At 44.9% G+C, this 142,807-nt stretch overlaps 5 protein-coding genes and 1 long non-coding RNA gene across 8 annotated transcripts in view; 4 read left to right on the top strand and 2 right to left on the bottom strand.

Moving 5' to 3' along the window:
• The window catches only part of APOLD1 (apolipoprotein L domain containing 1), a 5,157-nt gene extending 5,117 nt beyond the window's left edge, over window positions 1–40 (top strand). The window contains exon 2 of the mRNA XM_045873834.3: window positions 1–40. This exon is cut by the window's left edge and continues 3,705 nt beyond it. The gene's annotated coding sequence lies outside the window, so the exon portion shown is untranslated.
• A 16,901-nt stretch (window positions 41–16,941) lies between these two features.
• On the top strand, window positions 16,942–32,484 carry DDX47 (DEAD-box helicase 47). Its single transcript, XM_045873833.3, has 12 exons — window positions 16,942–17,129; window positions 17,800–17,893; window positions 23,941–24,129; window positions 24,379–24,450; window positions 24,681–24,799; window positions 25,389–25,460; window positions 25,578–25,694; window positions 26,225–26,371; window positions 26,918–27,055; window positions 29,853–29,923; window positions 30,486–30,615; window positions 31,939–32,484. The coding sequence occupies exons 1-12, from the start codon at window positions 16,974–16,976 to the stop codon at window positions 32,068–32,070; spliced, it is 1,437 nt and encodes a 478-aa protein (XP_045729789.3). The 5' UTR covers window positions 16,942–16,973; the 3' UTR covers window positions 32,071–32,484.
• Window positions 32,485–36,701: 4,217 nt separating this feature from the next.
• LOC135364341 (uncharacterized) lies at window positions 36,702–68,409 on the top strand. Its single transcript, XR_010411219.1, has 3 exons — window positions 36,702–40,163; window positions 56,933–57,142; window positions 68,272–68,409. It is a non-coding gene; the product is annotated as an uncharacterized LOC135364341 (long non-coding RNA).
• A 6,123-nt stretch (window positions 68,410–74,532) lies between these two features.
• GPRC5A (G protein-coupled receptor class C group 5 member A) lies at window positions 74,533–96,298 on the top strand. 2 transcript variants are annotated; one of them, XR_006790676.3, is made up of 5 exons: window positions 74,533–74,690; window positions 88,811–89,739; window positions 92,201–92,259; window positions 92,593–93,707; window positions 94,471–96,298. XR_006790676.3 is itself a non-coding variant. In XM_045873831.3 (4 exons), exons 2-4 carry the CDS (start codon window positions 88,818–88,820, stop codon window positions 92,683–92,685), a joined length of 1,074 nt encoding a protein of 357 aa, XP_045729787.1. In that variant the 5' UTR covers window positions 74,533–74,690; window positions 88,811–88,817; the 3' UTR covers window positions 92,686–96,298. The 2 variants fall into 2 exon arrangements, 1 of the variants encoding a protein (XP_045729787.1); XM_045873831.3 differs by having other exon boundaries at window positions 92,593–96,298.
• Window positions 96,299–118,463: 22,165 nt separating this feature from the next.
• Window positions 118,464–119,958, bottom strand: GPRC5D (G protein-coupled receptor class C group 5 member D). The gene has a single exon (XM_045869698.2). It carries the CDS (start codon window positions 119,433–119,435, stop codon window positions 118,464–118,466), a length of 972 nt encoding a protein of 323 aa, XP_045725654.2. The 5' UTR covers window positions 119,436–119,958.
• Window positions 119,959–137,966: 18,008 nt separating this feature from the next.
• Window positions 137,967–142,807, bottom strand: part of HEBP1 (heme binding protein 1) — a 25,490-nt gene continuing 20,649 nt past the window's right edge. For both annotated transcript variants that reach the window (XM_045873830.2, XM_064591547.1), the window contains exon 4: window positions 137,967–138,563. In XM_045873830.2, coding sequence (XP_045729786.1) covers window positions 138,392–138,563 — 172 coding nt within the window. In that variant the 3' untranslated portion in view covers window positions 137,967–138,391. The remainder of the gene's footprint in view (window positions 138,564–142,807) is intronic.

Below are 142,807 nucleotides of genomic sequence, written 5' to 3'. Positions count from 1 at the left end.
AAAATGTCCAAGTTTGAAAAATAAAAATTTTGTACTAAGATTCAAGTGCTTCTGTAAGCTTCTTGGGCTTATAATCATTTGGATTTTTTTTTTCCCACAAAAAAAGGAGGTTTATTTGGTTCTGCATTTCAAGGATTCAGTAAAACTACATTCTGCTCTATGAAAAAAATGATCCTTAGCAAACATTCTGATCTTCATCACTTTGATGCATTTGCCCTCAGGCACTTTCATTTCCAAGATGGCAAATGTCAAGGTGGAATGTAGTTACTGGGAGAAAAAAGAGAAGAGTCGTGTAGAAACCACCCTAGATCAGATAAGGCAAACAATCAGTCAACTTGATATATTTCTCATTCAAAATCTTAGTGTGAAAAGGAAGTAGAGGGAAGTGAGACATTGCCATAAAACATTGTGCAGAGATAAATGGGGATACAGTTAAATGCAGCAATTTCTGAGCAGCACATTTTTTCCCAGCAAAATAAGTCCTTTCCTTTCATTGAAAAAAAAAAAATGGCCCATTCCTCAAAATTTTGACCTTTCTGTAATTAATTACCTAATCTCATGTCTGCCTGCATATGAATTAATAACTCTGAAAAGGGGCAGATGTGTAATCATGTTCATTTAGAATATTCAGTGTTGAACCGTATAAATCAATTTTTAAAGAGTAATCAACATCTATTACAAGAATTCTCTTATTATCTAGAAGTCTCAGCAGTTTCAAAACCTTTGGACATAATTGCAATGTAGGAATTAATTGAAAGGAAACCTAGAATCAGCCAAATCAGCCTTCACAAAACCCAAACACCAGAGAGAGGCAGAAAGGAAGGGTGAAGGCAAAACTCCTCCAGAAATTTCCAGGAGACTTCACCTTGCAAGTAACTGATCTTGACCATGCAAGGCCAGTTGGGAAATGTAGTATTTTTAGCTGCCAATTAGCTGCTCCCAATATACCTAGGATTCTGCTTGTAAGGAAGAAAAGGAGGGTGGACATTGAGTGGGAGGTCAGCAATCCAAACAGAGTCTGTAGTGGTTGCTGCAGTGTTTTGAGAACTTCTGCCCTGGAGGGGCTCTCACTGAGTGCCAGCCTCTGAGTCTCCACCTTGGAAACTCCCCTGGGTCCTCCGAATGTTGCATGCACTATTAATGACTGTGCAGCCAAAAAAAAAAAAAAAAAAAAAAAAAAAAGGCTGTGTTGGTAGGACTGTTTGCAAAGGCCAGCCACAAGCTGGGATCCTATCTTTGCGAAAGCATATGCTATTCCTGTCATGACAAGTGTCCTTTTAGTGATTTGCAATAAATCTCTCCTTGTTGAGTTGACAGGAGATTGGGATGGGGCTTTTTGCTCCTGGCAAACTCCTATGAGAGAAGGTAAACCCTGCTGTGGTCTGGAATAGGACAAAGAGTGAGCCCCAAGATCCGGAAATAGTCCCTTAGCGACCAGAGAGTTGTTTGGAGAGGGGAAATCATGCTGATGAAGCAAGACCGCTGCAGGGGCTAAGAAGGAACATTAGGGCCCCTCCACACCCCTGGTCCTGACTGGCAGTAGCATTAGGTTGTGGAAAGAAGGTCCTCCGATGTGCTCTTGCCTGTACAGGTAAAGCTTGGCTATACCAAACTACGTCTGCAAAGAATGATGTTTAATCCCATTTTGTATTTCCAGTGTAACCCCAGGGCTGGGAGTACAGGCAGGCCTGTGACCTGATTTGCCCCAGAACTTTAGCAATGAGTCACAGCTGAGTCCTCTGCCTCCCAAATACATGGGGTAGTCACAGTATGGCTTGTTCCAGCATTTGTGTGGATACAGCTGCCAAATTTACCCAATTTTTGTAGATGGAGTCAGGGAAGGGTGATGATGTCTCACATCTTCCTTTTAGGTTCAAATGTCTTTTTCCAGGCTCCCTGGTTGACATGCATTTATTCTCCCCCCCCCTTGTTATTAAAATTATACTCATGAAACGTTGAAGAATAATACTTTTCTCGGTGCTTAAGTAAAATGATGTGTAGATAATAAATATAAAAAATGTGGATATTTAATGATAATAGTAATAGCTAACATTGATTGAGAACTTACTTGTTCTAAGTACAATTTGACATGTATTATCACACTTACCTTATAAAAATCTTTTGGGGTGGACATTAAGATTACCCCATATTATTAGATAAAGAAAGTAAAGGAAGTGAGAGGTCATACAACTAGCAAGAGGTGTCCCAGGATTTGAATCCTGGTAGCCTGACTCCAGAATTATGCTCTTTAGCTCTTCTGAGAGTGCATATATTCATAATATGAAATAATAGCTCATGATATTGACAACATTATGAACAACAAGCTGACAGATTCATTCATTCACCCAGAAAAATACGTATTGAGTACTCACCTTGTACTAGCTACTGTCATTTGTGAGCAATGTAGACAGTGTTCTAGATCTTACAGTGTTAACAATCCAGTAAACTAGGCAGGGAAATCTTATGCCAGTAGGTTAATCAATAAGAAACTAAAATGCAGCTTCGCAAATGACTAATATTTGCAAAAAAACAATGTGGGTGTGATTTGAAAATGATCAAACTTCAGCCTAGATCATAAAAACTTGCACACAGATATTTTGTAATGCTGCCCCAGATGTCTCAATCACGGCAAGACTTTGTGAACAAAACGTCTAGAATGGAAGGACACGCTTAATAAGAACTTTTTGCTAACCGCTGATGTGCTGGGAAGACATTGTCAGAGACCACACAGACATGCATTAAGAAATGACTGGTTCAACAGGCCTTTCCAGATCTTGTATAAAAACCTCTGAAAATGAAACTTCTGGGGCTCATTCCACTGAAACCACCACTGATCCTGCTTGTCGGTTTTCTTTCCATTAGGGGTGTGTACTCAATTCCACTGTGGTGGTATGGCCTCATACTGCTGGAGGCTGGTGGGAGAGTTGATAGGTGTGAGTACAAATAAGACCTTAGGTATCATGAAACTATTCAAAATAATAATACTTTGTGGATGATTTGTTGTCATTTTTTTTTTTAAGATTTTATTTATTTATTTGACAGAGAGAGACACAGCGAGAGAGGGAACACAAGTAGGGGGAGAGGGAGAGGGAGAAGCAGGCTTCCCGCCGAGCAGGGAGCCTGATGTGGGGCTCGATCCCAGGACCCTGGGATCATGACCTGAGCCGAAGGTAGACGTTTAACGACTGAGCCACCCAGGTGCCCCAATTTGTTGTCATTTTTAAAGAAGATTTTATTTATTTATTTGAGAGAGAGAGAGAGCGTGCGAGTGAGCATGAGTGGGAAGAGGGGCAGAGGGAGAGGGACAAGCAGACTCCCCACTCAGTGGGGAGCCCAACATGGGGCTCGATCCCAGGACCCAGAGATCATGACCCGAGCCGAAATCAGATGCTTAACCAACTGAGCCACCCAGGCACCCCCTCGTTGTTGTTTTTAAGACTTTAAGTATCTCCACACCCAACGTGGGGCTCAAACTCACAACCCCAAGAGCAGGAGTTGTATGCTCTACCGACTGAGCCAGACAGGCACCCCTGGATGACCTGTTGTTTTTTTGTTTTTTTTTTTTTAACATTGTTCTCTGATTTTTTGCATAGTAAGCACAATTACTTGTTGGACTTTCATTCATTCTTTTTTTTTTTTTTTTAAAGATTTTGTTTATTTATTTGAGAGAGAGAGAGAATGAGAGAGAGCACATGAGAGGGGGGAGGGTCAGAGGGAGAAGCAGACTCCCTGCCGATCAGGGAGCCCGATGCGGGACTCTATCCAGGGACTCCAGGATCATGACCTGAGCCGAAGGCAGTCGCTTAACCAACTGAGCCACCCAGGCGCCCTGGACTTTCATTCTTTCTAACTTCTCTGCAGCATTTGACATTGTTGATTAGTCTTAAAACACGCTTCTCTCTTGAATTCTGTGACACTGGCCTTTCTTATTTGCCTCTCTGTTTAGCTTCTTGATAGCTTTCTCTCTCCTCCACTCCTAAGATTCCAGGGTTCCCTGAGCCTCAGACCTGCCTCCGTCATACAGGCTTTCACTGAGTCCTTCAAGTCCATTCCTGGTGTCTCACAGTCTTGGAGTCGACGTTGGTATGGATGAAACCAGTGGCAAAGAATTCTCTTAGGTCAACTGAAATTTGTGGGTATCAGATGAGATGCAAACAAAAGTGGAGGTCATTGGCAGAATAAAGCAGATTTCAGGAGCCTGTGCAGAATAGAAGGCCCTAGCTGTTTCCTCCTCACTGGGGTGCTACACTTTGACTGCAGCTAGACATGGTCTTGCTCTTAACAGAATGTCTAAGAGCACTCTCTCTGTGTCTCTTACACAGACTTATCACATGATGCATTTTATTCAAGAGATTTGAACGCACCCAAGGCTCTTATGGACAGAAACAATATCTCCGATGGTGTTAAGCCTTCCCACTGTGTCTTCCCAGCTCCCACCCCAGGACAGGCTCCATAAGCACTTGTTGCACGATCCCCGCACACCTAGAGCCGAACATATCCTCCTTCTCCTCAGCAAAAGTGGTGCAGTTTCACAGTCTTCTGTTCCTACCAAAGAAAGCATTGGGATCCCTGGTGCCTACCTTGAAATCTCACTGTCATTTCCAAATCTTCTCTTTCCCCATCTCTCCGATAAGCCTGTGCCAAAGTATTGCCTTTCCATTCAACACCTCTCCTCTCCATTTTGATCCTTTCACTGCTACCACCGCCCAGTTACCCCTAACACCTGCAACAATCTTCCAGCTGGCTCTCCTGATTTCAGGTTCTTTTCCTGCTCAAATTCAAGCAACCCTCCAATCCTTTTTTTTTAATTTTAATTTTTTTTAAAGATTTTATTTATTTATTTGAGAGAGAGAATGAGATAGAGAGCATGAGAGGGGGGAGGGTCAGAAGGAGAAGCAGACTCCCTGCTGAGCAGGGAGCCCGATGCGGGACTCGATCCCGAGACTCCAGGATCATGACCTGAGCCGAAGGCAGTCGCTTAACCAACCGAGCCACCCAGGCGCCCACCCTCCAATCCTTTTTATCCTCCAATTCATTCACATGAATTATAGATTTCCTCATAGTCTAGTCTAACGGAATATAACCTTAACCTAAAACCTGACCCTGAATTTGAAGACACAACTCAGATCGAGGGTGCTGAGTTCCTGCGGTATTTTTATTATGTTTTTAACAGGGTGTTAGGATTGCTGAGACTGCAAGGGGAAGATGAACTTGATTCTGCGGTTTTAATGAAAAAACAATGATGTAGTTTGGGGATTTTCCAAAAAGGGCTGAGTCAGGAAAAAGAGGTCCAAGGGTTGTGGTGGGCGGAAGCCTTGGGAGGGGGAAGCAGGTGGAAAGCAGAGGGAAGGCAGTTGGAATTGGCAGGATTGGGCCATCACCAGGTGGATATCCTCCATGAAACTGCAGGCCTGGTGGGGTTTTCTTTCTTTCAGTTTCATTGAGATATAATTGACATACAGCACTGTTTAGTGACCTGACTTGCATATATTGCAAAATTATTACCATAGTAAGTTTAGTTAACCACCATCATCTTGAGACACCTGGGTGGCTCTGTTGGTTAAGCGTCTGCCTTTGGCTCAGGCCATAATCTCAGGGTCCTGGATCCAGTCCCACGTTGGGCTCCCTGCTTGTTGGGAGTCTGCTTCTCCCTCTCCTACCTGCTCGTGCTCTCTCTCGCTATCTCTGTCTATCTCTCTCAAATAAATAAATAAAATCTTAAAAAAAAAAAAGCTCTTCATCATCTCATATAGATGCAAAAAAGAAAAGAAAAAAAGATTTTTTCCTTGTGATGAGAACTTTTAGGGTCTACTCTCTTAGCAACTTTCTAATACTCTACAGCAGTGTTAACTCTAGTTGTCATGTTGTCCATTATATCCCTGCTACTTATTTATCTTATAACTGGAAGTTTGTACCTTTTGATTACTTTAATCCAATCTCCTTTCTCCTGCCCTGTGTCTGGTGCTCACAAATCTGATCTTTTTTTTCTATGAGTTTGGGCTTTTTTTTTTTGAGATTTCACATATAAGTGAGATCATACAGTATTTGTGTTTCTCTGTTTGACTTACTTCACTTAGCATCAGGCCCTCAAGTTCCACCCATGTTGTCACAAATTGCTGGATTTCTTTATTTTTTTATGGCTGAATAGTATTCTATTGCATATATATATACCACATTTTCTTTGTCCATCGGGCCTGGTGGTTTTGAATGAGCTGGGGAGAAGAATCAGACCATGGTGCACCACCAGAACAAACATTTGCAAGACTTGTAGTGATGAGAAGCAGGAGCAGAGAGGAAAGGCGTTCTATGTTGCACCTGATGTTTCCCCTCTGTGGGATCTCGAACATGTGGGGCTGGCATCAAAAGCCCAAGCCCAGCCCTAGGTCAGCACTGAGTCATAAATATGTGGTGCTGACAGTGAACTTCCTGATCTCTGAAAATTTTCCTCCCCAGAGTGGGCTCTTTTATACAGAGTGTTTTCTGAAGAGGGGAAGACCTCGAATGCTCTGGGGTATCATTTTCCACCTCTCTCGCATGACCCGCTCTGTAAGGTTTCTCATGGAGTTGGTGACCCCCATTTCAATCCCAGGACAGGACAGGAAGACACCATTTCCTTTGGTGTGCAGGAGCTAATAAGAGAGAATTTTCCTGGGGCGTCTGGGTGGCTCAGTTGTTGAGCAACTGCCTTCGGCTCAGGTCATGGTCCCAGGGTCCTGGGATCGAGTCCCATATCGGGCTCTCTGCTCCGCGGGAGGCCTGCTTCTCCCTCTCCCACTCCGCCTGCTTGTGTTCCCTCTCTCGCTGTGTCTCTCTCTGTCAAATAAATAAATAAAATCTTTAAAAAAAAAAAAAGAGAGAGAGAATTTTCCTTTGTGGACCACAGTCAAGTTGGACCTTGTCCTCACACTCCTGCCTTGTACATGGAAAGCTGTTGGGCTTCTCCTCGCCTCACCAGGGATGACCAATCTGGGTCCAGGGTAATAACCCGTTTCCAGAGGCTCGGTCTAGTTTACTACTTCTTTTACATATAAGCATCTAATCTTTCCACTTGACAACCACTGCTTTGTCTTTCCTCTTCCTCATTCCCTCCCAAACACATCACATACCTACTAGATACGTAGATATTCATTCATTCAACAAAGCATTTATGGAGTGCCCACTATATGTGAGGTATTTTCCTAGGCAGTGAGCACAGAGGAGTGGACAAAATCGCCAAATATCTCTACTATCATGGAACGTGTAGTCTAGTGATGATAGGGAATGCAGGCATAAGTGAAGAAGTAAATATTGTTTGTGAGAGAGTATTTGTTTACTATTGTTGCTGTAACAAATTACTGCAAACTTAGTGGCTTAAAACCACACACATTTATTTTCTTACAGTCAGAAGTCTGACGTGGGACGCATAAAGTAGCTGGGGGGTGCCTGGGTGGCTCGGCTGGTTGGGCATCTGCCTTTGGCTCTGGTCCTGATCCCAGGGTCAGGGATCCCAGGGTCCTGGGATCAAGCCCCGTGTGTGGCTCCTTGCTCGGTGGGGAGTCTGCTTCTCCCTCTCCCTCTGCCCCGCCCCTCACTCGTGCTCTCTCCTTCTGCTCTCTCTCCTTCTCAAATAAATGAATAAAATCTTTAAAAAAATAAAATAAAGTAGCTGGAGGGGCTATGATCCTTTCTGGAGGCTCTAAGGGAGAATTGTGTTCCCGCCTTTTCTGTCTTCTAGAGGCTGCTGTGTTCTTAAGCTGTGACCCTCTTCCTCCCTCTTCAAAGCCTGCAGTGGTGGGTTGAGTCCTTCTCCCATTGCATCATTCTGGCCTCCTCTTCTGCCTTTACTTCCACTTTTCTGGACCTTTGTGATTATACTGGGCCCACCTGGACAATCCAACATCATCTCCCTATTTTAAGGTCAGCCAATTAGCAACCTTAATTCCATCTGCAACTTGATTCCTCTTTGCCAAGTAACAGAATGTGTTTACAGATTCTGGAGATCAGGAACAGGCACAGATGTGGGGCCATTATTCTGCTTATGGTGATAAGTGATATGGAGGAAAACAAAGCAGGGCCAGGGGGAGGAGCTTCAAGGCCTCAATGACAAGGTGACATCTGAGTGAAGACCTGAAGTTGGTGTGTGGGAGAGAACCATGCGGGCACCCAAGGAAAGAGCACACCAGGCTGAGGGACCCGAAAGGACAAAGCCTCTGAGGCAGAACCATGCTGGATGTGATTTCGGGAGGGGGGACGCTCGGCATGGCTGCAGGGGGGCAGGTGAGGGGAGCAGTGTGGGAGATGAGTTCAGAGGGCAGTGGGGCCCATTCGGGTAGGACTTTCTGGACTCTTGTGAGGATTTTGCCTTTTACTCTGAGTGAGATGGGAAGTCACTGGAAGGTTTCGAACAGAGTCTGATCATTAAGTCTGATCAGATCAGACTTACGTTCTAAAAGGATCCCTTTGCTGCCACATGGAGAATTCCTTGCGAGGGGTGAGAGTAGAGGCAAGAAGACCAAATAGGAAGCGATTGCAATACTGCAGGGGAGGGATGTTGGTAGCTGACAGGAGAGAAAAGTAATGAGATTCCAGATACATTATGAAGGTAGACCAACAGGATTTGCTGACGGATTGGTTGTGGGAAGTGGGAGAAAGAGAGGACTTTTGGTCTGAGTGGTTGAGATGGATGACGTGGCCATTTCCTGACCTGAGGACAGCTGTGGGTGGCGTGAGTTGGGGAGGAGTAGAATCAGGAGTGGCCCATATTAGAGTCATTAAGTTTAACACACTGGAGACATTCAAGAGGAAAGACGAGTAGATCATTGAATAAATGAGTCTGGAGCTTGAGGAGGAGTTAGAGAAGAGTTATGAATGTGAGGATTCTTAGCAAATGGGTGGTATTTGGGCCATGAGACTGGGTATGACACTTCGGGAGTGAGAAGACACGGACAATGCAGGGAATAGCTCCAAACACTCAGCCCTGGGTCTGCCAACATTTAGAGTGAGGAGTGGGTGGGGATAAGGGGGAGCTAACTAGGAAGACAGAAGGAGTGGCCAGTGGGGCAGGAGAGAAACCAGGGGTCTGCAGTGTCTTGGAAGCCAATGGAAAGGATTTCTCAAGGAGGAGGGAGCCAAAGGCTGCTGGAGAATCAAGTAAAATGAAGAATGAGAATTGGCCGTTGGGTTTAGCACAAACAGGGAGAACAGTAGAGGGAGAGGGAGAAGCAGGCTCCCCGCCAAGCAGAGAGCCCGATGTGGGGCTCGATCCCGGGACCCCGGGATCATGACCTGAGCCGAAGGCAGACGCTCAACCATCTGAGCCACCCAGGCGCCCCAATAGGCAACTCTCTTGAAAGGTTTTGCTGTCAAGGGGAACAGAAAAGTGGACACTAGCTGGAAGAGGATATGGGGTCATGAGAAATATTCTGTAAGATGAAGAGAAATCATAGCGTGTGTGTGTGTGCTGTGGAAATGATCCAGGAGAGAGGGGAAAAAGGTGATGGTGCGGGAGAGGAAATGGAGGCTTTAGAGGAGTGTTCTTGAGAAAGTAAGAGGTTGGGGGTGGCCCTTCACTCGCAGGGCCACTGAAAGCACATCCTCAGAACAGGAGGGAAGGTGGGGCAGGCAAGTGTTAAGTATGGCGTGGGAACTTGTGGAAGTTCTCTTCTTTTTCCCCCGAAATAGGAAGCAGGGTCACCGGGTGAGAATGACAATGGGAGAGGGGGCACTGGATGGCTGAGAGGATGTTTAGGACAGTGGGAGAGACAGCGGACAGACACAGGAAATGTGCTAGGCTCACCAGGCAGCGAGCAGCGCCACTTACAGAGGGGTAGCTGAGGAGTGTGTTTTAATTATGTCTACATGGTTTCTTCTTAGCAGCTCTGCTACTTAGAGTTCCTACATGCAAACAACAGAAGCTCTTCCAGCTAACTTAGCAGAAAAGAAATTTATTAGAGCGTATTAGGAGGCTGGGAACAACACCCAAACGCCATGACATCACCACACAAGCAGAAACTCCACTGTTGCTGTCAGTAAGCTAGGACACCTCGGACGGCATCCATATGTCCGACGCAGCATCTGGACCCCAGAACCTTCGCCACGGCTGCCCCGGTAGCTGGACACCTCGGCCAATGCCAGGATCCACTTCCTTGCATCACTCTGTTCCGAACTAAGCCTTGGCACGGGTGTCTCTGTTTGGTAGAGACTAGTGCCCTAGGTGTAAGGGAGGGTGGGCGAGTGAGGTTCTGGTTTCTACTTAAGGAAAAGGAATCATACCTGGGGGATCATTGGGAGTCATTGGACAGCTGTTGAAAAGATGCTGGACTATCACTGAGGATGAGAAATGTCCAAGATAGCAGCTGATGTTTTGCTTTATGTTTATTTCAAGCATTTAGACATCAAACTCATTATACTTAAATTCACAGGCTTCTATTTGAAAGAGCAGCTAGAAGTTGCTGTGTGTTGTTATTTCATTGTGGCAACAGTACCTGGATTGCCAAAGAATTACAAAAACACCTCTATCTCTAGCAATTTTTAAAAATTGTGTATGCAGGGATGACTGGCTGGCTCAGTCAGTAGAGCATGCGACTCTTGATCTCAGGGTTGTGAGTTCAAGCCCCAAGTTGGGACCTTACTTAAAAAAAAAAATTGTAAAATTGTGCATGTATTAAAAATAAAACACCTATGTAAAAAGCATAAGAAACAACCAGGAAACCAGGAAATGAGACATAGCTGCCTTTCCTTTATCACCCCCCTATAGTATGAATGAACTGACCTTGAAACTTCAGCCTTTGTGGTTCTTTACGTAAGGATTATAACATAACATTTGAATTTCCTTTTTGTTGTTGACTTTGGGTTAATTCCATTCTTTATATATTTTATTTACATCTTAGAATATTGTCTTCTGCACTGTAATTCTTAGTCTGAGGCAACAGATTTTTTTCAGGTCCCGGACATAGGAATCTCTTATGGGAAAGACCCGAGGATGGTAGTAGACCAGATTGAGGGGCTCTGGCTAATGTTCAAGGGGCCAGGGGGCGCCTGGGTGGCTCAGATGGTTAAGCAACTGCCTTTGGCTTGGGTCATGATCCCAGGGTCCTCGGATCGAGCCCCACATCCTGCTCATGGCTCAGCGGGGAGCCTGCTTCTCCCTCTCCCTCTGCCTCTCCCCCTGCTCATACTCTCTCTCTCTCTCTCTCTATCTCTGTGTCTCAAATGAATAAATAAAATCTTTAAAAAAAAGTTCAAGGGGCCAAAGGGAAAGGTTGGCAGAGCAGTTGGTTTTACTGCCACACTGAGCGAGCCGCTCCTGGCCACCGCTTACGGGGTGGTGCCCATCATGGGAGCGGCTGCCTGCAGTCTTATTAATTGGATTCAGAAACTCCCGTGATCCATATAATTAGTAAATAAGTAGGCTTTGGGGATTTATTCATGCTAAGCTCTCTCATAGGAGACTAATCTACAAACCAGTCTCATGTATTCATTGGGCAACTATTTGCTGAATGCTTATTCTCTGCTCGGCCCTGGGCACTGTAGCGGGACAGAACGCAGTGTGGGCACTGCCCTTGTAGTGCATATAGTCTGGTGGGAAACCACACAACGAGAAAGTCCTTGTGGACTATGGTGGTAGTGATGGGAAGGGAGAAGCAGGGGGATTCAAGATACATTTTGGCATGGAGTCTGCAGGACTTGCTGATGTGAAGGCTGGAGGAAAGGAAGATGTGAGACAGGGAGGATGGAGAGGGAAGCTGGTGTGGAAGAGATACCCAGATGCCAATGTTTTAATGTTTATTGGGAGATAAGGCCAAGTTGAAATTCAAAACTAATTATCCACAGAAGAGATGCCCTTTGGGGTATGTAGACTGCCCAGGAGACAAAATAATTTGGCTTCAGCTAACTGAAAATGTTAAGGGCATATTACTTATATTTCTATCTCCCTTAGCCATTCTAGGGATAACACATATATAATACAGTATGGTGGTAAGAGTGGGAGCTCTGGAGCCAGTCTGCTTGGGTTCAAGGCTCAGTTCCTACAATAACCATTCTCTTCTGAACATGATCTCACTCCCTTTATCTGCCCACATATTTGCCTCTCTTCCAGGGTCTCCTAGCTATGTAAAGGTTCCAGTCTGTTTCTTCTTGCTCATGCCAGACACTGGGAATCATCAACACATCCCTGGCCCGCACCCTCCACGTTAAATCATTCATGAGGATTTATCTAGCCTCTCCACACCCTTTGATTTTGTCCGTTTCTCTCCACCCCCACTGCCCCTCTCTGGTCCAAAATACTATCATCTTTGGCTTGAACACCTGGTAACTGATGTTCCTGCACCCTCCCCCGACCCAATCTGTTCTGCGCTGCAGCCAACTGAGTGATCTTTTCAAATACATCTCTGCCCCAATCTCTTCAAAGGCTTCTTTTATCCTTTATATGGCCCCTAGAGCCCTAGATATTCAGGTCCCTATCTATATTGCCAGCTTCATCCTAAATCACCATCTTATAATCACTATAAGCTTCATTTGATTTTTTTTTTTTCACTGCAGGGCCTAACCTAGAAGATTCTGTGTTTAAGCCACTCCCTATTCCCCACACAGCTAGTCAATTCCATGTCTCAGTTTAAAAGTCATTTCTGCGGAGAAAACGTCCATGATTCACGGATAAAACATCCCCTTGCTTTTCTCCTTAGTACCACTCGTCTCACTTGTGATTACTTTTCTGTGTCTATCTGTTCCAGGTCACTGTGAGGATTTCTTTCTTTCTGCTTCTTATTTTTAAAGATTTATTTATTTATTTTAGAGAGAGAGAGAGAGAGAACGAGCGAGCAAGGGGGAGGGGCAGAGGGAGAGGGAGAGAAAGAATCTCTAGTAGACTCCCCACTGAATGAGGAGCTGACACGGGACTCCATCCCAGGACATTGAGATCATGACCTGAGCAAAAAACAAGAGTTGACACTTAATGGACTGAGTCACCCAGGTGCCCCTCTTTCTTCTTATTTTTTAAGCAGGCTGTCTCCCCAACTGGAGCATAGGTTTCATGCTTAATTCTGGATCCTGATGCCTGGCCCAGGGTCTGACATAATGTTTGAGACTATTTGTTGAACATAAAGAAAAAAGAAACAAATACAGATTCCTCTGTATTTTAAGAAGCTTTTCAAACCAAAAGCAAAAAGAAGAAGACACCAACAAACAACTGGGACTAGTTCTCTTTCTTCCTCTAGACACAGGTTGGTTACATAACTAAGTAATTTGTATGTTAACTCTCTTCCGTCTTCTGTTTTTGCCCTCATTGTAACAGTCATCTGTGTCCCTCTTCTCTTAAACATACACATTCAAAGCAGATCTTAATTCATAAGTTTAAGAGAATTTTCTGACTGATTCAATTTGCCACTCGTTCCTTCTTGATGAATACAGAACATGTTGAGAACAGAAAGGGAGCTTTCTCCACAACAGACTACAGGGAATGCAACTTCTGGGAGGATTTTCAGCAGAAACTGATCAGCAACGGATTCTTGTTTGTGTCTTCCACAGAAGTCTTGCCCCTGAGTTTGGAGGCTCACACCACGTTTGGTCCAGGAGCCCTCGCCGTCCTGACTTGCTCATGCCCCACAGCGGCCCAGGGTCGCTGACCTGCTGAAGGCTTCGCCACGGTCCTTCCCTTATGTGCCAAGGGCAGGAGCCACAGTGCCTGGAGCCCACCATACTTTTAGGGGCCCACAAAAAAGGTTTCAACTTCTTTTAAAATCAAAAGGAAAAAAAAAAGAACTTTCACATCAAAGAAACTATTTTAATATGGTAATATTTATATGTCTGTCCTTATACTAATGCAGCCTTAAAGTATAATTTTTAGTAATTTTTTTTGTGGAGAAAGGGCCCTATGAAGGCAGGCGTGCCTAGAGCCTGTGAAGAGCTTTCAGAGTAAGGTGGGGTCAGTCACTTTGCCCTCTCCTTCTGCAGCCAGTGCATTGTTTCAGCCTTGCTTCCCCCCGCCCACCCCCGCCCCGCATAATTTTGAGTGTTTATTTGGATTTCCTCTCGAACCTTCCTCATTGTTCTAAAGTACAGGATATGACACCGCTCAGTTACTAGAATGACTTCTATAATATCCACGACTAGAATATAAATATCCAAATGACTCCACATCGTCAGAAGCAGACAGTCCTCTCAGCTGGGGCAGGCTCTCCCCTGTGGAAGCCTCTGTGGTCCCCCTGCCGGTCTGACGTGAATCCTGTCACCAGGGTGGGTGCTGGGTGAGACCCAAACCTTGCCGGCACGCCCTGGGCCAAGGAATGGCGCCACCAGGCTGCACCACTGTGCCCTGTCCTCTCGGCGTCCCTCTGCGCCTCGGGGACGCTGACACCACAGGAAGTTTTAAAAATAGCTGATGTCCGAATTATTCAAGAACAAACAGAAATGATTTTTGCTTGGCCGAAAAGGGCAGTTTATATTATAAGAGCAGTTGAGTCGTCTAAATCCGTTCCCTTTCGGAGCAGCCCCAGAAACCTCCCGTGTGATTTTCTTTTTCTTTCCTGTCACACATTTTACCAAAACCTGGGGAACTTCAGACCCTATATGATAGGCAGTTTATAGTCCTTCCAACTGCTTCTGTCTGGGTCCCCTTTCCTGGCCTCTAGCTTCCCTCCTTTCTCATTGTCAGGGCTTCTGGCTTCCCTAGGCGCTTTTCATTCCCCACTCCCCTCCTAAATGAAATCAGAAAACAAGTCGAAGGGAAGCCGCATAAGTACTGTAGCCGTTCTGTCCCTGTTCTTACAGAAAACTCTGTGTGGCAGAGGGATTCGCAGTGTGATCCGCAGGAGAAAGCTGCTGGGATCACAGAAGCCGATGTTCTCTGTGGGGAAAGTGCTGGCCGGGCCCCCGGAGGCCTGGGTTTCTACTCTTGTTTCTTGTCACCTTGCTGTGTGACATGTCTCTTTACCCTCTGGACTCGAGTTTCTTTCTCCTTTGTCAAAAGAAGAGCACAGCGTTTCCAGCAGGTCTACCAAGCACAGTACAGAAAGAGGAAGAGCCGGAGTTAGTCTGGGAGACTTTCTTCGGGATAAGTCAACTTCTCCTTATCCCAAAGAGTATTATCCGCTTTGGAGTTCACCTCGAGTGGCCTAATTCCCAGCCCTGGGAAAACAGAGAGCATGGGGTGTGTAGGGGGCTGAAGAGAGAGCTGGAGTGCCTCAGACTGTGTTGGCATGAGCACAGGCTGATGGAACCGATTTCAGGGAGACCTGTTGTCTTAATACACAGTGTGTCTTCTCTCCTTGCCTTTAACTTGGAGAAACAATATAAAAAGACCGAAGGCTCTAGTGTATTCTGTAGGAGGTGATCTCAAAGCTAGAGACAACTTCACTCCCTAAGGAAACAACCAGCAAATTTCCTTCTGATCTGCCATCCTACTTGATCCTGATGTTTCGCTGAGTTGTCATTCATCCAGGTAGCGCTGATGGAGCATCCATTTTGTCTCTGGCAGTATGCTTAGAGCTGGGGGTAAGAAGATCATCTCTTACTTCTTAGCAAGTTTCTCTTTCCATCCTTTCCTCACTACAATCTGTCAACATAAAAGAGGTAGAGTAATATTTTAAATAGGAAGATCCTGTCACTTCCCTGCTCAATACCCTTCAGTGGCTTCCTTTTGTATTCAGGGTAACATCCAACCCCAAACTTTTTCTTACTGCAGGGCCCCGCAGGGTCTGACCTGAGACTGCTTCTCTGACTGCACCCTACCTGTTTTTGTTGGCGACACCAATGTGATTCCTAAATCAGGGCCTTTTCTCAGCCCTGATGGTGGTGGTGGGAAGGACCTCAGGCACACTGAGTTGAGCTGACAATCCTCAGTTCAAGGCACATTGTCGTCAGAAGTCCCTTCTTTTGCTTTGTATATGTATTATGTTTTAGTCTCAGTTCCCCAATTCCCAATTTTATCCCGATTCCTCTGGCTCCACAGATAAACAATCTCAAATGTCGAAAGTGTATCGTTCTGTGTGTATGTGCTCCAGCAGAAAGTGGTATTTTGTGGGCATATATGTTAAAGGTACATGACTTATTGTATACTCTTCTCACTCTGCACTAGGTTTTTGAGACCCAGCTATTTTGTTATAGGCACATTTGCTCACACTGTGAACACATTTTAACTGTCCACTCTCCCAAGAATGGATACCACTTGCCTCCAACTCCCCGCCTCCAGAATAACGATGTAGGGAACACCGTGGCATCATGTGAGAACTGCATGCTGGACCACAGGAGTGTGCTTGCTGGGCACAGGGCATGCAACACAAAATAACTTAATTTCCCTTAGTAGTGGCAGTTTGTTTTCCAGAACAGCCTCATTGGCTGCACTCCCTCAAGGCCTTTGCACTTGCCATTCCTTTAGTCTGAAATATCGTTCCCTGGGTTCTTGAAGGGACTTTCTTCCTCTCATCAGGGAGGTCTCAGCTCAACTCTCACTGCTTCCCAGAGAGAGGCCTTGCCCAGTCTCACAGTTATCCCCACAACCCACTCTCCCCAGGTTACTCTCCATCATTTTTATTTCCATTTGTTACATCATAGCATTTTTCACAATTTGACATTATCTGTGATCATTTATTTATTATCTGTCTTCTCCACGACAGCAGGGGATGCTGTCTTGTTCACTAGGCATCTAGCATAGCCCTAGCATATGGTAGGCTCTAAACAAATATTATTGAATGAATGAATGAAACAAAATAAATAAATAGTATTGTGATATCAACCTGTTCAAAGCTCTATGGATAGAAAAGCAAGGGACATAACAGGTATGAGAGGTGGGGAAACTTCTTTAAAGTATCCTAAAAGACAGGTAGAAGGCCCACGTCATTGCCCCTTCTGCACTCGGCTCAGTTCTACAAGGCCACACGTTTATATCCAACCCCCGCCTTTTTTTTTTTTTTTTTTTTACCAAGTTTCCGCTAAACCACGCCCCTAGGGCCGGCAAATCCCAGCAAGCCCGCAGGGGGGCGCCCAGAACATGGTGGCCGATGAGAACTAAAACTACATTTCCCAGCATCCCGCGCGCCGCCGACCCACTTCCGGAGTGCGCGGAAGACATGGCGGCGCCCGAGGAGCACGATTCTGCGACAGAGGCTCTTCAGCCGGCGGTGCAGGAGGAGGAAACAAAAACGTTTAAAGATTTGGTGAGCGTGGATGACGCCGGCTCTTCTTTGTACTGCAGGCACCAGGCGTAGGCAGATTCCAGTGCCTTACATCCTGGCTGGTGGTGTACAAAAGCAGCTGGGGCCTGGTTTGGGTTTCCTTCAGAATTTCCGAAGGTTGGGTTCGGACGCTGTCCCTAAGCCTCTGGGTTTGAATGGTGGGAGGGCTGCCCGTCCCCGAGAGTCCCCATTTGCAGTTTTCTCCATTTTGGTTTGGCGACGTTTGTATTTGCCAGGAGACTACATGCGGCACCCCGCCACCCCGCCAGCATCTTGGGCTGCGGAGTAAGATGAAGGGAGTTTGGCTTCTGACCCACTTACCAGGGGCACGTTGTTACCTCGTCGTGCCTCACTTTGCACATCTGTAAATTGGGGGTACTAATAAGTACTTAATAGAATTGTGAGGATTAAATGAAATAATACATGGGAAGAACTCGGCTTTATCTCTTTGAGTAGAAAGTGTTAAGTCTTGAGGCACTATCTCAGTGCTCGTAACTAAAGAGCAGACCGCGTAGGCTCACAATACTTTTTGAATCAAAGGGTAAGGAATGCACAGGTCACCAGCAGGATGGCTCTGACAGTCATTTAATTAGCAGGGAGGAAAGTGTCTATGTGTTCTTCTTTGCTAAAATTTGTTTTTCTGAATTCTAAGGGTGTGACAGATGTGCTGTGTGAAGCTTGTGACCAGCTGGGATGGACAAAGCCCACAAAGATCCAGATTGAAGCTATTCCTTTGGCCTTACAAGGCAGGTTGAAAATTAAATTAAATTAAATATGTGGCTCAGTACAGGTTCATTATGAGGTTATACTCAATTAAATACTTACCATTAAAAAAAAAAAAGATTATTTATTTATTTATTTGACACCGAGAGAAAGAGCAGGAACACAAGGAGGGGGAGTGGGGGAGAGGGAGAAGCAGACTCCCCGCTGAGCAGGGAGCCCGAAGCGGGGCTCAATCCCAGGACCCTGGGACCATGACCTGAGCCGAAGGCAGACGCTTAAAGACTGAGCCACCCAGGTGCCCAGATACTTACCGTTTTTGAGAGCTATTCTTGCATACTTCGAATGATACAAAAATATGGCCACTAAAGATACAAAATTTGTGGCTTATTGGTTTTTGAAAAAGTAATTCTCTTGTTCTACTGAGATTACTTTCTATAAGATTTGTTGTCTGCAGCAGGTGCTGACTTCAAGGAAGCACTGGATTAAAGTGTACTAGCAAGCAACTTGTTAGAAATTATGAGTCAGTAAGTGCAGATTTACATAAGGGTGCCTGGAACATTTTTTAGTATCCAGAGGAGTTGAGAGCTCTCGCTCTGTGAGACGTGTTTATCAGATTTGCAAAAGAATGGCTAACAAGCTGGTTGATGACTAGTGGGACCAGTACTAACAGGATGAACTTTCATAGGTATAGAGGTAAAGTCCTGCTCTTAGATTCCCAAAGCCCAACTTCACAGTATTAGGGTTGATAGTAAAAGAGACCTAGCAATGTTAACTGAAATTCATTAAGATCCTTAGAGAAAATGAATGTAATCTTAGCTACATTAAGATTTTTTTCCCAGAAAAAAAAAATGTATCAATGTATCTGTACATAGAATTTAACCTCCCCAACCTGAATTCCTCTGCCACATATCCCAGGTTAAGAACTCTTGAACTAGCGGGGCGCCTGGGTGGCTCAGATGGTTAAGCGTCTGCCTTCAGCTCAGGTCATGATCCCAGGGTCCTGGGATTGAGCCCCACATAGGGCTCCTGGCTCAACAGGGAGCCTGCTTCTCTCTCTGCCTCTGCCTCTCCCCCTGCTCATGCTCTCTCTCTATCTCTGTGTCTCAAATGAATGAATAAAATCTTTAAAAAAAAAAAAGAACTCTTGAACTAGCTCCAGAGAGAGGAAAAAAAGTGCCTTGTACTGATTAGAACACACCTAGAATATTATGCTTAGTTCTGGGGACCAGTTTTGAGGGACCAACTGAATGGCAGTGAATGTGGTATAATATCAAGAATACGGGTGCCTGGATGGCTAAATGGGGCACCTGGGTGGCTCATTCAGTTGAGCGTAGGACTCTCGATTTTGGCTCAGGTCATGGTCTTGTCCTGGGATTGAGCCCTGTGTAGGACTCCACGCTCAGTGATTTGTCTGCTTCAAATTCTTTCTCCCTCTACCCCTCTCTGCGTGCGTGATCTCTTTCACTGTCTGTCAAATAAATAATAAAATATTAAAAAAAAAAGTCCTAAATAGTTAAAAGAGCTGAGTGCATTAGGTCTGGAGAAGAGTAGAGTTGGATGGGATATGATAATTGGCTTCAGTGATTTGCAGAGCTGTCATGTGGAAAAGTAATTAAACTTACTCTGTGAAATTCCATTTGTTCCTTCCATAAATAGTAAGTATCTAAGTGTAAGGCACCAGAAGTTAAGATTTGGCTGTCTCTAAGAACCTGGAGTCTAGTAAGGAGATAATTAAAAATCTATTACAAGATGAACAGGGGCAACGGAAAGTTACATGCCAAGTGCACTGATGGAGGAGAATAGATTATTACTCATTGGAATGGATTAGAGAAAACTGACTTTATTTTTTGGCTGGAAAGGTTGGACAGACATTTGAGCTGAACCTTGAAGACTGAATAGGATTTAGACATTCATGTCTGATGGGAGGGGAAGACTTTCTAGGCATAGGGAACAACATGAAAAAAAGCTAAGGAGGCTGGAAAGCACGGGCATGTGTGGAGGCCTGCAAGTACTTAACAGAATGGGGGGAAAGATTAGTAAGATCGTTGGGGCCAGATTATGCCGGACTTAAATGCTGGGTAAAGGAATTTGGTCTTTGTTTCATGGGCAGTGGAGTGTCTTTGGAGATTATTTTTTTAACAGGAGAATGAAATCCTTGGAGTTGTATTCTTGGACTGTTAATCTCATAGCTTTGTAAGGTAGTTTAGAGATGGGACTGGGGACCAATTAGGGTATTGTGGTAATTTTGGCAATAAATAAAGAGTAGGGTAGTGGTAATGAGAATGAAAAAGAGAAAATGATAGAAAAAGAATCATCATGATTTTATAACCAGTTTATTAATGGAAGACAAGGGGTGGGGAAATTGAAGATTATTGCCTGTGTGTTTAGGATGTATTACTGTGTGTTTAGGACATATTACATATTAGGACATATTAGGTGTAAAAAGGAGCATAGGAGGAAAAATAATTCCAGGGAAGAGGAGTTCAGTTGGAAATAATTGATTTCAGGCATCAGAGAGAGAGAATTAACTAATACACAGTTGGAATCTGGGGATTAGAGCTTGCTTAAGAGGCCAGAACTGGATACAGACACCATATCCAAAGGGAAGTTGTAGCTGAAACTGTGGACATGGGTGAGGTTGCCACATAAGGTCAAGAGATGGTGGAGGCTCAGTAGAGGGTTGAAAATCATGAGTACAATTTCATACAAATTAGGTGAGGGAGAGTGTTTCAGGGAGGGGATAGTAAACACTTTGAACTTGTTTAGAGAAGCTAGGATAAGGACTGCACAAGTGGGGAAGAAGTTTCAGCAGTCAGAGCTACTGGAGTTGCTTTCAAATAGCAAAAAGAAGGGTTGGTGCATTCCGGCATTTTTCTGCTTACCCTACAGCAGGTGTCGGAGGAAGGAACCCAGATTAGGTGGTGGTAATAATTCTGAAATTATTCATGTTTTCAGTAACAAGTTTGTATTGAATGCAGAGAAGATAAGAGTCAGTGAAAGATTACCAGGAACTGAGTAATGTGATTGACATAATCATCATGGAAAAAGTCTTTATTTTTATTCTTGAGTTTATCTCATTCTAATGAACAATTTATAAATGCTTAATTTAAAAAAAAAACAACCCCTGTAGATGCTGGCCCTAAGCAAGAGATTTAAATAATCTAACAATGTTTTTCTTTTTTCTTCTATTAAATGAACTTTAAATTTTTAGTTTGAGTACTAATGATGGTGTCAGTTTCTGAGTTATGGAGTTCTGGGCACATCCATTGTTCTTAAACCTTGTAACAGTTCTGAAAGGTAGGAATGATTATTTTATTGGTGAAATTAAAGGTCAGCAGATTAAGTACCTTGGCTAGAGTCACATAACTAATTATTGGTGGAGCTAGAATTTGAATATAGGATGTTCTAGCTGAAAAGCCTGTGTTCATGGCCATATATAACAGAGTGTTACAATGGAGAGATCAAAATCTTTTGGTGGTTTTGAGGATGCTTTTCTTCCTGTCTGTTTCATGTATTAAGTTTATTTCTAATTCAGAGATCACTCAAAGTCCTCTAGGAATTTCAGACAGTTTTTGAATGGCTGTCATATACCGAGCAGTTTGTTAGGTGTTGGCAGTGTGACCAAGGTGAATGAATTTATTCTACTCTTACGGAGTGTGTGTTCTACACAGACACTACCACTGGAAGGGCTTAAGGGTTGTGAGAGGAAGAAAGGAGATAATAGAGAAAAATTAGTCTCACAAAGTGAGTATTACTTTGAGGGGATCGTAAGAGAACTGCAAGCAGTGCAGGCCTTCACTGGTGGCAGTGGGCGTCGCTCACAGCCACGTGAATCGAGAGACTTAAGCTCCTTTACTTCCTTAAATCTTTCTTGTATACTCCTTTCTTCTGAAATTTTAAGATTTCCCCTGACAGTTCCCACTCTTTTTGTTTTTGTTTTTTTCCTGTCCCAGAAGGCACGTTGTACCCCTTGCAGGGAGTGCAGAATCCCCACAGAGTTGGGGAATAAAAAGCTTTGGAAGCCCTTAGCTCACAAATAGGTGGATGCTGTTGGAGTTCATTGTCACTCACCCTACGACCAAGAGGAAAATTAAAGTTAGTAAATGAGGGAGAAATTTTATCCCTATATTATCATTTGTTTTTGTGACCTTAACAAAATTAGTCCATTGTCTGGTCTGACTTATAATTCGTATCTACACCTGTACTTTTATATGGAAAACATTGATGTTACTATTAGAAGGGCAAAGGGTAGCATTCACTAGACTATGCTGTTGTTTGATCTGGCATGGCCTTTCCTAGTTTAAGTGATTAATGTCTAAGAGGTGAATATTGAGAAGTCTGTTCTATTTGATATCAATCACTCTCCTTTCTTGAAGTCCTCTTTCTCCTCAATTTCAAGTCAGTATTGTCTTCTTTCTAACTGTTCTTCCTCAGTTTCTTCAGGTTCCTTTTTCCTTGCAATGTTAATCTATCTTCATCCTTTTTTTCTCACTCTAAAACGCTAGTAAGATTTTTCATGCAGTCCTGAGCTTTAACAACTGTCTGCATCAGTAAATCTCAGCCAGTGCTCATCAGAATCACCTGTGGAACTTGTAAAACAATAGAGACTTCTAGACCTACTGAATCAGAATTTGTACATGTGTGACCTAGGTATACACAGATGTAAACATCTCATAGATTATTCTAATGTGTCTGCCCTTGGGGGAGCACCACTGTTACGATGCTCATGGCTCCCATGTCTCTGTTTCTAGTCTACACTTCTCTGCTGAGCTCCGAACAAGTATGTCCAACTGGTTTTTAGATACTTCTCTCTGAGCCTATGGCATAAACCTTAAGTTCCCTATGTTCAAACGAGAGTCATTGTTTTCCTCACCAGAACTAATTTCTGGAAGCCCTTATCTCAATTTATGGTCTTTGAGTTTCCCAAGCTAGAAACCCATGTGTTCAGGCACATTTCCTTGCACGACTTTCTGCATCTCACTTGTTTCTGTTCTCACTGCCTTGCCTCAGTTTGGACCACCATCATAACTCCCCTGGTATCCTCATTGAGCTCTCATTTTCCTGTGTGTTCCCCATTCTGTTTGTTTGGGTCATTTTAGGTCATAAAGAAGAGAGTCATGTTAGCTAACTTCAGGGAAAAGGAGTTTATTGTAGGGTTAATTTCTAGGTAAGGAAATCTCAGCAGTTACACAGTCAAGGAACAATGTCAGCATCAACTAGTGGAGGGCATTTATACTAAGAAGCAGTCCCGGGGGGTGCTGTTCTAGAGCACAGCTACCTTGTGAGCTGTAGCCAGCCAGCCTAGAGATGGTGGTCTTGCTTTGGGAGTTAATTTCCAAATCTTATAGTTATGGCTTGATTGGTGATAACAAACCCCAGGGACCGCTTCTTAAGGGATTACTTATGGCATTCTTCCCTCAGAAGAAGCAGTGGAAACGGCCTGTTGTGTTGAGCTCTTTGGCTCTTTATGCCATCAGGCCTAGGGTTTCTCTTCCTAAGGAATAACATTGATCATGATGTTCCCTGCTTAAAATCCTTCAGTTCCTCCCTCTTAAAGGAAGACATCAAAACTCCCTAGCATGGCTTATGAGTTTCCTTTCTAGCCTAATTCTTCTCCCTTTCCCCTCCTTAACGCTTCTGTGTTCCGGCCACATTGTACTTCTCATTCTCCCTGCACATGCTGTGTTCTTTAAAGCCTCCATCCTCTGTCCTCATATAGGAATGTCCTTCCTTTCTTTCTTTACTTCCAGGTTTAATTTACCCATCACCTCTGTTAGCCTTTCCTGACTCTTGTGGGCAGTAAGTTACTCCTTGTTTTGTGGTTCTCATTGTGTTTTGGAAGGGCCTATTTAAAGTCCTTAGCACATTCAGTCTTTGTGTATGTCACCCCCAGATTTTGAGCTTATCTAGGACGAGACCATGTCTTCTGTCTATTCAGCCTTCCTCTCCCTCCAGTTCATCAAATGTTTATTCATTGTCTCCTTTGTGCCCACATTGGGTCATCGTAGAAAATATGGAAATAATGTAGAGAGCATTTCTTTGCTTTTAGATGTTTTATTTTTCTTCCTAGGTCGTGATATCATCGGGCTGGCAGAAACTGGCTCTGGAAAAACAGGGGCCTTTGCTTTGCCCATTCTGAATGCCCTGCTGGAGACGCCCCAGCGTTTGTTTGCCTTAGTTCTCACGCCCACTCGAGAGTTGGCCTTTCAGATCTCAGAGCAGTTTGAAGCCCTGGGGTCTTCTATTGGTGTGCAAAGTGGTAAGTATCTGAGAGGAAAAGAGTCACAGCGTTTCTTCACAAGTTGAGAATGAGTATAAAAGGAGAATAGAAGAAAGTATTATCAACATGAGTTCATTAACCTTAAGAGCCAATTTGGTATTTTAGCTTTGGAGAATGTTGTACAGGAAGAAAAATTTAAGTAGAAATCTAGCACTGGCTTTAAAAGATGTTCAGTGAACTATGGAAAAAATAAAGCCTCTCTCTTCTATATTCTTTTTATTTCTCTAGCTGTGATTGTAGGTGGAATTGATTCAATGTCCCAATCTCTGGCCCTGGCGAAAAAACCACACATAATAATAGGTGAGTAATTGACAAAGGTAAAAGGCACTGGTGATGATGAATTAAAGAAAATTGACTGATGTTGGGTGTAACTTATTTGTGTGGGAAGACTTTGAAGAAAGGATTTTTGTAACCCTGTTTAATTTTTTTAATTTCTCAAATTTGGGGGTTGGGGGAGGTGAGATGGTTGGTAACTTTCTTTTTTGTCCTTGTTCTTAAACATTGTCTTTCTCCTCAACCTTTCTTGATAGCAACTCCTGGTCGATTGATTGACCACTTGGAAAATACAAAAGGTTTCAACTTAAGAGCTCTCAAATACTTGGTCATGGATGAAGCAGACCGAATATTGAATATGGATTTTGAGACAGAAGTGAGCATTCGGTTTCTTTCCTCCTCTTAGGGCATCTCAGGTGCTCTGTTTCAAAATTTGGTTCATTGCACACCTGCTTTATGTGGAGCCCTGTATCATCATCGGTTAATTTAAATATCTGTGCTGCCTTTTCTCATTCTTGGTGCTCTTCATATTGTCAGTGCCTCTTTAGAATGTAGTTTGACTTTGATTTCAGACATGAGAAGTTTCAGCCAGGTTTCCTTTCCATTTCATTTGATTTATAGACTCTTTCATAGACTTTGCAATATCTTTATTTTTCTGTCATTTTAGCTGACCCACTCATCATAGCTTACTTAGTTGATGAACACTTTTCTTGACTTTTCTCTTAGATTAGCTTGACTCTGATTTAAACTTCTTTTCTCTGAATGGCATTTTTTAAAATAGCATCTGGTATGGTATCAAAAAGTAAGTACTCAGTAAATTTTAGCTGAATTGAATTGAATTTTTGAGTCCCCAGATTCCCACAGTGATACTTGTAGTTTTTTTACTCTCTCTCTCCTTCACAAAGAGTATTTGCAAGTGTCCAGTCTAAATGTTATATTGGTATCCTTTCTTCTTTGTGCCTTAGGTTGACAAGATCCTCAAAGTGATTCCCCGAGATCGGAAAACATTTCTCTTTTCTGCCACCATGACCAAGAAGGTGAAATTTTCTAGGACTTAAGTTTCTTTCTTTATTAAGTGATAAATCAAAACAATAGCAATAATAAAAATAGAGCATTTAAGAATCAGTGTACTACTCCAAGTTTTCTTTCTGTAGGTGCAAAAACTTCAGCGAGCAGCACTGAAGAATCCTGTGAAATGCGCTGTTTCCTCCAAATACCAGACAGTTGAGAAATTACAGCAATATTATCTTTTTATTCCCTCTAAATTCAAGGTAAAGTGTTTACTTTGATCATTCCTGCCTCTCCCTCTCCTTCCTAAGCAAAGCACCTGAAAGTGTGTCCACTTTTGATTAGCTAAGAGCTGTGCTCCTGTTCGTTTTAGAGCGCTTACTGTGCTTATATTTATCACTGATAAAGTCAGACATTCTGGGAATTCATAGCATGCTAAACCACAATAGTGATGTAATTCCTTTCCAGCCCCATTCTTGAAGTAGCTTTTTTTTGTTCTACTAATTATGTGGCTTCTTTTTTATAGTCAGGGGCCCTAGTTTTGTGCTTTGATGTAGGAACTTTTCCTGGTTGCTCACTACAAGGAGTTGTGTTTGACTTTAGGCTGTATGTGAGATTCATCGTTCACAGACATGATAATGCTGCTTTCACGAATGTAAAACTGGCAGCTGGAGTCTGGAAAATTGAGAAGCAACTATATATAGGCTTAGTCTTTTACATAATTTCTATGCCCAGGACTCCAGTTTTTTCTTCTAGGTTCATTTACTTACATTGTTTTGGGTTTGTAACTTAGGATACCTACCTGGTTTATATTCTAAATGAATTGGCTGGAAACTCCTTTATGATATTCTGCAGCACCTGTAACAATACTCAGAGAACAGCTTTGCTACTCCGAAATCTTGGATTCACTGCCATCCCCCTCCATGGACAGATGAGTCAGGTAAAGATTCTTTGGTGTCATTAGTAGTGAGCTGGTGGCATGAGAAGGGTAAGCTTTATAACGGTAGATCCATACAAAAACAACATGAGACATTAATGTATCTTCCCAGAATTATTCAGATTTTATGGGCTTTAAAGTGTTGCTCTGGATGCCTCCTTCCTTCCATGATAGCGAGAGGCTCAAATTGGAATATTCCATAGTTATTTATCTGGTATGGAAGCTCTTGAGTTGATTTATTCAGCCCTATAGTGGTAGTAGTGATTCTTTGGTCTCAAAAGATTTTTAATTATTTTTCAAACTCTCTGTCATGTTAAATCATCCTTATTTCTTGTTAGTATTTTCTAGCCTTAGTCTTAAATATTTTTTGTGTTGCTTCCATGTTTCCTTTTGACCTGTGAAGTCCAGTCTGGATTTAGGGGGAAATATCCTTTTGAAAATTTCTGTCTCTGTTCTTAATTTAGTGTGTCTATCAAGATAGATACTAAATTCTAAGATTCCTTAGCTTTCCAAGATTAAAATTTTTTCCATTTCTTTTCATCATCTCAGAGCAAACGCCTAGGATCCCTTAATAAATTTAAGGCAAAGGCTCGTTCTATTCTTCTAGCAACTGATGTTGCAAGCCGAGGTTTGGACATACCTCATGTGGATGTAGTTGTTAACTTTGACATTCCTACCCATTCCAAGGTGAGTCCTGTCGCTGACCTGACTTTCTAGTCCCAAAGTATATTTCTTTCTTTTTTTAAAATTGAGGTATAATTGACATATAACATTAGTTTGAGTTGTACCACGTAATGATATGGTATTTGCATATATCATGAAATGATTGCCACAAGTCTAGTTAACATCTGTCACCATACATGGTTACGGATTTTTTTTCCTTGGGATGAGAACTTTTAAACTGTACTCTCTTAGCAGCATTCAGATGTGTGATACAGTATTATTAACTGTAGTCGCCAAGCTGTACGTTACAGCCCCATGACTGACTTATTTTGTAACTCGAAGTTTGTGCTTTTTGACCGCTTTCACCCAGTTTATCCACAACCCCCATTATTCCCACCCTTGGCAGCCACCAGATCTGTCCTCTGTATCATGAGCTCAGTTTGTTGTTGTTGTTGTTTTCTTTTTAGATTGCACATATAAGTTAGCTCATACAGTATTTGTCTTTCTCGGACTTATTTCACTTAGCATAATGTCCTTAAAGTCAATGTCTGTTGTTGCAGATGGCAAGATTCAATTCTTTTTTTTTGTTTGTTTGTTTGTTTGTTTTAAGGTTTTATTTATTTATTTGACAGAGACACAGCGAGAGAGGGAACACAAGCAGGGGTAGTGGGAGAGGGAGAAGCAGGCCTCCCGCAGAGGAGGGAGCCCGATGCGGGGTTTCGATCCCAGGACCCTGGGACCATGACCTGAGCCAAAGGCAGACGCTTAACGACTGAGCCACCCAGGCGCCCCGATTCAATTCTTTTTTATGGCTGAATAATATTCCATTGTATCCAAAGTGTATTTCTTTCTTTTTTTTTTAAAGATTTTATTTATTTATTTGACAGAGAGAGACACAGCGAGAGAGGGAACACAAGCAGGGGAGTGGGAGAGGGAGAAGCAGCTTCCCACTGAGCGGGGAGCCGATGTGGGGCTCGATCCCAGGACCCTGGGATCATGACCTGAGCCGAAGGCAGATGCTTAACGACTGAGCCACCCAGGCGCCCCGATTCAATTCTTTTTTATGGCTGAATAATATTCCACTGTATCCAAAGTGTATTTCTTTCTTTCTTTCTTTTTTTTTTTTGAAGATTTTATTTATTTATTTGACAGAGAGAGACACAGCGAGAGAGGGAACACAAGCAGGGGAGTGGGAGAGGGAGAAGCAGCTTCCCACTGAGCGGGAAGCCGATGTGGGGCTCGATCCCTGGGATCATGACCTGAGCCGAAGGCAGACGCTTAACGACTGAGCCACCCATGTGCCCCTCTTTCTTTTTTTTTTTTTAAGATTTATTTATTTATTTGAGAGAGAGTGAGTTGAGTGGTGGGAGGAGCAGAGGGAGAGGGAGAAGCAGACTTCCCTTGCTGAGCAGGGAGCCTGGTGTGAGGCTCGATTCCTGTACTCTGGGATTATGACCTGAGCCGAAGGCAGACACTTAACCAACTGAGCCACCCAGGTGCCCCCAAAGTGTATTTCTTTTTTTTTTTTTTTTAAGATTTTATTTATTTGAGAGAGAGAATGAGATAGCATGAGAGGAGGGAGGGTCAGAGGGAGAAGCAGACTCCCTGCTGAGCAGGGAGCCTGATGTGGGACTCGATCCCGGGACTCCAGGATCATGACCTGAGCCGAAAGCAGTCGCTTAACCAACTGAGCCACCCAGGCGTCCCCAAAGTGTATTTCTTAATGGAATGTTTTCTGTCTCTCCTTAGTCGCAATGTCATTTTATTTATTTATTTATTTTGTCCTCAATTAGTTAAGTATCAAAAACTAGGAAAGCTCTTGATTTATTCATTCTCTTTATCTTGCATGTACTTGAAGATGTGATATTAATAAACGTGAAAGAAAGTAGCCAAAGAGAGGTATTGGGTGTTTACAGCCAGATGGGTAGGTGCAGCATATGCTGATCTTTGTCAGTCTCATTTCTTCGGAATGGTAAGCTTGTAGTTCTTAGTGTATCTCAGGGTTTCTCAGCTTTGGCACCATTAACGTTTTGGGCGAGCAGATTCTTTGCTGTGGAGCTATCCTTTGCATTGTAGGATGCTTAGCTGCATTCCTGGCCTCTACACATAGGTGACATTGTGACAACCAGATAGTTTTTTGACATTTCCAAATATTCCCTGGTGAGGATAGAATTGCCCCCAAAACAACTAATATCTATTGGCTTTGTGTTTAACTGTTGTCTCATTTGATTTTGACAATGACTCTGAGTTTGGGCATGCATTTCTATCCTGTTTTATAGAGAGAAACCAATTCAGAGAGACTGTGTGACTTGGAGACAGTGGTGTAGCTGGTGGGTGGTAAGACCAGAACCATATCTAGGTCTGCCTCTAGATCCAGTGCTGTTTTCCTTTAGACCATGTGGATATGCTTTAGATTTGTCTTTCTGTAAAAGAAAAGAAAAAAGAGTCAATTTAGTGCTGCAAGGAGAATAAAAAAGAGGAAATAGGGGCACCTCGGTTTCTCAGTGGGTTAAGCATCTGCCTTCGGCATGGGTCATGATCCCACAGTCCTGGGATCGAGCCCCATGTTGGGCTCACTGCTCAGCGGGGAGCCTGCTTCTCCTTCCTCCTGCTCATGGCTTGCTCTCTCTCTCAAATAAATAATAAATAAAATCTTAAAAAAAAAAAAAAGAGGAAGTAGATTTATCTCAATCTGTCGCCCAGTCCATTTTTCCATGTTTCAACACAAGTCTATTTTCTTTCAGAGATTTGCGGTAAAACTCTACGTTCATAGTTTTTTGTTTATATTTTATGTAACTCACATTTACACTTTTTGTTTCAGGATTATATCCATCGAGTAGGTCGAACTGCTCGAGCTGGGCGTTCGGGAAAGGCTATCACCTTTGTCACACAGTAAGTGAAGTGACTTCAGGGGCAGAACAATGGAGAGAAAAGAGCAGAGCTTTGGAGCCGACTGACTCGGCGCCTGACTTTGCCATTTACTCTAATCGTCCCTTAACCTCCCTCATGCTGTTTTCGTCATTTGTAAAATGGAAATAATACCTACCTAGCAGGGTCTTAATGAGGGTTGGTGATACACATGTAGAAGATCTAGTATGGTGTTTGGCACACAGAAGCACACAGAGAAACCCCTGCTGTTTTTTTCAGCTGCTGAAGCTGGAGCGCAGTGACCTTTCCCTCAACTCAAAGTATTAGAATAATTATTTTGGTTTTGTTTCTAAAAGGAACAAATTTTTATGTAGCCAGGGTTTTTCTGGGAGTAAAGAATACATTGGCCAGTTTCTAGTGGACTGTACAGAAGATGGCATGTAATCAGTATTCCGAAGAGGAATAATGGGTTTGGTAGTGTTTAAAACTGGCCTTTGTTGTATCATATCACATAATGTATACTTTTGGAATGGACAGACATTTGCATTGTCAGCCAACCAAAGCCATGCCAATTTTCCTTCCTCAGGTATGATGTGGAACTCTTCCAGCGCATAGAACACTTAATTGGGAAGAAATTGCCTGTGTTTCCAACACAGGATGATGAGGTTATGATGCTGACAGAACGTGTGACCGAAGCCCAGAGATTTGCTCGCATGGTATGCGACTTATTTTCTCACCAACTTAAATGCAAACAGTGTTAGCTGTGTGCTAGACGCTGTTGTATGAATCCTCCTAACAAACCACGGAACTCAGTATTATTTTAATCCAATTTTAAGATGAGCATACTAAGGTATAGAGATGGTAGGTAATTTGAATAGGGGTTTGGGCTCAGTATGACCACAGTGACCACATGCTCAGCCTCTCTTCCGTGTTTCATGTGTAGCAAGAAAACCTTTGGATTTGAGATCAGAAGACCCAGCTGTGAATAGGACATTGTGGGTTTGGACAGTGCATCTAACCTCTCAGAATCAGTTCCTCACCTGAAAAATTGGGAATAATAATTACCTTGATACTGTACAAGGGTTTTTTTTGGCACCAGATAAGCTAACGTGAGCTGCATAGTTACTAATAGTAAGTAGCAGTAATAATAGTGGTGGGGATATACGGGAAGATTCTAAAGGAGAATCCTAGCAAGTACTGTCTGCTCCCTATAGTTCTAGTTTGAGAGATAAGGCAACTGAGTAGCCGATGTGTGGACTTGTTTTTGTTTTCCTGCTTACATGGAATTCTTTGGTATTTTGGTTTATAAAAGTATTATATGTACATTGGAAAAAATTTCAGAAAATACAGAAAAGATTAAAATAGCAAAGGAAACATAAGCCATCCCGCACAGAGAACATTTGGCTATTGATAACATTTGGCTAATTTTCCTTTTTTAGCCATACTTAGATTTTTATCTAACTGTATATGATTAACATTTTTCTGTTTTAACAAATAGAGAGCCATGTGATCACTTTTTAATGGCTACAGAGAATTCCATTATGAATATATAACACGACTTTTATTGGTGCATGTTTATGCTTTTTCACATGTTTTGTACTTTAAGTGGTACCATGTTGGACATCCTAATATGTATAGCTTTGCATACTTGCTTCTTTTGAATAAGTTCTTAGAAGTAGAATTAATTGTTGGGCCGAATTAATTGTTGGGCATTCATAGAGAATGCCAGATTTCCCGCCCCTCCCCCCTGAAAAGCTGTAGCAGTTTAAACTGTCAGTGACAGTACATGTGGATGTCCCCACACCTTGACCAATAAGAGGTATTACCATTCTCTTAAATCTTTGCTACCATGTGAAAATAATAGCTTATTGTTTTAATTTTCATGTAAACATTTTTGTGTATTGGGATTTTGGTCTTATCCCTTTGCGAATGTGAGGTGTTAGGGAGTTACTTAGTGTTTGAGTTTAGGGAGAGGAGACCAGGATGTGTTACCCTCTGTGACAGTAACTTTCACTCCCATCCTTTCTCTTTTCTTGCAGGAGTTAAGGGAGCACGGGGAAAAGAAGAAACGCACGCGGGAGGACGCTGGGGACAATGATGACACGGAGGGTGCTATGGGTGTCAGGAACAAGGTGGCTGGAGGAAAAATGAAGAAACGGAAAGGCCGTTAATTTCTCTTACAAAGACTCGACTTCAGCCTTCTGTTCCATAAAAGGGGATTGTAGGAAAGAATGAAACCTCCTCCGGCAGAGTTCTTCAGACCGGAATCTGTCAGAATCATGTCCAGAACCTCCTCTCAGTACTCGTTCCCCTTCTGTAGAGCACCATGACTGCAGACTGGCTTTTCCAGCGCTGAGGTCAGCTTTGGATCCTTGGAAACGACCTGAGTAGGATGTGCTCTTCTTTCACTTGACATAGACCTTTTGCTCTTTCAGCTGAAAGTCAAGGACTAGGTTGATGAAACGCTGGACTTGTTATTGTAAAGGGAAGCTCCTACGTCTGTAAAATGGTGATACTTTAAGCAGTCTCAGCTTGTGCTTCATTAGACCTAATGTGGAATAATAAATTTAAATATTTTTAAAAGATTCAGACTCCTTGAAGACCTTTATAGGTTGAGGGACTTTAGAGATTTAAGTAAGATCTTGCTAATAGGTAAGAAACTGGGAGTGGCAGTTATGTGGCAGATTCATTGCTCATCCATAATTAAGATAAACATTATTTATGATTTAAAAAAATCCACAAAGGGGGCGCCTGGGTGGCTCAGTTGGTTGAGCAACTGCCTTCAGCTCAGGTCATGATCATGGAGTCCCAGATTGAATTCCCGCATCGAGCTCCCTGCTCAGCAGGGAGTCTGCTTCTCCCTCTGATCCTCCCCCCTCTCATGTGCTCTGTCTCTTATTCTCTCTCAAATAAATAAATAAAATCTTTAAAAAAAAAAAGATCCACAAAGGAACAAGATGATGGATGGCTTTGAAAGGGAAGTCCTGCTTAAAAGGAGGTTGTGTTTTTTTTGGTGATGGACCAAAGTCCATAAGTAAGACTGCAGATTCTGTTAGATCACTAAATAGATTCACTTCCCTGGCTTCTTGGATTAAACATTTGGATAGGAAGACTGGTTTCTTATATAGACTCTTATCCCCACGTAACTAGAGTTAAGATCAAGAAGCATCAAAAATAAGGGTAATTCCAAGACCCAATTTCACCCCCTTGTCATCGATGCTCATTGGCTAATACCCTTTCTTTTGTCTCCATCTACTGGGTGATGTAACTCAGGAGAAGTAGATCTGGGCCATCAGCTCCTGGAGAGAAAATAGACCGTGGCTCTTTAGGGACTGGGTGGGATAGGGGAGAGTTGATAGAATGCAGAAACAACTGTGAGCTTCATGGTTGTGAACAGTCTTGTGCTCTTTTAACTCAGAAGATGCCTAATCATTTTTGTCAAATGTAACAATTTTATTAGAAGAGGATGTGTCTGGAGTGGCACAACCAGGGTGAAGAGGTTCCAGTGATTTAAGATTGATAATGAATTTTGGCAGAAGAGAAACTTTCCATATATATTTTAATGAAAAGTACGTGTTTCAATGATTGTGTTTCTTAGAGTCAAAGTGGTGAGAAGTGAAAAGTAGACGTCAGTAAAATTCTCTGTGGTAGTCAGGTGTGGACTGTTGATTGCAGGAAGATCTTTATAAACATAGGTGGTGGGGTACATTCTGCCACAAATACATCCAAGAGGAATGCCTATGGGTAAGAAGGCATTTATAATTAATTGAAATCTAAATACATGGCTTATTTTGTTGTTTAGTTTGCTCCACATTTCATTGCTCCTCGTTATGGTGCATTTGAGCGAAGGTTAAGTTAGAGAAGTCAGAAGTCAGTAAGAAAAAAGGAAAGGAGAAAAAGGATAGAAAAGGAGAGGCAAGTAGTTGAGTGGAGCTGTAGTTGTGACTGTTTATTTTGAGTTGTGTGTACCACTGGAGGCTGATTCTTCCTGAATGTTGTATTTTTCTGATGGGACTCTCCAGGGTGGCTCAGGATAATAGCAACTCTCTCTCTCTCTCTCTGAGCCTTTGGGTAAAAGTGAATAGATGGTTGCTGTTTCAGTTCATTGGAGGACTTCAGAAGCAAGCTGGCATTGAATTGGGTGGTGGGTGGTGGGTAAGGAAGAGAGACTGGAATTATCCTGAAGGAGTCTGAAGTTTCTAAATAGGTAGGGATCTCTCACATAGGATCCGTAGACACCTGAAGGTTTGCATATTTCTGGGGAGACCAAAAGGGTTAAAAACTGCTCTAAAGCTTAGCTGTTGTCTCTAAAGTATATACGTGATTATGCTTTGCTAGGATGGGACAATAGGCCACTCAGTGAAGAAATGTGAATGATCTGTCTTTGGGCATATTAGGAGGTCCAGACCATAAGCTGGGGTCCCACACAGGATGAGTAAAGATGTTACTGTGAAGGATAGGAGGCACAGAAATAAATAAATGTGATCTGTTAGTGAATAAGGACAGAGCTGTGGGTTTGTACCATTAATCGGATCTGTTCTTGTTCCCTTAGCCTCTGAGGCAAGGTTGCGAGGTCTTGCTGTTAAAACCCTCATCGAGGTGTGTGTTAGTTTTCTAGGACTGCTGTAACGAAGTACTACACGTTGGGCGGCTTGAAACAAACTTACTGGGTCACGGTTCTGGAAGCTGGAAGTCCGATGAAGGTGTCAGCAGGGCCTTGTGCCTTCTGACACCTCAAGAGAAGACCCCTTCCTTGCCTCTTCCCAGCTTCTGGTGGCTGCCAGCAGTCTTGGTGGTCCTTGGCTTGTGGCTGTGTAGCTAATCTCTGCCTTCATCTGTATATAACTTTCCTCATGTGTCCTGTCTCCACATGGTCTTCCTCTGAGGGTACCAGCCATTGGGTGTAGGGTGTATGCTAATCCAGTATGACCTCATCTTAACTAATTATATCTGCAAAGACCCTATTTCCAAATAAGGTCACATTCTGGAGTTCCAGGTAGACGTGAATTTTGGGGGGAGATTATTCAATCCAGTATGGACCTATCTTTTTGGACTGCTATGTTGTTTGGGGTTTAAGACTATATGGTGGAATAGAAGTGGTAGATAGAGTTGATGACGAAGTGGAGAAAAGACAGAAGATAGGGCTTCAGAAATGGTTAAGATGGGTGGAGGCAGAGAAGTTTAAAATGAGGGGTGCCTGTCTGGCTCAGTTGGTAGAGCACGTGACTCCTAATCTTGGGGTGGTAAGTTCGAACCCCATGTTGGGTATAGAGATGACTTAAAATCTTACAAAAATAAGTTGAAGATGATATTCTCTTAAATGAAATGTAAATTATCTTTGCAGTCAAGGTATCAAAGGCTCTAGTTTCAGGAATGGGGAGGGTGTTTCTGACCTTTCTGTTTCCTTCTTGGTGTAATTCCTTAGTTCTGCTTTCCTGATTTAAGAAACAGAGCCTTCAGCCTGGGTGGCTCAGTCAGTTGAGCGTCCGGCTCTTGATTTTGGCTCAGGTCATGATCTCATGCTCACAAGATCAAGCCCTGTGTCGGGCTCCATGCTGGAGTGTGGGCCCTGCTTAAGAGTCTCTCTCTCCCTCTGCCACCCCCCCCCCATCTCACTCATTGTCTCTCTTTCTCTCCAAAAAAAAAAAGAAACAGCTTCAAAATAACCAACCAACCTCACCCCCTCCCCCAATTGCAAACAATTCCCACAGCTAACTTGTATGACTTCATAAAGGAAGTAGCTTACAATGTAAGCTGTAAGTCATGTAATGCTCTCCCAGAGATTTTCCCCCTATTTCTCATCTGAATCATGAAGCCACTTTATATAGTATTCATTGTATCATGGCTTCATGATACTAGCTAGTTTCATTTTATTTTCTCTGTCTAGAGCTGAAGTGAGATGAGGAAAATACCTCTACCTTATGAAGGGGTCCAAGGATCCCTGTGATAGGATTTTAGTTGGGTCGGCTATTCCAGACTTAAAGCAGGCCCAGAATTCCGTGCACTCTGGAACTTAAGGGTACTTGGAGGGGATTCTAGTGGTTGCCAGGAGGGGTCTAGACTCAACTAGCTTATCATGATGATTATTTTTTTTTAAGGATTTATTTACTTGAGAGAGAGCACAGAGAGAGAGGAGCAGGAGAGAGAAGCAGACTCCCCGCTCAGTAGGGAGCCCAACAAGGGCTTGATCCCAGGACCCCAAGATCATGACCTGAGCGGAAGGCAGACTTTTATTTATTTTTTTTGAAGATTTTATTTATTTATTTGACAGAGACAGCGAGAGCAGGAACACAAGCGGGAGTGGGAGAGGGAGAAGCAGGCTTCCCACTGAGCAGGGAGCCCGATGTGGGACTCGATCCCAGGACTCTGGGATCATGACCCGAGCCAAAGGCAGACGCTTAACGACTGAGCCACCCAGGCGCCCTAAAGGCAGACTTTTAACCAACTGAGCCACCCAGGCGCCCTGGTTATTCTTTCTTAGTCCCTTAAAAATGTGATGAATATCCTGGAACTTGGCTGACTATAAAAACATCTGGCTTATAGCCAAAGTGTTTTCCAGGTAGCTTCCTACCTGCAGATATCCAAAAATCTAAATCAGGGGTGCCTGGGTGGCTCAGTCAGTTAAGTGTCTGCCTTCGGCTCAGGTCATGATTCCAGGGTCCTGGGATCAAGCCCCCCCATCGAGCTCCCTGCTCACAGGGAGCCTGCTTCTCCCTCTCCTGCCTGGTTACCTGCCTTGCTTGTGCAGAGAGCACAAGCTCTCTCTTTCTGTCAAATAAATAAAATCTTAAAAAAAAAAATCTAAATCAGAGACTATCTACCCTAGCTCCCTCAAAGCCTGGGAAAGGAGACCAGAAAGAACTACAAGCTGGGGCATTGGTCACAGAATATGAAGGCATCCAAGTTATCAAAAGCAGGTAACAATAACGTCAAGAAAGTATGTTCCGAGAACTTGAATACAAATTTAGAGAATATACAAGAAGTTTTAATCTCACATAGTTCTTAAGGTGAAATCTTGGCTCAGGGCAGATAATAAGTCAGGGTGTGAGTCATCTCTCTTCAGTTGGAATGACAAGAGACCCAGACCTTGGCACTAGAGATTCAAGGGTTATCCACACCCACATTCCTTTTCATGCCTCACCTGTCCCAGGTATGCACTAAAACTCCAGCTAAAAATAACTACAGAAACTCGATCTCTGGGAAATAGCACTTAACAGTCTAACCCTAAAGTGAAGAGCTGGTTTGTGCCAAATAGAAGAGAGACAGGAAGAAAATGGGCTCATGTGGGACCATGTAATCTCTAGGATGTGGGCCCTGATGTCTGTTTTTATTCTTGGAAGTTTTAATCTGCTCACAGCCATCCCTCCACCTGATACCTCCGTTAACCTGTGGATGCCATCTAGGGGCTGACAGAAACCAGAAGGATGGGGGAATGCAATGGAGTGTGGCAAAATGTTAGTCAAGAGACCTGTTGACTTGCTGTGTGACCTCGTGGGAGTTACTGAATCTTGATTTCTCTCATTTGTTAATATGGAAATAAGAGAATCTATCCCATCTGCCTCCCAGAGTCTTGCACCTAGTTTTTGTTTTGCATTTTTAAATTCTGTCATCGCCCTCCCTTCCAGTATCTGCTATATCCCATCTACTGTGCCTGGTACCAGGAAGACAGTTCTGAAAAAAAGTTAGATGCTCCCTTTGCTGAACTCAGCCTTAGGTGAATGCAGTCTTAGCAATGTACTGTGATTATGCTTGCCTAGAGGGCAGGGACTGTGGCTTATTCATGGATGCAATTTTAACAACTTGTAGGGCCCAGCACACAGCAAGTGTTGAATATCTGTCATTTTCTGGAACATACTATGTTTCAGCAACTTTACATGTGTGGTCTCTAGTTCTTGAACAATCCTGAAGAAAGGTAGATACTACTGTTCACATTATAAGCTGTGTGGCCAGATGGTCGAATCTGCCCCTTACTAGCTCTGGGACCTTTGGCAAGTTATTCAAACTTTCTGTGTTTCAGTATTATCTGAAGACATGCAGATAGCAATATACCTACCTTACAAGGTTGTGAGGTTTAAATGGGGTAGACTGGCTCATCATATGATTAGTATGTGTTAGCCATTATGAGTATATTATTGTTACTATTATCATAGATGGCTAAGTAGATTGCCCAGGTCATACAGCAGGTAAGGGGCCAAGCAAAATTTGGTTTCAAGACTCTACCCTTGATATTACATACACTGTGTGTGTGTGTGTGTGTATAACTTCATATTTGTCATTCAGTAAGTGCTTATTGAATGAATGATTGAGCCATAATATAGTATATATTTTTTCTTTTGGAAAAATTTCTTCGACCAGCAAATAAGTATTACCTAAATGAGCTTTCAGAGTCCACAGCCTATTTGCAAATTGGCAACAGCCTGGTGGGAGAATATGAAATTTTATTTCCACCAGTAGATGGCAGAAGGAAGAAAAGGTACTTGTGAAAGGACAGGAGTTGTCACTCTGAGCAGAATGATTAATAATGAGACACAGTGGCTGATTACAAGGGCTCTTGGTGTCATGTCTGGCCCACAGTGACTAAGGGGTGGGGGCTGGTGTGGGTATGAGAACTCCCCACAGGTATTTGAAGAGTGGCAGCCTTCGAGAAGATCTAGGCTGACCCACAGGATGGGCCCTGGGAGACTCAAGTACACAGAAGTTCAGATGTAGTAAGAAGAAAAAGTTGCCTTCTGCTCTTCTCCCAGCTCCACAGCCATAGTCCGCATTCTCCCCTTTTCATCTTACGAGCAGCTTTTTCTTTTCAAAAGTCTGCCCTTCCCTTCTAGGGTTTTGATGAAATCACTTCCCCTCTGTTTATGCCCTGCCCGCCCCCGCAGCCTGAACCTACAGATACTGTTATTCCCTCTCTGCCAACCCCAGTACACGTTGTTTGTGTTTAGAATCTAAATTCTCCAAGCCATTAATGCCCTTCTGTTGTCGCCCTCTGTCTTACTGCATATCCATCTGGTAAGCCTTGTTGCCCTCCCTCTGTCAAACCAGCATGGTGCTGGTTAGCGGGTGAGCCACTCGTTGGTCTGTTCTGTTCTAAAAAGCTGTCTTTCAGCTCCAGTGACAGGGAAGTGTCCCTCTGGTTCCATAAGAGTAGGAGAAGCACTCAGGCATGGTGGTCAGAGACCCTGGGCAAACTGCCGTCCCTGATTGCCCGTGCTGGCTCTCCTCCAGGCATTCCTTTGCGGGAGGAGTCTACCGATGACTCTGGCTTAATACCCGACTTCTTAGAAATTCGAACCCAACCTATTCAATCCAATGCCAGCTTCAAAACAACATCCTTGTTATGTTTTCTGGGTGGGTCAGGAGAGCGGGGACCGCCGGAAGATTTCTTACTTGACATATTCTGTTTAGGTACATTCATAATGGCTCGTTTGTGATTCTTTATAATAAGAGAGAGCCCGCTGTGTGCTGGGCATTGGCTAGGGGCTTGGCATATGTTAGTTCATTTACTGGAAGTAATGACTCATTTCTTGAGGAAACCTAGGAAAGCTTGTTTATGATATGTTAAAACCACAGCCTGATCATTCCTTATTCTGCATCTCCCATGATTGCGTATGTGCCTCCAAGGGTGTTCAGGGACTTTTGCAGGGAAGGCTTATGCTAACAAAATGAAGCGGAGGTTCCGGCACATCGTAGTTAATCTGTGGCTTCTGTTTTTCTTTCATTGATTTGGGTGGGATTCAAAGGGCTGGGGGTGAGGGGCAAGTGGGAAAGATGTCCCTCTTCACTGTAGTTTTGTGTTTTCGCCAAATCCCTAGAAAATGAATAAATTTGACGCTTGGACTCGGCCATAATATTCCCGTGTGCAGCCTCCCACAAAATCAGAACTTGAGGGTTGAGAGGATCTTGGCAATCAACCAGATTGTTCATTTTTCCTTCGAGTCAAGGAAAGTATGTGTGTGTTTATAAGTTTGGATATGTTTTATATTGTGCTCCTGAGGTTATAGCTATTTAAAGAGAGACTAAAATAGACTCATTCTCTTCACAAAAGTTCTAGTGGAATTTTGTTCATAATACCTGCCTAAGGAAAAAAAAATGCTTGCTTTTTAGGACTAACATCTGGAGACTGGAGTCTCCTTTTGGAGAAGAGTGGTGGAAAATGTTGGGAACAAAAATGTGTTTTAGAAAACCCTGATCAGCCTAACCCATTTTCCTAATAAATGCCAGTGTTGTCCCTAACCAGGTTCTGGGTGCTGTCTCTGGAGGAGTGTGGGTAAGTCACATTTCATGCCTCACCTCATCAGCATCTTTGTCCAGGTGAACTCCAATTATGTGCGTTCACCAAGGGAAGCCAAGAAGGAGGCCAAAGTCGACATGAGGACGAGGGTCAGGCTGAGAAGTTCATGTGAGAATGGAGAAGAGTGGCACACCTCTCTGTTGATCCCCTGGGTAGGGTGCAGGGACAGAGAGGAAAGGAGGGAGAGAAGCGTGTCATGTGAGACTTATAACCTGTACATAAATGGCAGAATTTTATGGTACTTGGTACGGTCACTTCCTGCCCCTTCTCCTCCACTCTCCACACTCCCGGGGTGGGTCACTCTCGGGCCAGTGGCCTGTGGCGGGGCTCACTTCTCTCCCCGTGACCTAGAGGAGTGGTTTCTACGGTGGGCACATGCATCCAGGGGAGTGCATGATGGTTTTGGGGTGTGGGAAGAAGTAACTAGAATTTTTATTTAGACTTTATTTTAAACGCATCCTTTTCTGATTTCTATTTTTGTGTGTTTTAGAATGTACATAAAGTATGGGAATAATTTATAATAAACATATACAAATATGGAAGTTTGTTAAAATGTTATGTTAAATAGGGGCGCACTATCAAGATTTGAGACAAAAGCGCTAGAGAATTATTCTGACAACAGTCCTTTAAAAGAATTATTTCATGTTTCATTCTGAAATTAAATTTCAAACAAAACTCTGATACATCCATATATATATATATTTTTTTCTTTTAACTTTTTTTTAGAGCAGTTTTAGGTTCACAGCAAAATTGAGAGGAAGGTACAGAGATTTCCCATATGTCTCCTCTCACTCACATGCACGGCCTCCCTTGTTATCTACAGTCCCCAGCAGAGAGTACATTGGTTACAATCCATGACCCTACACTGACACATCACAGTCACCCAAAGTCCATAGTTTACCCCAGGGTTCATACTTGGGGTTGTGCATTCTGTGCATTGGACAAATGTTATTTACAACTATCATATCATACAGAGTATTTTCACTGCCCTATAAATCCTGTGCTCTGCCTCTTCATCCCTTCTTGTACCCCCAAACCCTGGCAACCACTGATATTTTCTTTTAAGTTGAGGAAGTTCCCCTATATTCTTAGCTTGCTGAGAGTTTTTTATCATGAATGGGTGTTGGATTTTGTTAAATACTTTTTTCTGCATCTGTTGATATGACCATGTGATTTTTCTTCTTTAGACTGTTGATGTGATGGATTACATTAATTGATTTTCAAATATTAAGCCAGCCTTGCACAACTGAGATAAATCCTACTTGGTCATGATATAGAATACTTTTTTTTTTTTTAACATTATTATATTTGGTTTGTTAATGTTTTGTTGAGAATTTTTGCTCTATGTTCATTGGAGATATTTGTCTATAGTTTTCTTGTAATGTCTGTGTCTGGTTTTGGTAATAGGGTAAGGCTGGTCTTAGAATGAGTTAAGAAATATTCCCTCTTCTATAGTCTATTAGTATAATTTTTTTCCTTAAATGTTTGATTGACTTTACCAGAGAACTCCTCTGGGTCTGGTGCTTTCTGTTTTGGAAGGTTATTAACTACTGATTAAATTTCTTTAATAGATATAGGTCTATTCAGATAGTCTGTTTCTTTTCAGTACTTGGATATTCTCTTCTCTTTTTAATTTTTCAGTCTATGTTCTCCTTGCTTTTCAGGTTTGGAAGTTTGTACTAAGATATCCTCAAGCTCAGATATTCTTTCCTCAGCCATGTCCAGTCTATTGATAAACCCATTAAAATTTAAAATTAAATCCATTCAGTTCACAATGAACTGAAACCATTCATCAGTTACAGTTCAGGTTTTCCTACCCTGGCACTCATTCCCACAGTTGTTTGTTTTTTTAATCTCTCCTCTGGGAAGCCATGACTTCCTGTATTCATGTATCACTCTCCAATCTTGGGGGTAGCAGTTTGACATGTATCCTTACCTGTCTTATAGATCCTGGAAGAGTTGTTGATTTTTCAGTGTGTTTATCTTTAACTTGTTGTTAGGATGAGGAGGTAACTTCCAAGCTCCTTACATGTTGAAGTAGAAATGGAAAAACATAAACCTGCTCTTAGGTTTTTCGATTCATAGGTTGTTAGAACTTACTGTAGCCTCTAAATTCTAGTTTCAAACAGAGATTTGTCCACAGTTCCCTAAGAGTTCATTGAAGGTGTGTAAGCTATTTTCACTATTTCCAGAGCCCAAGAAAAGTCTTATATTTACCCAAAATAAGACTGCATAGGCCAACTGAAAGGACACGTGCTTTGTGTTGGTTAGAAATATTAAGTAGTTGGAGTGGTCCTCTCATACTGGAAGAGTTGTTGATTTTTCTTCATTTCTGTTACGTTTTTCATCTCTAGCATTTCATTTTTGTTCTTTCTTAGGATTTACATCTCTCTGCTTATATTGCCTGTCTATTCTTGCATGCTGTCTATTTTATCCATTAGAGTCTTGAATATATTGAAATATACGTAGATTTCTAGATTGACAAGTTTCTCTTTTTATTTAGCTCTTTAAGGGAGATTTTCTATTGTCTTTTGACTTACATTGTTTCTGATAAGAAGTCAGCCATAATTCATAATTGTTCTTTTTAAAACTTGGATGCTTTTAAGATTTTATTTTATCTTTAGTTTTTAGCACTTTAACTATGATATGTCTATGTGTGGTTTTCTTTGTATTTATCCTGCTTGGAGTTCATTGAGCTGCTATGGTCTGTGGGTTGATTTCCTTAATCAATTTTAGAAAATTTGTGTCCATTACCTCTTCAAATATTCTGTCTCATTCTCTTTTTCTGAGACTTCAAATACAAATATGTTAGGCCATTTGGTATCATCTCAGCATCTTAGATGCTCTGTTTTATACCCCCCTCCCCATTTTTCTATTTCTGTTTTAGTTTGGATAATTTCTATTGATCTATCTTTAAGTTTACTGATTATTTCCTCTGCTGTGCCCATAATTCTGCTAAGACCATCAAATGACTTCTTCATTTCTGATATCATATTTTTTTATTTTTAGCAATTCCTTCCTTCCTTCTTTTCTTCATTTTTTCCCTTTCTTTCTTCCTCCCTCCCTCCCTCTTTTCCTTTCCTTTCCTTTCCTTTCCTTTCCTTTCCTTTCCTTTCCTTTCCTTTCCTTTCCTTTCCTTTCTTCTTTCTTCTAAAATTCCTCATTTGTTTAGACATGGTGTTTATTTTTTCCACTAGGTCCTTTGTCATAGTTATCCAAGATATTTTAAAGTCTCTGATAATTGCAAAATTTAGGCCTACTCTGTGCCTGCTTTTATTGACTGTTTCCACTCTTGATAATGGATCCTATTTCCTTGCTTCTTTATGTGCTTCATAATTTTAGAAATTGAAGTAATATTTATCCTTGACAAAGGACATACTCTATAGGAGGCTGAAATTTAAAATGGGCCTGAAATTTAAAAAGGGGGCACCTGGGGGACTCAGTTGGTTAAGCGGCCAACCAGCCAATTCTTGATTTCAGTGCAGGTCATGATCTCAGGGACCTGGGATCAAGCCCCATGTGAGGCTTACCACTCATTGGGGAGTCTGCTTGAGGATTCTCTCTCTCTCCCTCCCCCCGCTCACTTGCTCTTTCTCTCTCTCTAAAATAAATCTTTAAAAAAATGGGCCTGGGCTTTTTGTTGTTTTAGTTTGATTTAGATCACCATTGGCTTCAAATATTTTGAGGGCAGGATAAGGACTTTTTTAGCAGAGCTTGGGATCTGACATTAGCAGGACCACAGAGATCTCTTTTTGTTTTATATCCAGCCACCAGCTTCACAAACTATGGAGATCTCTCTCTGTTTTTAGCACAGCTGCTTGGTATGTGTTTCTGGAAAGTTCTCTTTGCTTTCCAGTCACGTTACAGGCTTTATGCACCTTAGGAAGCTTTTCTTTGCCTGGCTGTCTGTCCCCAGTCTTTGGAGGACCCCTGAAGTACTCTCCCTGAAGGCCAAGAGTACTCAGAGGGATTCCTTTCTAGAAAGCTCTCTTTTCATGGCTATAGCTGTGCACTTGAGGAAGACCTGCATACTAGAGGAGATCTCTCTCAGCTCTCCTACCCTGTCCCCAGCATTTGAGTTACTACCCCTGTGCATTTGGTGAAGGCCTTGGGAAAACACGGGTGGGTGGCTGCACACTTGCTCTGTAGCTTGCCACATGCAGCCATTAGGGGCCCCTGGGTAGCTCAGTTGGTTAAGCGACTGCCTTTGGCTCAGGTCATGATCCTGGAGTCCCAGGATCGAGTCCCACATCGGGCTCCCTGCTCAGCGGGGTGTCTGCTTCTCCCTCTGACCTTCCCCCCTCTCGTGCTCTCTTTCATTCTCTCTCTCAAATAAATAAATAATACTAACAAATCTTTAAAAAAAAAAGTTCATTGAAAGTTAAGCAGCTCTTCTCATTCCCATCTCTTATAGATGTTTTATCCTTCACTACTCTGTCAGAAGTGACAGCTTCTATGGAAGCTTCTAACACTGAAATTTAGTTCATTTAGGTTTCTTTGTGTCCTCATATCTCTGATGGATTTTCTTTTAAAGCTGTGATTTTGTAGATTAACCCCCTTATTTTCATTGTTAGGGTGTGAGTCTCTTGTGACTCTCCACAACCCCATTCATGTTTTAAAAATAAGTTTAAGGGGCCCCTGGGTGGCTCAGTCATTAAGTGTCTGCCTTTGGCTCCCGGTCATGATCCCAGGGTCCTGGGATAGAGCCTCGCATCGGGCTCCATGCTCAGCAGGAAGCCTGCTTCTCCCTCTCACTCCCCCTCCTTGTGTTCCCTCTCTCACTGTCTCTCTGTCAAATAAAATAAATAAAATCTTAAAAAAAAATTTTAATTTTGAAACAATCTCAAGTTTATAGAAAAGTGGCAAGTATAGCAAGTAACCTTTTTCTCCCCAAATAACTTGAGAGAAAATTGTTGATACAATGCTTCATCATCCCCGAGTACTTTAGTTTTTATTTCCTACAAACAAATATATTCTCCTACCTAACCTAAACGCAACCATAAAATCAGGAAGTTAGCACTGACACATTATTACAGTCCAATCCTCAGATCCCATTCAAAACTGCAGGCCATTTATTTTGTAGCATATTCCTCAATTTGGAATCTAATGTGTTCCTATGATTAGATTTGGGTTATGCCCTTTTAACTGAAAATGATAGAATTGATGCCATGTTCTTTACATGGCAGCCTCTGAGGTGGCTCCTGGTTTTGATTTTCTCATTACTGATATGGTCACTTTGATCATTGATTATGGTGGTATCTGTGAGGCTTCTTCACTAGGCAGTTACTTTTTTTTCCTTTTGTAATTAGTAACTTTTATGGGAAGGTGGTTTGTAAGAATATAAATAACCCCTCTCCATGAAGCTTTTGATTTATTTCTTTATATCAGTATGGATTTATGGCTTCCTGTTTTATTATTTATGTTGATGCTTAAATTATCCCAGACTTGGCCAGAGGAGAGGCTCCCTTTCAGCTGGCTTCTGTATCCTTTTGATATACCCCCATCATTCTTCCAGTACTTCTTTATTTCTGACAGCACACGGCATTCCAGGCAGTTTTTGTACTTTTCCTCCACAGTTTGGAAAGTTATTTCTTCAAGGGGCCCTCGTTCCTTTTAGTATATAATGGCATTTAGAAACCAACATCTGAGCTCTGTGTGTGGTCATTGCTATTGGGATGTCACTGCTCCTAGGCCCTCTCAGTGGACAGAGTTGGAAAATATATGTGTTTGTGTACATATAAATATACATATAGACTTATATTTACATTTATCTCTATTTCTATTTCTATATCTCTCTCTCTATATATTGGAAAACATGAGTTCATACCAATATTTCCAATTCCAATCTAACAGCACAGGGTTTATTCTAGTTTTCTTCATTTCAATTTTTCAAATTTCCTTCTCCAACAGTGATGGCTCTTATTAGCCTTCATATTAATTCTTTTTTTGATCAATCTTTCTGTATATAACCAATATCCCATAACTGCTACTAACCCACTCCAGAGTAGATGACTTCATCACTCCATTTGGGTGCTCAAACACTGTGCCAGATTGCCCCCCTGTTTGGACATCTTATTTACCCTACTTGGTTTTGGACTTCTCATTCTCGGCTGCCTTCAGGTGTGGATGTCTTCCCTACCCTGCTCAGGTTCCAATACCCTACTCCAGGCTATCTCTCTATGGGGACTTCACCCTGCTTAGACTCTGATACCTTGTGCCAGTCTATCTTATAACATACGTGTACTCCTCATCTGCTTGGGCCCCAATATCTCATGTTAGTCCCCCTTCACACATATACCCTCTTCATACTACTCTGGCTCAGACACATCACACTGTGACATCCCTCTCTGGGGATACTCTTCATCTCCTTGGGCTCCAGTTCTTCATGATGGAGCATTTTTCCTTTTACCCTCCCTGGCCCCCTATAGATGTTTTCCTCACCCTTCAGTTTCCAACTTGCTATTCTGGGCAACCATCATGCAGGGACATTCTTCTAATCTTGCTTGGGCTTTAAAACCCAATATCTGGGCTCAGTCATACCCTTTTCACCCAACATAAGATTTAAAACCAACCCCATGCCCTGTTCCAGACATGCCCTCCCCACTCCCCTCCTCACCTCCCATTGTATCTCACCCTTACTCTTTCTGGTCTGGGAATCATTCAGAGTTTTTTTGTTTTGTTTTAAGATTTATTTATTTCAGAGAGCAAGAGAGCAGGGGGGTAGGGGCAGAGGGAGAGAGAGAGAGAATCTCAAGCAGACTCCCTGTCCAAGGTGGAGCCCAACTCGGCGCTTGATCTCATGACCTTGAGATCGTGACCTGAGCCGAAATCAAGAGTTGACGCTTAGTCAACTGAGCCACTTAGGCGCTCCAGGGTTGTTTTTTTTTTTTTAAATTAAAAAATATTTAATGGTTTATTGAAGCATCATTTATGTAGCAAAAAAATCCCCTGTTTTAATTGTATAGTTTGATGAGTTTCCACAAATTTATGCAGCCATCACCTAATCCAGTTTTAGAACACTTCCTTCACCCCAAAAATTTCCTCATGCCTCTTTGCTTTCTGTCCTTATTGTTTTGCTCTTTCTTCTTCTTTCTTTCTTTCTTTCTTTCTTTCTTTCTTTCTTTCTTTCTTTCTTTCTTTCTTTCTTTCTTCTTTCTTTCTTTCTTTCTTTCTTTCTTTCTTTCTTTCTTTCTTTCTTTCTTTCTTTCTTTTTTAAAGATTTTACTTATTTATTTGACAGAGAGAGAGAGACAGCTAGAGAGTGAACACAAGCAGGGGGAGTGGGAGAGGGAGAAGCAGGCTCCTGGCTGAGCAGGGAGCCTGATGCGGGGCTCGATCCCAGGACCCTGGGATCATGACCTGAGCCGAAGGCAGATGCTTAATGACTGAGCCACCCAGGTGCCCCACTTCTTCTTTTTTTAAAGAGGAAAAAATTATGAATTCATACTGTTATTTTCAACTCAGTTTGTCCTGTAGGCGGCATTTTCTTTTGCCACACCTAGTAAATCCAAGACAGGTTTCATTGGTGTTGAACCTGAACCTGGGAGTGCCACCATGTTAAACGGTGCTTCACCATCCCACTCCCCTTAATCATTACTTAAGTCAGTGCTAACAATACTCATTTATGTCCTCCTCAAGCTCGCTGTAGATTCAACTTAGAGTGGCTTGGCTTGCTTTCCTTTTCATCCCTGATATTAGAAAAATACTAAGACCTAAAATGAGGCTCTCTTCTGCAAGTTAGAAGCCAAAATAAATGCAGTGATGTCACATGAAGGTTTTCTAATTTAACTTTTGTCAGATGCCAAAATGCACAAAGTACTGTACAAAGCACAGCATTAAACCAAGTCAGTAGTTACAAGGGATGCAGTGGGAATGCAGAGGCCAGGAAAACCCAGGAAATGTATGGCACAGAAGCTTGTCTGAGCTCACCCCAACGGCTGAGAGGAGGTTAAGAGGCAGAACAGCTACAGTTTACTTCTGCACCATGAAAGTGTAAATTTCTGATGACAGTCCCTTCTTTTCACCGTTCCTTTTTCGGATGAGGAAATAGCAAATGGAGAATTAGGGTGATTTGCCTTAAGCCTCTAGCTGGGTGGAGCAGAACACAACCTGTCTGATCTGGGCAGCACACTGATGCCCGTGGTGCAGGCTCGATGCAGGGGAGATTTGGAGGAATAGGGAAGGCTAAGGCATGTCCTGCTCAGACCTAAGGGTGGGGCAGAAACCACAAGTCCTCTATCTGACTTCAGTGACGTGCCCTTGCTACGTGTGTGAGGGCCGTGTCACACTGGGTGCTTAAGCTCTCCACACTGCTGTACTTTTCCTTGCTGTGAAATGGGGGTCATAGCGATAGCACCACCCTCACACAGTTGTCATGAGGATTAAGAGCTAATTCAGTACTAATAGTAGACACTCAGTATACGTTAGCTCTGATAATGATGGTGACTTCTGTTTCTGGGTCCTGAGAGGTTTCTAAGCGCAGCTTCTTGGCATCTGCTCTTTGGACCCCTCAACCCTGGAGGTCAAGGTTCATGAGTAGAACCACATTCCTTCCTCCCACCTTTTCCACCAGCCTACATCATTTTTCTGCCTTTCTCTGCTGCTTCCATGATCCAAAATAAATGAGAGTAGAGGCAGGGCAAACTCTGAAGATCTAACTGATGAACAAGTATTTAGATCAGCAGCATATTAGATGATGAGAGAGCTATCAGTTTTTGCTTTTAAGGAGCTTTCAGTCTTAATTGAAGAGTTAAAATTAAGAAGTGTACAATTAAAGGATGATTTGAAATTAAAATGGAGTGCTGATTATATGGCATAAATAATTAAAGAATAAATCAATAGAAAATTAATTCTTAAGATATAATAATAAAATAACAGCAGCTAATATTTCTGAGCCCATGTTATGTATCAGATGCTTTTCTAAGTGCCTTATGTACATGATTTAATTTAATTTAATTGGCCCAGAAGTTCTCTAAGGTAGCTATTATTAATATTGTTCTTTTCAGAAGAGGAAGCTAAAGCTCAAACAGGTAGCTTTCTTAAGGTTTTACACAGCTGGTAAACCAAGCAAGGGGGATACAAATAATACAGAATAAATGAGTTTAGAGGAGGCAGACCATGTCAGCCCAAGTAGATGTTTGTCACTAATTCTGGTCTTTTTCCAGAGTTCCCCTCTAGGTGAAGCAACCATTGTCAACCCTTGGAAAGACAAACCAACAACTAACTCACCTAACCTTCCGTGTTTTTCCATTGCTCTTAGGAGAAAGGATAAGGACAAAGCCACTTAACAAAGCTCGGCATGTCTCCACTAACCTCTCCAGCAACTCTTTTACTTGTCTTCCCTCCCCATGGCCTTTTTTAGTCCCTAAGCACCCGCCTGCCATGGGCCCTTTGCACATGCTGTTTTCCTCTACCTGCTCTCCTATTCTGTCTTCTTCACCTATGCAACTTCTACCCAGCCTTCAGATCTCAGCTCAAGCATTCCCTTCTTCAGGGAAGCCTTGCCTGACATCACTGACTAGGTCAAGTCCTCCTATTGGAGACTATGATTGCATGCTGCACCTCTATTTTGTAACATTTGTCATAGTATTATATTTGTCTGGTTATTTGGTATCTATTTCTCTCACTAGACTATAAGCACAATGAGATGAGATGGAATCCATTTTTACTCATCATTAAGCACCAAGCAATGTGCCTAGCACATAATGGCACTTAGTCAATATTAGCAGAATGAATTGAAGACTAAGTTAAGGAAGGTTCCACAGAGGATCTAGGACATGGACGGGCCTAAAATAGAAAAGAGGTGGAGAGGTGAAGGGGAGCATTTAAGGTAGAGGGATTAGACAACTAGTAAGTAATCTTGCAACATAAATGAGCTAAAAACAAACAAGACCTGAAAATGGCAGCCCATAGACCCATAAAAATGGTGTCAATGCCTATTGGCTTGATCAGCCTCTCCCACACTTTTGGAGTTATATTTATTGCTAAAAGCATATCCACATATAAAAAAACCACTAAGTTATGCCTTTGTTCAGGATTGCACACATTCTTCTCTCCCTGCCACTTCTGAAATGTCTGGACCTCAACCAAATATAGAGATTGGTTTTAGAAACCAGAATGTTCTAGTTCTTCATCTTTCCCACTTCTCAGCCAGTTTTGGCAATTGCTGGATGCATGGTGAAGTAGTTTCTGCACATGTCATATTTATGTGTAGAGGAAACAGACAGATAAGCAGTGCTCTTTAGTGGGTAGAATCATATGTCCCCAAAAGATTTTTTTTTTTTAAAGATTTTATTTATTTATTTGAGAGAGAGAATGAGAGAGAGCACATGAGAGGGGGGAGGGTCAGAGGGAGAAGCAGACTCCCTGCTGAGCAGGGAGCCCGATGCCGGGCTTGGTCCCAGGACCCTGAGATCATGACCTGAGCTGAAGGCAGACGCTTAACCAACTGAGCCACCCAGGGGCCTCCCAAAAAGATGTTTTTAATTCTAATCCCCAGTACTTGTGAATGTGACCTTATTTGGAAAAATAAGGTCTTTGCCACTGTAATCAGGTTGATGATATCATACTGGGTAAGGGTAGGCCTTAATCCAATCACTGGTGTCTCTGTGAGAAGGGAGGAATTTGGGCACAGAGACAGAAGACACACAAGGGAAGGGCCATGTGATGATGGAGACAAAGATTGGAATATGAATCTAGGAGAAAATGAACAGGAAGGATTGTAGGTAACCCCCAGACAGTAACAAGAGGCAAGGAAGAAACATCCCTTAGAGCCTTCAGAGAGAGCACAGCCCTGCTGACACCTTGATTTAGAACTTCTAGTCTCCAGAACTGGGAGAGGATAAGTTTCTGTTGTTTTGAGCCATCCAAGTTTGTGGAACTTTGTTATGGCGGTCCTAGGAAACTAAGCTAATCCTCTCTGGGCCCAAAGCAGTTCTCAAAGCTCAGAAAAACAAATTAGGACACAAATAAGGAAGCCCTGACTCTACCAAGTTTAGGTAGACCAGAGCAAGCAAAAGCTAAGTGCAGTGGCAAAGTAGAACTCTAGAAATGGCAGATACTCTTGATATTGGAGTCTACATTTTATTGTTCGAAGCATCAGTACATATAGACACCCCTACATTTTGATTACATAAGAAATATTCAAGGGGATAGGAGGTGGTTTAGGCTGAAATTATAGCTAGCTTGATAAAGCATGTAAGTAGAACAGTGGTGACAAAGCCATATGAAATCACCAAGGTGAGGGACGCCTGGGTGGCTCAGTCAGTCAAGCATCTGCCTTCGGCTCAGGTCATGATCCCAGGGTCCTGGGATCGAGTCCCACATTGGGCTCCCTGCTCAGCGGGGAGCCTGCTTCTCCCTCTCCCTCTGCTGCTCCCCCTGCTTGTGTTCCCTCTCTCAGTGTCTCTCTCTCTCTCTGTCAAATAAATCTAAAATCTTTAAAAAACAAAAAAATCACCAAGGTGAATCAGAATATTCTGTGATCTGTCTTCAAACTCTAAGGTTGCTACCAGGCTGGGTAATTGGGCACCTAAATCCATGCCCACTTTTGTGTGTTACTGTCAGAGACAGAACCATGGTACGGAGATCTCAACAAGAATATGCCTCATGGTGTTTTTTTGCGGTAGGAGGGAAAGAGTACCTGCTCATTCTTTTTTCTTTTCTTTTTTTTTTTTTTAAAGATTTTATTTATTTATTTGAGAGAGAGAGAATGAGACAGAGCGAGTACATGAGAGGGGGGAGGGTCAGAGGGAGAAGCAGACTCCCCGCTGAGCAGGGAGCCCGATGCGGGACTCGATCCTGGGACTCCAGGATCATGACCTGAGCCGAAGGCAGTCGCCCAACCAACTGAGCCACCCAGGCGCCCTCATTCTTTTTTCCATATGAAGTATTAATATGCTTTCCTTTCATACATAGATACTATGTCAGTTATCACTTTATGGCCTCTTAGCTCCAAATGCACCCTTTAGTACCTGCTCTGTGATGATAGGCTGGATTCTAAGCATTTCTTGTACATGCTGAGAATGATGTTAAGCTGTCTCAGTAGAGGACAAAGGGGGGAACTTGAAGAGGAAATTGTAGGCTTTTCTTCCTAGTTCTGGTGCATTGTGGTTTTCCTTTCTTGTTCTTGCTGAACAAGTGGTCAGCGGTGTGGCTCTGTGAGGACAAAGGTGTTCTGTCCTAGCTGTTTGCTCAGAACGTGCAGTCTCTGCCAGGCAATGCAGGCCCAGTGACCGCCTTCTTGTGGCCCTTCGTATGCAGCTCTGCACACTCCAGGCCTGCAGTGGTGCCCCTACTCCCTCTGTGCACCTGCCCACCAGCCTCAGCTTGCGTGCACCCTGAGGAGTTGCTTCCTGCGTGCCCAGCAATTGTGGACCAGCTCTGGTCCTGGGCAACCCAGTGAACTTCCCCTCCTTCCAGCAGCACCAACCACATCTTCTCCAGTGAAATTTGAAGCCTAGCCTGGGGATGGGACCTCCCCTTCAAGTTTGCCTCTCCTTGGATATTCTCCCTCAGCCCTAAAGCACCCCTTACAGTTCTCTTTACATCTGATAATTGTACTCCTATCAGAGTCTCATAATTCTTTACATCAAACTTGTCCTGTTGGAATCACTGCGTGGTTTCTGCCTCCTGACTGGATCCAGACTGACGGAGCTACATCCCCCACTTTGACAGGGAGCCGAAATGCAGAGCCTTCTCTTTTAGTAGAGAGGTTCTTTGCCTCCTGACATCTAGCTGGATCTCCCAGATTGGGATTCCTGTCATACATGAATTGCAAAGTTATGGTCTTGAAGGGACCTACATTCCTGGCCCTCATTCTACTCCACTTACTGGGCAGTTACGTCAGTTACAGTGCCTTCACCAGCTCATTTTAGCTTCCGAAAGTTATTCACATAGTTGTGGAATAATTGGAAAATAAGCTCTGCATGGCAGTGAGAGTCTTGCTGTAGCCAGTTACGTCAGCCACACTTTTGCTTTCTGAAAAAGATCAGCCTCAGGTTTATGGTACGAGTAATATTAAACAAGGTGTTGAATGCTGGAGAGGGGTTTCAATCAGAAGTAACTATACTGGGCACCTGGGTGGCTCAGTTGGTTAAGCGACTGCCTTCGGCTCAGGTCATGATCCTGGAGTCCCGGGATCGAGTCCCGCATCGGGCTCCCTGCTCGGCGGGGAGCCTGCTTCTCCCTCTGACCCTCCCCCGTCTCATGTGCTCTCTCTCTCTCTCTCTCTCATTCTCTCTGTCTCAAATAAATAAATAAAATCTTAAAAAAAAAAAAAAAACCACTCTATCCAAAAAAAAAAAAAAAAAAGAAGTAACTATACTGCCCATGTCATAGGATGGTTGTGAGAAGTCAATGAGATATTCTAGGTAAGATGCTCCGCCTAGTACTGGCACTTTATACATGCTTAGTTGTTGTGAGATCTCTTTTTCATTCATTCAATCATTCATTCAACTCATATTTAGGAAGTAGCTACCAATATAACAGGCGCTATTATCAGCGTGGGGAATGAGGATGAACATGATTTCACTTCCTGCCTTCCGAGAGTGGCCAGTCCAGTCTCTTGTTTAGTATAGACCAAAGTATAAGCAATAATCCACCCTCTCCCAAAAATACAGGCTTTCAAGTAAGTAGACTATAACTCATGATTTAGTCATAAAATGTACAACATGGAGACAAGTTCCACGAGTCAAGGGAGTTTTCTGCTATTAGTTTGACGTGAGCTTTGACAAGCCCAGGTTATTGTTGGGACATATTCTTTTTCAGTAATTAACTATATTTAATCACATGTGATATATATATATGTTCTATATAAAATGTTAACCATATAATAGGCTATGTGATAAATATTACAAGCAGTGCTTAATTTAACCCTTACAACTATCTTCTTAACTAAGCATTATTATCCCCATTTCATAAATGATTCAGAAAGTTTGAGAAATTTTCCTTAAGTCACACTGAAAACAAGTATAGGGCCAGGATTCGAACAACTTCATCTGACTTAAAAACCCACGCTATTATCAAACATATCATACAGCTTACTTCTGTCGATTTTCAGCTTGCTTGTGCTACGGACTGAACTATCGTTCCCTTACTCTTTCTCCAGCACCCAAACTCATTATACCGTGTTGTACTTGCCTGTTTGCTTGACCATCTTTGCCATTAGACTAAGACTTCCTTGGGGGTAGACACAATCTCCTGTTCACCACTGTATCCCCATTCTTCTGGTTATCTATTCCTGCTTAACAAAACCACACTGAAAATTAGAGGCTCAAAATAACAAATAACAAACCCACAGTTCAGTGGGTTGATGGGTCTTAGCTACATGGTTCCCTCTTGGGGTCTCTCATACAGTTGCAGTTAGGAGCTGGCTGGGGCTGGTGTTATCTGAAGGTTCAACCAAGTTGGACATCTAAGATGGTTTCCTTTTTTTTTTTTTTTTAAGGTTTTATTTATTTATTTTGAGAGAGAGAGAGAGAATCGAGCACGAGTGGGGTGTGGGGAGGGGCAGAGGGAGAGAGAATCTCAAGCAGACTATGCTGACTGCAGAGCCCGATGCTGGGCTCCCATCTCACGACCATGAGATCACGACCTGAGTCAAAATCAAGAGTCCAACCAACTGTGCCAGCCAGGCACCCTCAAGATTGTTTCTTTATCACATATCTGGTGCATGGCCTTTGATGGCTAAAATTGCTAAGGATTGGCTGGGCATCTTTCTAGCTCCACATAGTTCTCCATGTGGCTACCTTGGCTTCCTCACAGCATGAGGCACTTCTTACATAGTGTCTGATTTGCCCCAAAGTGAGTGTTTCAAGAGATTTGGGTGGAAGCTGTCAGGCTTTTTATGACTGAGGCCCAGGAGTTACTCAGCATCTCATCTACCATACTCTGTTGTGAGTCACAGGGTCAACTGAGATTCAATATGTGAGGGCAACTACATCAGGGCACATATATTGGGATGCATCATTCACTGGGCGCCATCTTTGGAAACTACCATTGAGGGCAGAGGGCCTTCTGGGGAGGGAAAACTCAGAGGAAAAGATACATACATGGGGATGCTCGGACGAAGATTTGGAGTTAGCCAAGTGAAGAAAGGGTGGGGAAGAGAAAGGAGAGTGTGAATAGTCTTCCAGGCAGAGGGAATCCCTGTGCAGAGACGTGGAGATAAGAAGAGAGGATAAGCAAGGGGCATTCAGATTCTACCATTTACTTGCCAGGTGACTTTGGATAATTATTTAACTTCTCTGCACCTCAGTTTCCTCATTTGTGAAATGGAGATAATCATAACTGTTATCTACTAGCTCTGAAGTGATTAAATCAGTAGTGCATGAAGAGTTCTTTAGAATAATATCTGGTACATAGAAAATACTCAGTAAGTTTTGGTTATTGTTAGTATTATACAGGGAAACACGGAAGTTAAATAAATAGGACTCCAGATGGAGGGGAAGGAGGTTTGAGTCTAGAATGGTAAGCAGGGGCCAGAGTATGACTTTGTAAGTTGTACAGAGGTGTTTGAATTGTATCCAAAAGTAAATGAAGAGACGTTGCAGATTTTGGGGAGGGGAGAGTTGACCAGATTTGGGATTTTAGGAAGATCTCTAAACTAAAGGTCTCCAGGGTGGGGAATACTTGGGGGAAGACAGAGATGAGTTGGAAGCTGCTGTGGTCATGCCATGGTGGCCTGGCCTAAGGTTATGGCAATGGGGATGGAGAGAGGAGAACCTGCTAAAGGTCATAGTGCTGGTTAGTGACAGAGCAGGGACTGGAGTTGCTGACTAATCACACAGGAATTTCCTGCCAGGAAATTAGCCTTTTTCACTTGTTTGTATAGGCACAAGTGTAATATGTGCTATTTGATGGAGCCAGATAAGTAGCTACAAGTAACTGGGCAGGGATGGTTCAGGTGGGACATATGGTTTCCAGTTCCATTGCTTATGCCTGCAACTGCTAATAATAAATAGATGTGCCCCACCCCCCCGACATCACTGCATCCAAGGGAAACTGAGCAAGGAGAGTGATTTTCTTTGAAGGAGAGCTTTTTTCCAACTCTATTTGAAGGGTCACACCTCATTTTCTTATAACTGCCTCATTTGTTCTCCCTTGGGTCAGACTCGGAGTGTTGATTCTGCTTTTTCTAGTTTCTTTGGCACGTGGAACACTAGTAAGGTCTGATTGGCTACTCTGTGGGGGCATCCTTGCCGTTTCAAGCTGTGTTTCTCAAACAGACTCTGTGGACACATGTTGGTCATGGAGCCCATAGTTCTTAGAAGGTCTGGGAACAGCTGAGAATAAGTGACCCCAGTGGCTGCTACTTGGAGGAGTGAGGTCCTGAGAAGAGACATCTGAGGCAAGCTGGGACCGTGGGCAAAGAATGAGCCTGGTGTGTTCATCCACTGACTTAGGGGACCCTGAAGGTCTAGATTATACTCTAAATGACCTCTGACGGGATTTACTCTAATCTCTTCTCTTGTCCACCAACACCCCATTCTTGTTCCGGGGTCCATATGGGACCTTCCTTTGTAGAGTCTTACACGTTCTTCAGGGCACAGCTCAGGTCCCACCTCTGTGGGTGCCTCTCATCACTATTCCAGCCCTTGTGGGTCACTTCCAGACCAACCCCTGTCCCAGTTGGAAGGGTAGGCACCGTACAATTCAGCACTGACTCACATATGCTGTGTATATTGTTCTCCCAGCTTTACAGGGAGCTCACTGAGGGTTGATGGTTTTCTCTTCCTTGTCCCCAGAACCCCGCTCAGAGTTTTCACGCAACCTCCGTTGACTGACGGACCCAAAGGTTTGGAAGAATTGTTAGCCCTGACTTACAGATTGGGAAGCTGAGGAGGAAAGTGTTTAGTCACCTGCCCAATGTTGTGAAGGCTGGCATTTACTCGGGAGCTAACCAGGAACACATTTTGCATACATTTGTTGTTTAATCTTTCCAACAGCCCTAAGAGGTAAGCCTTTTATCCACATTATACTGCTGAGGAGACTGAAGCATACGGTTTTTAAATAACTCCAGAGCACTTCTGTGCCAAACCCACCCAGAACGAAAACCCAGGCGGTCGTACTCCTCAGCGCTTCCTACACGGTAGCCCCAGTTTACCTACCTGTCTCCTCTGCAAATTAGACCGTTACCTTTTCTAAGGGTGGGGGTTAGGCTGTTGTTTTTATTTGAATCTTGGTAACCCTAGGCCTAGCACAGAACCTGATGCCTAGCTCAGGTTCCAGAAATCACTGTTAAGGAAATGCTAAGTGAATAAAGAGCCAACGATAAAGCTTATTTTCAGTTCAAGTCAGTGCAGTCTCCCTGGGAAGACTAGGTTGCAGCACCCCCTTTCCGAGCAGGATCTCCTGGGAGCCTCTACTCCCCTCAGGGTGATATCAGGAACATTGTGTGAGGAGAAATGTGACTTGCTGGTTTCCTTTGAAAGCCCCGTGGGAGGAGGTTGGTGCTGCGCTGGGCAAGCAGCTCCACCAGGGAGACCCGCTGGGCTGGGCCTCCTTTCCGGTGCAGAGATCTAGTTTCAATCCACGGAAACCCCTGGAGAGAGCGACCATCAGCCCGAATGACGATGTGGTGATGAAAAGCTCACTGCATCGAAAACTGGTGATGCATTGTGTGGTGACTAACATAACATAATAAAATAAAATAAAAGAAAAAAGAAAGAAAAGCTCAGTCTCCAGCCAGAGAGACTTGGGGTTGGTCCTGGCTCTCCCCTCTTGGCCAGCTTTGTGGCCTTGGGCCACTTATTAACCTTATTAAGCGTCCGTTTTCTCCCTGGAAAGTGGAACATAGGTAATGCCCGCCTTACGGGGTTGTTGTGAGGATTAAATAAGGGAACGTGTGTGTGGTCCTTGTCAGAGGACACAGTGCATGGCATGGCTGTCGGCCAGTCACAGTCCTGGCTAGGAACATGGCAGAGTCGAGTACTGACAACACTGGACACTGGTGGAAACCCTCAATGGGCTGTCCCAAGGCAACGCTGTGAAGCACTGGGAATTTATTTTCTAGGCCTTTCCATTTTTCCTCTGCGGCTTCCTGGTGCAGCACCTCTTCTGTTTGTACCTGCCGGTCGGGTTCCCTGAGGAGGTGCTCCCCGGGGGGAGATCAGTGGGACAGCGGGACAGGGCAGAGGAAGAAGCCAAGTGAGGTGAAGCCTTGCAGGGGGCAGTCTCCGCCTGGCCTGCCGGAAGGTGGGGAGTGGGGTAAGGAGACCTGACCCGGCTAGAGCCAAGGGAGTTGGGGCTGTCTCACCCTGCTCCCACACCTGCACCCATCAGTGCTCAGCCAGACTTTGGTTCAGCGCCGTGGACAGGCATCGATTCCTGGGTACCACCGGCTTCTCACAGGTGCCCGCAAAGTGGACTCCAAAGCAGGGAGAGGTCTAGCCGCCGTTCAGAGAGGAGAACTGGATTATATTTACACACAAGGTATGAACCGTCATAGCCAGATTAATATACTAGCATTTCATGCCATAGTAACATCTCAAAATAAGGCTCTTCTAATGCTCATGACCCACCCTTGGGCGGATGAGAGGGTTCTGGCAGGAGATTTGGGGGTTAGATGGGCCTTCCCCACAGAGCTCATGTCAAAGGCTGGCTTTCCCTTAGCCAGACAGGGGAGTAGACTTGAACTTGTCTTATAAACTGCTCACAAACCCCCACAAAGCGCCCTCCACCCCACCCAGGATGTTTGCAATGCAAATTATCGTTTTCAGTCTGGAGAAAGGGGCAGGGGGCACACCTCAGGGGTGCTTTGACTATGCATTATTGCCATCACAGAGGAGAAGGCTGGGAAGTCAGTGTGTAGCTGGTAGCTTTAGCTCATAGCTCCATAGGTACTGGGTTGGTGTTTGTTGAGTGAATGCTTGCAGGAATGAAAAGCAACCCTGTATTAAGTGTCTTCTTTGTTAAGTCTCATCTTAACTTATTCTTCAGCTCATTTCTACAGTAAAATCTTCCCTGCTTTCTTTATCCCTCCAGGAGAAATTGCTCACTTTCTATTAAATTCCTAGTTTATTTACTTCTGTATTGCAATCCTGCTTCTAGGTCTGTTTCTCCTATACAGGACTTACTTTACTTATGTCCTTCATTCCAGAGCCTGGTTCCAGGTGGGATAGTAAATACTAATTGAATGCATGAATGAATGAAGCCGATGGCTAAGCCTGTTGTCTTAAATTACAATATGAATGGGTGTGTGTGTGTATACTTAAAAGTATTTATCTTGATGACTCCCTTCATTCAAGGCAAATCTAGCCAAGGAAATGAAATAGTTGATTTATAAGCAGTACTACTAAATGAACACCGAGTGGACTAAGAGATGGGTCAGTTCCTGAGCCTTCCAATTCAGCCAAGTGCCTTAGGTAGAGTAACTTAGCCAGTCGTTTTGCTTGAGTCCAGAATGATGCCGCCTGAGCAGAGGAGGGAGTGAAGGTGGGTACCGGGTCTTTCTGTTCCAAATGGCCATGGCACACCTCCATGATAGACGGTAACAGAGAGGGGGGCTTCATTTAGCTGTGTGTGTCTCTATTAGTTCTGTTTTTATGTTCTTACTTTTTACAAAATATCTTAACATCTGGGGGCTTGCCTTCTAACTTACCTCTGTAAAGTAGTCATTCTTATCCTCTGGTGTGTTGAAAAACCTTGAAAATCTCAGAAAGATATGAAACTTCTCTCCTGAAAGTTGTGAAGAGACATTCATGAACTTTCTATAGTTTCAGGAGTCCAGGAGCCTCCTTTGCGTAGAGAACTTTGGTGTTGCAAGATTAGTGGAATGCTCTCCCATAATAGGTCCTTAATATGTACATTGTGCAGAACCAAACTGAGTAAGGGTATTTGCCAAGCCTTGCAAAAGAGGAATAGGTGAATGAACACCTGATAACATGATTCAGGGTCTTACAGGAAAGCATCTCCAGTCTACCAAACTAAACCAAACCATGCATTTCCTTCCTTATTTGCCTTACTAATACTTACATATTTGCAATGACAGCCTCATGCTTTGGTGTAGATCCAGTTTCCACTAAAGTGCCCCAGGGGTAACTTATTAAACCTTATCTGTCCTATATCCCTTGCCATGAATGTGTTTATCAGCTTCTTGGAGCGGAAAATGATTGTGATAATGTCTATAAAGCAAGTAATGCAGTGCCTGGAACAAGAAGGTGCTGAACAGATGTTAGCTTAAAACAGAAAAAGACAGGGTGCCTGGGTGGCTCAGTTGGTTAAAGAGACTGCCTTCGGCTCAGGTCATGATCCCAGAGTGTCAGGATCCAGTCCCGCATCGGGCTCCCTGCATGGCAGGGAATCTGCTTCTCCCTCTGACCCTCCCCCACCCATGTTCTCTCTCTCTCTCTCTCTCTCAAATAAATAAACAAAATCTTAAAAAAAAAAAACAGAAAAAGACAAAAGGGAAGATTAGAAGTGGGAAGGTGTTCAGAAAACGGAGGAGACCTGGGGAAGGATATGGAATTAGCGGGAGCGGGTGGGGGGTGGGCAGGGGACCCCGGACCGAGAGCATGCCCTTCCCAGCCTGTTCTAGACTAGCCTGGCGTTGTCCGCCAGGAGCCCCTAACGTGACAGGTGAGCTGGAACCCAAGAAATGAGGTGAAGTCCCTCACTGATAGCAAATAAAGCTACCGCCACTTGACAGATCTGTCATGCATCTTAGAATGCCTAGAAATAAAATACAAGCACCAAATGTGAATCACGGAAAACAGGCTGCGAGGGGAGACATTGGCTGAGAGATGCCAGCCTAACCCCAGGGGAGTGGATTTGTCGGCTATTTTCGCTGGGGAAAGAGAAATTAAGGGAGGAGCTCCGGCGCCTGCCAAACCTAACTGTCTAGTGTCTGAAAAGCCGAGCGTTTAAGGCAAACGAGCTCAGCAGGGCGAGGCCGGCGGGGAGGCCAGGGCAGAGGGCACACAGCCACAGTGTCCCTGCAAAGTCAGCCATGCCCTGGGCCAAGGGGCCAAGGGGCCAAGGGCAGAGGGACGCAGAGGGCGAACGGCCTGCTGTGGGGTGAGGGGCTGGGCCGTGTGGACGCGGCAAGCTCTCCGGCGGCTGACCCACTGCAGGGCCGCTTAGCTCTTCCGGCCTCGGTTTTCTCCTCGGTAAAATGAAGAAAGTAGCGTCTGTCTTGAAGGGTTTCTGTAAAGGTCAAGAAAGAGACAAAGAGAGCACAAGTGTGTGCAAACTGTGAAAACTCTGGATGCCAGCTGTCACTGGCATGAAAAAGACACGGAACGGGTTGTCTTGGTCAGCTGAGGGTGCTGGGACAAAATGTCGTAGACTGGGGGGCGGAGGCAACACAGTTTATTTTCTCACAGATCCGGGGGCTCTAAGCCTGAGAGCAAGGGGCCCGCAGGGTGGTTGCATCGGACGCCTCTTCTCCTGGCTGGCAGGAGGCCACCATCTGGCTGTGTGCTCACGTGACCCTTTTTTGCACACACACACACACACACAGAGCAAGCAAATTCTCTGGTGTCTCTTCTTGTAAGAGCATTAATCCCATCATGAGCCCCCCCCCCCGTTATGCCCTCATCTAACCCTAATTACTTCCCAAAGGCCCCATCTCTAAATACTATCACATGTGAGAATTAGGATTTCAGCATGTGAACTTTGTGGGGGACACAAACATCCAATCCATACTACCAGTTCAAAAGAAACTATTCCTTCTTATGAATATTCCCTGATGTATTTTATTTTATGTTTTTATTTTATTTTATTTTATTTTAAGATTTTATTTATTTATTTATTGGAGAGCGAGCGAGAGAGAAACAGCATGAGAGAGGAGAGGGTCAGAGGGAGAAGCAGACTCCCTGCCGAGCAGCGAGTCCGATGCGGGACTCGATCCCGGGACTCCAGGATCGTGACCTGAGCCGAAGGCAGTCGCTTAACCAACTGAGCCACCCAGGCACCCTATGTTTTTATTTTTTTAAGATTTTATTTATTCCTTTGTTTATTTATTTAGAGAGCACATGCACGAGTGGGGGGAGGGGTAGAAGGAGAGGGAGAGAGAGAATCTCCAGCAGACTGTGCTGAGCTCAGAGCCCCACATGGGGCTTGATCCTACCACCCTGAGATCACAACCTGAGCCGAAACTGAAGTCCAATCCTTAACTGATTGAGCCAACCACATACCCCACCCCGATGTATTTTATTTTATTTATTTTTTTTAAAAGACTTGATTTATTTATTTGAGAGAGAGAGCACAAACAGGGGGAGAGGGAGAGGGAGAGGGAGAAGCAGGCTCCCCGCGGAGCAGGGAGCCCAACGTGGGGCTCGATCCCAGGACCCTGGGATCATGACCTGAGCTAAAGGCTGACGCTTAACCAACTGAGCTACCTAGGTGCCCCTTAGAGAGAGAGAGAGAGAGAAAAAAAAAAATCCTTGGTTGTAAGAAAATACATTTCTTTTTTTTTTTATTTTTTAAAGATTTTATTTATTTATTTGAGAGAGAGAGAATGAGAGAGAGCACATGAGAGGGGGGAGGGTCAGAGGGAGAAGCAGACTCCCCGCCGAGCAGGGAGCCCGACGCGGGACTCGATCCCGGGACTCCAGGATCATGACCTGAGCCGAAGGCAGCCGCTTGACCGACTGAGCCACCCAGGCGCCCCAGAAAATACATTTCTAATAAAATGCCAAAATAGGGAAATGTTAATCCCCTAGGCTGATCCTGGGTTTGCCAGCCAGACCGTCATTGTGTATTGCTGCTGTGCCCTTTCCATCACTGGTAGAGTCATCCTTTTACAGCGGAGAGCCAGGGGCCACCTGCTCTGCACTGCCAAGTACAGGGCCGGGGACATAGGTTAATAGTGGGTCTGCCCTTTGATCCCTCCATGGATACCTTTGGGAAAAGCTATGGCATTTTCTCAAGGAAAATACATACACATTTCTGACCATGGAGAGGGGTTCTCAACTTGAAACCCAACTTTGGATGCCTGGTGTGTGTGTGGTCCATGGAGCTCAGGTTATGAGCCCCTGCACTGTAGAAAGTAGGGAGCGCTGGTGGGGTCCTTGAGAATATCAAGGAAGTTTCTTCCATGTTTTTGTGGGTAGGAGTAAGAATGCAGATTTTAAAAATGCAGAATGTAAAAGGGTTTGCTGTCTGAGTTGTTATCCTTAAATAAGTCGTGACATAGGATTAGGGTGATAAACAGCTGGCTGCCTGGAACAGGAGTCTGGAGACCCGAGTTCTAGTCCTGTCTCCCCAGGTAACTAGATTTGGGACCCACGCCACATCCCTTTGTCTCTCTGAACTTCAGCCTTGTCATCGGTCAAGCTTATTCCCACCTCCACCTGCTTTTACGGATGTCCATCATGGCCACATGCCAGGTGCTACCCACACCCCCAAATATTATTAACTAATAGTTCAACATTGCAAAGCATGGATGTATATCACACACACACACACACACACACACACGCTGTTATTTTGTGGGAAGAGAGCCATATTTCTTTACAAGGGGAAAATAAACTTTGCCTAGGTCTCCCTTCAGAAGTTCTTTCTCAGGGGATCTAGGACAAGCCTTGGTTTGGGGAAACTGAGAAGTCTCACCCAGAAATATCTGGGGTCTTCATCTTGAACACGATGAAGGCGGCTATGTCTTCTCCCGCTCTCCCTTAAAATTGTCTTCTTTTCTCAATACTTGCCTTTGTCCATGCCTATTTACACTGTTCCCTCCCCAGGTCACACCCATCCATTTCTTGAGAAGGTGTTTCGAGCAGTCATGGTTTGAGGTAGTACAAGGGAAATAAGGAAATGGCTGGTGGGCAAGCGGCAAGCCCAATGGCACCCTTGTTCTGGCTCTGCGCCTGTCACCGCTGAGGGTGGGTTGAGAGCTGCCATGGCCATCTGTCCCTGCTGGCGGGCCCCAGGCTGTTCCCGTAGTGCCAGCCCAGAATCTTTCCACAGGAGTTTCACTCTGGTTCGGGTCTGTGTTGTCCTTGGAATTAGTCAGTTCATTAGTCTCCTGGGTCCCCTGGAGCCATTGGCCCATGCCTGGGATGAGACCAGAATCAGACGCAGACGTGACCTGGGGCTGGAAAGCAGACTGGGAACCTCTCTCATTACACCCCCAGTGGACGCTAGCCCTTTTGGCCATGTTCCTTGGGGTCCCCCCCAACACTGAATAAACTTAGCAACGAAAGAATAAGCAATACAAGGTAAGAGTCTGATGGTTTTCCAACCCAAGAGAGGAGACTAAGGACGTTTTGATGCAAAGGTGATTTATTGATTTGGATAAAGCCCTTTTATTCATTGATTCAGGTCCATCTGAAACACTACACACACCTGACACATGGGAGGCATATCAGACAAGTTTATTGAGAGAATGCATGGATCGTTCTCTTTCATGCTTTTGTGCTAAAAATGGGAGCTGACACAAAGTAGGCCTTCAATCAGTATGTGATTCTTACCTTTTCTTCCCTCGGGTGTTTCATTCTTCCGATGACTCAGGAAATCATGATTGAGGCTGTATTAAAGAAAACATTTTTTTTCAAAACCTCAGACCAGTCTGTATTGGAAAGCCAAATATTTCCCCTGCTCTCAGAGGAGAATGGACTTTATTTACTGACCTTCTTATCTTGGTAGGAATATTTTTCTCAGTGCCATTGTCTCATCAAGTAAGTTTCGAGCAAGTCCTTTTTCTTTGGTGGGTCTTAGCTAAGCCTACCCAATCAGGGACATAGGGAGATTGGGGGCATTTGACACGTTCATTAGAAAACAGTTTTGGAAATAAAGGTCTTCTGTGTCTTCCTAAGTTGAAACTCTGGATTGCTCCAACCTCTGTGACTAAAAATGTTTTCATTCCTCTCGTCTTATTTTATTTGCTGAGAGATAAATGCTGTGGATTGAAGGCAGAGGAAAGAATTTGTGGTTCTATCCTGGGACTCTAAATGAATCATTGCTTGTAAACACTTGTGAAGAAAACCCTTTGACTTTAAACTCGTGGAAGATGGCACCAGAGAGGATAAAAACAATATAGGAAAAGTTATCATTTAGGCTCCTGTCATAGTTTCCCCCTTTGGCTAAATGACGACCAACTTATTCTAAACCACTCTGGGGGCCGACAAACTTCATGTGAGTTCCCAAATCTTAATATCCGACTGTGTCACCAAACTCCTGCTTCCCTAAGAGAGTATTCCAGTTCACCCAGCTCAGCCATGATGGTACCAGCGGCTTGTGCTTTTGAGAATCAATGAAAAAATCGCTTCTGAAATTCTGTTGGGAAAAGTTGGTGGTTGTAACATTTTATGGGATCATCCCAGTTTCAAATATTCATCCCACACTGGTCCCATAGGCCTTTAAGATGTCTCAGAAATTGCAATATTTAAGTCTTTATATTTCTGAAACTGCCTCTTGCACCTGTTTGTGGCACAGCGCTGTTTGGTGGTCCACACGGTTTCATTTTTAATTTTGAAAATATGGTCATTTAGTTTAGAGACTAATTTATAACAAGGGCCCTTGATAACACACATAACAAGAGGATTTTCTTTTCAATTGCAGTTGACCCTTGAACAACACTGATTTAACTGTGCGGGTCCAATTCTACGTGGAGCTTTTTCATTAAGTCCAGTTCAGTGCTGTAATTGAATTTTCTCTTTCTTATGATAGTCTCAATAACATTTTCTTTTCTCTAGCTTACTTTATTATAAGACTGCACGTAACGTACAAAATATGTGTTAATCGACTGTTTATATCATTAGTAAGGCTTCTGGTCAACAGGAGGCTATTAGCAGTTAAGTTTTGGGGAGCCAGACGTTATACTTGAATTTTCCACTGTGCAGGGAGTCGGTCCCCCAACCCCCGTGTTGTTCAAGGGTCAACTGTATATTCAAAGCCCCAAACCTTAGAAACGTCCTTGACTCTTTCTTCTCCTTTCCTATCCCACATTCAATTCATTACGTACGTTCTGTTGGCTTCAGCAACAGAACGTATTCAGAATCTGGTCACTTCCTTCTGTCCCCGCTGCTTCAGCGCCTCCAAGCAGTCTCCTTTTCTAGCAATGGCCTCCTACCGGTGTCCTGCCTCGAGATTTTGCCAGCCCTGTCCCCAGCCCCCATGTGCACTTTCAACACAGGGAGTGTGACCCTTGTAAATGTCACCCCTCACCGCCCAGGCTTCCTGTCTCACTCAGTGTAAAAGCCAAAGACCTCGCAAGGATTCACAAGGGCCGAGGCGATCTGTACCCTATTCCTTCCCCTCCTCCTCTCTGACTTCAGCTCCTTCTCTCTTCCTTGTACCTTCCTCCCCAGGGACTGGGGTCTCCTTGCTGTTCTATGAACATGCCAAGTTCAGGGCCTGCACAATTGTTCCTAGATATCCGAAAGGCTAACCCCCTTACTCTGTCCAGGTCTTTGCCCAAATGCAGCCTCCCTCCCCCCACCCAGGGTTTCCCTGGCCCCCTAGGTCCCACTCCTCCAAGCTCTGCTGAACAGAAGCGATTTATTTCATTATTGTTTTCTTCCCTCCACTAAAATGTAAGCTCGGTGAGGACAGACTTTGTTTTGTTCGCTGTGGACTCCCTACTTTCTGAAAGAGTGCCTGGCCTGTAGAGATACTCAGTACATATTTGTTGCATGATGAAATATCCTAGGCTCAACCAGGGAGTGCAGAACAAACAGGTAGGAGGGTGGGTCATCACAGAACCCTAAACATTCAGGTGTCTGAACCACATTTCCAAAATAGCTTCTTATGTCTAGAAAGATTTTTGTCAGACCAAAGATTTTTGTTCTCCTGAAATGCCCTCCACGGCCTGGCTCTGTTATCCTCAGTTTCCCTAGAATTCTACTCTTAGTGATGAATTTTTTAGTGTTAGGCATCAACCTTTTTTTTTTTTTTTTAAAGATTTTATTTATTTATTTGACATAGAGAGAGACAGCGAGAGCAGGAACACAAGCAGGGGGAGTGGGAGAGGGAGAAGCAGGCTTCCCGCGGAGCAGGGAGCCCGATGTGGGGCTTGATCCCAGGACCCTGGGATCATGACCTGAGCCGAAGGCAGACTCTAAACGGCTGAGCCACTCAGGCGCCCGGCATCAACCTTTTTTTTTTTTTTTTTAAAGATTTTATTTATTTGTGAGAGAAAGAATGAGAGGCAGAGAGCATGAGAGGGAGGAGGGTCAGAGGGAGAAGCAGACTCCCTGCTGAGCAGGGAGCCTGATGCGGGACTCGATCCAGGGACTCCAGGATCATGACCTGAGCCGAAGGCAGTCGCTTAACCAACTGAGCCACCCAGGCGCCCTGGCATCAACCTTTTTAATAGGCCTTTTTTTTCTCTTGTACTTATCTTTGTGGATGGAGGATTTACATATAATAAAATGCATCCATTTTTAAGGACACAGTTTGTTGGTTTTGACAAATGCATACAGCTGGGTGACAACCACCCCAGTGAAGACAATAGAACGCATCCATTACCCCGAAAACATTCCTTCATGTCCCTTGGCGGGAAATCCTCAGCCCCACCCCTGCTTCTGAACAAGCACTGATCTGCCTTCTGTCATCATAGATAAATTCTGCCTGTTCTAGAATTGTATATAACCGGAAGCATACAGTATGTACTCTTCATTCTCTTGCTTGATATAATGTTTTTGAGATTCATCTACGGTGGTGTATGTATCGGTGGTTCGTTCCTTTTTACTGCTGAGTGAAATTAGTAGGCTATTCTATTAAATAGAAAATACTCCCAGGGGTGCCTGGGTGGCTCAGTCAGTTGAGCGACTGCCTTCGGCTCGGGTCATGATCCTGGAGTCCCGGATCGAGTCCCGCATCGGGCTCCCTGCTCAGTGGGGAGTCTGCTTCTCCCTCTGACCCTCCCCCCTCTCATGCTCTCTCTATCTCGTTCTCTCTCTCAAATAAATAAATAAAATCTTAAAAAAAAAAAAAAAGAAAATACTCCCAGGATGGGCAGTTGGCAATCATAGTAGTCGTTGAACAGTTTAGTCTGAATGGCTTTTTTTTTTTGGTTGAGCAACATATGGAAAGTATAAGAACATTCGGGTATCTGGAAATGAGGGGGAGGCCTGACAAAGGCAAGATGCTGAAAGGCAATTTTGCCAGCTTCACCATGTTCCTTGTCTTTCTCGTACAGACTCAAGAAGCAGCCTTCCTGCCTCCAGTGCCCGAAATCCACGAGTGAGTAAATGAGTCTTACTGAACAGCTGCTATGTGCTGGATGTAGTTCTATTTGATGTGCATGACAACACTGTGAATTAAATGTTAGGTGCTCCCTTCTTTCAGATGAGGAAACAGATCCTGGAGCTGTTAGTGGGATTCAGGTAAGGTCTTCCTAACTCCAATCATTCGATTTCATTTTAGGATCCTGGACTGAGCATAGCTGGAGAGGGAGGGGAGAGGGGAGGAGAGAGGGAGAGGGGAAGAGAGAGGGAGAGGGGAAAGGGGAGAGGAGCAGAGACAGAGGAGGAGAGAAGGAGAGGGGAGAGAAAGAGAGAGAAGGAGAGGGCAGAGAAGGGGGGAGGAGGAGAGGGGAGAGAAGGAGAGAGGGAGAGAGAGAGAGAGAGAGAGAGAGAGAGAGAGAGAGAGAATGGATTGGGAGAGGAGAAAGAGAGGAAGAGAGGTCAGGACAGATCCACTGGGTGAGAGCTCGTGGGAGGAGGAGACTCCGTGAAGCTGCATTGGGTTTCCCAGCACGGAACCAGTCTGGGCACTTCATGGGATGTGATTCTCTAACCCAGCCTTGGGGTTACTGGCAGTGCCTCTCTGGTTTCAGCATGGCCCTGTCAGCTCAGAACATTCCTCGGGAATTCAGACCCTGAGTGCGAGCGCAATCTTAAAGTCAATCCCAGAGCCGGTGGGGAGGCCTGGGCTGGAACGGGGGCCTGTTTCCTGGCCCGCTAACTAGGGACCCGAGACCGCAGAGCTGGGGGCTGGCCAGAGTGCTGACCGCAAGTGCTGGTTCCCTGCACACTGCATTCCGGGGCTTCCAGCGTCATCTCTCCCGAGAGCTGCACTTGTCTACCCTTTGCGCACTCCACTTCCCTCCCTTCCACCTGGCGAAACCCGGGCCACTTCAACATTAAGCCGTTGAGACTCCTGCTGTGCTAGGTAGGCTCCTTTTAGCATTTCAAGTCACCAGCCCCGGTGGGGGGCGGGGGATACAAAACTGTCCACATTTCAGAGGTGTATTAGTTTCCTAGGGCTGCCATCACAAAGGACCACAAACCGGGAGGTTTAAAACAACAGAGGTTTATTCTTTCACATTCTGGAGGCTAAAAGTCTGCAATCCAGGTGTGGGCAGGTTTGCTTCCTTCTGGAGCTCCAAGGGAGAAACTATCCTACCCCTCCCTCCTGGCTGCTGGTGGCGGTGGTTGTTAACCTTGGTGTTACTCCAGTCTCTGCGTCTCTGTCCCGTAGCTTTCTTCTCTATCTTCTCTGTGTCTGTGTCTCCCCGTGTCCTCTTCTTTTAAGGACACAAGTCACTGGATTTCGGGCCACTGAAGTTGCTGTCCATCTCAGCCATGGCTTCCCGTCGGGCCCCTGCTTCGCAGATGAGTCTGGGGTCCCACACTCAATCTGGCCACTGTCTATTTGTCCAGCTTTGTCCCCCGCTGCCCCCACTTTGAGCTCACAGTGTGTTAATGGGCACGGCCTGCCGCATACCTCTGTGCCTTGGCAAATTCTGTCCCCTCAGCCCGGAATGCTCTCCCCGTTCCTCACCCCTTTCCCTCTCCAGGTGGAAAGCTCTTCTGCATCCTTGAAGCCTCTCCCCTGGGTGAGGGCTCCCCTGAATGCTGTGGGGAGTGTTGACTGTGGCTTTTGTCCCAGCTGTGGTCCTTGGGTGTTTCTCCCACGCAACACCGAACACAATGCATTGCTTTTGCTTCGTTATGCTCACGTCCCCACCAAACTGAGCTCCTGAGAGGCAGCTGTCTTTTGAGCCCCCCACAGTGATACAGAAGATCATCCACAGCTGTTAAACGGCTGGGAAAGCATGGGAGTTCCCTTCAGTGGATAGAGACCGAGGAGCATCTTTCTCCTACTTGGATTATATTCCCTACAATGCTTGGTGCGTAGTTGGCTCTCCAATGCTTCCTGTATGGTTTAGCGATTGAATGGAAAAGCCACTCTTCGCAGGGATAGTGGGAGCTGTGAGTCACTGACACTAGCCTTTCCATTAATGTAATGCCCTGAGGAACTAAAATTCCCCTGTCCTATGATTCAGGTGCTTCTTAAATGAGATTTAATTGAGGTCAGGGAGGGAGACAGGTGCTACTTTCCATCTTGCTAATGAAGAAGTGAAGGGAAAGAAAGAGGAAGCCCTGGGCCTGAGGTTCCTGAATTCTCAGGAAGTGTTGGTTAAGGGGCAGGACCAGGACATTGGTTCCTGGTTTATTCCTGCAATCAAGAGTGGGGATCACGGGGGCGCCTGGGTGGCTCAGTCGGTTAAGTGGTTAAGCATCTGACTTGATCTCAGCTCAGGTCATGATCTCAGGGTCGGGACTTCAAGCCTTGCATTGGGCTCCACACTGGGCGTGGAAACTACTTAAAGAAAGAAAGAAAAAAAAGAGTGGGGATCCTGGCGATGCTGGGTGGTGGGGTGGGTAAGGGAGGTGTCAGCAGGGACTGCGTTCTGGGACTCCCAGCCTGAAGCTGACCCAGGCCCATCCCCATGGAAAATGACTCCTTGCTGGCCTTGCAGCTGAAAGAAGGTTCTCTCTAGCATCACACCAGCCTCTCTTTTGGGGGAACAAGGCACCCTTATTGTGAGGCTCTCTCTTCTCATCTCATTTCCAGTCATGTGAGCTTCCCTTCTGTGTCCCTTAACAATGCTACCTGTCACTTGAAGCCAGGTAACACTCAAAGGAGGCTAACTAGAGTTGGAGTCATACCTGGGTCTCCAGATTCCCTTTACACCATTTCTTCCATTGATTTCCAAGGGCCTTCAACCTTGTCCTCCAGACCATTTTAGTCTAGGACAAGAGACCTAGCAAATGAAGTGTTTCATCTACAGGCCCCCAACCTGTCCCCATCAACTCAGCTATCCCATTCCTCCCAGTCTCCACCCCAGACACACACACACACACACACACACACACACACACACACACACGCCCAACCCAAAACCAGACCCCATGGGGCGTTCTGGGGCAGGGCCGGGATTAGGAGAGGCAAGCAAGGTGCCCAAGGCTCACAATTTAAGGAGGCACTCACTCTCAGGGATGGGTAAGTACCTTGTATTCTGGGGTGTCCTGGCTTGGTGCTGGGTTGGTGTATTAATAAAGGGATGGGAGGAGAAAAAGTGGTTAAAAGGAAGGTAGAAGACAGAGTGCTAAGAGAACAAGGCGGGAAATCTGAAGTCAGTGGCAAAGTGAAGAATAATGGGTGTATCCTTTGGGTAAATACCTCGTAGTCAATTGCTGGATCGTAGGGTAGTTCTATTTTTAACTTTTTGAGGAACCTCCATACTGTGGAATTTCAGAAACCAAACAAATGATCATAAGGGAAAAAAGAGAAAGGAAAACCAAGAAACAGACTCAACTATAGACAGCAGCCTGATGGTCCCACCCAGGGTAGGTCGGTGGGGGCATGGGTTGAATGGGTGATGGGATTAAGGAGGGCACTTGTCATGATGAGCACCCGCTGTTTGTTGTATGTAGGTGTTGAATCACTAAATTGTACACCTGAAACTAGTATTACACTGTATGTTAACTAACTCGAATTTATTTTATTTTATTTAAAGATTTTTTAAAAGTTTATTTAAGCCATCTCTACACTCCACATGGGGCTTGAACTCACGACCCCGAGATCAGGAGCTGCATGCTCTACAGGCTGAGCCAGCCAGGGGCCCCAACTAACTGGAATTTAAATAAAAACTTTAAAAAAAAGGTGAAGAATAATGGGTTCATGTGGTCAGGGGTAGCTTTCCCCACAAAACTCACACCCACACAGCCTCAGATGGGCCTGATGTCACCCAGAGAACAAGAGGCCATAGGAAAAACAGAACACAGTCACCCCTTTCTCATTAGGTTTCCCTGAGTTTCTTGTCCCAGGGAAGACAAGAAAGGGGAAGAAATCCCCAAAGCCATGTCCTCTCTGCTTTCACTCCCTCCTCGGACACTGACATCTTTTTCTGGACATCAGGAACCTCGCCCTGGGCATGGTGATTCAGAGTCTTCAAATGCCTGAGCTGGAGGAACCCTTAGAGGCTGCCTGGCCCGGGAGCCACTAGCCCTCAGGGCTTTTGAGCGCCTGTAACGATCGCGGCTACTCCAAACTGACAAGTGCCGAGCGTAAAATATACACTGCAGTTTTGAAGCCCTCGTTTGAAACAAAAGAATGTAAAATAGCTCACTGATATTTTTTAAAAGCTTGATTATACTGAAATGATAATGTTTGGGATCTATTGGGTTAAATAAAATATATTAAAGTTAATCCCCTTTTTTACTTACTTTAATGTGGCTGCTAGAAAAATTTTTTGAATTTTTAATTTTTAAAATATATGAATGATTTTTTTTTTTTTTTAACAAACCTTTGTGTGGAGGGCTGGGGTGGGTGGGGGGAGCTGCTTTGCTACCTACAAAACCCTGACCCAGAAGCAGGTGGTCTAGGAATGGTTCAGCACCCAGTTCTCCACGGAAGGGTTGCGGCCACGCCCCCTTTCCCCGGAGGAGGCGTGCTCTGCACAGTGGATGCTCGAAAATTTAACATTACATATGGGGCTCACATTTGTGGCTCGAATGGTAGATCTATTGGACTAGGCTGGTCTCGTCCAACTTCCTCCCGGAACACAAGAAAACTGAGGGCCAGAGAGAAGACCTCACTTAGCAGATGGCACACACTAAAAAGCACTGTTATTTCCATCAGCCTCTCAGTTGCACACACACACACACACACACACCCCACCCACCCCCAAGGAGCCTGGGGAGAGGAGCGGGCAGACAGCAGAACCCTGGGCTGCAGGCCTCAAGCGAAATGTTCCAAAACTCAAGACATTGGCTGTGGTTTCTTGGGAGTGAAATGAAAACCGAATAAAATCCCATTTTATTTATTTATTTATTTATTTAAAGATAAAATTAATTCATTTGCCCTCACAACTCCGTGGGCCGCACTGGGTCCCGTAGTCCTATAAGCATGCCCTGCAGCAGTGGGCTGGGAGTCTAGTTCTCTGGACTGCCTACTCCCTTGTCTAGAGCTGCCTTAAGCCGGCTCCCTGCTGACCCCATCATCCTGCTTCCACATGCAAGAGGTGCTTAGGTCCACCTGCAACAAACCCAGGCTAAAATCCCAAAGCCCAATAGACTCTGGAAACTTGGGGTGTGGGGACAAAGCCGGGGAGCCCTAGGCCTCCCCCTATGAATTCCCAGGCATAGTAACACAGATTAGTTTACCAGGTGTGCCAACCGGCACCTTAAAAGCCCAGACCCTCCCCCTCCCCCTCCCCCAAGGCAGTGGGGGAGCCTTGCCTGAACCCTGACACGGAGGGGCGGGATTGTTTGACAGGTAAACAAAGACAAGTTTCACTAGGATTGGCTTGATAAATGGAAGAGGAGCGGGCAGCGAGGGAGGGGGAACCCGACACCAAAGGCAAATTCCTTTATTTCATAATTTTATCTGGCGTCCCCATTCTCATCAACCTGCACTGTCAAGGCTGAAAGAGAGGCGGTTAGGAAAGTACAGAGATAATGATGTCTCGGCCGCCGGGACAGCACTAAGGTGCGCATCTGAGGACAGTTCCGACAAGTGGAGTTGCGGAGCTGACTCTGGACCCCCGGGGAATTTTCCTTGGTTTCCACCTGGCTTTGGCTAGGCAGCCAGAGAGTGTGGCCACCCCCTTTCCCGCGCCTGGCTCCCCACCCTGCACTGGCGGGTGAGAGTGACAGGGGAAAGGTGAGAAAGCCTGGCGGCTCCCGCAGCTGCGGAGGAAGGGCCACCTGGAGGGCAGCTCTCCTACCTACGCACACGCGCGCGCGGGCGGTGGGCCCCGGGAGGAACGCCGGCGCTGCAACCTGGCGAGCCCTTGCCCTTGGCGGAGGGAGGGAGTGTCCGGCGGGGAGGGCGGGTGTCGCTCCCCGCAGCCCCCGCTCCGGACGTGACAGTTTGCGGCCCGATAAGGAGCGGTCCCCTCTGTCGCCTTTCCTCCAGTCCTTGGGACCGGCCGGTGCGCGCGTCCCGCGGCAGTCGGATGCGCTAGGTGGGGCCAGCGTCGTTCTCCCTGTCCCCCTCTCCCCCCCTTCAAGGGTGACTGTGCCGCTGACGTCAGGCGGCTTTGGGTTCATTCCCTGGCACCGGGACCTTATTTTCATAACAGCATGCAGTGCCGCGGAACTGGAATAGGCGTGTCCCCTCCCCTGACCCTCTCCCGCCCCTTGTCCCCCTGCTCACCCCCTCGCTTGCTCCCTCCCTCCGGCGACAGCTGCCTTTATAACCGCTCGGCGCCGCGAGGGCGGGATAGCGCCTGCTGGCCTCCCCAGCGCCGAGGGCCTCCAGTGCTGCCTCCCACGCGCGGGAAGCGAGCAGCTCAAGTTCACGCGCCAAAGCCAGGGCTTAAGGGTAGGTGAGGCGCACGCCGCCCGGGGCGCTCTCGGCCTCTCCAGATTTAAATCCTGGTGGGGGGAGGGGGTGGAGTGCGGCGCTGGGTGGGGTGGGATACAAGAAAAGAGGACTCCCCGGTAATGGACTACAGCTGGCTATGAGGAAAAAAATCCCAAGAAAGGAATTTCTCCAGTTTAACTCAACTCAGATTTCCGCCCCCCGCTACGAGCTTCCCCGGGCTCAGAGGCGGAGAGCAAAAAGAGAGTCAGGATAATAGTTTGTGCTCAGACACGTTGTAGGAACTTTTAGCAGGTGGAATCCTGGCTGGGCAGGTGAGCAGTTTGGGGATCATACTAGGGCAAGAAAAAAGGAGGAAAATTTTAGAGCAAGTGACTGGGAATGGGATGGTTGGGGATTGGGGGTAGGGGGAGGTAGGAGGAGGGAGATGGTGACAATTGCTGCTTCACTCAGGTACTGAAAAGTTTTGATTTATTTTGTCCTTCCACAACAAGTGTTGGCTTCTGAATTTTGGGAAGTAGCTTGTAGAAGCCATCGCTTTTCTCGATGTGTGAGGCTGTCGGCAGCAAAGCATTCCCTCCCTGGCTGTCCTTTGAGTTGCTCAGGAACCTCGGGGCAGACGGAAGTTGAATATTCAGTAACAGCCCACCTTCTGGCAACAACTAGATAGGACCCAGGTATGGCCTCCAGGCTGTCCAAAGTGCTCCCTTAAACATCCACAGGGAAGGAAGGGCTAGTCATAGGGGAATCAAGAATCAGAATCAAGGAATTTGAAAGATTTTTGGTTCCCAACTTCTCCTCAGAGGCCACACCTGTTGAAGGGTTCTGTTGAATCAGCCACCACTTTGGGCTCCTTCCTGAAGGGGAATACCTGAACCACTTCAGATACAATGGGCTGGAGCCCACGGGAGGGGTGAGAATGGTGGTCAGAAGTCCACCCTCCAGGTCTGTGTGCTGGCTATTATTACTAGGAGAGGGAAGATTGACAGAAAGGAAGGGTCAGCAGAAGCGTAACCTGGGAAACAGAAAGGTCCCTCTGAGGGTATGGTGAGATATGGGCTCACAGGGCAGATAGAAAGGAGCAGAATGTTCCTGGGAAGTGCTCTCAGTCTTGAGTCCGGAAGAGTGATTTCTCAGCCAGGCTCTGCTGCACCGTGTATCCATGAGACAGCCAGGGCCTGGGCCTTGAGTTCCTCTGAAGGGGTCTTGGGAAGGCCCCCATCTCCTTTCCATGGCTGAGATTCTAGCCCTTCTGTATCCTTAGTGAAAATTGGATTTTGACTGTGATTTCATTCTGCTCATTTTGGAAGTTTGTCTTCAGGTCCACTTCTGTTTAAATATCCAGATTGAGCTGAGAAGATGGTGAGGAAATGATGTGTTGGTATATTAGGACCTTAAAAAACAATGAATTGAATAGTATTTTCACTTGAGGGGTCTCAGATTTTCTGAGTAGTTTGGTGTGTTTGTTCCTATTTTTATTTCTATATTATTGCCTTGTGGCCAGAATATGTGGTCTGTATATTTCTTATTTTAGGATTTCAGTGTGTGTGGTCTAAAACATACTGTTTTTGTAAATGTTCCATAACCACTTCAACAGAAGCAATCATATAGAGCAGGGGTTGATAAACTAGGTCCATGGCCAAACATCTCACAGCCTCTTTGTGTAAATAGTTTTGTTGGAACACAGCCATGCTCATTTGTCTATGGGTTATCTATGGCTTTCAGCTACAAATATATGGCCTGCACAGCCTAACCTACTTATTAGTTGGCCCTCTACAGAAAATGTTTGCTGATCACAGATATAGAAGATCTGAATTATATGATTAACAATGGAGATATAAACATATGAACAATGGATATGAGCATAAAGAGCATATGAACTTAGAGAATATTTCAAGTAAGGTATCCATAGAACATTTATAAAAATTTACCATATTATTATTCCTTTGTCTTTTTCATCTGCTGAGAACTGATAAAGAATATTAAAGTCTCCTATAACTATTGTATTTCTTTTGATTTCTCCTTGTATTTCTGGTAGTTTTTGTTTTATGTGTTTTGGTGCTATGTTATTTAGTGCATAAAAGTTTATAACAGTTGTATCTTAAATGTGGAGTATCCCTAATTATTATAAAGCAAGTTTTTGGTCCATATAATATCTTTTTGCTTTAAACTTTGTGTGATATTAATATCTCAGCTCTTAATTTCCTTATCTTCAGCAAGCTATTTAATTTTGTACTTGATACATAATACCTGATAAACACTGTTATTATTACTTATTTTTGCATTTTTTTACATTTTTTTCTTTTGCTTTCAATGGTTTTTTTTTTGTTTGTTTTGTTTTTAGAGAGAGGGAGGAGGGGCAGAGGGAGATGGGGAAAGAGAATCTTTTTTTTTTTTTTAAAGATTTTATTTATTTGAGAGCGAGAATGAGAGACAGCATGAGAGGGAGGAGGGTCAGAGGGAGAAGCAGACTCCCTGCTGAGCAGGGAGCCCGATGCGGGACTCGATCCTGGGATTCCAGGATCATGACCTGGCCGAAGGCAGTTGCTTAACCAACTGAGCCACCCAGGCGCCCGGGAAAGAGAATCTTAAGCAGGCTCCACACCCAGGGAAGAACCTGTCATGGGGTTGATCTCAACAACCCTGAGACCTTGACCTGGGCTGAAATCAAGAGTTGGACACTTAACCTTAACTGAGCCACCCAGGCACCCCAACTTTCAACCGTTTCTGAATCCTGTTGTTTTAGGTGATGTTCTTATAAGTATATTATAGTTTAATTTAGTCTTTTTTTCAAAATGAAAAAGTTACCATTTACATTTATTGTAATAACTGTTGCTTGCTATTGCCAAATAATTTTTGGCCACATGTTCTGCTCTCTCCATCCTTTTCCATATTAGGTAGCCTATATCTACTAGGGTGCTGAGTGGTTGGTTGTGCTATTCTCAGGGCTTAAAACACAGGCTTGTAAGGAGAGATGATAAGTTTAGTTTGGGACTTGTTGGATTGAACATTAATATGTTCCCTTTATATATTAATATATTTAAGGGGTGCCTGGGTGGCTCAGTCAGTTAAGTGTCTGCCTTCAGCTCAGGTCATGATCCTGGAGTCCTGGGATCAAGCCCCGCAACAGGGTCCCTGCCCGGCGGGGAGTCTACTTCTCCCTCTGCCCCTCACCCCTCTCATGTGCTCTCTCTTTCAAATAAATAAAATCTTAAAGAAGGTATCTTTGTGAGTTGTGAGCTGGTATACCAGTAGAGGACTTTATCCACCTATTTTCTGGAAATTTTATTTCTTAAAATCCTGGGCCTAAAAGGTTTGGAAGTTTCACTCAAAATCTTATTTTCTTTTGTGTTTTAAAAAGATTTCCAGTATTTTATTTTATGTTCCAGCAGTTTATTTTACAATAATGTAAACTCCATGTGCTCTGTTTAGAATGGAGGAAGATGGTATGTAAGGATCCCAGGGAACTACCCGAAAGTGAAGAAACTGGGATAAGCACCGTAGTTACTCTTGTTTAGATCTGTCTAAAGAGGTTCGGTAATTTTTTTTTCTCTCAGTTACTACAGAGAAACTCAATTCACTGATGTTATTCAGATGTTATTCATAAGCTGTTGCCATAATCACTTTTATGTCATCAGAATTAGGATGACTACTCAGAACAGGGGATCCTGGAGATTTCCCTGTAGACACTTTACATTTATAACTAATCCTTCATCGAGGGCAGAGAAATTCCTGTGGGACTCCACCCTTGTCTTAGAACTCAGCCTAGATATGAGGATAAGCATCAGTACATATTCATCTTCAAAAATTCTTCCTCCCCATTACTCACACTTGATAATAAATAACTTAACTCTGAGTAAATATTCAGTGGTCAGTCTTAGTCCAAAACCACTGTGCAGAGCAGAGCGCCTATTGAGGAGGATACCAACAAACAGAAAATTTGCTCTGTTACCTTAAGAAGCTTGTTATCTGATGGTTGAGTCAACATTGATATTAATATGTAATATAAAACATATATATGGAAAAACTTGAGCGCTAAGAAATAATGAGGAGACCTACAAAGTTAGAATGAGATGGGACTAATAATTTTTAAAAACCTCAAGGTAGAGTTAAGTTTTGGGCTAAGTTTCGAAGCAGTATGGTAAATGGATTGTGACTAGGAGGGAAAGGATCTTTCTGGCTGGGAGAACAATGCACATGCGGAGGCAAAGAGCATGACTTTATCACAAGACCTTGGATGAGCCCAATTCCCTTCTGGATAGAAATACTCTTGGAAGATCGGCTTGCCTTGCGTGGAGGTGGAGAGAGGGGGAGTTAGGAAGGCAGGAGGAGAAGGGTGGGAGGACCCATTGGAGAAAAGCCATGAAGCTCAAATTGGGACTGAATCTGTTATAACCTAAAAAGGAGCTAATATGTTAATCCAAAAATCCCTTCCCTTCTTTGTTCCCTTCCTTAAGCATTTAACTCTGTTGACTGCTCTTTTATTTTTATTTATTTATTTATTTATTTATTTATTTATTTATTTATTTATTTATTTATTTATTTTAAGATTTTATTTATTCATTTGAGACACAGAGATACAGAGAGAGAGAGAGAGAGCATGAGCAGGGAGAGAGGCAGAGGGAGAGGGAGAAGCAGGCTCCCCGCTGAGCCCGGGACGCTGGGATCATGACCTGAGCCGAAGGCAGATGCTTAACCATCTGAGCCACCCAGGCGCCCCTATTTATTTATTTTTTGAAACTGCTCCTTGGCTTCTGGGAAACCACTCAGGCTTATTATTATTATTATTATTAGCAACCCCTGATCATTTTTTAAAAAGATTTTATTTATTTATTTGAGAGAGAGAGAATGAGAGAGAGCACATGAGAGTGGGGAGGGTCAGAGGGAGAAGCAGACTCCCTGCCGAGCAGGGAGCCCGATGCGGGACTCAATCCAGGGACTCCAGGATCATGACCTGAGCCGAAGGCAGTCGCTTAACCAACTGAGCCACCCAGGCGCCCCCCTGATCATTTTTTTAAACACCTTTCGCTGACTCCTGCATTGATGAGATGGTCATGGTCCTGCCATTCGCCCCCTTCTCACTGTACTTGCTCCCTGTGTGATCTGGTTTTCCTCTCAAGGCTTCGGATGCCTCCTCTAGACCCATCTGGTGTGTACAGCCCACACCTCTCTGGAGCCTCGGACTCGCATGTCTAAGTGCAGAGGGGGTCAGCACAACCTGGGGTCCTAGAGCCTGGCTTCTAAGTGCCATGAAATCTCAGGCAAGTTGTTTAATTTCTCTGTGCCTCAACTTCCAAAAAGGGGCATACTAATGGGTTGTTGTGGGAATTAAATGAAGCAGTGTGTAGCCCAGAGCAAGCTCTCAGGAGGATTTCGTGCTCGTCATTTCTGGATGCCGCCAATTGCATGGCCCATATTCATCTTAGATTGAGCACAGCTCCATTTGGCATCGGTCCTCAGCAGCCTGTATTTCTAAGTTCCATTCAGTTGCCTACACCAGAAATCTGAGAATTAACCTGGACTCTTTCATTCCCCAAGCCCTGTCTCTTCTGCCTTCCTAAAAATCTCCCACTATTTGCTGCACATCTTTCAGGACTCCCCTCCTTGGTCTCTATAGCATTAAAAAAAAAAAAAAAAAGACCCATTAGTTGGAATTACTCACTGTTTTCCATGTGCCCTCAGCATTCCCTGGCCACCCTGTGCCCCCTTATTTGTATGTCGGGGGACCCTATTGGTCCTCCCAAGGGCAGCAGCCCCACTTTTGATCCGTGTGACTCATACACTTAACACAGTGCCTGACACAAAGTAGGTACTTAAATGTTTGTTGATTGAGTGTAGGATCGCTCGCTGTGGAGACTTCTCAGAGCCGGTTTAAGTGGAGAGAGGCTGGAGTCATGGAGAAAAGCTTCAGAGTTCCTAACAGTGATTTCAAGATGAAATGAAAAATTACATTATGATTAAGACCATTTGTAAAGGGATAGTCTTCCCAGCTATGTGACACTGAACATGTAATTTCTTTTTCTTTCTTTTTAAAAATTTATTTGAGAGAGAGCATGCCAGGGGGAAGGGCAGAGGGAGAGAGAATCTTTTAAGCAGACTCAGAGCCCAAGATGGGCCTGGGGCTTGATCCCACCACCCTGAGATCACTGCCGGCTCCATCCCATGACCCTGAGATCACAACCCGAGCCAAAACCAAGAGTCCCACACTCAACCTACTGCGACACCCAGGCACCCCTGGACGTATAACTGCTAAGAGTCAAGTCTTCTCACCTGTAAAATGGGTTGTAGGAATAGTAAATGAGATAGATAAAAGATGTAAAAACATGTAAATGAGAGAATACCTATAAATACATAAACACTCAGCATTGTGCCTGGCTCCGGGGAACTCGGTATGTGACACTAGTCCTGACTATTTTTACTCATAATTATATTGTGACTATTACAATATATCGAATGGGGCGATTCAAGAGGAGGGAGAGAACTGAAATGCTAGAAAAACACACATTTGCCTGGCTGGGGTATGTGAAGACTCAGCTTCAGCAATCCTAAGTTATTTGGTATTATTCCCCAGGCAGTGCTAACAGGTAGGTATTGTCCTCATCATTTTCAGATGACAGAATGAGATCTGTCTCATAGGAGGAAGATAAGATTGGCTTTGGCAAGGCTCGGGGCCCCAGGTTATTCATGCTCAGATACTCTGGGGCTGGGCTGGGCTGGGAAGGGCGGGGCGGGGCGGGGCAGAGAGGGGGCGGGGCGGGGCGGGGCCGGGCGCTGCACGTCCGCCGGCTGCGCAACCTTCCAGGTCTAGGCTTCAGCATCCCACCCCCCTGGGGAGAAGAGAGGAGTCTCTGGGAAACTGGAGGACTCATCGGTGCTGGCGTTTGTGCTTCCACAGCAGTCAGCGCCCTGCGTCTGTCAAGAGCGTCTGTCCAGGTCTAGGGTCAGCATTGCTCCACTACCCGGTGGCTTTGTCCTGCAGGTGCGCCTTCGCCTGGTGGCTCTCTCCTTGGCCTGCACTCAGACCCTGAGTCACCTCCAGCCCTGTTTTGGGGTTTGGCTAGGAGTTGGCAGGACATGTTCTTTTAATGACGGGAGGTGGGGCAAGAAGAAGAATGAGGGGGAGGGAGCAAGATTTGGCAGTTGTCTAAAAGGAGCTTCCTAGAGGGATGAACAGTGAGGCTGGACGTGGACTCGCACCCTCTAGTTCAGCACCGCACCCTCATTTTACAGAGGAGAGAAGGGAGGTTCCAGGAGATAGTGTCTACACCTGATGCAATTGAAACCTCTTCTTTCTAAAGAGGTAGGATAAAGACAGGGCTTGGACTTGAGCCCAGAAAGTGACTCCTGCCTTTCTTCCTCCCCTATCTTCTCCTCCTCTTGTGCTTCTTCTTCATTTTTTTCTGCCTTTTACCTGTCCTTTTTCTTTGTAACTTTTCTTTTTATGCCCTGACTCATTCCAGAAGGGCTTAGGACAGTGGCAGGTGACTTCAAGGCCTCGGTTGTAGGTGTTGTTGGGTTACTGGACAGTGGCTGGTTAGCTTAGTTAGCAGCTGTAGTAAGTGAAGGGGGTCTCACCCTTATGACTAATGAAAAGTCTTTTCCTCACATCCTAGGTCAGAGGCTACACACACTAAAATTGTACCATGTTACTCCAAAGTGCAGGGTTTAGTCATCAGGGAGCTGGGTGGCAACGGAGGACTGGCTTCTAGTAAATCCGTCTCTGCTTACTGGGAAATCTCGGGATTCATGCTGTCTGGGGAGACCCCTGGAGTCATTTAGATGGGAGCATGGTTCCAGACCTGGCCCAAAGCCCCTAGCCTCAGACCCAGAGTGTGTTTTAGACAGCCCACAGGAGGAGGAGGATAGGAGAAAGGGACAGCAAACAGGGAACTAATGAGGAAACCAGGTACGCCCCACCCAACGCTACCGCATCTCATGAGCAGCCCTTCCTCTCCCACCAGATTCCACTCCTATCCCTGCACACACTCATCCATCCTGGTTAGGCTTTTACCATGTGTCAGGTGCTAGTCCGGAGACTGGGGAGAGATACTTAACAACTCAGTCCCCACGTTCTCAGAGCCTTTGAATCCAGAGGAAGACACAGACTTAGCGCTAATAGGCATTGCAGGGCTGTGTGAGAAGTGCGATGGTGGGAAGTGCAAGAGGGCCAGCAGGGGCCAAGGATGTAGAACCTTCTGCCTTTGTGCCTTCTGGCTCTTCCTCCCCTGGCCGCAAAGAGTGGCTCAAAGAGGACAAGCCCAGAGAGGGAGATGGGTCTTCTGAAGTGGTCCAGGTGAGGTGGATGGCCTTTGGGAGAAGTGGAATATTTGAGATACTGAAGAGATGGAATCCATAGGACCTGCGTGTTGGGTCTGGTAATGTGGGATAGGGATTTCTCGGGCCATGTCCCAACTCAGAGATGGATCTGAAGTTGGCTTTTAGTGCCTCTGCCCGGAGTTCACAAATGGGGAGACCCCTGTGATGCCTCCTGGCCCATCTCATCTTCTCTCACAAGACCTCCTTTCCGGCCCTGCCTCCTGCAGCTGGTCTGGGGGACAGTCATGTTGGTCCCGTGTAGGAATCTGAGGCTATGCATAATTCGAACAGCTGGAGCAGCTCACAAGGGTCGGCTTTGTGCCTCAGTGGATTTCGCCCATGCTCAAAGCCTCGTGCAGCGCCTGAGGGCCGATGTGGTCACCTCCATTTCTGAGGCCAGGTCCCTCCCGGCTCTAAAGTTCTTACCAGACAAAGGGCTGCTCGGTGTAACTTTGGAGTTGGAATTCCAGTTTGAATCCTGGCCCTGCCATTTCCTCGCTGCGGGACTTTGGTGAGTCAGCTGACTTGTGCCTCAGTTGCTGCAGGTGGAGGCAGGGATAATGACGACATGAGCTTCGGCATAAGGTGCTTTTGTGCTGGTTAAGAGGGTAGAGCCGTAAGAGCATGCCTGATCTGTGCCGAGAGTGAGTTAGTGTTGAGACTTTCCCTCCCCATTCAGAGCAGCCCGAGAGTAAATTGCTTCTTTCAGCCCCCATTTGGTCTTCGTAGGAGCTAGTCTTTTCTTGGCTGGACCCTGGGTCTCTCTGTCCTTGACTTTGGTTACAAATGATGGCCAAAGGGTTGCATTCCGTTTTCTCTTTCTTGCTCCAGCCCTTATGTTCTTCTCTAAGGCTGTTTCGCTAGCTCCTGGCAGTTCATATTCCCAAATGCTGGTTGCTTCCCTTTTTCCCTCAAACCTCGCTTTCTAGCAGTCCTTTTTAGCTTCTCAGAACCCTGTCCTTTCCCCTAGCCGTCTTCCCTGTCTCCTTTCCTCATCTGGACCACTCCCTGGGTGACACAGGGCCTTCTCTGTACAGAGCTGCTTGTTAATGAGTCCGGTGAGTTTTATTTTCCTCTGACCAAATTCAGAGTACTTGGGACATTTTAGACCCATTGCACAATGCCTGTCATGCTGGAGGAAGAGGTGGAGGAGGGCTAACAGAGGTGAAGTAAGGATAATTCCGACAAAATTAGTCACTCAGATAAAAACGTATTTACTAAGAAAAAATTTAAAAAGACATTAGTGAGAGAACTGGGAAATATGAACCCTAACTGGATATTTGATATTATAAGGTTATTGTTAACTTTTGAAGTGCGGTTAAGTTAAAAAGGAGTTTTATCTTTTAGAGATACACACTGAAGTGTTTGTGCATAAAATGATATGATGTCAGGGGTTTGCCTAAAAATAATCTAGTAAGTGGGGTAGGGATGACAATGAAGCAGAATTGGCCATATATTGGTAATTTCTGAAACCAAGTGATGAGCCCATGGGCTTTGCGAGTATGCTTGAAAATGTCAACATTTCTTGAAAAACGATCGGTTTTTTAAAAAAATATTTTGTTTATTAAGAGGGAGAGAGTGAGAGAGCAAGTGGAGCAGGGGAGGGGGGTGGCGCGGAGAGGCAGAGGGAGAAGCAGGTTCCCTGCTGAGCAGGGAGCCTGACTTGGGGCTCGATCCCAGGACCCCGAGATCATGACTAGAGCCCAAGGCAAAAGCCCAACCAACTGAGCCACCCAGGCGCCCCTAAAAACAACGTTCTAAGGCACTTCAGTGTCTGTTTCCCCATCTCCCATGTATGATTGGGGTGGGAGGTGGAGGTGAAATTGAGGGATATCGGTTTTCTCCCCTCTCCACACCCGTGGCCCATTGCTCTCATCGGACCCTGGTCTGCGGATGCCAGGAGGCCCAAGACACAACCCCGCCTACACCAGAAGGGAGCAGCCCGGAGGTTCACGTTGGGGGCGGGAGGTTCTGGCTCACTGTTCCTCTGGCCAGCACCACAACCATCCTTTAGACAAACACCTCATCGATCTCTGTCAAGACTTAGAGTCCTCAAGCCCGAAGTCCTTCAGGGTTCCTGGGTGATGCTGATGACTGCTTGTCAAGGGACAGTACTACCTTGAGGGGTGGGGAAGGAACCACTGGCCGGGGGTGGGGGGGCGGGGAGTGGGGGTACTGGGAAGGAGAAATACCTTTGCAGCTAGACACTGCCCTTATGGTGGATCTGGGAGGGGGTGAGGTGGGGAGGTGAAGGTGAGCGCGGAGGAAATGCGCCCAGCCTGGGTCTCTCCCTTCCCTGGTGTGCACAGTGCTTGCATTCAGCCCGGGGCTGGGGGCTTCTTCCTCTCCCATACTCCTGGCACCCACAACTGAGCCAAGTCTGCACCCCCTTTCCCCGAACCACCACCAGAGTGGTGGAGTAGGCAAGGCAAGTCAGACTTTGGGGACTTGTGTTTCAGGGGATGCCTGCCCTCTTCCTCCCATTTCTCATCCTGCGCTGCCCTGAGGAATGGGACCCGTGACCCGGTCTTCACCCGTTCTTTGCTCTGTGCTTTGCGGTAGGGGTGACCCTGCGGTAGAGTGCAGGTGACAGACCCCTGCGTGACGAAGGGCTGTGGGAAGCCTGTGGCCATAGTGGCAGATTTTGTCTGTCTGTCTGTCTGTCCCTTCTGCCATGCTAGGGCACTTATCTGTTTTCCCCTTTACCATGGACTCTCTAGCCTAGTGATTGGCACATGGTGGTGCTCAGGAAATACTGGTTGAGTGAATGACTTAATACGATACAAAGTTAAGCTTGGAGAGCCAAAGTTCATCAAAAAGTTAGGAAGATAGATTGAAGCTATAAACTATTTGCTCTTTATATTACTTAAGTTATTTTATTCTAATACACCACACCTATAATATTCCAACACATACATAATATTCATGTATGTAAGTATGTGTTTTATATTGCATATATATACATATAATTTTTTCCCGAATTGCCATGAGAATAAAACAGTGCTAGGGCGATGATTATGTCATCTAACTGAAATGCAGATTTTGTATCTTTTTTTATTTATTTGGGGGGAGGGGCGGGGCATCAGGAGAGAATCTTTGCAGCAGACTCCCCATTGAGCACAGAGCCCAACAGATGGGTCAGACGAGGGCTGGATCCCATGACCCTGAGATCATGACCTGAGCCAAAACCAATGGTGATTGGTCAGATGCTTAACCGACTGCGCTACCCAGGCACCCCCAGATTTTATATCTTTAAGGGAAGCAGATGTTTGAATTCTGTCCGCATTGAAGAAGAGGCTCATTTGCCCGGGACAGTTAGTGAGTGATGGCTTGTTCCCATTGTGCTGCTTCCCTGACTTGTGGTTGGATCTTGAAGACATAAGATGGAAGAAGGAGAAATGGGTGTTCTTTTTCCTTGGATTGATCACAGCATCCCCATAGAGCTGTGAAGGGCCAGAGAAATCTTGTCTATACGCATTTATGGGCATGTGGTGAAGACATTCTGAGCTGTTTTTCTGCTATAAGGAAAGAGGCAGGATGCAGTGAACGTTTTGTATCTTTTCCTGCTTCCTGGTCCCAGCGGTTCCCCTTCTTTCCAATTCCTTTCTGCGCAGTCTCTCCCCATTTGGCCTTAGAGGAGGCCAAAATCTTTCACTGATGATTTTGTGTGGAGGGGTTCTCAGTGAGCCTTCTCTTCCTCTAACTGTCCCCTACTCCCTGCCCTGACTGTATGTCTCTTTGAATCAGTTCAGAACTTTTCACTGTTGAGTGAGCAATTCTATCAGGAAAAGAAATCTAAAGCCACCCCCCCAAACAAAATTCATGCACAAATAGCATTCAACAAAACAAAAGGAATGGTGCCCTAGATAAACAGCCAGATAATCCAGAAAAAAATTAGTTTGTTGACGACTGTTAAAAACCTTAGCACTTTTGAATTTCAACGTCTTACCTGATGTTGACTTTGGACTTTGAGTACCGTATATTTTAAGGAAATGTACAAACTCCTGCTCTCTTCCAATTTCCCACTTTATCTTTCCACCATGCCCTGAATTCTTAGGAATTAGATTTCATGAGGTTTGGGACATCAGCTGGGTTTAAAATTGACATGAAGGTTGTGGGAGCAGAGAAGGAAGCAGATCCGGGAGATCAAGGAGAGATATAAAGGAAGGATAGCCAGTCAATTTTTTTTTTTAAAGATTTTATTTACTTATTTATTTGAGGGAGAAAGAGAGAAAGAAGGTGTGTTGGAGCTGGAACGGGAGGGGGGCACAGAGAGGGGAAGGGGAGGAATAAGCAGATTCTGAGTTGAACACAAAGCCCAACATGGGGCTTGATCTCACGACCCCTGAGATCACCACCGGAGCTGAAATCAGGAGTCCACACTTAATCGACTGAGCCACCCAGGTGCCCCCAGCCTGTCAATTCTGATTGTCCTTGAGTGGGTAAGCAGATTACCTGCTTTGTGGATCATCCATCATCTGGGAGCTCCTAGCCTGTGTGGGGCTGAACTAAGTGGAATCGAGACCATAAACAGAGCTGGTTTATGGGGCATCTGATGAGGGAGAAAAAGGGGCAGACATAAGAGGAGAGAGAGAGAATGAGAATATTTCAGATTGCATTTAAGGCCAGCTAGAACTCACTCAAGAGGTGGCACTTGTTGTAGTTGAGAGCATGGATCCTAGAGCCAGATAACTTATGTTCAAATTCTGCTTCTGCCATTTCCTCACTGTAGGATGTTGGGCAGGTAACTTGACTTGTCTCTGCCTCAGTTTTCCCATCTGTAACATAGCGCTAATATTTTTTACCTACTGGAGTTGCTATGAAATTAAACTAATATATATGAAAGGTGATTGGAAGAGTTTCTGATCCAGAGTAAAAATGAACATTAGCTATTGGTAATGTCTTTCGTTGGATAGTCCACTGTTTTTTGGTGCGTCCTCCAGGACTTCCTAGTTAATAAAGAACTCGTTATGACAGAGAAGACCCTTTCCATCACTTTTTGGAATAAGAGTAGAGCCATCCTTACAAAACTTAAGGAGGGGAAAAAACCCTTCTAACACGTGATAGCAGAGCTAAAGAAGAGGATCCAGTGGTGGTGAAGTGGATGTTTGTCCTTCCATAGAGACATCTACAGTTCAGATAACTCCTCTTATCCATGAAAGAATGGGATGTGCACAGGGCGTCCGGGGGGCTCAGTCAGTTAAGCATCTGCCTTTGGCTCAGGTCATGATCTCAGGGTCCTGGGGTCGAGCCCCTTGTTGGGCTCCCTACTCAGCGGGGAGTCTGCTTCTCTCTCTGCCCCTCCCCCCTCACGTGCTCGAGTGCTCTCTCTCTCTCAAATAAATAAAGTCTTTCTTAAAAAAAGAAGGAGATGCTTACAAATGTCTGAAACAGAGGCAAAGGTGGAAAACAACTTGAGACTGATAAATTATGATTAAAGTTTAAGCGTAGAGATTTCTGTGTTCGTGAATTCTGACAAAATACTAAGCCAGAAATATCAGGAACCCTGGCAAGTTATGTTTTGAAATGAGACCCCGGAACCCCTCAACAAGCACTGAGTTCTCTGGCGTCAGCGGACACATTAGTAGTGCTTAATTGTGGGGAGCTTTGGTTTTTGCCTTCATCAGTCTTTAGAATTTGCCATGAGAGCTAGAGAAAAGTTAGTAGCTTTATCTAATGTAGCAAGTTCAGGGGCAACACCCTGGCCGAGCATAGGAAAGTTTTTCCTAATCTTTCTGGGTCCCTGTGCCAAGAGTTTGTTTGGAGATTCACCTCTCCCTCCCCCCACCTTTGCTTCTACGCAGGACCAGAATGGCCACAACATCCGCTAGTGGTTGCCGCTCAAGCCTGGACGCCAGGTACTACAGACTTTGTGATACCACTGCAATTTGGGGCATTGTCCTAGAAGCAGTGGCCGCAGCTGGAGCTGTGACCTCAGTGGCCTTCATGTTCGCTCTCCTGATTCTCATCTGCAAGGTGCAAGACTCCAACAGGCGAAAAGTGCTCCCGACCCAGTTTCTCTTCCTCCTGGGTGTTCTGGGGATCTTTGGCCTCACCTTTGCCTTCATCATCCAACTTGATGGCAGCACAGGACCCACCCGCTTCTTCCTCTTCGGAGTCCTCTTCTCCCTCTGCTTCTCCTGCCTCCTGGTTCATGCTTTCAACCTGACGAAGCTGGTGCATGGGAAGAGGCCCCTGTCCTTGCTGGTGATGCTGAGCCTGGCCGTGGGCCTCAGCCTGGTGCAGGACATCATTGCTGCTGAGTACATCATCCTCACCATGAACAGGACCAATGTCGCCATCTTCTCTGAGCTTTCTGCCTCTCGGCGCAATGAAGACTTTGTCATGTTACTTATCTATGTCCTCTTCTTGATGGCGCTGACCTGCCTCATGTCCTGCTTCATCTTCTGTGGATCCTTCAGCGGCTGGAAGAGACATGGGGTCCACATCTTCCTCACCATGCTTCTCTCCATTGCCATCTGGGTGGCCTGGATCACCCTGCTCCTGATTTCTACCTTTGGCCCCAAGTGGGATGATACCGTCCTCAGCTCAGCCTTGGTGGCCAATGGCTGGGTTTTCCTGTTGGCTTATGTTGTACCTGAGTTTCGGCTGCTCACAAAGCAACGGAACCCCATGGATTACCCCGTTGAGGATACATTTTGTAAACCTCAACTCATGAAGCAGAGCTATGGTGTGGAGAACAGAGCCTACTCTCAAGAGGAAATCACTCAAGGTACAGAGCATGGCTGGGTGAGAATCCCTTGTAGAAAGATGGGGGGGAGAATCATAGGATATTATAACTATAGTAACACTCAAGATGATCCAGGTCATACCCCTGGCAGAATAGATAAGGTCCCCAAGGCTCAGATCTTGCTTAAAAACATCCAGCTGGTTAGAGTTCTAATAGAACTAGAAGCTGGCCCCGGGAGTCTTAATCTAGTACTTTCTACATAATACCCTGTGGGTTTCTCTGAGTCGAAATAAGTTGGAGCAAAGGAATGACTGAAAAAATCTCTAGAGACAAGCAGGTGAGATTGTGGTCTTTATAAAAGAGAACTAGGTGTTCCTTCCAGCAATGTGGAGCCTTTATAGATTTGAATATAGAAAGCCACGCCGTGATTTCTTACTGTGGTCACAGAGTACAGAGGAAGGAGAATGCCCTTTTATCATAAACCAGCAGGGATCTCCATAAAGTCCCTGGGGATTCTGATTTATCCTGAAGAGCCACATCTTACTGCGTGCCTCTGGGCCCGTGGGAGGGAAGAGATCGTATCTAACATCGAAGAGTCAAATGATTTTGCTCTTGCCTGAAGTTGTGAGTAACCAGGTGTTACGCTGATCTCACACACACACAAAAAGGCTAAATTGATAGCTTGAGACTGTCCTTGCCCCAAGGAATCTAGTCATTGATCTCTGGGCCTAATCAAGGGAGGGGGGATGGGTTTGGGACTGCAGTGAGGGACCTCCAAGGCGGAGATCCTTAGCTTCAGCTAACAGTTTTCTCTGCCCTTGAAGCCCGAGGTGCAAAGCTCTCTGGTGCTTCTCACAGCAGCTGTGGTCCCTCTTCCGGGCACTTGGAAGCTAGGACGGAAGCAGGGATGGCTGGAGGGGATATTTTAGCACCCATGGGCTCCTGTCCATTCTCATCCTTCACTCTGTCACCACACTCCTGGACTCCCTGTTATCACTCCCTAAGTACATTCCTCCCTCTCATCCTTCTTTCCATTCATTTTATGGACCACTATCACCTTCCTCTCCCTAAAATACTTCTCAGGCTACCACATTTTCCTGCTCACATACCTCGCTGGCTCCCCAGTACCCACCATATTTTCACAGCCAGAACCCAACAACCACGGAAGCCGCGCTCTCAGTCCAAACAAACCAAGTCGCTGTCTTTCCCTGCCTGTGTGTTCAGGCTCCAGGCATGTCCTTCTCCCTGCCCTCGTCCTTTTCCAGAGTCACACATTCCCTAGTTTCTCATTATTTACTCTGCCTGCAAGCTGTAGGACTTGGAAATGCTCTTATCAGAGTATGTCTCATTCCATAACTATTTAATATAGCTGTCATTATATCCCTTGCTCTCCAGTGTCAGCCCCAGGCCTGGTCACAGGCCACGAATCATTCTGGTTAATCTTTAGATTTTTTTTTTTTAAAGATTTTATTTATTTATTTGACAGAGAGAGAGACACAGCGAGAGAGGGAACACAAACGGGGGGAGCTGCAGAGGGAGAAGCAGGCTCCCCGCTGAGCAGGGAGCCCGATGCGGGGCTTGATCCCAGGACCCTGGGATCATGACCTGAGCCGAAGGCAGACGCTTAACGACTGAGGCACCCAGGCGCCCCAATCTTTAGATTTTTTAAAAAAAGATTTTATTTATTTATTTGAGAGAGAGACAGAGAGAGCAAGAAAGAGCATGAGCAGGGAGGAGAGGGACAAGCAGATTCCCCGCTGAGCAGGGAGCCCGATGCGGGTCCCAAGACCCCGGGATCATGACCTGAGCTGAAGACAGACAGACACTTAACAGACTAAGCCACCCAGGTGCCCCTAATCTTTAGATTTTCCACAGTATTTTATATAGAGAAAGTATCTGAGGTGTGTGTGAAATAAACTAAATGGGTACATTCGGTGGGAAATAAATGGATTGCTCTAAGTTGTATTCATGATGATTGTATGCCTTTGCTCTTCTGTTCCAGAGTTTAAGTCCCTCTAATTTTCCCCAAATACACAGAAAACAATTGCTCATAAGTTCTGCCCCCTCTCAAAGAAAGTAAAAAGAAAAAAAAAAGCTTTTTTTTTTTCTTTCCTTGTGGGCAGTTAAGAAAGTGGGTAAATCCTCAGTGAGATTCACTCTAGGTAACATCTTCTGGCCAGATCTAAATCTGAAAAGACTGGTTTCAGATGTGCTTTAGAAGTGGTCCTGGGGTGAGGTGCGCCGCCAGGGAGGTTTTCTAGAAAGGTGCTCCCCTAGTGACCCTCTGTTCATTTATTGCTCCAATCTGGTGCTTATTTGTGCCTGGCCCTGGGCCTGGGCCAGTCTCTCCCTCCATGAAACGTACGGTCTCCTGGGGAGACAGACAAATGGATAGATAGCACGGCATGTTTTGATAGGTGACTGAATGGGGGGGTGAGCACTGGCTGGAGCAGGAAGCCGGTGGGGCCCCAGTGCTGTAACCCGTCCTCTCCCTCTGTTTCAGGTCTTGAAGAGCTAGGTGATACACTCTATGCTCCTTACTCCACCCATTTTCAGCTGCAGGTAAATGGTTTCTTTCTCCTTTTTTTGCCAGTGACATTAGCTCTCCGGGAATGTCTGTCCTTCGGGAACACAGGATGTAGCCATTCTGTAGGGCCCCTGGATGGCCATCTTGGAAGGACGACGTGTCTCCTTTCCTGTGATCTGCCTCACGGGTTAGCACGGGAGACTGGAGGATTCCTAGTGTTCCTGGAGTATTCCCAGGGCACAGGGAGGGGTGCTCCAGGGGGAGGGATGGGAGAAGGGGAGAAAGTTAAGGTTCCTGCCCAGATCGGAGCTCTGTTGAAATATCCAGGAATTGGAGTGGACTTAACAATATGGCTGCTTCCTTTTCAGAATCGGACCTCCCAAAAGGATTTCTCCATTCCACGGGCCCAGACTCGGACTAGCCCTTACCATGACTATGAAGGAAGGAAAGACGGCAGTTAGCCGTTCAGAAGAGTGGGACAAGCACAGCAAGTCAGCCAATCAATGGGGAGTCCCGGGAGATATGGGCTAAATCCCGAGGCTCCCGAGGAAACTGTACAAAACCTTTTGGGAAGAACTTGCCTTCCCTTCTGGAGTTTCTGGGGGGCTAACAAGACTCCAGGGCCTAGCACTCGTGTTTTCCCTTTGTCCCAGGCTTAGGATACTTCTTGTAAGTGGGAGGGAGTCTCCGGCAACTCAGGGTGTGCCCATTACTCTGCCCAGTCATTTCACAAGTGACTAAAGCTCTGGTCATCTGACCACTTCCTGGCTCAGTGAGCTTCAGGAGCCAGCTCTTCTCCCTCAAGGCTAGTTTTGTGAGCAGAGCAGAACTGCAAATCTGAGCAAAAACAGCCAAGGCCTGTCCCTGCCGAAATCTACACTGGAAGCCAACTGACTGGCACCCTCCCATCTTGTCTGGGTAGGAGAGGCTAAAGGTCACCCCCAATATACTCATCTCTGTGGCGCTACCACGGGACCCCTGTGGGCCCCCAGCACCAATTCACTGGTCACCATTCCCAAACTTGCTGTCCATCCCTGGACATAAGCTCCCCTGCATGCTTTCCCAGAACTTCCTCTTGTATATCCCACTTGCCAGGAGAATTCGTGCACCGTCCTTGCACTAAATTCCTTGCACTGATTCCTCTCTCACCCCCTTGCTCCTCAGCTTCTGTAAACAGCTTCACGCTGCGTTCACCACCTGTGTTCTGTAAGTGGGCATCGTCTACAAATGGGGAGTGTTCCTTGTATAGTAAGTTATTCACCGCTCCTCACTTGGAGATGCAATAAAGATGTGGTGGCAAGTCTTTCACGGTGGCAGACGGGCAGTATGGGGGGTGTGCAGTGGACCTGAAGGAGAGACGGCGGGGCACTTGTCTTCACGCGGAGCTGAGGTCCCGCAGCTGAAGTTCAAGCTTCAATTCCACTGGGCGTGCACTTGACCCTTCTCCACGCATTTCTCCTTCTCCTCCTTATGTCTAAGACAAGTATGTTTTCCCCAGTTGTTGAGGTGAGGGGCAAGGGTGACAGGGGGAGCCAAGAAGGGTCACGGATCCTGAGGTTTTGCTGCAGGAAGGCGGCGGAGTGGCAACCTTGGAATGGGGTTTGGCAGGCCAAGTAGGACAGGGAGGAGACCTCAAAGCCAGCTCCACGATTCACAGGTTTAACTGTAGGAGGGAATACATTCAGATCCCTATTTGACAGAATCGGTTCATAATATCCCTTGGAAAAGACATGGTACCTAACAATTATTATTTACTTAATCCCAGAAACAGCTCTGTGGGGAAGGGCCATAGGAAACACTTTTTGGTGAAGGAAAAAAAAAAAAAAATCCCCATGTACTGAAACAGAATGACATTTAAAAACTTGTAGCTGATTTAGGGGGTTACCTCCTAAGAGCCTGATGCTCTGCTTTTCATCAAAAGGAAAACCCGGTGTGGGAAGAGGGTTGAGGTGAGGTTGAAGGTGAACTGATGACACTCAGAATTAAGGATATTTACATTCCACAAGGATTTGGTTGATTGTTTCTCACATGGCTTTGCACTAACATTTAGCCTAGTTTTGTATTGAAAAGGGGGAATTACAAATCATGATTTGGATCCTTCCAGACCATTCTGGTCTTTCTTAAGAGCCCAGTGAGGTTTTTGTGAGGAGAACACAATATAATTTCACATCTATTATCTGTCAGAGTGTAGGTACTCAAGAAACACCTATTCCCTCCCCTCTTTTCTTTCCTCCTCTGGTCTTTAGCCCATCAACCGAACAAAGGAGGCTGAGTGAAAGGGAAAGCCACAGACGACCCTGGATCTGCTTTCTTGTTAGGAAAGAGTATCTGCCAAGCCTTTGTATCCCCATGACTGCAGTCCTCACAGCAACCTCTTCAAAAACAGGAGAAAACACAGGAATGGCACCCATTGCTGGCTTCTCTTCTAAGAAATACAGCGTTGAAACAAGTAGACCATCCCCTCACTGAATTCTTTTTCTTGCCAGGAGGTAGATAAATGCTCCCCGTTGGAACAGCCCTTGTCATCCCTCTGCTACCCTGTCTTCAGGTCTTACGCCTTCAGGACATAATTAAACTCTTCTGTTAAAATAGGGACATGGCAGGGACTGGAAGTGTTGGCACCTGATGATTGCTATGATATTGGAGAAGACGTTTCCAAAGACTTCCTGTAGGTCTCTATCTTCACTGGAGTGAAATAGAATGTGCCAAGTCAGCCCAGCCTGGTCCTTGAGTGATGCCCGTTGATTGATGGCCGGGGACCAAAATGGCAGCTCCTTTGATCTAAATGGATGATAATGAAACGAAGCTCAGCAATCTTCCTCTCATCTTTCACTGTCGGGCGGGAGATAGGCTGTCTCCTCCTCTCTGCCGCTCATATGAGGCTGGGGCAGTTCCGCAGCTGCCATACTCCAGGCTTCCACTGGATGGCGGTAAAACCTCAGGGATCGCCCTCGGGGAGCCGGGCCTCTGCAAAAGCAAACCTCTTCGAGCTGCTTTCCCGTGAAGGGCACCTAGGCAGAACTGCAGACCTTCCGCGGGCTCGAGGCAAGTGCGTCCCATTTTAAAAGGTTCGCACGCTCGAGCAGTTCGCGCGTTCCCTCCCACCGTCCTCGTCAGAGGACCCACCTCCTCTGCCAGACTCTCTTGGCCCCGGTGTCTTATTTTTGTGAAACCCTCCAAGGTATTTGCAGCCCATTTGCATGCAACCCGGCATCTTTGCAGACAGCGGTCTTATCTGCTGTTATTAACGTCCACGAGCATTCATGTGGTGAGAACATTGGCTTTCTGTCAGGAAAAGCGTGCCCAAACAAAGAGGACAGCCTGGCCCTGGAAATGCCGCAGTAACATACACCCCACCCCCCACCCCCGGGCATTCTGGGTTTCCTTCCTGCATTTCTAGACTTGTTCTTGCCGAGAGCAGAACGGTGCCCAGCTGATCTTTTCCTTCCTGGCCTGCTTCCTTCTGTAGCTATCAGGGTTTGCAGGTTTGCCTCCGTCCCAGCCCCAGTCTGAAACACGGAATTATTGCAGAACTGGAGGCGGGAGGCATCAGAAAAATCTTTCTGGAGCGTTCTGGACTGCTGAGATCCGGGATCTGGGCCATCGGCCTCCAGGTTGTAGATGGTCGGCCATTGCACATTCTGGGGTCCAACCTGTGGGCATCTTCTGGAACCCCTTCCACCCAGAGCTGACAATGCTTCCCCTCGCCCGCCCCCCCCCCCCCCAGCTTTAGGACGCTCCAGGTATGCAGATGGCTCTGTGTGGCCCTGTATCAGTGCCTGACCCTCATTTCTGCAACCTCCAGATTGCTAGAACTTTCTTAACCCTTCAGAATGGAACATTCCAGTGCCTAAAATGTTGGTGTTTGACAAGGTCACAGAACTTCTTTAGCTGGTGCCTCCTGGCCTTCATTTTACAAAGGAAAGAACTCAGGCCTAATGGAGTTAATGTAACTGGAGCCAAATTTCTGGTTCTGTCTACTGCCAACACTTGTGTGGTCAGTTTTAGACCTTTTTTTCCCCAAAGTGGATGTTTGAGTAAAGAATCTAATAAAATTACCATGGTCACTCTGTATTTTAAGCTTTCCTCTTATTTTCCTTTACAGTGGCCCCCCCCTTTGCCTTTTCTTCCCCTGATCTCCCCTGTAGTCATCTTCTCTCCCTCCTGCATGTAAGCTGTGGGGAGAAGGATGGTGAAGATGGGCACATTCTGGATAAGCCCAGGTCACACTCCCACGAGCCCCAAGCCAAATGAACATTTGCCTCTTGGGAAAGTATACTGTCAAAGGAGGAGTTGTAAGACAAGTCAGAATTCTAAAAAAAACCAAAAACGAAAAACCAAAAAAAAACTGATTGAAAAAAAGGGGGGGAGCATCTGGGGGGCTCAGTTGGTTAAGCGCCGACTTGATTTCGGCTCAGGTCATGATCTTGGGGTCGTGGGATCAAGGCCCACCTTGGCTCCATAGTGAGTGTGGAGCCTGCTTGGGATTCTCTCTCTCTCCCTCTGCCCTTCCCCTGCTTGAGTGCTCTCTCTCTCAAAAAAAAAAGGCAGAGTTGCTTCATTTTCCCTGCTAGCATGATAATCCTTCAACTTCCCTGATTCCCATATTGAGTCAAAACCCATACGGGGCACCTCCCGGTCTCCTTTGTGTATGGAGTTGTTGCTCCCCTCAGGGGGCTTTGCCACAGCCCTCCCCTCGGCGTCTCTCTCTCCCTCTGTAGTTCCCGAGGGCAGATTTCAGAGGCAGTCCTTGAAAAACCTTCGCAAGTAACCCTTCTGTTGTCATGACCTGAGCCACGTGTCTTAAGCACCAGATCTAAACAGGATCCTCAGCAGAAAGAAGGTGATACTTGAATGGAATTTGGTTACTACATGTGCAACACCAAACTGTCTGGTCCCAGCTGCTTCTTGTCCAGGCTCCCTTCCATGTTCTGATCTATTAATCCTGTTGGATTTTTATCAACTCAATAAAAAAAAAAACTCTGGCAAGCCATATAGCTATACCCTGAGCCCTGGGGCATGGTGGTGGGGGCCAGGACCATACCCTGTGATTACATGAAACTATTATCTCTCTCTAAGAAGGAATAATTCAGGATCCACTATTTTTTTTTTTTACTCACGAGAAACTGAAATAGAAAAAGCATGTATTGAGTTTGGCACGATATCTTTATGAACAAGATGGAAAAAGGCAGGGGTAATGGTAATAAAGTTAGGTGGAGTCCTAAGTCAAACATTCCAGAAGATCTGATCATTTAGAGATGGAGGTCTCTAGTGGGTTCCCACAGGGCTCTGTCTTTGGCTCTGTTTAGGTAACACTTTAATCAACCATTTGGATAAAAATAAAGCATATTTATCCAGTTTTGCACATGACACAACATTAGGGAAGACTGAATAATAAAACCAGAATGCAACTGCACTGCAAAAGGCTGGAATCAAGATCCCACACAAGAATTTACTTTAATAGATGTAAATGTATTCATACACACCCCCCCCCATTACATAAATATTGTTTGGAAAGGCTTGGTTTGACAGGAGTTTTCATGAAAAAGAGCTGGTAGTTTTTGGTGTCTACAAGACTGACAGCTCCCAGTGATGTGGGTCGGTAGGGCAAAGAGCCAATGCCTCGTAGGCTGCACCGATGAAATTGTGAAGCCTGCGTCAGGGTGGGTGCTGTTCCCACCGAAAGGGGGGCACGCTCTACCACATCGGAATATTAAATCCATTTCTGGGCATCTCACTGTGATGGAGGAGCTTCTAACAGCGGAGGTCTTTCTAGAATTACATGATACACAGCAGGGTTGATGGAATGGAGATGCTTCACCTGGAGAGGGCAGGACCTTGCAGGGCACATTATCATCACGAGGAACATTTATCATGTGCTTACTGTGTGCCAACCTCTGTTTTAAGGCTCTGTTTGTATAATATCATTTGCTACTTATAAACACCTTATGAGTTATTATGATTATGCTCTCCCTTTTGCTTAATCCCTGCAGAAATGGGAGCGTGAAGATGACAGAGGTACCAAGTGATAGGGCTGGAGGGTCAAAGCCATGAGCTGCCTCTCAGCTGTCTTTGATTATACCAGCCTAAGACGTGGCTCAATGGTTAGAAATTTCAGGAAGGCAGATCCCAGAAGAGCTTCCGGCAAAGTGGTGGGTTATCTCCTGCTGGAGGTGTTCGAGCTCGATGACGCTTCATTGAGTCCTGTGGTAGGAGTCGGCCGGACTAGATAAGCTCCAAGGAGTCTTGGAACTCTCACGGTTCTGGACTTTTCACTTGCTTTGTTGTTCCTGGTACTGGAGTCTAAGAACCATGGAGGCCTTCTCAGTGTTACTATACAGTTTTCTCCTCCCACACCTGCAACCCCAAACACTCCCTTAGCCCTCAGGTGAAAACGAAAATACTCTTCATTGTTTGGACGCACCCTTACCTGTTTGTGTGTTATTATTGGTTGTCAAAATCCATCCCCCGGCTGGTGGTTTTACTTTACAAAACAATTCCTCACAGCCTTGCTTGGGACTGGAAAGTGCCATATGAAGACCTCATATGCTATAGTTAATAACACTTTGTTGGGAGATGATGATCATGTAGACTCTTCTGCAAAGATTCTTGAACTTAATAGAAACTAGTGTGCAGCCCCTGCCTCAGATACATGTAGCCAATGCCTGCAGTATTGCCCACGTGAGTTCTTTACACAAAAGCTACCATTTTTTAAGTACCAAAAAACAGGTCCATGTGGTCCTTTGAGGGTGATTCATTGCATGAGAAAGAAACTCGTGGTTTGTATTGCTCAGCAAAATCAAAAAGGTTTGTGGGTTGTGCTCATGTAGCCTGAGCTTAGTCATCTGAGTCTTAAGCCCGTGAACTCTGGGAACACTTGGGAACCAGGGAGCGGGTCAGAGAGAGCATCTGACTGTATTTAAGTAGCAGTGAGAGAGGGAGGAGGACAAGGCTGAGTTGGGAAGAAAATGTGGGGGTGGGCTGAGGGGGGAGGGAGAGAAGGCTGATAAGTAGGAGGGAGGGTTAGAAAATCAGGGGCTGGCCAAATAACGAAGAAACAAGCACCATGAGGTGAAATGGAAGTCAAGGCCTTAAGAATCAGAAATTCGGGAAAACATGACAATTCCCAGAGTGTCGTGAACTGTCTGTGCACTTGGGCCAACTCATCACAGAACCTCTTAGTAAGAGAGGCTGTTTTTGTCCTTAAGTTCCTAGAAGGCACTGCGTGTTGAAAGAGGGGGATGATGTGAGGGGAAGCAGCCTCCTAAAGGCACAGACCCTGGAGTGTGCAGGTGGTTCTTTTGATGACCTTGACCAACCCCCTCCCCTTTCAAAGGCACCGGCTGGGTCGTCTGTCCCTTCCTTTTCCTGACACACCTGGGTGGCTGTGACATACCAAATTGGAACCTGAATACTTTGCCCAGGTGGCTGGGGTGTGCGTGTGCGTGTGTGTGTGCGCGTGTGTGCGTGTATGTACGTCTGTGTGCATCTGTGTGCGTGTGCGCGTGTGTGCGTATGTACGTGTGTGCATGTGTGTATGTACGTCTGTGTGCGCGTATGTACATGTGTGTGCATGTGCGCGCGCGTCTGTGTGCGTATGTACGTGTGTGCGTATGTACGTGTGCGCGCGTGTGTGCGTATGTACGTGTGTGAGCGTGTGTGCGTGTGTGCGTATGTACGTCTGTGTGCATGTGTGTGCGCGTGTGTGCGCGTGTGGGTATGTACGTGTGCGTGTGTGTGCGCGTGTGCGTATGTACGTCTGTGTGTGTGCGTGTGTGTGTGCGTGTATGTACGTGTGTGTGCGTGCGCATGGATACACGCACGTGCATGTTGCATTTTAAGAGGAAATGAGAATAGGAAGAAAGATAATTCTTTATCAGTTCTTAGTAAAAGATAAGTGGAGAAGTTTTCAGGCTCTCCAAGTATCTTTTCCAGCAGTGTGTGAGAGTCTGTGCGATCCCTAGTACCTGTGTGGGGTGTCCGCTGTACATGCACCGTGCGTTCACCTACACACACACACAGCACATCTGTACACGTGGACATAGATCAGATGTGACTGTCAGGTACAGAGCCCTCTCCACAGTGAAATGAACCATTATCCTTAATCCTACTCACTCTATGTATGCATACAAATTATGGTGCCAATAAAAAAATAATTTCTACTCACATCAGTTAACAAAACAGAAGATTATTGATGGTGAAGCAGAGACGGGAGGCATGCCACCAGCTGTCCCTTCCCTGGGGCTCACGACCCACCCCTGTGACCTAGGTCTCCACGACGTTTCCCATGAGCCCTTAGGGTTGTGTCACAATCAAATAGCGTTACCTCACTTGCTGCAGCTTCCCAGATCCCTGCTTTTCTCCACATGTCTCCTCTGCCAGACAAGCCTTCCAGTCTCAAAGACCTTCCTATACATTGTGAAGAAATTTGAGGAGGTAACCTATATGCCTAGCTGAGGTTAATCCCAGGTGGGTTTTCACGAGGCTGTTGGGTTGGACCTAAACGCTGAAGCAGGGCCTCTCAAACATTTGCACCTGTTGAGACACTTAGAAAGTGATACAAATATCTGAAGTGGATGGGGGTAAATGGGGGGTAAATGGATGGCACTGCTCACTGCCAGACATAGCCAGTCTGGGGCTCTGGTCGCCTCAAACCCTAGCCTGGCTGCCCCCGAGTCCAGGGAGTTAACATTTTGCCATCTTGTAATGGACTCATGGCCTTTCTCCTGTCTGGTTTGCCAGTCCTTCTTGGGTCTGATCCTGCAAGTTAGAGTTCTGAATGATTTTAAATTTTTTTTTAAAAACATTTTATTTATTTATTATGAGAGAGAGAGAGAGAGAGCACATGAGAGGGGGGAGGGTCAGAGGGAGAAGCAGACTCCCCGCCGAGCAGGGAGCCCGATGTGGGACTCGATCCCGGGACTCCAGGATCATGACCTGAGCTGAAGGCAGTCGCTCAACCAACTGAGCCACCCAGGCGCCCCGAGTTCTGAATGATTTTAATCATTCCCTTCAGAGACAAGTTTTTCGATAAGTCCTTCCCTTGAGGGGCCAAGCTCTACATGCCTCGCACTTGGGTCTTGTCCCAACTCTTCTTAAAGCTCTCCAAACTCTTCTTCACAGCGTTTACACCTCAGTCCAATATGGCTTCCCTTGTGAGGCCTCACCAGTCAAGGTAATGCTGGGCTTTCACAGTAGCTGGTCTTCAGAGGACCAGCCTGTTTTATTCCGAGTACTTATAATTTGAAATTGTATTTATTTGCTGTTTTACCTGTTTTTTCTCCTACTCTTCTGCATGCTTCAGGAAGATAGGAACTTCCTTTGTATTCCCAGAGCCCAGCGTAGTGTGTGCACATGTAGGAGCACTTGTTGCATGAATGAATATAATTTTGGGGAGAGGTATTTTTTTTTTTTAAAGATTTTATTTATTCATGAGAGACAGAGAAGCAGAGGGAGAAGCAGGCTCCCTGCAGAGCAGGGAGCCCGATGCGGGACTCGATCCCAGGACCCCGGGATCATGACCTGAGCTGAAGGCAGAAGCTTAACCGACTGAGCCACCCAGGCATCCCGAGAGGTATTTTTTTTGTTAGTCACAGGCTAATTGGGATTATGGCACCTCATTCTGAGAACACCACTGTCAGATTCCTGCTTGTCTGTTCGGGGGTCTCCAATGCCATTTCTCCTGAAATAATTTTGATAAATTTCAGCTGATCAACTATAAGAGGTTTTTTGTTTTTTCTTCATATGTGAACTTAAATCCAATGTGATAAAAGCTACTTACAAGCCTGAGGCTTGGAGGAAAGAAAGGAACTTCTCTAGTTGTTGGACTGAGCGCATTTCATCACATCCAAGTTTTATTTCCCTAAGGCTTTTCTTTGTCAAGCTTGGGAAAGTGCTGTTTCCCAGGAGAACCACACAAGAACAAACTTCAAATATAAAAGAGAAAAGCATCCCCCAAAGCAAAACTCAGAGAACCATTTTAGATTGATCCCCCCAAAGATCAATTGCAATCTTTTTTTTTTTTCTTTCAAGCGCATTATTTTTCTAAACTGACTCGAACCAAATGGATGAACAAGGACATTTCAGTCTGTATAAACATAACTGGAAATAGATGAGCATGCCAGCAAGTAGGCTCAGGAAGGATTTATCTTCCTGAATTTCAAGGCAGTAAGCTGCTTTTGGCAACGTCTTCTCTTAGGAGAACTGGGTGAGTGTGTCCTGGGCTGAACATTACACTGGACAAGGGGAGGAAAGAAGATGTAAATTGGAAACTGAATGTTTCCATTGACAGGACCGATTCATAAAATCTTTCCATTGATTATGCCATATCCAGCCAATCACTTTCTGCCTTCCTGGGCCAAGTTGGAATAGCCTGGACTGTCTTTGCTACAAACTAAAGAGGGAGACTTTTTTTGTCCACAGAGCAGCGCTTCCCAAACTCACACTCTCTTAAGAGTCACATGGGAACTTGTTAAAAATGCAGAGTCCCAGTGCCCTCTCCTGGAGGTTCTCAGTTAGCAGCTCTGGGTCTGAATGTGAACATTTACATCTGGAACAGGTGTCCTAGCTGATTCTTCTGACTCAGCAGGTTTGAGGAAAGGAATGGATGGTTAGCTATGCTTCTTTTTCTTCGGCGGATCCACCAATTTTCCAGGCAAGTCTTGGTTGCTGCCTCCCCAGTGTTTGAATTCTGAGCCAGAGGAAGACTCTCAGTAAGTTCATTCAGTGCTATGGTGTGGTTCTGTGAACAGTACTCAGGTCTGCTCTCTGGCTCTCTGGAGGGAATCTTGGTGCATTTGCTGCCATGGCAAAGGTGGAACTGGGTGTCAGGAGAGAATCCCTTTAAGGATGGAGTGGCCTTTTCCAGCCCGAAGTCCCCACTTCCCTCCTTTTGCTCCTGGTACAATTGCACCTCCCCCCAACTTCTACCTTTGCCCCTAAGCTCTTTCCTGAGTCTCTGTCTCTACTGGAAGGTCTACAGCCTTATGTTCATCTGTGCATTTCCACTTCAAACTCAGCTGGTGCAAGACAGGACTCATTTGCTCTCCTCTCCACCCCTAGACCTTCTTTCTGCAACCCTCCTTCCTCTGAGTTACCTATTCCACAAAATAGAATCATCATCCACCTTGTTACCCAGGCCAGGGTCCTGACTTCTCCCTCTTCCTCATTCCTTACGTCTAATCCCACATATCTGTTTAAGGCAGTGGTTTGCAAACCTGGCTGCAAAACAGAACCATGTGGAAAGATTTTAAAACATACTGTGCCTGGGCTCCACTCCCAGAAGTTCTGATTTGATTGGTCTGCAGTGAGGTCAAGCTATGGAGAGCTTTTATTTATTTATTTATTTATTTATTTATTTATTTATTTATTTATTTATTTATTTATTTATTTATTTAAGGATTTTATTTATTTAACAGAGAGAGACACAGCAAGAGAGGGAACACAAGCAGGGGGAGTGGGAGAGGGAGAAGCAGGCTTCCCGCTGAGCAGAGAGCCCGATGTGGGGCTCGATCCCAGGACCTTGGGATCATGACCTGAGCTGAAGGTAGACGCTTAACCACTGAGCCAGCCAGGAGCCCCCCATGGAGAGCTTTTAAAACTTCCCAGGTGATTCTACTGTGCAGCCAGGGTTCCCTCTCTGTTCCCAGTTACACCCTTCCACGCAAGGCAAATCTGATCAGCGGGGTGGGGGCTAGCGGGGAGGGAGGAAGGCACTTACCTGGGGCATAAGATTCAAGGGAGCCCCCAAACCCCCAGTAATCAAGATGAAATAATGTGTCTAAAAATCGAAACCAGTGCCCCAAAGTCTATGATAAAAAACACAACACCATTTTATAAAAACGGGCTGTTGTGGTTTGTTTGTTCTATAACCCTGCATGATTTCACAACAGGGGTAATTGTTTCCCACCAGGCTGTGCTTCCCAGGCTTGTGTGGCTGTCCTGTCCCTCCCGTGCGGTTTAGGAGGATTGACAAAGGCGAGTAAACAGACTGGGCAATGGGCTTAGATTGTTTTCAATGGAGAGTTTCCATTTGGATAAGTGTAAACAGGAGTGTTTGTTTTGCCTTCTGCCTGAGATTCCAGCAGGGCTCAAAACAACCCCCCCCCCCCCCCCCCCAGGATGGTGAGTGGAGTTGGAATGCAGCCTGTGTCCTGGCACGAGGCTGAATCCCTTGGGTTGGGGGAAGGGGGGGGGCACCTTTTCTAATTTTCTAATTCATCCACCCATAGGGGGCACATTTTTCTAGTTTGCACAAAGACTCCCTGTTGGTGGCTGCTCTATCATTCCCTACATCATCTGCCCCAGGAATTCCTGCCTACCATTTAAGACAGAGCTCAGGCTTTTGACCTCCCACAGTCAAGCCTTCCTTGCCCTCAGTGGCTCAGCCAGAGTGAGTCTGTGTTTCTAAGTTACCACCTCACCCTCTGCATGCTTTTATGATGATTGCTATCTCAGTGAATTGTAATTATGGGAACAACCATGGAGCCATGTGGCTGGCAGATCATTCTGGCATATATCCATCAAGAATAGGGTGGTTCTTCTTTAATCTAAGGATGTCTTTGAAGAGCACTAGAACAATCAGTGGTAAAGTAAAATATTCCGACGAGTAACTCCTTCTTTTACTTCAGGATACCAAACAGCTGGTTCATGGCTAAGTCAGTCAGAATGGGCTGGGCTAGCTAAGGTAACAACTCCGACTGTAGGTGATTTAATAACAAAGTTTCATTTCTTGCTCATACTACATCTTCATCATGGAATCCAGATGGATGGAGCAGCCACTGTTTGAGACACTGCTTGCCGCCATGGTAGAAAGAAATCAAATTCCTGAGGGTCTTGGACTGACAATTAATTGCTTCTGCCTGACATTGACCTTGGAAGTGACATCATTTCTGCTCCGATGTATTGGCCAGAATTAGTGTCATGGTCCCACCAACCTCAAAAGTGCAATCCTGCCATGTGCCTGGAGGCAGGAGAGTTTGAAAACATTTGACAAGGAGCGAGTATGACTACTAGAGTTAACATTTTCCATAGAATTGACCTTCTTTATTTCCTAAATAGACACGTTCTGCCGCTTGTTTCGGTGTTTAGAAAAAAAGAGTTATCAGTAACAACTGTAGCTAAAAACCAAAAGCACAGTCTTTTTTGGAAATCTTTCAGTGATGTCTCTGCCCATAAATAAGGGTTCTCATGGGGTACGTGTCTATTTCATTTTACAGATGTAGTTTAAATTATACTGTAAAAAATAGCAGAGTGGCTGTGGCCCAAACACAGTTTTAGATGAGATTCTTAGTATCTTAGAAGGATATATATATGTGTGTCTGTATATATATAAATACATATATTATACATAATATATATTGTATAAATATATAAAAATTAAATATATTACTATTTATTAATTATATTAATAATATGATATTAAATTAAATATATGATTATTGTATTAATATATAAACACACACACACACAATTGAAATAAATTGCCTAATCCATCCAGTAGACCAAATGAGATAGTGGATGTGAAAACCATTTGTAAATTGTAAAGTGCTAACCTGTGAAGTGCTATTTAAAAATGAATTACCATTAGCCTAAAGGACCAGTCATCCCAAAGATCCATATGTTCTAAGATCTTATCCTACTATGGGCATTTCCTTGTTTCTTTTCTGTGGATTTTCATTTGCTTTTAAAACAAACCCCTACTAAGAGCAGAGATATAGCAAACATTGTTTTTTAATGTGAATCAGCTGTAAATTCAAATAAAAAATCAAAAAGCTCAGTTTTTCCAGACAGAAATTGCCCTGGGAATAATGCCATTGAATTCAACATTAAGGAATTTAAAAATGAATTGCAGATGACTTCTACCCAAGGTTCTTCTACATACAAATAAAGTCCGGGTGGGATCTACAACAAAACGCTCCCTTTGTAGAATATATTTTTAAAAATCCAGCCCTGTTTGTATATTCAGGTGGGTCCTGTTTTAGGAAGATGTGCAATTTTGTAGACTCTTAAAAAGAGATTAACTAAGCGGTAAATTTCACATTAAAAAGGAATTTTAAAAACAGACTCCCTTGGTGCATTTATATCACATAAAAGAACATGTTAGTGAGTTAAAAATGTCAGTTACATAAATTAAAATATATATGCAATACTATAATTTGTATATTTTCTTTACCTGTGTTTTATGCCTTTTTTATGGATAGCTTCCTCTGTATCTGCTTACAGCATGTACTCCATTATGCTACAGTAATTGGACAATACAGATATGACTGAAATCCCTACCAGTTTAGTTTATCTTGAACCCTATGATGATGCAATTATCTCAAGAGCTTGGGACTATAATCATGTGAAAGTCCTGTTGAAATGAAAAATTTTGTCCAACCCCAAATGAAAGAATTTATGTGTAAAATAAAGTGTGAATATATCTCCTATCAAATGTCAAACTTTTACACGTGAATGGTTTTCTCTAAGAACATATAAAAGTCAATAAAATCCTCTTACTTTTCACATTAAAAAAAAAAAGCCTACCTGGATGACTCAACCTGTTGGCAATCTGGTGCAACTTTTGCAAACCCAGACTTAATTTAACCACTTACTGAATGTGGTTCAAGTTCTAATAGTTCCACCATCTTTAGAAAAATCCAGAAAGATATCCAGTGGCATTTCCAAAGTGCACTTGGTGTTCTTTGAGTGATGGGTGAGATCAATATTGGAAATTTGTCATTCAACTCACCTCCCAAATCTGATAATTGGACCATCACTGTAATCCAATTCCACTGATTTTCTTGAGACTTTCTTGAAGGCAGTTCCAGGAAAGGTATTCTAATAATTTTGTCAGCAATAGATGCATCCTTGTGCTTCCTGAGTCTTCCATGATGAAGTCCTTTGAATAAATAAGTTCTGATACATGTTAAAATGTAAACTTAATTCTAACTCATCTATCTGTGAAGAGCAGCAAATATGATTTCCCATAGGAGACCAACAGCTTAAAACTGGCCTGAGCCATGAAGACATTTTCAACGACTCCAAGGAGAAGTCTTTATAGAGACCTCAAGCATGTCTTCTTAGAAGTCAAGGTCTTCACGATTGTCCCTGTTGAATGTTAATTGAGAAGCACCTTCTTTACATGAAAAATACAGAGGCTTTTGTACCAAAGGAAGCACAAATAGATTTTCGAATTTATTGCTCATTAATTCTGTGCTTTTAAAATAGATGATTAGGCTTAATCTGAGGAAGAGGCTATAGAAGTATCCTCTTTACCATCTGAGCTTGAGGGGAAAAAAGAAAACCTCATTCTGCTATAACTTAAGGGCTTGGTGTGTGACAACCCGGGGTCCTTATGTCATCAGAGAAAATTTCTGGGAAAAGGTAGATTTGGAACTGATTGTGGAAAGAGGAAAAAGAAGGATAACAAGGCATGAATCTGGCCAATCTGAAGTAGATATAATCCTAGGAAAAAGGATCATTTGTTTAAAAGAAGAGAGAAAGAATAATGGTAGAGAGAGTGAGAAAATTTTAGCCTCACCAGACCACAGCTTGAAATAAGGCATGATATCTGCAAGGCCTTTTAAGTTTATGGGGAGAGCATGAAATTTAATGTGGAGGGAAACAAATTTTTGGTGGTCTTTAGGATCAGGAAAAAATCATCAAGATGAAGGATATGTTAACTCTATAGGTATTTTATTAGCATCATGCTCTAACTGAGCTAACCAGCCACATTACTCCAGGAAGATATATATATATATATTTTTAAGATTTTATTTCTTTATTAGAGAGAGAGAGGGAGGGAGGGAGAGAGAAAGAGAGCACGAGCAGGGGGAGGAGCAGAGGGAGAAGCAGACTCCCTGCTGAGCAGGGAGCTTGACTTGGGGCCTGATCTCAGGACCCTGAGACTATGACCTGAGCCGAAGGCAGACACTTAACTTATTGAGCCACCCAGGCGCCCCACCAAGGAGATATTTTATAATAACGGTTTTCACCAATACCCTTCTTTTTGGATAAATAAATAAAAATCAGAAGAGGATTATCTAAAATACTTAAGAGAATTAGCACCTCTCCAATTATACAACCCAGGACATATAAGTAAATGAGTTTAAATCTTCAAATAATACTTGTTGAATTGAGTAATTGAGTACAATATGCTCATCACAAATAGTTTTATCTATTCTTTTAAGTGGTTCCTTATGGATCTTGACTTAGAAGGCTATTGGGGTTTTTAGCTTTATGTGAATTGCTGCATAAACTTCAAAGAAATGAAACTGTATTTTCATTGAAATATTCTTTAACTTCACAAAATCATATTTTTCTGGATTAATTTCTCCTGTGTTGGTCACTCATGGTACATGCTATGCCTTGCGGCCTAGAGGATAATACCCTGCCCGCAGCTTCTCGCTGAGGGAGCAGACGTATGTGACCAAGTCTGTACCCCATGACCAAGCCAGGCATAGCCGAATGGACCAAAGGTGGGGACGGGACCCCCCGGGCAGTCGGTCCAGAGGCTGATTGTAAATTAAGAGGGCCACTTCCAGAGAGCTCCCAGTCAGAAGCAATGATGATCAGCTGGACCATTCAGGCTCCCTCTCAGGAATCTGAATATGACACATGGGGAGAGAACCAGTCAGCTGGTAGTGGGTGGGTACGTGAAAATACCTCAAAAGGAAATTGAGACAGTGAGGAAAGTGTCAGAATGGCTGAGGAGAATTGCAGGGCTGGGGTGGGGACAACATGCTCCTACCAACACTTGACAGTATTCCATCTCCATGAGGCTGGCTGGGTGGCTGTTCTGGTTCCCAGAGAGAGTTTTGTCTCCCTGCTGCCATATGTATGTAACCTTTCAATACAACTCCATTCTGGAAACAGCCTGAATGAGACACTTGCCACCTTACAGTCCCCCCAAATCTAATTACTACGTAGTCCAAAATTTGGTACAAAGAGGTTCAATTTTACCTTTACTAATATTAAGAAAAACAGTTTTGGGAAGCAATATTGGCCATCATCTATGGTTTTCATGGGTTTACTAAAATGTGTCAGCCAACTCAACAGAAACATTTCCTGCCTGCAACACAACACAACACAACACAACACAACACAATTATGTTGAAGGTATTACTGTCATCATTTTGGGATTAAAAACTAGGAAGATCAGTGATGATGATTTTCTTCCAGAGCAGATGTAAGTTTCCATGGCTTGTTTTCCCTCTCAAGTTGGGTTCTTTATGTGGTTTGTTAAATAATATGCCACCTAATAGATAGGTCAGAGTCTTAATGTTTAAACCTTCTCCTTCAATTTTGTATTACCAATAAGGGCAGAAGGTCAAACTCTTTGGCCATTTACCTACATACTGGTTTGTTCTGAGAACATTGCTCAGAGCACAGATTTCAAAAAGGAGGAGCTGAGTGTAGCAGAAAAAATATGAAATGTTGGAGCATTGTGTAGGGGTTGAGAGAACACTTGAACAGTAGCTGGGGATCTGGATTCTAGTCGATTCTGCCACTAGCATGCCATATGCTGGCCAAATCTCTCCTCATCTGTAAAATGAGGGAGCTGTGTTCCTGAAATTCTCTGCACTGTGTTATCTCCCCCAGAAAAAAACCACAAGTTCCACCAAAGCAGCATTGTCTGCCCTATTTGCTTAGGGCTCAATCCTAGAACAGCTCCTGGTACCTCGTGGGTGCTTGGGAAATGCTTGGTGGTATTGAGCAATTCATGCTGCATGTTGCTCATAAAAAAGGCTTTTTTTTTTTTTTTCATGTATGGAGTCTTAGCTATTTTTCAGATTGCTTTCACATAGGAGGCACTCAACAGTCACTGGTCTGAACTATCACATTTGGTTCTCAGGGGGTCCACACCGTACTTGTTAATACAGAAATATAGGCATGGAGAAGCCTCGTTGAATGGGAAGAGGAGTGGCCTAGGAGTTGGAAGACCAGGACTACCACTAACTACTGTGTGAGACTTTGGGCAAGTCATTCCATTTCTCTAAGGTCCCGTTTTCTTATCTGTAAGGTGAGAGGGTTGAATTAGACCCTAAGAACCCCTCTGGTGGCACACCTCTAACTCTGATCCTGTTATACCTGTTATGTACAACACATGGGTAGTGAGAACAGATGGATCCATTGGGAAGGATGTGGCGCTGCAGAAGGGATGAAAGCAGAGTAATTAGTGCAGAGGCATCAGTTCACTGGAAACATCAAGACAGGCAGACTCGCTTTTTATATGCACCATCTAAAATCGTTTATGAGCATCAACTAGGGTGGCTCTTCTTTTGCTGTTATTGGTTCATCAAAGCAGGTCACTGACCTCAACCACATCTGCTGGCACGGGGTGCTGAAACCACGGGAGAAGCCCTACCAACTTGCAAGCCATGGAATGTCTGTGTTATTTAAAATGCCCAATCGAGAGGAGCCTTGGTGGCTCAGTTGGTTAAGCGGGTGCTTTCGGCTCAGGTCACGATCCCAGAGTCCTGGGATGGAGCCCCACGTCGGGCTCCCTGCTCAGTGGGGACTCTGCTTCTCCCTCTGCCTCCCCCTCCTCCTGCTTGTGCTCTCTCTCTGTCAAATAAATAAATAAAATCTCAATAAATAAATAAATAAAATGCCCAATCGTGGGGATCTGAAGATTTTACTATAACTTCTATCACAAATTCTGGGTCAATCATATTTAGGGGCCCTTTATAAAAAATGATCACAGAAGTAATCCAGGAGTAAGTTGCTACTAACCTCTATATTTTGTCACAGTAACATGACCCTAATTTTTTCAGACCAAAGTCTTTCGGCCCCATTAGTAAGAGGTGCCAATGTGTTCTCGCATTGCTAAGGAAGGGAGTCTTTCAATTGCACAAAAGAAGAAAGAGACACATAGTCAAGGTATGGTGGCCAGCAAGATTGTAATTATGCTTGAGAGGGTAGTCTTCTGATGAAGGGTCCAGATGGATGGAAAGGGCTAGGAAGCAGGGAAGGAAGGATGAGCTGGTACTTTGTTGGCAGCATGACTCTGGGCTCCCCTGCGACCCATCATTGCTACATTAGGATGTTCTTCTGGGCTTCTACTATGCATGTTTCCTGTAGACTTTACATTTCTGCATCTTGCTGGGGGCTTGGTTTAGCCAGTGGGTTGAAACACTCTTGTGTGGGATCAACAGTCTGGAAAAGAAGAAAGGCCATTGTCAATTTTCTGAGCCAACGCAAGGGATGATACTCTCCAGAGCTATGTTTGAAATATCATTTCAGCATCACTTAATCCTTTGTTAATAAAAGAAAAGAAATATGGAGGCTACCCACATCAAAACTTTTTTTTTCCTACAATCTTCCCTATTAACCAGTAACAAGGATCTTCCTGCAAAACTCTTGAATAGCCGATCACTGGAAATTGAAGTAATCCAAGAAATTCTTGGAGAGGATGATAAAGATTTTCTCATCCTGTTAATGCCCTCCAGAGGATTAATTACAGCAAGTGATACATCTCTGTCCTGGTCTGTGTGCCATCCTTCCAGGAAGAGGCCAAGTCTTAGATAACAGACCAGAGGGATTATTAGCTAGTTAGAGTTGCTTCGTTCGGTTCACTGACCAACCAGTCTGAGCATGACTTTCACCCTCAGATTTTAGTTATGGGGACCAGAATATAAAAATTGTGTCCCAGTGCGATATTTTCGGCTATCTGCATCTGTATGCCCTCAAGCCATCAGACGCAAACGCAAGTCTCCTCCAATTCTGCTCAGTTGTGCTCCTTCTGCTTTTGCCTGAAAGAATTAAAATTGGTTACACCCATCAGGTGATGAGGGGGACAGAGCTAGCCCAGTTCTCAGGGGCAGCTTGGGCTGCAGGAGCTAGACTGTGACTCAGAGAGGCAGCCAGCGGGGCTCAGGGGATTCATTTAGACAACTGATAGATACTAAAAACAGATCTGACCTCATACATATTTACAATTCCCTGTTGTCCCCAAGGCAAAAAGCAGTGAGCCTGCTCCTCTTCACATTCACACCAACCTTCTGAGCTGCCTTTTCTTTCCAGCGACATTCACCTGTAGCAGAGTACCTTGTTGATGGCGTGGTGGTGGGCTTAGGAGGGGCTTGGGCAGGGACAAAGGCAGGACTTGCCTTTATTGTTCTGCGCCGGGACAGATTATATCTGGATGGCTCAAGCTCCACATGCTTGTGGGGATGAGCCTGCCCTACCTCTCCTCTCTCAGGTCAGTACAGACATTGGAAATGAAGCCTGACAGCTCTCCTAAGGAAGGAGTACTCGCTCTGTCCCTCCTTGGTGATCATAGATGAGCACATTTACCTGCAGCTGAATGGGGGTACCATATGAAGTTAATGCTACATCCTCCTCAGCTCCATCACTGTCTCGGGCTGAAAGCCAAAGATGGGAAGGGCTGGGTTAGTGTCAGAGATTCACCTGGAAACAGCACACGAGGACTATGAGAAGACCGGAGGGCTTGCAAATAGGCTCTTGACCCTTTAAAGAGGAATTCTCAGTTGAGGCTGTTTTTTGTTTTTTTTTTAATCTATGATTTTTTTTTTTGATTTTATTTATTTGACAGAGAGAAACACAGCGAGAGAGGGGAACACAAGCAGGGGTGGTGGCAGGCAGAGGGAGAAGCAGGCTTCCCGCTGAGCAGGGAGCCCGATGCGGGGCTCGATCCCAGGACCCTGGGATCATGACCTGAGCCAAAGGCAGACGCTTAACGACTGAGCCACCCAGGCGCCCCTAAATCTATGATTTTAAAAAAGTGTTTATAAAGCGTCTGAGGAAGGTTGGCTATGGGTAACGTCTGTGTTTTCAGGAGAGGCACATCTGTGGTTAGTGATTGGAGAGGCTGAACATTGGTTATCACCTTCTAGAGAAAGAGCGCTGCTCGTAGCGGGTCAAGGTCTTTGCTCCCGTAGTATTACCTGTGTGACCTTGCGTGCCTCACTGTCCTCCACAGGAAAATAAAAGGCCTTACCTAGATCACCTCTAAAGTCCCTTCAAGCTTGATACTCTGCAAGCTTTGGTTCAGCTTAAAAAAACCAGACATAATAAAAAAGATCCCTAGAGACCATTTTCTCCTGTCATAGAATAATCACATGCACGGTTATTTGTTTAACGTCAGGCTCCCTGACAAGACTGCAGGCTCTATGAAGACAGGAGCCAAGTCTGCTCTAAGGCCAGGCCCTCGTTCCATACATATTCGTTGTTTGATGGTCACAGATGTGGCCGCGCCCCGAGTGTTCACGCTTAGCAGCTCTCTCACTTGCTAGCCATGTGACCTAGGGCCCTGTTCCTTATCCTTTGGTTGCCTTTGTTTCCTGATGGGAATAAAAGAAGGATAATGATGATCATAATAGTAAAATCTTTTCATAGTCTTGTCTTGAAGATTAAGTCAGTCAATACATACAAGGCCCTTCGAATAGGGCGTGATGTACAGAAAACACCATAGTGCTATACTTTGCATATTAACATCCACGGGGGTGCCGGTGGTGTGGTCATAACTGATGCTCTGACATCATCCTCTTACTGGGATTTTTTAGAGGATTGGATCCTGTGAAATATGAAATGCCCTTCCTTCCTTCATGGCAGAATAAACTGAATTCTTGGCTTAACTTTGTTCCTTGAGGCATAATGAGGCTCCTTCACGCTCAGCTCCTTGGTGACCAACATTCATCCAACCTTCTCAGCAGACCAGATCATAAATTAGGGAAGCCTCCTTCTCCAGAATTCTCCAGCACTAGTTGTTGCTCATGGATTTACCAAAAGGCTGAGTGTTTCTTTTAATCCTGCAACCACCTCATGGTATGAAATCCGAGTTGAGTAAGGAAGACCTTCCATTTATACAGGGAGGAGGTGGGGACATTATAACCATCATTTAAAAACAAGGAGCCTGAGCTCTTATAGGTTAAGGAGATTGGTTTGGCCTCAAAGTTGGCAGGAGGCAGATCTGAGCCTCAAAGCCAGGGCACCCAGATTCTGCATTCTTTCTGTTGCCCCCGCTGCCCAATTACCTCACGCTCCCTGCATCTTGAGAAATGTTGAATGCTTGCCTTATCTGTCCTCAGACCAAACAAGTCTTGCCCAGACTCACTGCCCTCTGCCCTACTTTATGCCACTTTTCTCTTTGTAACCTGTAGCTCCTGAGGGTGATAAAACAGCAGTTTTTTGATTTGTTCCTGCAAAAGAACAAACAAAAATTACACTGCTTGGGACCATTGAAATTGGGTTTCTTCTAGGAAGGGGGGGTGCCTTGAAGAAAAAAAAAATACTGAGAATTATCAAAAAAGGCTGTCCAGCAAAAGCTAGTATTTGTGGGGCACCTGGATGGCTCAGTCGGTTGAGCGTCTGCCTACAGCTCAGGTCATGATCCCAGGGTCCTGGGGTCGAGTCCCTTGTTGGACTCCCTGCTCAGCGGGGAGTCTGCTTCTCCCTCTGCCCCTCCCCCTGCTCATGTTCTCTGTCTCTTTCAAATAAATAAATTAAAAAATTCCTTTACATATATATATATATATATATATAACCTGGCATTTGCTATAATGAAAATAACCTGACGGACCTAAGTTTGCAAGAACATTCTCTTGGTTCACATCATTTTATAGTTATTGACCCCCGTTTACACTGCATAGACTTGTTATTTTTGTCTTAATACCTTCAAAAAGAATCATACTAGCTTTGTCTGTATACCTTCAAACAATGGACAGAAAAAAACGCCCATGGCAATGTGATAGTTTAAAATATACATGGGTCTTGCTTTTAGCAAATTTGACATAACAATATCCTAAGTACACTAAAGCAGATAAAGTAAGCAATAATCCGAACAGGAGCTTTCCCTCCGTAAAAAAAGAAAATTGTGGGGGCACCTGAGTGGCTCAGTTGTTAAGCGTCTGCCTTCGGCTCAGGTCATGGTTCCAGGGTCCTGGGATCGAGCCCTGCATCGGGCTCCCTGCTCAGTGGGAAGCCTGCTTCTCCCTCTCCCACTCCCCTTGCTTGTGTTCCCTCTCTCACTGTGTCTCTCTCTGTCAAATAAATAAAATCTTAAAAAAAAAAAAAAAGAATTGTGGCTGATACTCCATATTTAAGATCTCCACAAATTATATTGCATTTAGAATTCTCAGTTAAAAAGGCAACTGATTTTTTAAAAAGTGCAATCAATCATAGACCTGTACCTCTGGAACAAATAATACATTATATGTTAAAAAAAAAAAAAAGAAAAGAAGATAGCAGGAGCGGAAGAATGAAGGGGGGAAAATCGGAGGGGGAGACAAACCATGAGAGACGATGGACTCTGAAAAACAAACTGAGGGTTCTAGAGGGGAGAGGGGTGGGGGGATGGGTTAGCCTGGTGATGGGTATTAAAGAGGGCACGTACTGAATGGAAAAAAAAATAGAAAAATGCAATCGATATACAGCTTTCTAGGAACGCATTTATAATAGAGGGCAAAGAATATTTATGCCTATTTGTTTGGGGTCCTGTAGGAACATCCCTGAATGCATTTTCATTCTCCACCCTGATGTTTTTAAATCTAGGAATTAAGTCCATAAGCCACTTCAGGGAGATGAAGCCTAATCTTCTTTTGAAAGACTCACAGGGAAATGGAGTCCTTAATCCCCTTTGCAGATCTATTTCAGTGTTTACCAACTCTTATTTTCACTTTTAATCTAAATCCTTCATGCTTTGGTTGAGTTATTTCTACATGTTGTCTTTAGTTGGAAACAGAAGGCAACAGGACAACAGCTTCTTCGAGAGAGGTCTTCATACTTGTGAAATTCCCTGTTAAACTCCACTTGTCTTACTCTTTCAGATGAATAATTCTGGTCCCACAACCCAGTGGTAAATCAAATAATTATGTGACCGGAGTCACAACTACAAGCGGTATTCATCAGAAGAGTCACATGACAAATGCATGCCTCATGGACTCGAACAAAATGTCATGTTTTGGTACAGAATTTAGAGAGAGAACTTGAATAGTCTATGACGAAGGCACATTACAAACTACCACCTGTTTCACGGTCTTAACCTTTCCACATCGGTTGGATGTTATAACTCTTTAATTATCTTTGTGGTTCTCCCTTAGCCTCCCCAAGTTCCCCACACTTCTGTGGCGGATCCCAGAACTGCAATGGGTATTCTCCTTGGAGACTGACCAATGCCGAGTACAACAGCCTGATTGTTCTTGCGGACCACATGTCTGTTGATACGGTACTGTGACTGTTTTTTGAGCCAGTGAAAACAAAGACAGTGGTAAGCTGCTTTCCTCTTGCCAGCTTTTGACCTACAGGACATACTTAGGGTTTTACAGGTTCCTGTTATCACACTCTTACTTGTCTGGCTCTTATCTATCTTGTGTTGTATGTTTTTCCGAGCTTGGTGTAATCCTGTATTTTGTACTGAGTGTTTATCATTCTTCTAATTTTTTTTTAAAGATTTTATTTATTTAATTGACAGAGAGAGACATCGCGAGAGAGGGAACACAAGCAGGGGGAGTGGGAGAGGGAGAAGCAGGCTTCCCGCTGAGCAGGGAGCCCGATGTGGGGCTCGATCCCAGGACGCTGGGATCACGACCCGAGCCCAAGACAGATGCTTAACGAATGAGCCACCCAGGCGCCCCCATTCTTCTAATTTTTGATATTTGCATTTTTCCCAGGTAACTTAAGTTCTGATTCTGTTATCCAAGTTTAAGTTTCTGGTTATTCTGCCCAATTTGGAGAGCGATCTGTATGTTCTTTACTCATTATTGATTTTTTTTTTAGTAAAACATCTAACTACATTGACAATGACTGTCACTGGCAGGCCATTTCCTGCTCAGAAATGGGTTTTCTAACCATGCACGAGCAACAAGGATAGCACCAGGAAACGTGCTTTTGCATGCCCTTGCTCTGCCACCAAGACATTCCTGAGAACACTTGAAACACTTGTGTTCGGGGGTATGGAATATTGATTGTTACAAATCCTGGTATGTTTGGGGTATTATAAAACTCTGAGAACTCCTCTCTCTCTTTCTCTCTGACTTTTCTTTCCTGGAAACATACGACAACAATAAAACAGACACAAGGAGTTTTATCCTATCTGATGATGAGAACTTTGAGAAGTAGTTTCCGGGATCGACTCTGCAATTCTGCCACAAACCTTAGTGATCTGATGATAAACCATCAACAAGCAAAGAAAAACTGTTATAGGAAGGATGTAGAGCGTCAATTTCCGACTCTCTGTCAACTGCACTGAAAAGAATTAATGGATGCATCTATCTGAACAGTATTTAATTTGAATGTGTAATTAGCCATAGACTACAGCTCAGCAACGTGTATGCACTTAAAGGGAAGGCTTCTATTAATTTTTTTGAGCCTGGTGAACATTATGTGTGCTATACAATATATAAAATAACATAATTTTTGCACATTAGAAATAAATTGTGAGGAATCAGATGCCTATTAAGACATAAAAATTGATGTAAAACTATGATATTGGGTTATGAATAATAGGCCAGATGTTTCAGAAAGGAATGAATGTGTTTTGACATATTTCTAGATAACCAGAATTAGCCACTATTTCCCCCAGGTTGTTAGGGTCCAAGCATTTTTGTTGTCATGGTTAATGTATTTTATTCATTAGCAAAGTATAGTCAGGTGGCTTGGTCTTAAATAACGATAAAAATCTGACCAGAAATTTTTATGAAAATGTCACATAAGTAAGTTGCTTTATTTCTATTAATGATGACACATCTGAACCTTTATTAGAATTCTGATTCAATGGCTCTTCCTGTCACTTTTTGTAAACCTTGAAGGCTTTCAAGTAGTGAATGGTTTGAAAAGTAGAAATCCAGAAGTTATTGGGCTTTGTGATGTTAATGAGGTAATGAGTCCTATGAATCAGTTTATTATGATGTTTGGGCAAATTAACTTCAAGACTTAAATTAAAAAAAAAAAAGTCAATCACTGTTGCCGGAATTGACTTGTGCCCTTGATAGCCAAAACATCTGGACTTAGCATCATATGTTACGCAGTTGCATGGTCCAAGCCTAATTTGGGGCTGGTTAACTCACTTTATAGGGGGTGCCTTTCTTTACCCAGCGTGAGCACTCAGAGCCACACCCTCTTTATTTAGGGCTTTTGATTCATTTCTGTCTTGGCCTCTTCCCCACAAATCTCTGTATTTGGAAGCACCGATTTCTCATAAAAGTTTAACATTAATTCTGGGTGTCTTTATCTCCATGCCAGAGCGCTTAAGTCACCCACTTAAATTGTGACCCTTCCCTTATTGCTCCCTCTTGTTTCATCCTGTTTCTTGATTTCTCTCCTGTTTCTCCCACAGGAGAGCCTCCCTGCTCCCCGAGTCCCCTGGGAAAGTACCTCGTGAGAGTTCCTGGTTCTCCACTCTGAAGCTGCATTGATAGGCTGGGGCTGGGCAGGTGTTGCCTGGTAAAGGGCAGTTCTGCTTGCTCGATCTGTAGAGAATGCAGAGCTCGGGTACGATGTACAGCAGCAGGAAAACCCATGCATTGGTGACCAGGGCAATACAGATGACAGGGTCATCCCACTGGGGCTGCCGCTGGAGCTGTGGGTTGCCTCTCAGGAGCATGGAGATCCACACCACCCAGATAATGATGGAGATGAGCACAGTGACGAAGATGAGCCTTCCATGTTGCTTCCAGTTCTCACATGGGCCACAGAAAGTGGCTTTGGAGACAAAGAATGTGAGGGCCATCAGGAAAAGGACATAGACCAGGAGTACAACAAAGTCCACGTTGAGCTGACAGGGTGTCATATGCATAAACATCATACCCCTGGTCATCATGAGAGTCACGTACTCAATGGCAATGATTACCTGCAACAAGCTGACACCAATAGCGATGCACAGAATTGTCGTCCAACAGAAGGAGACTCTACCCCGAACCAGCTTCACCAGGTTGGAGGCATGAGCCAAGAGGCATGAAAAACAGAGAGCAAAGAGAACCCCAAAGAGAAAGTAGCGTACGGGGGCAGTTTGCTGATTGAACTGAGCAATGAAGGCAAACGCGAGGCTGAAGAGTCCCAGCACACCCAGAAGGAAGAGCAACTGAGTGGGGAGAGTATTCCACAGGCTGCTGTCTTGAACCCTTCGCATGAGGAAGAGAAACGCCAAGAGTAGTATAATTGTAACTACTATGCCGATTATTGCCAGGGACTCGAGAACAATGCCCCATGCTCCCCCGTTGTCACAGACGAAGTAATAGTCCTCAGTGGACTTGACACAGTCCTCATACATGGTGACTTGTGGGTGGACCTCACGAGAATGGATTTCTGTTTCCCTGCAAAAGAAAAATGAGACAACCTTCTGACTACATCCTTACAGAGGGATGCCTGTTGGCTAGTCCTGTGTGGGCACCATAGTGTCTCTCATTCCCAAATATGAAAGAGCCCCAAACTATCAAACCCTTAAAACTCTCCTAGCTCCGTCTTGCCGGGAAAAGCAGAACACTCTGCACTTGAAGATTCCAGATATGTCATCCACTTTCATGTCACAGTCTGTATCAAGGCTTTTTGAAACCCAAGGCAGAATCTTTTTCATAAAATGGGGTGTGTGACAACTTTTGCCTGGTCGACGAGATTCCAGTTCTATCAGGCTCCAGAACAAAGGTTGTCAACATTAATGGATCGTTGGATCATTCAAGACACTGCCGCACTGCCTGAAGGAGACAGGCAGAACATTTTTCCTTGTAGTTCTAATGGCTGTTCCTTCTTTTAATCTAAGTCAATCCAACACAACATGTTATTGCTACATATCTACTCTTTGTTGATCAAAGAATTATACAAAATTATTCCTGCCTTCAGATAACTTTTTCAACAGTTGAGCACCAAAATCTATGTCTTCCCTGAGGTTGCCTAGGGAAAAAATCCCACCTATTTGTGAGGAAAAAAAGTACCTTGCAACTGAATACTCCTAGCTCGATTCCTCTACAGTTATTTTCAAGCCAGATGGCTGGAGCCATCCAGGTTTAGAGCTACGGGCATGGCCCCTTCTTTCTGACTTACCTTCTCTGTGTCCACGCTGGAAGTTGAGGCTCTGCTGGCTGCGAGGTAGTAACTGCCAATGAGTAAGAAGGAGACAATCTCAGCTTCTTTAATCCCTCCCCAAATGGGCGGAAGGAGTGGAGGCCCTCACTCAGGTCCTGCAAGGCCTATAAAAAGAACCGGAAGGTCAGAAAGACACACCTATTCCAGTTTCCCAGCAACTTTTCTACAGAGGTTTCTTTGGTGAGAACAATTATTTTCTATTCTATTGCTGACCAGAGGCACCTTGGCCCTAGGGGGTCCTGAAGGTGACTTTAGGGAAGACTACTTCCTCTCCACAGACTCCACTGTGTTTAGGAAGCCTCAAGAGGCCCTCAGTTGGCCTTACATGGGGACACTTCATTCTTCTTCTCACCTACTCCCAAAGAGCCCTCTCTGGAGTCTTCCCTACAGCTCAATTTTCGATTGTGAGAGCCAAAAGAGCATCCGTTCAACAAAGGAATAAGAGTTTTACTGGGCCATAAAGAAGGGTCATGTGCATTAGAAGGGCCAGTAATTGGCAAAATTGTGAGTTAGGGGAAATTTGTCTTCTCTTCTACTCCCTTTCCCTCTCCATTGGAAGTCTTTTCTCAGGCTTTGGCTGCCCATCAAGTGTGGGCCCCTACCTGGACCAGCTCTTCCTGGTAATGCTGAAGGCTTCGGTGTGATTTCCCTTTATCCTTCCTCTCCTCATCCCTGTCAGAACGCACTTGTTCTGGGTTTCATTCCATTGGGGCATCCTTCCCAGGGCCCAAGATAGAACTCACAGTTGAATTTACCAGCTGATATTGGTACAACAAATTCTGTTTCCCCTGCTATAGCGTATAATAGAGCACATAGTCGTGTTCAGCCTATATTGACTGCACCCCCACACTCCCCACCCTAATTTACTCCTTGGTTTTTTTCCTGGATATTTGCATTTTGACAGAAGACTTCCAGATACCCCAAACCAATACCTGTTAGTCTGGTTTCAAGTCACCCCTGTGATCTGGCCTTATCTTTCTCATCCAACATATTTCTTTCAGGTCTCCTGGCCCTATGGTTTATCCAGGTTGGTTTTCCTACTGCATCATAAAGAAATGAAGTTGCCATCTGCTTACCTTCTCTTAGATGTTGTCCATGGCCTGAATTGCCTTTTGCTTTATTCTCACTGATCCCGTTTCCTAACCAAATACTTCCCCTACTTCTAAGATTTAGCTCTTATCTCCTCTGTGAGCTCTCCTGCCTCCCCTGATCTCTGCAGCCCTCACCGATTACCTCCTACCACCACCTCCACCACATGTTGGGTCTGTGCTGTTCACAATTATGGAAACCATATTTTCTGCCCATTTTATTTGCATCAATCAATTTTTAATAAAGTAATAAATGAATTAAAATAGTAATAAGTAGTAAATTTACTAATCTATTTTATTTGTATTAGCCTCATCCCCTTGATTCGATTTATAGCTGCTTGTGGGGGGAGGGTCAGGTTCCACATTTTATGCCCTCATAGCACCTGGTCCCCAGGGGAGCACCTCCTAGGTGATGGGTGGACTGTTCAGTTGAAAGAAGGAGTCTAAAGACTGAATTCCAGGCCTTGTGAAGGTATGTTTTAGCAGTGTGGTTTTCCAACAGACACTTTTTAATGGAAACCACCTGCAAATAAGTCAGGACCTTAACAAACCCCAGACAAATTTATTCTGAAGTGGTGTTCTATCTTTAGAGACTCCTCCACTTTAAAGAGCCATTTTTTTCCCCTTTGAGGGAAGAATATTTTAGGGAGGAGAGTCCTCTCCTTTACTTGCTTTAGGCATAATTGTGGTTTGTCAGAAGCTGTAAAAGCTAATCTAAGGTTTACATTAAGGGTAAAGAGATTTTCCAAATAGATGATGAAATGTGACATCCATGAGAAATCACTCAAAGAGCCTAGTGAGTGGTTAAACTGCTATCTGTAGAACAGCAGAGGATTTTCCATTTAATTCTTCCAAGAGAACTGTTCTGGTGACCCCTTCCCCCTCCTCCTTCCTTCCAGCTAGTTACTCATGGCCACTCCTCACTGTGGTGATGTTTCCACTTCTGGCATGCTTGTCTTCTACGGAGATTCTTCCTGACCTCCTGATGGCTTGAGGCATGGGGAATTAATGGGTTAATGACCACAAAGCCCTTTGAGCACCTTAGATAAAAGAGCTCGTCTCAGGTACTAATTACTGCTCTTCTAAAATCTGGGGTCATGGAATTAACCCATCTGCTGCTAGGCCTTAAATAAACGAGGGTTCCCTTTGCCTACACACATCCGTATTACTCACGTCTCTTTTCTTTTGGCTTTTATGCAGCAACAACACACACCAAGCAGCTCAGATTTGGCTTTGATGAATCAAAGTATATTGATTACAACAAGTCCAATAAAGATGAAAACAAAACAGTCAAGAGGTCAAAAGCCTTTTGCCAAACACCCATTTGTGTTGTCTCCTTCCAGAAACAGAGCTGGAAGGTCACCGAGTCTAACCCTTCCCTCGAGGTCACCTGCTGGAAACAGAGCTGGAAGGTCACCGAGTCTAACCCTTCCCTCGAGGTCACCTGCTGGAAACAGAGCTGGAAGGTCACCGAGTTTAACCCTTCCACTGGTAATTAATAATAAGGAAGCCAAAATTATGACACGAGGAATTTCATAATACGGAGGCAGAGGCCCAGAGAGAGGAAGGGAGGTACCCAAGGCAGGGAATGTGAGAGGGGCCAGCCAGGGTTGTCTGACTGCTCTCCCATTCTTGCTGCCATCCAGGCTGCCTTCCTGACCCTTCCCATCTCAGGAAGATGAGCCTTGAAAGAGATAAGCACTTAGACATGACATGTGGGTCAGGACCAGAGAGAAGGAAAAAGCATAGTCTATGAGACAGCATCAGATATTCTGCACCCTGTGAGAAACCCTGTCGCTATCATGACTGGCTGCATGAGGACTGGCTGTGTGATGGGAGCACTTGCTGGCCGGAAATGGGTTATTTGCTCATTTACTCACTAGCAACTCCAGGGCTGGCTTCCTGGTGTGCAACCAGTAGGGTTGTTCAGGGACTCCCATGTAAAAGGATCCCATGTTGGGAATTTAAGGCTCTGTGGTCACTATCTTGAAATGCCTAGTTTTGTCTTTGTGAATTTGTGTTTTGAACATGAAGTCAGATAGGACAATGGAGCATGCACTGGGGGCTCGGAGCCGGGGCTCGGGTACGTTACTGCCTCCCATTCCCTCCCTGCTTCCCTGAGACAGTTTCTCTGTCACCCACTCCCTACTGCTCCTTGGTGCTCTGGGTCACTTGGCTTCCCCATTTCTGCTCCTGTCCCATGACAGTTGTCACACTCCACCTGCGGTCACCTGTCCCACATGGGTTGAGGTGGTGGGTTGAGGTGTTTGGGCTCTTGGAAAGGGGGAATTGACTTACCCACGTTGAGGCAAGGTGCCACATTTTCATTTTGCCCTGGGCCCTGCAAATTATGTAGCTGGCTTTGGGGATCTCATTAAACTTTCTGATATAAGATGGTTAATTCGATCAACATTATATTGGGATGTTAACAGTGTACAGTTTAATTGTATATTAATAGAAAGCACAGTTAGTTGTGAAGAACTGCAGTGTTTTATCTGGATCAGCAAATTGTCAAGACTCAACTGAGTATCATTTATGAATGTGCAGGGTAGTTTTTGGAAAAGAAATGATCTGACTTTTTTTTCCAGTTTGTAACTATTGTAACATTTTAATTGAACTGGTATACATTGCTCTCATATTGGGTTGTTTTATCATCACTAGAAGAAAGCAGATGATGTGAGACATATAGAGGTATGTCAAGTTTAACAGCTGGATCGGAAGTGTAAACACAATAATATTGAGAACAATGCTGACTAATAACTTTGATTTTATTTGAACTGCATTATAAAAAGGAAAATGTAGGTGCAGGACCTTAAATATGAAGACGATTTAAATGGGATAATTAAATATGCAAAGCTTGGCGCACCTGGGTGGCTCAGTCATTAAGCATCTGCCTTCGGCTCAGGTCATGATCCCAGGGTCCTGGGATCGAGCCCCGCATCGGGCTCCCTGCTCCATGGGAAGCCTGCTTCTTCCTCTCCCACTCCCCCTGCTTGTGTTCCTTCTCTCACTGTGTCTCTCTCTGTCAAATAAATAAATAAAATCTTAAAAATAAGAAAAGAAAAATACGTACATTGAGCAATAGTTTCTAGGTTGTCAACTACTATTAATGAAAGAGCCTTGTAGTCATCTATTTAGCAATATATTAGGTGGCAAAAAAGCAAATGGGTCCACATAGCCACTAAAAGTTATTCTTCCAGGATGTATGGAACATATGATTTTTGAAAATAAAATGATAAATCAGCTGACAAATTAAAATTTATACCCCTTAGGACAACAGTCTCCTGACTTACTGTGGTTTAACTTCCAATTTTTTGACTATGACGATACGAAAGAGACACCCATTCAGTAGAAGCCGAGCTTCAAATTTGAATCTGATGCTATCCCAGGCAACAGTGGGCTGAACGAACCTCTCGTGATGCTGGGCAGTGGCTACCACAGCTCCCGGTCAGCCACGTGATCATGAGGGTAGGCAGTCCATGCACTCAGAACCAGCCTGTACCCATACGACCATTCTGGTTTTCATTTTCAAGAGTATTCAGTAAGTTACCTGAGATGTTCAACACTTTATTATAAAATAGGCTTTGTGTTAGATGATTTTTCCCCACTCTATGCTAATGTAAGTATCCTGAGCACATTTGAGATAGACTAGGCTAAGCTATGATGCTCGGCAGCTTAGGTGTATTTTTTAAAAAAGATTTTATTTATTTATTTGAGAGAGAGAGTGTGTGAGTGAGAGAGAGGGGCAGAGGGAGAGGGACAAGTAGACTCCCCACTGAGCAGGGAGCACGACGTGCAGGGTCCATCCCAGGACCCTGGGATCATGACCTGAGTTGAAGGCAGACGCTTAACCGACTGAGCCATCCAGGCGCTCCAAGGTAGGTATATTAAACGCATTTTCAACTTACTATATGTTCAACTTGCAATGGGTTTATTGGGATATAACCCCATTGTAAATCGAGGAAGATCTGTATACCATGATGTCTCATCAAATCTGTACTATTGCAGAACATAGAGAAGCTATGTTTTAACATAATTATAGTCCCATATAAATTTTGTGATTCCGCTTGATAAAAGCACTGATGTAAGTTGTCAACACTTTTAGTTAGATCAGGTATGAATGACAAGACAATTTTTTTTTTTTGACAAGACAATTTTGGTGCAGGATTTTTTTGTGTTGTTTAAATTTAATTTTACTTACAACTGGATTAGGTATAATCTCTGAGTTGAAAAAATATATTGTTGATTCAGTATCGTTTAGACTGGAGAAAGTGTAAAGGAATTATAGGCTTGGACAACAAATATGACCAGGAACTATGTCAGAATTATTAAAAACTGATTAACAACCATGGTTTATTCATCATGAATCTTTGGCACCTAAAGAAATTTTTCTTGAACCTCGTGGATTTATTGAAATCAAATGAGATGTCAGTTAGCAAAACTTGTAGAAAGATTTTGTTCTGATGTTGGAACTGACCATATCTACTTATTATACATGGTAGAATTCCTGGTTGCCATAAGATAAAATATTTAGCAAAGCATGATACATAAACTTAGAAATAAGATTTAGATTTCTTGAATTGGGAAAATATCTCATTTGGCAAATATTTGGGGACATGATACTTGGATAGTCAAAGTGCATATTTGGCTGATTTGGGAGCATTCTTAACTACAATTTTGGAAGAAAACTATATTTTAACATGTCAAGTATACTCAAGGATTCCAAAAGACATGGAAGTTTTAAAAGATCGCTGTCATTATGTGACATTCCTCCCATCAAGAAATGGGATTGAACTCCCCTCCACTTGAATCTTGGCTGACTCTCTTGTAACCAGTAAAATATGGTGGAAGTGAGGATGTATGAATTCTGAGGCTGGGTCAAAATGCGACTTGGCAGCTTTGGTCCCTTGGAATACTCGGTCTCCCGATGATTTCTCCTGAGACACAGCTGTGAAGCTCTGAGAATCCCAAGCCACATAAGAGAGACCACATGTAGGTTTGCTGGTCAACAACACCAGCTGAGTCCAGTCTTCCAGCTGTTCACGCCAAAACACCAGACATGGGAATGGAAAAGCCATTTGGGAAATGGATCCTCTTGTTCCGGGTGTTCAACTGAAACTTCACAGAACAGAATTTATGTACATGTCTATAAGAAGAATTATTTGCATTGCTATGAGTTTTCTACAAGTTCATATTTATTTCTACAGAGTTCTAAAAGAGCCAAGTCAGTACTGGGTGAGGAAAGCCACTTGAAGGCAAAGGTGACATTGGCAATTACTACTGAGTGGATTTGCAGAATCAAGTGAGTTAACAAGTTTAGAGAGATCTGCAGTAGTAAAGTTGGTTTTTTGACCGACTTGCCAATGTGCTGTTTTCCTGTTTTTCATTTCTAGAGGCGAATACCTACCTCCTTACCCATTGAATGGTCAAATGACCAAAAATCAGCATCTGGAAGAGAGCAGGGTACTTAGCAAGATAGCAAATATTGGCTTAGTTAATAATAGAAGTGATGAATATCTCTGGAAAATTTGTGGACAACGTGAGTGCCTGCCTATATGATAAATGTAACTTTAATAAACTGTTAGATTTTAATAGAAGGCTCTGTATAACCCACTGATAAAGATGTCCTAGTGACAGGTCAGCTTTTTTCTGTAGTAGAAATACAGATAGTATTTTTCAAGGTTGCTGCATGCCAATTTCGCATATACCCTCTAAATATTGTTCTATCCTCAAGCTCTGAAGTGCACTGAAACTTCCTTCAGTGCTCCAAGTAAAAACTGACATGTTTCACTTGGGTGGGTAGATGGGGGCCTACGAACCTAGTCAAAGCCAAGGAATCCCTATAGGGATCAGAGATACCAGCATTCCATTGAAAAGATGTTCATCCCAAAGTCTTTAAATTTTCCTTATAAATGTACTAATTCTAGCTACCGGATGTTCCCAACATTATTGCAACACATAGAAGGGAACACTACAAAATCAGGTTGAATGAAATAAAATAAGAGATATTGTTACACTTCATTTTTCTTTCAAAGTCCCAACCCTTCCTTTATAGAGGAAAATCTGAAGCTTGAAAGAAAAACATTTGAATAAAAGATGCATTTGCTTTACACTGAATCTGAGTCAATAACTCCGAATCAATAATTGAATTAACCTTGGTGAACAGAAAAGAGAATAAATAATTGTATTTAATTCTGATACTGAAAATGATTAAAAGACATTATGTTTATTATTTAGATTGAGATTAAGAAAAATTTCTAGTGCTAAATAGAGAGTATTACTATATTACCAATCACAACAATCTATTTGGGTGAATTTTTAGGGTTTTCAACTTTGATTGGATTTAAAAAGGCAAAGAACCAGGTTCAAAGGGTATACTAGTTTCTTCAAATGGGCACTGGCCTGGAATCCGACTTGGGTTTGGATATCAGCTATGAATTAGCTCTCTGATCTTGGACAGAGAAACTTAGGTAAGTTTCTCTGAACTTACACAAATGTTTCCTCTTCCCTGTGGGTATATATACATAGAGAAAAAACATCAGTGATTTTTGTGATAATTTGGTGTGGGCTGGGTTAAAGCGTTTTGAAAGCAAAGTGATGGTATAAACTACACGGAAGTTAAAATAAGACCGTCAACCTAGGAATACTAGTAATTTTAAAGGACTTTCATACCTGAATTATCAACATGTAAACTATTACGTTAAATTCAAATGTTAGGTCTACAGAATAAGGTAGCCCATTTATTTACTTCTAGAACCTCTCTCTCGAAATGTATTACAGTGTTCATTCATTCATTTGCTCATTCGTTCTTCTAGTGACTTCTTTTGAGGGTCTATTTTGTACCAGCTGTAACAGCTAATGAGACCTAGGACCTGGTGTCTGTATTCAGGTTGCTTACACATGGGGGTGGGTGGAGAGTGAACGGATAATGGACACATCAGGTATTCAGTAAGTAATCTGTGGGTACACCAGAAGGGATGATCAGGGAAGACCTGTCAGAAGAAGAGATGTCTAAGCCAAGCTAAGCTATGTGAAATGAGGGGTCAGAGTGCTCCTAATGGAGGAAACAGCCTGCCTGCGCAGTGGTCAAGGTCAGGAATGGCAAGTAGGTGGAGGTGGTGGTGCAGGGCATGAATGGGTGAGAGAGGAGGAGGGGTCCAGGGCCTTGCATTTTAAAGGGTATAGATATTATTCTGAGGGTAATTTTATTTATTGTGATAAGGAAAATCTGTGTCCTAAGATGGCTGACCGAGCCAGTCCTTGACCCGGGAGTCTTCCAGGTTCTTCTCCCTGCCCCGCTTCACGCACGCGCCAAAAGTGCCAAGTATGCCGAAGTAGAAGTGTATAAATTGCCCCCTTTGTTTGCTCGGGGCTCAGACCTTTGGAGACCACTCTCCTCCGAGCCCGCCGGCGTTAAACAAACCTCCTATCCTCCAAGATTTCTGGGGGCTGCTTGGTTCTTCCATCGGGCGATCCAGTCCAGGTTCTGTAACAATTGCATTTAAGCTTTATATTGCACTACACTTAATATAATTCATTTATTCCCCTTAATATAATCATTTATTCCCCTACCCAACACATGTGTTTCCCGTGTCAGAAGAAGACAGACATGCTTCCCGCCTCGATGAGCTTGCAGTTTGGTGGAAGAGCAGACAGGAAAACAGCAAATACAAAATACACATATTTCCTGATTGTGGAAAGTACTAAAAAAGGTGCTGTAATAGGGAATAATGGAGTGGGGTGCCTCTGTTAGGTGGGTTAGGAGGCCCTTCGGAGAAGGCAACACTGAAGCAGAGACCCCGGGGGAGGGGAAAGAGCCAGCCACGGCCATGGGGAGCAGGAGGAAGAGCAGTCCAGGCAGACAGGTGAAGAGGGGCAGGATCCTGAAGGTGCCAACGAGTGTGGAGGAGTGCCTGAGGAATGGAAAGAAGACCACCGTGTCTGCAGCAAAGGATGAGAGTGGAACAGGAAGTGAGCATCAGATGGGGCAGGGCTTGGGACCCAGGGCTAAGGGGCAGTCAGCCGGGAAGGGATGCCGCCCAGCGGGGCTGTCAAAGGTCGGTCTGGTTGTAGACCGTCTAACCTGCTGAGGAGCTGGGGGCATGGGAGAGTGGATCGGAGAGGATCGCGGCATAGGAAGCAGGAGGCCATCTGGAGTCCAGGCGAGATGTGATGGTGGCTCTTAGTTTCCTAGGTCCGGGGGCGGGTCCATGAGATTCAAGGGACACTGTGGCAGTGGAATCTGTCTTGCTGGTGGTTGAGAGACAGAGAAGGAAGGAAAACTGGATCCCTGAAGCCCCCAACCTGCTTTACCAGCCCCTCCCACCCCTCAGTTTATAGCAAATCATCCTTCTAGTTGCTCAAATGAAAAACCTTGGCGTCATCTTGACTTTTTCTTTCTGCGCCATACACAGTTTCATGGAAGATCCTGTTGGTTTTACTGTGAAGATAGATACGGACTCTGGTCACTTCTCACCACTTCAGTGTCACGGGCCGGCCCCCGTCACCATCACCCCTGTCTGCAGGGCTGCAGGGAGAGACCTAGCTGGCCGTTTGCTTCTGCTCTTATCCCCACCCCACCCCACCCCACCCCCAAGCCTGGGCCTCTTACAGGATATAATCAGCCCAGCAGCCAGAGGGATCCTTTCCAAGGTTGGCTTTGATTATGTCTCTCCTCAGCTTAAAATCCTGCGATGGGCTTCTCCCTTTCGTACAGAGGAAAAGCCCAAGCTTTCAAGTGGCCTCTAAGGCCTCAGATGACCTGCCCTTCTCGTTACCTCTCTGACCTCACCTTCTGTGCTCTCGCCTTTGCTGTTCCAGCCCCTCTGGCCCACCAGCTGTTCCTTGGTCACACAGGCTCACCCTGTCTCAGGGCTTTGCACTGGCTCTTTCCTCTGCCTAGAATGTGCTTCCCCCAGATAGTCACACGGCTAACTCGCTCGCTGTCTCTCGTCTTTGTTCTCCATGGGGCCTTTGCACACTTGTAAAAACCTCACACCATCCTCCAACACTGCCAATTTTCTTATCCTGCTCTACCTTCTAATTTTGCCATAGCATTTATTACTTTCTAAAATATAAGATAGTAAATGATTTATTAATGTCTACAGCTATATTCCCCGGCTCCACAAGGACAAGGATCTTTGTTTTGGCCACTTATGAATCCCATCATCCACAGCCATGCTTGGCATATAGTGGGGGCTCGACAACTATTTGTGAAATGAATGAACGATGAGAGGGATCAGGAATGCGTTAAGCCAGAGAGTGGAGCCTAACACAGTAAACACAGGCTAAAGCATGGTTAATAGGGAAGACTCAGAGGCAGGGGGTCAGCAAAACCTGTGTCGTCCCCCCAGATGGTCGCTCTTGGCCAGGCTTGGCTAGAGACCCTGTGGGTGTGTACTCCAGGAGAGTGTCTCCACCCTTCCCCACTAACCCCTCCATTCTCTGTAAGAGAAGTTGGGAAACAACTGGGTAACTGATCAAGTTAAAATAGGGGCTTTCTAAGAAGGAGAATGGCCTTGTTGACAAGAGGAACATTCTGATCTCAGATGATAGCCACATGGGATAGGAAGAAGCTGCTCCAGGACCACCCAGCAACCAAGGAAGACTTGTCTCTCCCCAGGATGACTTCCAGGTCTTTACCTCGAGCTAGTAGGCAGATGGTGTGCTATTTAGGGAGATGAGGAGGACAGAGGGAGGAAAAGGTTTTGGGGACCAAGAGTTCAGTTTCGGACATGTCAAGTCCGAGGTACCTGTGAATTGCGTGTGTGAATGTCAAGTAGTTTGTTGATAAAAGCAATCTGGAGCTTATAGATTTCTTTTTGCTTTTTCGTACTTTTCTTTATGTACCAGCTTCCTGTTGGCACCAAGCTGGGTGACAGACAGGGAGACAGGGAAACAGGGAGCCAGGGGGCCCCTCCACCCTCAATTTCCAGCTGTCTCAGCAACTGCGTGAATTAGGAAGCACATTCTTTCATTTCTCCATCCTGCAATCAGACACGGGGCTTTTGCTAAGAACTGGTATTCTGCTGGGAGCTGGGAGTACAAGAACAAATAACACTAAATATCAGCACTCAAGAAATCACATCTCCTTGGTGAGATATGCTGACAAATATTGAGATTTATGTTCTCTACAGTGCCACTTGAAGAATAAATGAATACATCTGCCTCCTTTCCTACCAGAAAAAAGACCCTTAATGAGGGCGGGTCTTATCAATGACCTATTAACCCCTATAAGTGATTATTTCAAAGGTTTTGTTATGTCTTTGTGTCACTGAGCGGGGGGCGGGGGGCGGTTCAGTGTTTGTCTCAGCAATGGACCCATTTCTTACTTCCACATGCCTGCAGGGACACATTTTGGAAGGAGATGGGATGGATGCGTACAGAAGTTAAGTCAGAGGATGGGTTGGGATTGAATACTTGGGAGTCACCAGCACATGGATGGTCACAGAAGGCACGGGTATGATCTGTGACATCGTGGATGGGCTCACCTTGGGAGGGTGTGCAGAGTGATGTGATGCGGCAGGAAGAAGGTAGAGGATACCCCACCCCGCCCCTCCGCCCCCCCGGCGCCCCAGGGAACACCAGTGACTTAAGGGCAGGGGAGGAAGAGAGAAGGCCATGAAGGAAGTAGGGAGTAATCTGAGGTAGGTGCACCTGAGAATGAGAGATCACAGGGGCCAAAGGAGGAACGCCATGGAGAAGGGGCAGGGCGGGGGTCTCTGTCAAATGGTACAGAGGAACCATCTACCCTGATAAAGACCAAAATGCACCTGCTGGACTTTGCGAATGAAGATCAATTTCAGAGAAATTGTCATAGATCGTACCCGTGCCTTCTGTGACCATCCATGTGCTGGTGACTCCCAAGTATTCAATCCCAACCCATCCTCTGACTAGACTAAATGTCTATCAACAGAGTGAATGAGAGGAAAGGAAATGAACAGTCTCTGTGTCAAGTAATTTGTAAGGCAATTTGTGGAGGAAATGAGAGAACTGAGATGGCACTGGAAAGCAAGAGAGGGCCGAGGGAAGTTTCTTTGCTTTAACTGAAGGGTGTGAGACAATTCTGTGCTGAGAAGAGAGAGCCAGGGGAGAGGGAAAGATTGCAATCACAAGGACAGAGTAAGATGGGCCAGAATTCCTACGGAGGTGAGAGACCTGGCCCCGGCTAGCCTGGATGGACGGTGGGACACCTCATCCTCCAGGAGAGGGAAGGAATCAAGCACAGTATTCTCCAGCGACCACCACGCCCTTCTCCTACGAATTACGTGGACTCCCATGACTCCACTTCCTCCACAGAGCTTTTGCAGGTACAATCAAGTGCTGAAGGTTCCTCTTGGTTTCTAGAATTGTCGAGGCTTGACTGGACTCTGCCTCTAGGGTAAGCCTCTCTGTTCATGCAGCACACTCTGCTTGCCAGGCAAACACCCTGTGTGAATGCCCCCATTTGGTGGCCCATCAGAAAGGACTCTAAAATCAGAGTGGAGACAGCGTCATAACAGACACACATTATATATTCAAAAGTATGTTGTAGACAGTATTTAAGGAGGGGCAAGGGTCCTGTGTTTGCATGGGTGGCCCAAGACCTTCTCTTAGCTGGATTTTAATCTGTAGAGGGAGAGAGAGACATGACAGATGAGGCTGCTGGTCCGACAGGTGGCAAACAGGTTGCGGCTGGGTATCTGTGTTGTTTCTGGAGTTTTAAGTTCCTGGGGTTTGTTCACCGAAACTTCAGGCAGCGGCATATACCCTGGGGATATAGGGATTATATCATTGCCACTTTGGCTGAGCCTCAGAATAAATTACACAGGGAGGAGGGAGCATCCACCCAGTGTACGCCCTCCCGGCCTCATTTCCTTCTTGCCAGATGAAGAAACCAGACATCGAACTGAATGTTTAGGAGTGTTTGGTTCTGGAGCCAAATTTCCTGAGTTCCCACCCTGGCTCTATCAGGTGCCATCTCTGCAGCTTGGTGCGTGTTAGTGAGCCTTCCTGAGCTGCCCCAGTTCATCTGTGAATGAGATTGCAGAGCCCGGGACTACTTCAAGGGGTTGTTGTATAGGATAAATAAGGTAATTCATGTAATGAGTTTGCATAGTGCCCGGGACATGACGAATGTTCCATAAGTGTTAGTTACCCAAGGCTCTCATTTAAAAATTCAAAATAATCTACATTAGTAAGACTGAGCATCCACTGTGCACATATCCTCATGCTCTGGGGGTGACACGGGTGGGGGCACAGATCCGGGAAGAATGTGAAGTCTCTTCAGCTGAGATTTGCGGGACAGGCAGAGGAGGGACTGGGAGGCATGGGGAGGATCTAGGTGGGGGAGCAGTGTGAGCAAAGGCACGGAGCAGGGAAAGTGAGGGGCCCCGTAGGGGAACCAGCATTTATGCTCATGCTCCTGGAGGATAAGGAGCCCAGGAAAGAAGAGGCATGACATGAGAAGAAGCTGGGTTTGAGCCAGCTCATAAGATGACTTTTTGATGAGGGTCTAATGAATTCATTGCCAAGGAAAACTTAATTCAAGTTTTACTTGAAGTTTGATTACCAGATTGCTCCACGTAGCCTATACCGATTCTTGCCACACCTCCCGTCCACTTTGGCATTTCCACCTTACACAGGCTGATTCTCGAGTCTGCATTTCAGCATACTGCTTGGGTCTCTCCCCAAATGATGATTGCCACAGAAACACAGTATTTCTAAAGAGAAAACCTAGAGCTAGTCAAGAATATAAATTCAAAGGCAAGATCCATGGCATTCAACCAAATAAATGCCCATCCATGTGGCATGCTATGAAGCTTTAATTACTGTGCTCAAGATCAAAGTAATATTACTCAAGAGTGGAGAAGCCAAATGTAAATGAAGGAAGTCTTCCTTAAATAACTGATGACCAATTCCCTGAGCTTAGTGAAATGTTCCACTGTATTTATACCCACAATCACCTGATGGCCCTTAAGCACTCATGTAAGCAGGAGAGTATGGTATTGGGCTGTGTTATGTACAAGACAGGGTTTACTGGGTGGTGCTCACAAAGCATACAAGGATATTAATGTCACGGGAAGATGGCTTTGGGCTAAAGGCAGAGCATCCTTATATGTGCAGTGCTAGGCTGTGATCCCGAGCATTAAACCCTGAGCATAGTTTAGATATTTGTTAATATCTGTACTTTACTGTTTCCTGTTTTCCAACTTCATTACACAATAACCTAAAATATTAGCCATCTGCTCTAATCCAGACCCCAGGGAGAGGAGGATTGAGATGGGGCCAGAGGGTCTTTTCATAAAGTTCTATTTTGGGAAGGATACAGACAAGAAAGTACTTGGGAGTCAGGAAAGGAGATTGCTTTACTAGTCCATAGATTGGCAGTTAGAAACCCTGGTTTCTGTGGTTCTGCTTTTCATTATTAAATCCAGACTGAGGATAAACATTTTATTTCCTTTGCTCCTGTCCCTCTTCTCTCTGAATTCACTATATCACCAGCATGCGGTCACCCCGTGTCCTTACTGGGGGTAAGAGACTGAAAACCAATCCCTTCTTCACCTTGACAGACCCTCCCCTGTTTTGGGCTTTCGCAGGGGGAGAGAGGAGAGATGGGGGGAGCAGGAGACTCTGCCAGGAGTGGCGGCAAAGTGCTCCTGAGCCATTTGCATCAGCTCAGAAGTGAGAATGGAGAATTCAAACCTTTAAGATCTTTTGCAATCTGGCCTTAGCCAGTGGTCTTCCATTTCCTACTGTCCCAAATTCTTGGCTCCAGGTATACACCCCCACTCATTGTCCCCTTGCAGAAACCCCTGTAGATTAACTACTCCAAAGCCATTCTGAATATCATTCTCCTTTGCTGCTCCCCACTATAGAGGCTGGAAAGCCAAACACACAGTTTCCCCATCTCTGGTGCAGGTGTGGGTGACTCTGTCATTTCTGGCCCGATAGATATAAATGGAAATCTGCTGGGGGGGCTTCTGCCTTTGTTTCCTCAAAAAATTAGATGGATACTATCGATACAGCCTTTCCTCCTCTCCCTTTTTTCCTGCCTTAAACATGGACGTGATGGCAGGAGCTGCAGCAACCATCTTGCAGCCGCGAGGGAAACAGCAAGCAAGCACAGAGATGCAAGCACTGAGCTGCTGAGCCTACTGCTAGATTTCTTGCTATGTAAGAACATAAAAGTGTTTTAGTTTAAGCTGCTGTTGGTTCAGTTGTCTGTTACTTACAGCTAAATGTGGCCCTAAAGTAGGTGCTGGGGGGCATAAGGGGGAACAAAGCAGGTATGGGCCTCCTCCTTATTATCAAGAGAGAGAAAAAGAATAAGTCTCTAAACTGCAAATGGTGGTTTGTGTTAAGAAGGAAAACATAAACACAACATTATGATAGAGAGCTATGGGGGACCCTGGTTTAGACGGAGGGGCCACTGAAGACCTTTTTGAGGAGGAGGGGGTTAAGTTAGGACCTACAGGATGAGAAGGCCCAGCTGCTTGAAAAAGAGAGAAAAAGGGTTTCTGGCAGACACAATAGCTAGGGTGAAGGCCCCGGGCAATAAAGAGCTTAGTATGTTCAAGGAAGTAAAAGTTCACCGATGCTGGAGGATCAAAGGAAGACATTAGAGAGATAGGAAGGGGAAGGAGTGGTCAGGGGCCAAATCACACAGCCTGGCAGGGCATGAAATGGAGTGTACCCTTCAGTTCAAGGGCAAAGGAGAGTTTTAAAGCCAAGTCCCTCTGGATGTTGCATAGGAATGGATCAAAGGGAGGTGAGACCAGTTAGGAGGTCATTGCAGGAGTCCAGGGAAGAGAGATGGTGACATGGCCTAGGGTGGTCCAGTGGAGGCAGACTTGACTCCATGGCACTTACTGATGTAGTAACACTCACTGGTCACCTCCTCCTCGCTGATTTTCTCGTTTTCCTCCCATACCACTGGCCATGTCTTTTCAATCGTTGTCAGGCTCTTTTCCTCTGCTCTTCTCTGAACATCGGGGTTCCCCTGAATTCTCACCTACATTCTCTTCTTACCCCACAGCCTTTCCCTGGGAGCAGCCATAATTCATCCACTCCATCAGTATCTTCATGACCTCCACACATATGTCTGCAGCTCAGGTTTCTTCTTCAGCATCAAACCCTCCTTCCAACTGTCTAGGAGACAGCTTCCCCCAGGTGCTCCACAGGCCTAACCACTGTCTTGTGGACACTGCTCTTGATCACCTGCTTTGTGCCTGTGCTCCCTACCACCGAGAGCGGGCCCATCCACCCTGTCCAAGCCAACTTCCTGGGCATTGCCCTTGACCCCTTCTCCCTCGTCTCACTCACCTGTTCCGCTCTAAGTCCTGTTGATCCTTGTTTCTCTCAAACTGTCCCCTTCTCCCCATCCCCAGGCCACCATCTTAGCTTATAGGCCTCCGTCATCTTAGAGTTTTGTGACTAGTCTTCCTACCACCAGGTGCATTCCCATTTAATCTATCTTCCACACCAAGGACAGAATTTTCCCTTTAAAACACGACAGTATCATGTTCCTGCTCAAAGTCATTCACTTACTTTTCATAAAATTCAAACTCTTTGACATGACCTAAGGCCCCCGTGGTTGCACTTTTGTCTTGATCCTGAGCTCAGTGTGTGAGTCTGTGGGCCCTCAGCTGTGTGTGAGAGTCACAACAGTACCTCCCTCCTAGGGGGTGTATGTGGGGTACATGGGGATGATGTGAGGGACCCAGCATGGGGTCTGACTGGTGGTCAGGACTCAGTGGCCGGTGTACTTTCCCACTGATCCTCAGAGAGGGGCCCGGCCCGCCCCTCAGAAGAGATCCCTATTCTGAACGGTTGCCAGGAAAGGTGATGGCATGGCTCTCACCCCTTTCCTTAGCAAACCCCATTTTATGTCCAGTGAGAACCCTTCCTCATGAGGATTCAAGCTCATTTTTGTTTCTTTCCTCACTGCTTATGTAGTAACTTTCTGATGGGTGCCAAGGTGGGTTTCTCCCGGAAAACCTGTCCAGTGGTCCCCGGGGGTGGGGGTAGGGTGGCGGGAAAGGGGGGAGGCTGTTGACGGGGCCGGGCCTTGGTGCACCTGGGAGGATCAGCATACTCTCCACGTGCCCTGTAACTGTCCTGCTCTTCTGTCCTCTTGCTTACCTACACATTCTGTTCCAGCTCAGCTACTTTCCCACCCGCCCCTCACAGCCTTGGGGGGTCCCTTTCCTTCTCGGCAGGCCAAATGGCATGTTCTTCTTCAGCTTATGAAACTGGACCTCAGCTTTTTCTCACCTCACCTTATCCCCATGAATAAATCCTGCAAGCGGATTTCCTGTCTCCAGGGACGTCTATCAGAATGTGATGATTTTCCCCCTTGGTTTACTTTTGTCCCCCCTGGAACCCTTCGTGGACCACAGCTGCAAACAGGATCCTCAACTTCCGATTGTAGAATCCCTACGACTCGGTTGCGGTAAATGTCTGTGATGTGGGGATGTTCAAGCATCTGGTACATATCCTTCCACTCTGGGATCTTTGGTTTTATATTCTGAAGGACTCTGGAACTAAATATGGGATTCCTGTCACAGTAAACATCACCATTAGTACTTATAACGATATTATTTATAAGACTGTGCAGTCTTGGAAATAACTATACTCTGGATTTGTCTCAGCTGTTTAAGTCAAAGATCTTTATTTTCAGTTTCTTTTCAGACAAAGGTCTTGCAAGAATCACAGATGAAAGATCATGCACAAATCACATTTTTTCCTCCACCACAAAAATACAGGTTCAATCATTTTTAAAGATCAGTTTTGAGTGACCCAGATAGCTAGGAAAATGTTGCTGGATTTTTTTCTGATCTACCACAGAACTTTCCAAGTCAGTTCGAAGGATGCTGTCTACCTTGGCTGTCTGAGCTCCTACCAGGAGAGAAAGAACATAGACGGAATATGCATATTTCATAAAATTGGCAGTACATGATGGCTTTGAAGGGGAAGTTGGTGAAGCTGGAGACACAGCTGGAAGCTGTGTTCCCTCCTTCTCCCCTCAGGAAACAGACACAGAAACAGACATCTGGGAAGCTGTAGTGCAGCGAATTACTCATGCTTTCACCAGCCAGACCTCATTGCGACGTCCGTAGGGCTTCATGGGAGGGTCATAGCCAGTGCAGAAGTAGACGTCACTCCGGCAGGTGGCCGTGCCCTCCAGGGCGGTACGCAGCTGGGTGGCATGAACTACATAGTCAGCTTCCTTCGCATACCCACCGAACTGCCTGAGATAGAAGAGAGTACAGGGCTGGTTAAGGGAAGACGTGATCTCCAAGAGAGGGGGGAATCTTTTTTATTATTTATTTTTATTATTAAGATTGTATTTATTTATTTGACAGAGGGGGAGGGGTTACAGGCAGAGGGAGAGCAGAGATGCAGGCTCCTTGCTGAGCAGGGAGCCTAATGTGGGACTCTATCCCAGGACTCTGAGATCATGACTTGAGCCGAAGGCAGATGCTTAACCGACTGAGCCACCCAGGTGCCTTTTTTTTTTTTTTTTTTTTTTAAGATTTTATTGAGAGCTGGGAATCTTTAAAAAAAGAAGTCACTTGCTACTCTCACTATGACAAGCATGCTGGAGCAGTGAGATGGCACATCTGCCACTCCCTCGATGGGTGGATTTGACCCCCCCCCAAGCCTCAGATCCTCGTTTGTGCACCTGGGATATGCTATCTTTTTCCTCCAAGGTTGTGATGAGCATTAAATACAATAATGGATGTGAAAACTCTAATGCAGAGCCTGAAACATGGCAGTCAAGTACTAAGTGTGAGCTCTCCTCTCTTTCCTGAAATATCCCCGAGTGACGGTAGGCTGCCCTTCCCCTAGGCCGTGCCTTCGCCCTTCTCTCTAGCTCTCTCCTGCCTTGGCATCTCCTCCTCTAGGCCCCTCTGTCTCCAGCTGGGGAAGGAGGAAGACGCAGGGGCTTTAGTTATAGCTTAGAGATGCAGCGAATGCTTCTCCCCCAGCAGATCCTTTCTGATGAGTGAGCACATCACAGCGCTGACACATAGCAGCTTTGTTAAAAACACAGAGCGACCAAAGGCAAGGACCCGAGGAAGTCTTGGGAGGCCCCTTGGCAAGTTTTAAGCATGCCCCAAATAAAGAAATCACTTCTAATAAATCCCTTCTCCTGCACAAATCATGAAAGCCTTCTTTTTCTAGTAAGTAACAAGACTTTCCTAAATCAGGCTTTTCTCTTAATGGCAGAAGGTGGGGACAGAGAAGGAATAAAGCTTGCCTTTTCAAGATGATTATTTCCCTCCTTACGTCATCTGCCTACGCTCCAAAATTCATCCTGTGGCCTACCCTAAATATACCACTCTAAATCTGAGTTGCACTAAAATCTTTATTAGAGTCAAATATGTCCCCATTTCTAATGAGCTTTATGACTCAAAAGTCTGAATCTGCACCAGGCCAGGATTAGGCGAAATGCATTATTTTTGGTGGGGTTCTCTGAGTCATGCTTTGCTCTTTTATAAGTGGTTAGTCATGCTCAACGAGCATTCAGCATGTTGTTTACAGGGTTATTGATGTAAAAACACCCAGGATTTCATCTTTAAGGGATTGGTTCTTCCAACATCTAGACAATCACTACAGTACACAGACACAGCCAAGACCAATTCGGAATAGAAGAGGCTTGGTTCAAGGATATTGAAGAAAGATCACAAGGCAGATGAGGAAAGTTGAACTCTAGCTTCACTGAGGCTCGAATGAGAGGAAACTGCATTAGTAGACCGAGGATGGACATTAAGGATAAAGACTGTTCTGGCAATAAAAGCCAGCAAGACAATGGAATTACTTTCAAAGAACGTCTATAGGTTGAGAACCACTTGCCTGAGACGAATCAGTTGTTGAACGTAGGGGCAGGTGTTGAGTGCCCCCTGCATCCCGCACTCATGCTGTGACACTCGATTATTATCCTTGAAAATGAGCCATGTTGGCTCTTTAGGCTACTGGGTTTTAGAAATGTCCAAAGAAAGAGTGGTCCTCAAATACCTTCACTCATCAGTCAGTGGCAAAAGTGCTAGTTGTGTGCTCAATCCTACCTCGGCCCCTTTCTAGCTCATGGTCTTGGGCAAATGCTTTAACTTCTTTAACCTTCAGGTCCTTCCACTGTTAAATAGGGCTGATTATATCCATCTTCGAAGGCTATTGTGAAGATGAAGGGAGACAAGATGGCGGACTGCTCAGCAGAGTGCCGGCTTACAAGTAGGCCCACAACAAACAGGAGCTGTTACTGTTGCTTTGCAATTGCTCAGAACAGCCATCCAGTTCCCTGCCTCCTGGGGTGAGGGGCATGACAGGGATCTCAAGTAATATCAGGAACCCAGGAAGAGAGCCTAGTAACGAGCTGGCTCGATGAACAATCTCATCTTCTCGATTGGGCTTTCTTGCAAAACCCTATTGAATCTTTAACCCCACTCCCACTTCCCATTCTTTTTCCTTTTTTCTCCTTGCTCTTTCTTTTCTTTCTCACTCTCTTCCCCTTCCTCCCTCCCCCTTTCTCTTTCTTTCTCTTTCTTTCCTTTCTTTCTTTTTTCTTTTCTTTTCTTTTCAGCACTTATGACCTTCTAACATACTATATAATTCACTAATTGTGTTCATTGTTTATGGTTTGAATTTCCCAGTAGAATATAGGCCCCATGAAGGCAGGAATCTTTGTCACTTTTTGTACACTGGGGTGTAGCCTGAGCACCTAACACAGTACCTGACACATGTTCAATCCCTTGGCTAAATCAACAATTCTGGGGTAAACAGTAAAAGTTAGCGTCTTCAGGTCTTCGGATCGATAGGCCTCAAGATGACTGCACTTAAGACTGTCTGCCTCCACATTCACTCACTCGTATAATGAAACCTGAAGCACAGTAAGGGGACAGTGGTGGGAATCCAGCCAGGGAAACTGGATTAACTGGAGCCACACTGGGAAGGGCCATGAATGCCATGCCGACGACTTTGAACCTGATCTTAGATGCAAAGGTGGACTTACGAAGGCTTTGAAAGTAAGGCGCTGACATGATCAGGTTGTGTTTTGGAGAAATCCTTCCAGCGGCAGTGGAGGGAAAGAGATGGACTCGCTGGAGGCCAGGAACGGCCACGTGTGAGATGGCAAAGGCCTCTGGACAAAGGTAAACTTGAGAGGTGACTGATGCGAGGGGAGGGCAGGGAGAGGGGGAGTCGAGGATTCTCTAGGCTTTCCAGTGAAGTCTCTGGATAGAAACTGCTGCTAGGGATGCTAGGGTGAAGAAAAGGAGGAGTGGGGATGGTTGATATTATGGTTTGGGGGCCATGTTGATATGAAGGTGCGTCTGTGAAATACATTCATGCAACAACTATTGTGTACCTAAGTGTGTGTCAGGCACTGTGCAAATCTCCTCAGACCTGGGAAGAACTGGAGCCAGAGATCCTGATTGGGGAAGGAGGTGGGTCTAGTGACAGATCCTGGGAGTCTTCAGTGCGTAGGTACTGGCTATAATCATGGTAAGGAGGGAGACAGGGCCTAGATGGTGAGCAGACTGAGGGTCAGCAGTTTGCTCTTGGGAATCCTAGTCTCCAGGTAGTGGGTGGAAGAAGTGGCCTTGGAAAGGGCCACTGGAGAAGGAGTTGTCTGAGAAATACAGAGACCCAGCAAGTGATATGGAGAATGTCATCGTCTGCAGATTCTTAAATTCACTAAAAAAAACCCTCCCAAAACAAAACAAAAACAATTTAAAAATATTTATTCCCAGGCTGACTGAGATGCTGATAACGAAGATAAAAATTTCCCTCTTGCTTCATCATGGAACATTCTACTAGAAAACAAGCAAAGCGAATGGGCTAGAAAACAGCAGATCCATGTGTTCTCCTCACGGCCGGTCTAACCAACACACCCTCACCCAAGCACAGAACTGCACAAACAAGCCAGAAAACCAAACCCTACCAGGCACATGACCCTACTATACACAGCAGAGGCCTAGTGCTGGCTCCTCAGCTTGTTCGGGGATAAGCCACCCTCTTCCCTCCACGCCCCGCGCCGCCCCCCCCCCCCCCCCCCGCCCCAGCTTCCAAGCTGTACGTGGAGGGCAACACAGTGCCCACAGTCTCCGCATTCACAAGCATGTTAGAGTGTGACTTCAAGAATTCTCGTAAAGCACTTTGAGCTCCTCAAAGGACATAAACATGAAGTCTACACATTATTTTTGTAAGCCTATTAACAAGTCTCTGTCTCCATCTTCAAAGAAGCTCTCCTCCAGGGCACTGTATTTTATCTCCCCCCACGTCAGAGTTCAGTACTGGAACAAAGACTTTGGTTACTATGGGAACCGAGGAAAGACACACACACCCCCTGGATTCCAGAAACACAAAAGGAGCTGACTACAAAGGTCTGGAAGAGGTTTGTGGGGCGGGGATGAGGCAGGCTAACAGATGGAGGCTTTGGTCCCAGGAGGCAAGAAATCATAATGGTTGAGGCATGCAGTGGGGTTGACGGAGA

Source organism: Mirounga angustirostris, unplaced genomic scaffold (assembly GCF_029215605.1).
Source record: "Mirounga angustirostris isolate CCGP_5_RB_7025 unplaced genomic scaffold, mMirAng1.0.hap1 SCAF_5, whole genome shotgun sequence".
In the NCBI taxonomy this organism is placed as follows: Eukaryota; Metazoa; Chordata; class Mammalia; order Carnivora; family Phocidae; genus Mirounga; species Mirounga angustirostris.
The sequence above is the reverse complement of the archived record's forward strand: the minus strand, read 5'-3'. Positions and strand labels throughout refer to the sequence as shown.

Bases quoted from the DNA above. Each gene is read 5' to 3' on its own strand.
- DDX47 (XM_045873833.3), top strand. From the start codon at position 16,974: ATGAGAACTAAAACTACATTTCCCAGCATCCCGCGCGCCGCCGACCCA. The intron at 17,130-17,799 runs GTGAGCGTGGAT...CTGAATTCTAAG, and splicing joins CAAAAACGTTTAAAGATTTG to GGTGTGACAGATGTGCTGTG. The intron at 26,372-26,917 runs GTAAAGATTCTT...TCATCATCTCAG, and splicing joins TCCATGGACAGATGAGTCAG to AGCAAACGCCTAGGATCCCT.
- GPRC5A (XM_045873831.3), top strand. From the start codon at position 88,818: ATGGCCACAACATCCGCTAGTGGTTGCCGCTCAAGCCTGGACGCCAGG. The intron at 89,740-92,200 runs GTACAGAGCATG...CCTCTGTTTCAG, and splicing joins TCAAGAGGAAATCACTCAAG to GTCTTGAAGAGCTAGGTGAT. The intron at 92,260-92,592 runs GTAAATGGTTTC...CTTCCTTTTCAG, and splicing joins CCACCCATTTTCAGCTGCAG to AATCGGACCTCCCAAAAGGA.
- GPRC5D (XM_045869698.2), bottom strand. From the start codon at position 119,435: ATGTATGAGGACTGTGTCAAGTCCACTGAGGACTATTACTTCGTCTGT.